Here is a 144179-nt window from a genome sequence, read left to right as displayed (position 1 = left end):
GACTGTCATTTCTTGAAACAGTGTTATCATATAAATGGAAATTCCACTCTTATGTATATGCCCAGGAGAAATGAAAATATATGTCCACAGAATATTTGCACATAAACTTTCAGTGTTATTCATAATAGCCTCAAAGTGGAAACAACACAAATGTCCATCAGCTGATAAATGGGTAAATCCAATCTGGTATAGCGATACAATGGAATATTTTTCAGTTATAAAAAGCAATGAAGTACTACATTTAATGCAATGAAATACTGCAAATGGAAGAACCTCAAAAAATTTTTTTCCAAGTGAAAGAAAGCAGTCACCAAAGACCACATATTTTATGATTTCATTTATAAGAAGTGTCAAAAAGAGGCATGTCCATGAAGACAGAAAGTAGACTAGTAGGGATGGGAATAAAGAGTTGGTGGGAGATGGGAAATGACTGCTAAAAGGTACATTTTAAGGTGTACCATTTTAGGGTGATAAAATGTTCTAAAATTGATTGTGGGTGATGGTTGCACAACTCTGTGAATATACCACTGGACTGCACACTTAAAGGTGAATTGTAGTCTATATGAATTATATTACAACAAAGCTTTTTTTAAAAAATGTGTAACTTACTTATTTTAGATGCATGAATAAAATATTCATGCCAAAGGGCACAAAACTTCAATTGCATGTTGGAAAGAATGTTTTAAATCCAGGGTAGCCCTTAAGGTTTCATATCACTTAAGTTTTGTATTAGGTTTTATGACATAACATATACTTTATAATATAAAAATAAATAAAAATAATAGGTTCTTGAAAAAAGTTATTCACAGTAGCTTTTTTTTTTCAGGAGAAACTGAACCTTCTAGATCTTAGTGTCTATCTAGTCCAAATCTATTAGCATAAGTCATTAATCAGTCTTTGTTTTTGTTAATAAAACAAAGGGACCATTTTCTAAGTCCCAGACAGGTCTCTTCACTTAGAATATTATGGGGGGGGGGCGGTGCTTCCCCTGAATCATCACTGGCTTGGTGTTTTCCTTTTTGTCTGTGTTAGTTGTCTTACTTACTCTCTTTATTACAGTCCTCCATGTAAATGTAAAATATCCATTAAAACCATCTTCTGTAGCCTGTGGAATGGAGGCAGCCTACAGAATGGGAGAAGTTATTTGCAAATGACATATTGGACATCCATTTGCATATTGGATAAAGAACTAATCAAACTCAATCCCCACAACACAAACAATTCAGTGAAGAAATGGGCAGAAGACATGAACAGACACTTTTCCAAAGAAGATATCCAGATGGCTAATAGACACATGAAAAGAAGCTCAACATTACTCTTCATCAGGGAAATACAAATCAAAACCACAATGAGATACCACCTCATACCTGTCAGAATGGCTAAAATTAACAACTCAGGAAACATATGTTGCTGAGGACGTGGAGAAAAGATAAATATTTTGCACTGTTGGTGGGAATGCAAGTTGGCGCAGCCACTCTGGAAAACAGTAGGGAGTTTCCTTAAAATATTAAAAATAGAAATACCCTATGACTCAGCAATTGCACTACAAGGTATTTATCCAAAGGATACAAAAATGCTGATTCGAAGGGGAACATGCACCCCAATGTTTATAGCAGTGCTATTGACAATAGCCAAATTATGGAAAGACCCCAAATGCCCATCAACTGATGAAAGGATAAACATGTGATATATATATATATATATATATATATATATATATGTATATATATATATATATACAACTGAATATTACTCAGCCGTCAGAAAGAATGGAATCTTGCCTATTGCAACAACATGGATGGAACTAGAGTATATTATGCTAAGTGAAATAAGACAGTCAGAGAAAGGCAAATACTATATGATTTCACTCATACGTGGAATTTAAGAAACAAAACAGATGAATGTAGGGGAAGGAAAAATAAGATAAAAACAGAGAGGGAGGCAAACCATAACAGACTCTCAAATACAGAGAACAAACTGAGGGCTGCTGGAGGGGAGTTGGGTGGGGGGATGGGCTAAATGGTTGATGGGGCATAAAGGAGGGTACTTGCTGAGGTGAGCACTGGGTGTTAAATGTGTGATGAATCACTAAATTCTACTCCTGAAACCATTACGACACTATATGTCAACTAAATTGGATTTAGACTAAAAAATAGTATAAAAATAATAAAAAATGAAACAAAACAAAACAAAAAACAAACCATCTTCTGAGAGCTGTAGGAGCAGGAAGTTCTGGAGAAGGAATGTCTAAGACAGGAATATTAGCTACCAGAATGTCTTTGAATTTCTCTACTTGTGCTGCACACTTCTTCAAGGGAACTTGAAAAACCATTTTGAATTTGCAGTCTTGGTTGCCTGCTCTTCTTTATTATTATTTTTTTCAGGGTTTGCCTTGAGGAAATGGTGTTGTTGCTCATTCTTTTTATGAAGCAAATATAGTAGTAAATTTAAGTCCTAAATGAAATATAAGTTATTGTACCTTGCACCTATAAGAGCCATAGCATTTTGGCGGGCCACTTTGGATTGATTCTTGAGGCAACATATACATTTGAGTGTGTTGTCTGACCATTTACTGAGTAACATATAATCTTTCAGTTTTGAGACAAAGCCAGAGCAAGAGAAGATACTGTAGTTGATTCAACTTTATCATTAGCTACTCTGCCGCTTGAGACTTATGACCCAGCAGATTCAGTGGTTCCCAAAGTATTTCTGATATTTTGATGGATATGATGGAGATTCTGGAAAATCTCAATAAAGAATTTCAGCTTAGACTTCTAGGATTTTAGGCAAAGCAACGCCATCTTGTGAAGACAGATATTCTATTTTTGAGAAACAGCTCCTGGTTTACTTCTTAGCCTCAGTAGAGACAAAAAGGAAACTCAATTATCATCTGACCTCAGTTTCTTATCCTGATCTGAGTGTTACTGGATCCTTGAGGCCAAAAGGTGTACTGATAATTCAACATCAAGTGGAAATAGAATATATGAGATTGTGCCTGAACATGTCCTGAAGGCACAAGTGAGTTGAGTGAGCAAATGGCTTGGACTTGCATGGCAGCTACTCCTGCTCTACTGATACCTTTATTTCAACCCACATTATGGCCTTATGTGGAGTTTCCTATGACCAACTGACTGAGAAAGACTAGTTTCCTTCTCAGGATTGGTCTATGTATGGTTCTGCATGATTTGCTAGTAGTGATTTTAAAGTGTATTTGTTAATGCTAACCTTACAATTTAGACTTTACAGTATATCAAAGGTGGACTGTAATTGATTTAGAAAAGGAAGTGAACATCACCTAGAGAGAGATACAATGACTTCTAGGAGTCAAGGTCTCCTCTTCTTAGGGAGAGCACAAGAGCATCTCTAATGGTATGAGGTCTAGTAGTAGTATGTTTGGCAGATCCAGGATGATGGAATTATTATTATTTCTTGGCATTTTAAATATGAGTGGAAGAGTAAGCATGAATGCCAAATTTTTATTTTGAAAGTTTAGACTCACAGAAATTTGTGAAAATAATATAGAGATCACATATACATTTCGTTTAGCTTCCTTAATATTAACAACCTATATAATGATAGTATAATGATCAAAACCAGGAAATTAAAAATGGCTAGTTAGTAAACCATTGACTTTTCTTAAAATCCCAGCATCTAGGGGCGCCTGGGTGGCGCAGTCGGTTAAGCGTCCGACTTCAGCCAGGTCACGATCTCGCGGTCCGGGAGTTCGAGCCCCACGTCAGGCTCTGGGCTGATGGCTCAGAGCCTGGAGCCTGTTTCTGATTCTGTGTCTCCCTCTCTCTCTGCCCCTCCCCCGTTCGTGCTCTGTCTCTCTCTGTCCCAAAAATAAATAAACGTTGAAAAAAAAATTTAAAAAAATAAAATCCCGGCAGCTTTCCCCTAATGTCCTTTTGATATTTCACGATCCAATCCAGGATCCCACATTTGCATTTAGTGTTTGTATCCTTTCATCTCCTCCAATTTGTTTCCTTATTCTACTCCAATTAATTTCCGTGTCTTTCATAACCTTGACACTTTCCATGAGTATTGGTCAAGCATTTCGTAAAATATCTCTTGGTGTAGGTTTGTTTGATGTTTTCTCATGATTAGAGTGAGATTATGCATAGGTTGTTGTGTCCTTCTCCGTGCATTGTATCAGGAGGTAAATCATGATCACTTTATTAAGATGGTATCTTCTGGTTTTCTCCAATGTAAAATTACTAAATTTTCCCCTGTGTAATTGTTAAACTTCTTGGGGAAGATACTCTGAGATTGTGCTAATATCCTGTTTTGCCCACTGATTGTGATATTCCTTGGTGAAAATGCTTCCCACAATTATTGCTATGGTATTTGCCTATGGTTATGTAAAACTTTTCTTATTTCCCCTACATTTATAATTGGCATTCTTCCATGAGGAAGGGCTGTCCCTTCTCTCCCATTAATTAATTTATTCATTCATTTATATTAGTATGAAATCATGGATATTTATTTTATTTTGTGAATTATTACCCAATACTATCATTGTTTAGTTTATTTCCCATACTGCCTCAGCTTTGGCCCAAACTCTTTCTGTTTGGCTCTGTGTCCCATTGATATTCCTTCAAATTTATTAAAACACCTCTTTATTTTATCACATCACAAGACATTCCATATTCATCCTGTATTTTCCCTTGCATAAGATTTTGAAGGCAGAAGAGATCTATTTCAGGCAGATACAGGGACAATGATGAGTTCTAGACCACTTTGGAGTTGTAGACAGCTAAGAGAGTCAGTATCAGCCTCCTGGAGGTTCATTCCCTAAGCCTTACAATAAATGAGGGAGAGAGAGAGAGAGAGAGAGAGAGAGAGAGAGAGAGAGCAGGGAGGAGCAGAGAGAAAGGGAGACAGAGGATCTGTAGCAGGCTCTGCTTTGAGAACAGAGAGCCCGATGTAGGGCTTGAACTCACAAACTGTGAGATCATGACCTGAGTTGAAGTCAGACACTTAACCGACTGAGCCACCAGGCACCCCCGATCTTCTGTTACAGAGTCTCTCACAAGGCTGAAATAAAGGTGCTGCTCAGGGCTAGAGTTTCATCTGAAGGTTGATTTGAGAAGAGTCCACTTCCAGGCTCAAGTAGTTGTTGGCAGAATTCAGTTCCTTGGGGCCCATGGACTGAGAGCACTAATTCCCAGATGACTGTTGGCTGGAGGCCACTGCCGGTAATGTGCCATATGAACCTTTCCAACATGGCTGCTTATTTCATCAAATGTGCAGAGAAGGTAGTAGAGAGACTCTGCTAGCAAGGTGATGTTACAGTTTCATATAACCTACTCACCAAAATAAACTCCTTTGATGTCCTTAGGATACGACATGCCTCTGTTGCATTCTATTGGTTAGAAGCAAGTTGCTATGCCAGTCCACATTTATGGGAAGGAAACTACGTGTGGGTGTGAACACCAGAAGAGGGGGATCACTGGGGCCATTTTGGAGTGTTCTAGCACAGTTGTGTAAACTTCTAATTTTTTTCTTGAACCATCTAAGGTGGAATATTGGTTGACTCAGCCACCTTGTCAGGATCGTATTCTATCCCTTCTGTGAACTAGGAGACTGCTGTCTGGCCTAATCAAAGCTGTGGAAATCATAAAACCTGTAGCGTCCATCTTCATGCATTCAAATAATCTCCCCCAGCAGACCAGGCTGTTTGGACATGCCCTCCACCCCCTGAGATTCTTCAAGTCTAAGTGGTGTTAGAAGAATTTATTCAAGCCTTTCCTGAGGCCAATTGACACCTTGAGCAGAGTACAGATCAGAGGAACTCTTATTCTACAACTCTAGTATAAGGATTTGTGGGAGATTGATGTTTTCCAAGGGAGAATGGATTTTACCTTCCTCATCCCATCCACACACATTCCCTGACAATAAGGTATGACCTCTAATCTGGAAAGTAAAGAAGAAAGTATTAAACAAACTAAAAAGGGTTTTTTCAACAAATGATGCCAGGAAAACTGGATATCCATATTCAGAATAATGAAGTTGGACCCTTACCTAACACCACATACAAAAATTAATTCAACATGTATCAAAGATCTAAATATCATACCTAAGACAATGAAACGGTTAGAAGAAAGCATAGAACAAGAGCTTCACGACATTGTCCTGGACAGGACACCAAAGGCACAGTCAGTGACAACAAAAGCAGACAGATTGTACTTCACAAAAATTTAAAAGTTTTGTGCATCAAAAGACGATATCAACAGAACAAAAAGGCAACCCACAGAATGAGAGAAAGTATTTGCAAAACATATATCTGATAAGGGATTAATATCCATAAGGTCTAGAGAACTCCTAAAACTCAACAACAGCAAAACCAAACAACCTCATTAAGAAAATCAACAAAGGACTTGAATAGACATTTCTCCAAAGAAAGCCACACAGATGGCCAACAAGCACATGAAAAGATGATCAATATCACTAATTATCAGGGAAAAGCAAATAAAAACCACAATGAGAATTACCTTCTACTTATTTGGATGATTACTATCAAAAACAAAAGGCAAAACCCAATCAATCGCAAGGGTTGGAGGATGTGGAGAATTGGAACCCTCATGCAGTGTTGGTGGAAATGTAAAATGGTGTGGCCACTATGGAAAACAGTAGAACAGTTCCTCAAAAACTTAAAAATAAGTGATATGATCTAGCACTCCAACTTCTGGGTATACCTAAAAGGACTTAAAGCAGAATCTCAAGGAGATATTTGTACAGCCATGTTAATGAAAGCATTATTCAGGGTAGCTAAAACATAGAAGCAACCCAAGTGCTCATCAGTGGATAAATGGATGTATATAATGTGGTCTATACATGCAATAGAATATTATCCAGCCTTAAAAAGGAAGGAAATCCTGATATATGCAATAACATGGATGAAACTTGACTACTTTATGCTAAGTGAAATAAGCTAGTTACAAAAAAGACAAGTACTATTTGATTCCACTGACATGAAATTCTTAGAATCTTCAAAATCATAGAGACTGAAAGTAGAATGGTGGTTGCCAAGGGCTAGGTGGAAGGGGGGAATGGGAAGTTATGGTTTAGGTTTAGATATAGAGTTTCAGTTTTACAAAATGAAATGAGCTATGGGGATGGGTGGTAGGGGTGGTTGCACAACATTATGAATGTATTCAATACAACTGAGCTATACACTTAAACATGGTGAAAGTGGAAAATTTTATGTTATTTAGCTCTGTTTCATTAAGGTTTCTTTCTGAGGTTTTAACTTGTTCTTTTGTTTTGAGTATGTTCCTCTGTTTCTTTATTTTGATTGACTCTGTGTTGATTTCTGTGTATTAGATGAAACAGCCATGTCTCCCGATCTTGAAGGAGTGACGGTGTAGCAGATAAAACTTATCATTTAGTCCTGCCCTAGCTCTTGGTCGTTTCTGAAACTTTTATAATTTTTCCAAGCAGTCTGCTTTATTTTTAATAGCTCCCAGTTGTTGAGGGTGTGCTAAGACCAGTGAGTGTCCTAAAGGGGAGTATACCATCTAACATCTAGATTCAGGATGTTTGGAAGCCAGATCCTCAGGCACTAGCTTTTCTTCCTTCCTTCCTCTCTTTCTTCCTTTCCTTCTTTTTTTCTTTCCTTCTTTCTTTTGTAGGCTTCTTGCCCAGCGCAGAGCCCAACATGGGGCTTGAACTCATGACCCTGAGATCAAGATTTGAGCTGAGATCAAAAGTCAGATGCTTAAACTGATTGAGTCACCCAGGTGCCCCATTCAGGCAGTAGCCTTTTTTTTTTTTTTTTAACTTTTTTTTTTTTTTATTTATTTTTGAGACAGAGAGAGACAGAGCATGAACGGGGGAGGGTCAGAGAGAGGGAGACACAGAATCTGAAACAGGCTCCAGGCTCTGAGCTGTCAGCACAGAGCCCGACGCGGGGCTCGAACTCACGGACCGCGAGATCGTGACCTGAGCCGAAGTCGGCCGCTTCACCGACTGAGCCACCCAGGCGCCCCCAGGCAGTAGCCTTTAAAGTATGCAAATATATACAGGCCTGTGGGGCCACAAGCATAATTCCTACAGACCACCAACCCAGGTGATCTAGAGATATCTCCTTGGTGGCAGCTGCAAAAATTGGGGCTCTAGACAGGTGTGTAAGTTCCTTTTTGAGAGGTACCAGCAATCTGTAGTGAGGCAGAGGGAGAGCACAAAGATGGTGTCCACTGGCCTAGTTCCCCGAGGGCAGCTCTGTAGCTTCTAGATGCGTGCCAGACCTGAAGCCTGCCCCTCAGTCTGCTGTCTGTGCTGTCTGTCCCGATCATGGTAGTCTGCAAGAACTGTCTCTCTGATTGTTACAATCCTGTGGGAAACAAGAAAGCAAGGAAATTGAAGATGACACAAACAAATGGAAAGACATTCCATGCTCATAAATTGGTAAAATTAATAGTGTTAAAATATCCATAGTACCCAAAGCCATATACAGATTCAATGTAATCCCTATCAAAATACCAATAGCATTTTTCACAGAACTAGAACAAATAGTCCCAAAGTTTGTATGCAACCATAAAAGACATCAAATAGCCAAAACAATCTTCAGAAAGAAGAACAAACCTGGAGGTATCACAATCCCAGATTTCAAAATTTACTACAAAGCAGTAGTATTCAACAAACTATGGCACTGGCACAAAAATAGACACGTTAGAGTAATACAACAAAATAGAGAGCCTAGAAATAAGCCCATGCTTGTATAGGCAAGAATACATAATGGGGAAAAGATAGTCTCTTTAATAAGTGGTGTTGGGAAAATAGGACACCCACATACAAAAGAATGAAACTGGACCACTTTCTTACACCACATACAGAAATAAACTCAAAATGGATTAGAGGCCTAAATGTAAGACTTGAAGTCATAAAACTCCTAAAAGAAAACACAGGCAGTAAACTCTGGGCCATCAGCCTTAGCAATATTTACCTGAACCCGTCTCCTCAGGCAACAGAAACAAAAGCAAAATAAACGATTGGACTACATCAAATTGAAAAGGTTTTGCAGAGCAAAAGAAACCGTCAACGAAACGAAAAGGCAACCTACTGAATGGGAGAAGGTATTTGCAAATGATATATCTGATGAGGGGTTAACATTCAAAATAGATAAAAAATTCATATAAATCAACACCAAAAAAACCCAATGTAATTAAAAAATAGGCAGAGGACCTGGATAGACATTTTTCCAAAAAAGACATACAGATGGTGAACAGACACATGCTCAACATCACAGTAATCATTAGGGAAACACAAATCAAAACCAGCACCTCACACTAGTCAGAGTGGCTAATCCAAAACTGTATATAAGAATATACAGCTGTTGGTGAGGATGTGGGGTAAAGGGAACCCTCCTAGGAGCACTGTTGGTGGGAATGTAAGTTGGGTGAGCCACTATGAAGAACAGTATTGAGCTTCCTAAAAAAGTTAAACATAGAAATATCATATGATCCACTAATTCCACTTCTGGGAATTTTCTGCGGAAAACAGTAACACTAATTAGAAAAGATATATGCAACCCTATGTTTTTTGCACCATTGTTTGCAGTAGTCAAATTATGGAAGCAACCTAAGTGTCCATTGATAGATGAATGGATAAGGAAGATGTGGTGTATATATACAAAGGAATGGTACTCAGCCATAAAGAATAGAATCTCACCGTTTGCGACAACATGGATGGAATTCGAGGGTATTATGCTAAGTGAAGTAAGTCAGACAGAGAAAGACAAGTACTTTATGATTTCACTTATATGTGAAATCTAAAAAGCAAAGCAAACAAAACAAAACAAGAAACAGAAGCAGATTCATAAATACAGAGAACACACCAGTGGTTGACAGAAAGGAGAGGGTCAAGGGAATGGGTGAAATAGGTGAAGGGGATTAAGAGATACAAACTTCCAGTTGTAAGGTAAATAATTCACTGGGACGAAAAGTACAGCATAGAGAATATAGGAAATAGCATAATAACTTTGTGTGATGACAGATGGTAACCACACTTATGGTGAGCATTTTGTAACGTATATAATCATTGAATAACTAATATGAAACTAATATAATATTGTATGTGAACTATACTTCAATTGAAAAAATAAATAAAATCTACAATTTAAATGAATAAATGAATGAATAAAGAAACCCCAAACACCCCAAACAAAAATCCAAACTCATAGTTACAAAGAACAGATTGGTAATTACCAGAGACAAGAGGTTGGGGTGGGAGAAATGGGTGGGGAAGAAAAAGAACTCTTTCTCCTTTGGTTGTATTCCTGTGGAACCCAAAAGTGTGAACCCCACTGGCCATTAGAGCCGGGTGATGTAGAGGTGTCCTCCTGGCAGCAGCTGCAAAAATGAGGGTGCTAGGCAAGTGTAAAAGCTCCTTTCAGGAGATACTGGTGGGGCAGAGCAAGGCAGAGGAAGAGCCTAAAAACTGTGTCCACCAGCCCCTGTCCCCTGGGAGCAGCCCAGGCCCCTGGCTGTTTGCCAAACCAGGAGCTTACCCATCAGGCTGAAGCTTCTGGACAAGCAAATAAGCCTCTTTTAGATAAAGACAGGGAGTGTGTTTCAGTCTGCTGTTTGTGCAGTGCCTTTGAAGTGGTAGTCTGCCCCAAACTCTGATTGTTACAGTCCCATGGCTCCCAGGATTGGAAAAGCCCTATGGCCTCCAGAGCCAGGCAATCAAGGGGTGTCTCCTAAGCAGTAGCTCCAAAACCAGGGCACCATTCATGTAAAAGCTCTCCTTGGGGAGATCCTGGATCTCTGGAGCATGGCAGAGGGAGAGTGTGAAGCTGTCTGAATTGGCAGAGGGAGAGAACAAAGATAGTGCCTGCCTGAGAGCAGGCCCCTAGATGTGTGCTAAATTAGATGCCTGGCTCTCAGGTTGACACTTAAAAATTAGCAAGTGAGAGGTGCCCGGGTGGCTCAGTCTGTGGTGTCCGACTTCAGCCCAGGTTATGGTCTCATGGTTCGTGAGTTTGAGCCCCCACATCAGGCTTTGTGCTGACATCTCAGAGCCTGGAGCCTGCTTCAGTTTCTGTGTCTCCCTCTCTCTGCCTCTCCCCTGCTCACGCTATGTCTCTCTCTGTCTCTCTCTCTCTCTGAAAAGTAAATAATAATAAAATAAAATAAAATTAGCAAATGAGCCTCATCCACAGAAAGTCTGGATATCTCTTGACCAATTGCCTCGGTGCTGAGCCCTGGGTGAGTCTATGTGAGCCCTTTAAGAGCCATCTCTTAGCTTGGTCTAGCCTTGTGGTTCTTTTGGATATGAGCTTCATTGGTTTTCAAAACTAGATGCTTTGGGGGCTTGTCTCTCGGGTTTAGGTCATAATGATTGGGATACCCAATGTGGGGTCTGAATCCTTTATTCCTTGGGGAGAAGCTCCAGGTTTTGAGTTCCCTCCCTGGTCACTGTGCCAGGGATGGTGTTTATGGTGAGATTGTGCCCCAGTCTCTCCTATCGGTCTCGATATGGGCCTTCTCTTATTGGCCCTATGTGTAGGAGTCACTCAGTCAGTTTCAGGTCTTTTGTTTTGTTTTGTTTTGTTTTGTTTTGTTTTGTTTTGTTTTCAGAAGAAGATCCTCCATATGTAGCTGTAGATTTGATGTGTCCCTGGGAGCAGGTGAGTTCAGGATCCTCCCAAGTTGCCATCTTGAACCAGAACCTGGTAAATTTTATGTTATATGCATTTTGTCACAATAAAAAATTTTTTGGAGAAAAAGACAGTGACTGCAAAGGAAGGGGCAATGTTCTGTAAGTGTCCTTCATGGGATCTCGAAGTTGCAGAGCTGTGAGGAGCCAGTGCACAGCTAAGGCCGGTTAACAATTAACATAGCTGCCTGTGGATCCCCACAGGACCAGAAGCAGAGTGGCACGAATGCCAGGACAGCATGTTGAGGGCTTGGCAGTGCCTTTGTGGGGACACTTCGACAGTTTCAGCTCTTGCTCTGGAGTAACTGTAGTAGATATGTGGGATGCTCAGAGGCATCATGTGAGAACCTCTTATGACAGCCTATGAAGTAGTTGACAGTACCTAATGTTAATGTAACTTCGTAATATTAGAAATGCCCTGGAGCATGTCTACTGTTTTGTATAAGGCGATTCCAGGGAGCCTCTGGCTACGCCTGATATTCCTTTTTATTTCTTTTAATGTTGAAATAAAATTTTAATAAAGATTCTTATTACACTGGGGTACAATAAAATATACCATGACCTTAAGACATTCCAGGAGAGGGGTGCCTGGGTGACTCAGTCGGTTAAGCATCGGACCCTTGATTTTGGCTCAGGTCATGATCTCACAAATTGTGAGACAGAGCCTTGCATCAGGCTCCGTGCTGTGCAGAGCCTGCTTAGGATTCTCTCTCTTCCTCTTTCTCCGCCCTTCTCCAATTTGTGCGTGGGCACACACACAGGCTCTTTCTCTCTCAAAATAAATAAATAAACTTAAAAAGACAGACATTCCAGGAGAAAGAAAAATAAAAGGGAAATTCAGTTGAAGTATACACCTATCACCTTGAATGACAAAAGACAAAGTTCAATTGGCAAGTTAACCTAGTAAGAAGAAAAAGTGAAAACAAACCAACCCCCCACCCCAAGTCAGTGATTACATTTATCAAATTAGAGAGAAAGAAAAATGAGGACTCTCAACATAAATACTAGACAGATAAAAATAAGAACCAGATTATACCTTCAAATAAAGAAACTTTTCCAGTGAGGCATGTTTAAGATGGTTTACGCATTCAATAAAGATTCAGTCATATGCACTTTAAACCCAACAGTGTTCTAGGCATAGGAAATACAGTTACAAACAAAACAAATGAAACCCCTGCTCTCAGGGAGTTTAAATTCTTGGAGACAGTGGGTGGAGACAGATCATATATGCTGTCTAGAAGAAACCTACTTTAAAGATAAAAGCAAAGTAGGTAAGTTAAAAGTAAATAATCAAAAAATATTTATGATGCAAACACTAAAAACAAATGGTAAACAAAGCTCCCAGCTGTACTGGCTACATTAAATTAAAAAATAACTTTGGAACAAGGAATATTAGCAAAGATAAAGAAGGATATTATGTTATGATAAAGTGGTCCAAGTCACCAAGAAGGCATAACAGTGTTGATATCTGTACCTAGCAATGGAAATTTATTATTTTTTTTAAGTTTATTTATTTATTTTGAGAGAAGAGTGAGAGAGCAAGCAGGGGAGGGGCAGAGAGAGAGAGAATCCCAAGCAGGCTCTGCACCATCAGCATGGGACCTGATGTGGGGCTAGAAACCATGAACCATGAGACCATGACCGAGCCAAAACCAAGACTTGGACACTTATCCAACTGAGTCACCCAGGTGCCCCATAATGGAAATTTAAAATACATGTAAAATAACTAAATAGTGAAAGAACTAAAAGAAGAAACAGACAAATTCACTATTATAGTTGGAAACTTTACACAATCATATCTCAGTTATTGATAGGAAAAGTACAGAGAAAATCAGTAAGAATATAGAAGTCCTGGACACCCCATCAACCAAACTGACTTAACTGAGATTTATAGAATCCAGCAAGAACAGAATACACATTCTTTTCAACAGGACATCGAACATTCACCTCTCTAGATGATATTCTGGGCCATAACGCAAACTCTAAAAATTTAAAACAACTGAAATTATAAAAATTATGTTTTCAAAGCATATTGGAATTAAAGAGGAACAGAAAGACATTTAGACAATCCTTAAATATTTAGAAATTAAAGAGTGCATTTATAAATATCCCATAAGTCAAAAGGAAATAAGGGAAATTTAAAAGATATTTTGAACTGAATGAAACTAAAAATGCAAAATATTGAAGTCTGTGGAACACAGCTAAAGATGTAGCTAGAAGGAAATTTAGAGCATTAAGAAGAAAGGTCTCAAATCAATTATCTAGGCATCTTAAGAAATTAGAAGAGAAGCAAATTATTTAAGAATTTAAAAAAAGGAAATTATTTAAGTAATCTTGACACCTCATGTGGGGCTCGAACTCATGACCCTGAGATCAAGAGTCTCATACTCTTCTGACTGAGCCAGCCAGTCATCCCAAGAAAAGCAAATTAAATCCAAATTTTGCAGAAAGAAGGAAATGAAGACCAAGTTTGAGAGAAAATGAAAATAGAAAATCAATAGAGATAGCCAAAGAAAGGAAAAGCTGGTTCTGTGAGAAGAGCAATTAAAATGCATAAATCTCTAACTAGAGTGATGGGGGGGGGGGAGAGTAAAAAGAGAATACACAAATTACCAATACCAGAATGAGAAAGGTGACATCTTTAGTAATTAAACAGTTATTAAACAGAACAAAAAAAGGACTATTACAAACTTTATGCTTCAAAATTTGACAATTTAGGCTAGAGGTCAGCATGTTATGGTTTCTGGGCTAAATGACCCCATGAGCTAAGAATGGTTTTTACATTTTTAAAAAGGCTATTAGAAGAGGAAGGCAGAGGGGGAGGAGGAGGAGGAAAAGGTGGAGGAGGAGGAGGAAAGAATATGTGACAGAGAATATATATGACCTGCAAAGGCTTTATATTTACTATTTGGTCTTTTATAGAAAACATTTCCTGACACCTGACTTAGGTGAACTAGACAAATTCTTTTTGAAACACTCAAATTACCAGTGATTGCTCAACAAGAAATAGATAGCCTGAATAGTCCTACATGTATTAGGACAGGACTTGTGCTAGGTGAGGTGAGTGAGGCAAAGTGAGGGTACCAAAGTTAAAGAGGTACTTACTTTCAGGATCTCCCTGATTAAAGAAAGTGAATGCTTCTTAAATGTTGCACCACTCTGGAAAACAGTTTATCAATTTCTTATGGAGTTAAATATATATTTATAATATTATCTTGTAATAGTACCCCTATGTATTTACCTAAAAGAAATGAAAACAAATGTTGCTACTAAATGTGTATATGAATGTTTATAGTAGCTTAGTTCATAATCATCAAAACAACCCAAATGCTAAAAAACTGGTGAATGGACAAAGTGTGTTACATCTATTTGATAGAATACTACTGAGTGATAAAAAGGAATGAACTATGCAGGAATGTTTCATGCAATGTGTATGAATCTCACAAAGATTATTCTAAGTGAAAGAAGTCATATTTAAAAGGCTAAATACTGCATGATTTCATTTTTGTAATATTCTGATAATGGCAAAATTATAACGACAGATCAGCAGTTGCCAGGGGCCGAGGTGGTAGGAGAGGTTTGATTACAAAGAGGCAAAGGAGAATTTTGAGGGGCGATGAAATTGTCCAATACTGGGATTGTTGTGGTCATTACACAACTAAATATATTTGTCAAAACACACAGAATTATTTATTAAAATGAGTTAATTCTGCTATATATAAATTATAACAACTCAAAGAAAGGGAAAAATGAGTGAGGAACATATAGAGGATTTCCAGGATATGTTTTTTTTATTATTATTTTATTTTTGAGTATAGTCGGCACACAATGTTAAAACGTTTTTTATCTTTTTTTCTTTTTTAGTTAATTAATTTTTAAATTTACATCCAAGTTAGCATATGAACAATGATTTCAGGAGTAGCTTCCTTAATGCCCCTTACCCATTTAGCCCATCCCCCCTCCCACAACCTCTCCAGCAACCCTCTGTTTGTTCTCCGTATTTAAGAGGCTTTTAGGTTTTGTCCCCCTCCCTGTTTTTATATTATTTTTGCTTCCATTCCCATTTGTTCATCTGTTTTGTATCTTAAATTCCTCACATGAATGAAGTCATATGGTATTTGTCTTTCTCTGACTAATTTCACTAAGCATAAAACCCTCTAGTCCCATCCACGTAGCTGCAAATGGCAAGATTTCATTCTTTTTGATTGCCAAATAATACTCCAGTGTGTGTGTGTGTGTGTGTGTGTGTGTGTGTGTGTGTGTGTGTGTGTACTACATCTTCTCTATCCATTTATCTGCTGATGGACATTTGGGCTCTTTCCATACTTTGGCTATTGTTGATAGTGCTGCTATAAACATTGGGGTGCATGTGTCCCTTCGAAACAGCACACCTGTATCCCCTGGATAAATACCTAGTAGTGCAATTGCTGGTCATAGGGTAGTTCTATTTTTAATTTTTTGAGGAACCTCCATATTGTTTTCCAGAGTGGCTGCACCAGTTTGCATTCCCACCAACAGTGCAAAAGAGATCCACTTTCTCCACATCCTCGCCAACATCTGTTGTTGCCTGAGTTGTTAATGTTAGCCATTCTGACAGGTGTGAGGTGGCATCTCATTGTGGTTTTGATTTGTATTTCCCTGATGATGAGTGATATTGAACACTTTTTCATGTGTCTGTCAGCCATCAGGATGTCTTCTTGGAGAAGTGTCTATTCATGTCTTTTGCCCATTTCCTCACGGGATTATTTGTTTTTGGGGTGTTCAGTTTGATAACTTCTTTATAGATTTTGGACACTAACCCTTCATCTGAAATGTCATTTGTAAATATCTTCTCCCATTCCATCTGTTGCTTTTTACTTTTGCTGATTGTTTCCTTCGCTATGCAGAAGCTTTTCATTTTGACGAGGTCTCAATAGTTCATTTTTGCTTTTGTTTCCCTTGCCTCCGGAGATGTGTTGAGAAGTCACTGCGGCCTAGGTCAAAGAGGTTTTTGCCTGCTTTCTCCTCTAGGATTTTGATGGCTTCCTGTCTGACGTTTAGGTCTTTCATGAGTTTATTTTTGTGTATGGTGTAAGAAAGTGGTCCAGGTTCATTTTTCTGCATATTGTTGTCTGGTTTTCCCAGCATCATTTGCTGAAGAGACTGTCTTTATTCCATTGGATATTCTTTCCTGCTTTGTCAAAGATTAGTTGGCCATACGTTTGTGGGTCATTTTCTGGGTTCGCTATTCTGTTCCTTTAGATACAGTTTTTGTGTCAGTACCATACTGTCTTGATGATTGCAGCTTTATAATACATCTTGAAGCCTGGGATTGTGATGCCTCCAGCTTTGGTTTTCTTTTTCAAGGTTCCTTTGGCTATTCAGGGTCTTTTCTGGTTCCATACAAATTTCAGGATTGTTTGTTCTAGCTTTGTGAAGAATGCTGGTGTTATTTCCAGGATATGTTTTTATGTGAAAAAAAGAAAAAAAAGCACAAAGTGCAAAAGAATATCTATAATATGTCACCTTTTGGATAAAAGAAAGGAAAATAAAAAAATATGTAAGAATACAGAAAACTGGAATAACACTATTAACCAAATGACTCAATTGACATTCTAGAGTGTTCTGTCCAACATGAGCAGGATGTACACTCAAGTGCACCCAGAACATTCACCACAATAAGCTATTTTGTTGTCTGTGAAACAAGTCATAATAAATTCTAATAATTCTAATTGTAGAAAGTATGTTTTCTGACTACAACAGAACAAAATTAGAAATCAATAACATAAAGATATGTGGAAAATTTCCAAATATTTGGATATTAAGTAAGTCAAGGAATTTGGGTGAAGTAGTATGCATTTCCAAATCTATGCACTAGTGATTGGCTAAATTTTCCAGGCCTAGAAGGTGGTGCTTGCACGTGAAAGATTATTTGTTAAAACAAAATCTCCCAGAGTAAAAAATCTATGTGTAGAAAAGAGAGTAGGGGTACCAGGTGGTTCAGGCAGTTTAAGCATCTGGCTCTTGGTTTCAGCTTAGGTCATGATCTCACGGTTTGTGGGTTCAAGCCCCACATTGGGCTCTGCACTGACAGTATGGAGCCTGCTTGGGATTCTTTCTCTCTCCTTCTCTCTGCACCTCTCCTGCTCACTCCTTATCAGAATAAATAAATAAACATTAAAAGAAAGAACAAAGAGTAGAAGGAAATAAATGAAAATTTAGACATGTAGATTTGTTTGGATGATGGAGGTATAGGTTAATTCTGTATCTGAGTTTTCCGAACCTTTTTTTTTTTTTAATTTAGCCAATGTGTTGTATTTTTTAATATTGAAAAGCATTACCACACAAAAGAGAGAGGTAATCAAAGAACTTGTTAGCAGCACTCTGCTGGAGAGGTACCTCCTCCAAGAAGCCTTCCTTGATTCTCCTTGCTGGCTTCATGCCCTTTCTCTGCATACCACCATGGCCCAAGGTGGCCTCTGTCTCAGCCTTTCACCTGTTTTATAATCATCTGTGTCTGTGTCTCTCTCCTCACAGTCTGGTCTCCTTAAGGGCAAATATTGTTTCAGGCACAGATAAGTGTTTACCAGGTGAAAGAAAGAATGTTAAATACACCATTTAACATTAGATATAGCATCTCTATTCCGCATACCATAGATATACCATAGATTTGGTTGGATAAACCATCTCTCCTTCCATCAGGAAACAGGAAATGTGTGGAGAATTCTGTGAGACAGGGCTTTGGAATAGGAACCAAAGGTGTGGCTGCTGGATGTTGGTCACAGAGGCCAGACACTATGTCAAAACCAAGCTTAATCTATCTGATAACAACCAATCAGTGACTTGCTTGATCTGAAAACAAGGGATTTTGGAGGCTTGGGCCATGGATGGCAATTAATAAGTTATAGAGAGTTCCTACAAAGATAATACAAGATGGCCCATGGCCTAAAGGAAGAATCTTTGGGTACTACATAGACAACTGATTTTCCTGTTCAGGTCAGCAGGGCCCTAACTGTGCCTGAGCAGGTAAACAGAGGAAGTTAAGCCCAGTCTGATGCCCCTGAAGATGCAACGTGGGTCCATGCTAAGAAAGATTAGTGAGAGTTCTGGAGGGGAAGAATGAGGAATGGAAGAGCTGGCCTGGAATGGAAAAGAACTCAAGTGGTAGGAGGCCCTTCCATGGCCTTCTGGCCAAAATACCACATTATTTTAATTCTGTGTGGCCAAAGCTTTTCTCCATCACAGGACACCCACAAGCTGCACCTCAGCATCACTGCACAGAGCCCAGTGTCAGTTACCCTGGATGCCACTCTGCCCTGCAGATTTGCTCTGTGTCACCTTCAGCTTTTCCTATTCACATTGAACAAACTACAAGTAAAGACTTGTGGGGATCTGTCTGCTTTTCATCTTTAGTATTCTTCTGAGTTTACAACTAGACTGAGTCCTGTGCTATTGTGTGTACCCAGATTTATGTATAAATGTTAAAACACCATCTGGAAAAGCAAATGGCTCTTTGAAGTCTGTGGAGAAGGCACCAGATGGAAGCTTATAAGGCTCTTGCTCCCAAAAGCCCTGCTTCCAAAACATCCTCAAGTATGATTTTTAAAAATATCGTTCAGCAATCCTGGGCTTTGCTATCAATAAAACGTATATGTGGAAGCATGCATCTATGTGTCAGTGTGGAGGGCAGAATAGCAGTCCCCAAATTGTTCGTGCTGTGATCCCCAGAATCGGTAAACATTACCTTACATGGCAAAAGTGACTTTGCTGATGTGATTAAAGGTATAGACCTTGAGACAGGGAGATTATCCAAATGGGTACAATCTAATCACATGAGTCCTTAAACATTTGAACCTTTCAGGCACCTGGGTGGCTCAGTCGGTTAAGCTTCTGACTTCAGCTCAGGTCATGATCTCACAGTTGGTGAGTTCGAGCTGTGCGTCAGGCTCTGTGCTGACAGCTCGGAGCCTGGAGCCTGTGTCTTTGGATTCTGTGTCTCCCTTTCTCTCTCAGAAATAAATAAACACACACAAAAATTTTCTTTTAAAGTTTGAACCTTTCCAAGTTGTAGTGGGAGAGACACAGTGACAGAAGAGTCAGAGAACGGTAGCATGAGGAGGATTCGGCACCCTGTTACTGGGTGAGCTGCAGGGTGCTTTGTGCATGGACCAGAGAGAAGCCTCTAGCAACTAGGGGCAGCCAGGTGCCAGCCAGAAAGGAAATGGGGACCTCAGCCCAAAAGCCACAGGGAACTGAATTCTGCCAAAGCCCGAATGAGCAAGGAAGTGTGTGCTTCCCAGTAGCTTCCAGAGAGGCATGCCACTCTCCCAGCACCTTGGTTTTAGCTAGCAAGACCCATGTTGGATTTCTGACCCAAAGAACTATATGGTAATAAATTTGTGCTATTTTAAGTTTGCGGCAATTTGTTCTCTCAGCAATAGAAAACTAATACAGACTGGGCTCCTGGGTGGCTCATACTCGTGATTTTGGCTCAGGTCATGATCTCATGGTTCATTGGTTCGAGCCCTGCTTGGGATTCTCTCTTTCCCTCTCTGTCTGCCTCTCCCCCGCTTGCGTACGTGCTACCTCTCTCTCAAAATAAACAAATAAATGTTAAAAAAAAAAAGAAAACTAATACAGGCAAGAAATCATATACTGCATTTGTTTAAAAGGTTAAAGCTTCTGAACCAGTGTTTTTCTAATCTGTGGACCACAGCCCATTAATCTTTGGCCTTTACAAGTATTAAATTTTTTGAGGTGTCTTTGTTATACCTCAGTAAAAAAAGAAAAAGGAAAAAATATCACAGTGCATTTCACAGGTTCTTACCCCCAAACTGTACCCATTGTGACAAATATTGGTACCGATTGTGACAACTTAGTGAGGGAGACAGCACAAAGGATGTAGGTGGGCTGCAAATCATGTTTCCAGCTTCTGTTTACTGAGGCCACTTAATTCAGTAGTAAATAACAACTGGTTTTACCATTAACAAGATGGAGAGAAAGTTTAATTGTAACATTATTGTCATTTATAGCTGTGACACGCAGGAGAATTTTACCTGCAGTTAGCAATGAGGCTTCCCGCTGAGTTTATATGTGAACATCCACATAACTTTGAACCAGATATGTGAATAGTAGCTTTGTCCTTGAGGGTTCTGCGGTGGAATAAATTTGTGAGCAGGAATTAAAGTTATTCCTCATTTTTAGTTTTTGTATTGTTTGTTTTGTTTTTTCTTTGGGTTATATATACATATGAATAGAATAATATTTGACATGATTGAATATGCAAGGGTAAAGTGTTGCTTCATGAAATACTTTCCACTTTTGTAGATATGTTTAACAGTGTTAGGTCATGATGTGAAATGTGTTGCTGTATGTTGTAGTCTGAATACTGTTCTATGTTGGGCCATTGAAATGCAGTCGCTATGGGTAAAATTTATATCATGATCAAACAATCTGTAGTGTAGGGATTTTTTTTTTTTTTTTTTTTGCTACAAGACCGTTTACAAAGGCAAAAATATTAAGAGGAAAAGAATTCCCAGTGGGTAGAGGGTTTTTTTTCAAGGCATCATTGAGGTATAGGCCTCAGGCTACCATGCAGGGTAGAAATTCCTCAGAAACCACATAAAATGATCGTGGAACTTCTGGCCTCCAAATCTCTATTTCTGGTCAGAGTAAGGAGGATACAATTTCTTTCTTTCTTCTTCTTTTTTAATGTTTATTTATTTTTGAGAGAGAGAAAGAGAGAGTGAGAGCCAGGGAGGGGCAGAGAGAGAGAGAGGGAGACACAGAATCCGAAGCAGGCTTCATGCTCTGAGCTGTCAGCGCAGAGCTGGACGCGGGCCTTGAACCCACAGACCACAAGATCATGACCTGAGCCAAAGTCAGACGCTCAACCAACTGAGCCACCCAGGCACCCCACGTGGATACAATTTTAGTTGCTCTCTTTACTCCCAGCAAGGGGATCCCTTCAACTTCAGGTCTGCCTGGGCTGGTGTACCCAAGGCCACTCTGTGTGCACTGGCACAGGGCCACACTTCTTTGTGGCTTTGGGCTGGGTAAGAAATTACCACAAAACATGGTGGCATTAAAAAAAATAAGAAGTATTATCTTTCATAGTTTCATAGTTTCATAGTTTAACTGGGTGAATCTGGCTTGAGGTCTTTCCCCAGGTCGCAGTTAAGACATGGACAGGGATTGTAGTCATCTGACAACAGGGGGATTGAATTCCAAGAGGCTGCAAAAGCTGATGTTGGCTGTTGGCTGCAGGCCTCATTTCCTGCTCACATAGATGTCTCCTTGGGGTCTCCTTGAGTCTCAACACCAATGTGGCAGTTGGCTTCTCCCAGAGTGAGTAATGCAAGAGAAAGCAAGATGGAAAGTCTCTTATGACTTTACCTCAAAAGACATACTCCATAATTTCCACACTACCCTATTCTTTTTTTTTTTTTTTTTCAATGTTTATTTATTTTTTTGGGACAGAGAGAGACAGAGCATGAACGGGGTAGGGGCAGAGAGAGAGGGAGACACAGAATCGGAAACAGGCTCCAGGCTCTGAGCCATCAGCCCAGAGCCTGACGCGGGGCTCGAACTCCCGGACCGCGAGATCGTGACCTGGCTGAAGTCGGACCGCGAGATCGTGACCTGGCTGAAGTCGGACGCTTAACCGACTGCGCCACCCAGGCGCCCCCACACTACCCTATTCTTAATGCACTTCATCCATGTTCACTACAGGAGGGGACCACACAGGGTGTGAACACCAGGAGGCAAGAGTCCTTGGAGGCCATTTCCAAACCTTCTTACAGACTCCTGAAGCAATCTGATATACAGAGTGCACTAATTTACTTTAGCAGAATAAGGACCTAAATTATAGTTGCCAAGAAGTGATGGAGTTTCCATAAGATTGTAATTCAGATCAGGGGCACCTGGGTGGCTCAGTTGTTTAAGCATCCGACTTCAGCTCAGGTTATGTTCTCCCAGTTCATAGATTCAAGCCCTGCATCAGGCTCTATGCTGATGGTTCTGTGTCTCCCTCTCTCTCTGCCTCTCTCCTGTTCATATTCTGCCTCTCTCTTGCTCTCAAAAATAAATAAAACATTAAAAAAATTTTTTTAAAAAAGAATATAATTGAGATCAGCTTGGGAATGAGAAGATTAACCCATATTAAATTAAACCTATATTAAAAGAACAGTAGGCAATCACTATGACATGGACACCTTCTTGAAAAATCCTAGGGCATAGACATGCTTAGAGAAAATCAGGACTTGGAGACCACCCCTCCTACTACAAATGCCAAAGGTGTGAGTGATAATGGTCGGAAATTATACCTCACAGGTGCCATATGAAAATGCATTGAGCAATGACCTCCGGCTATCATACCTGCTGCACGTGTACATCTGGCTAAGAAGGATCAGGTGCAGGTAAGTCTCCCAAGGAGCTATTAGTGACGTCTCCCAAGAGGGGTGGGGAGGGAATGGCAGCGAAGAGAGTCACCTCTGTGCCTGGAGGGCTTGCTCCCTCAGGGGCTTGCGCACACAGGGCATGCCTCCTGCAGAGCTGGTGAGCACCAGGGCTGATCCCTGCATCCTGAGACATGGAACAGCCTTCTTCCCCGAGAACTGTGATTTTTCCCAAAGGTCAGGCTTTCTCTGTAGACCTGAGTGGGCCATGGCTGGTCAGTCTGTGGGAATAGGGCTTCTTATTGGGGGAGAAAGTAAAACTTGTCGGTACCTGTGGACCTCACTACCCACATGCCACTGACCTGTAAAGCAGTCAAGCCAGTGCTCCTGTCTCACAGGTGGGGACACGTTTCTAGGTGTTGCCTTTTGGAACTTCATCTGCATTTTCTTATGCCTCTTCTCTTTTCCTCTCCTTTATTTGGCCACATGTTTAAAGTACGTTTTTTTAAAAGTTTTTTTTTTTTTTAATGTTTATTTGTTTTTGAAAGAGCGAGACAGAGAGCAAAAGGAGAGGGGCAGAGAGAGAGAGAGGGAGACACAGAATCCAAAGCAGGTTCCAGGCTCTGAGCTGTCAGCACAGACCCTAATGTGGGGCTCGAACTCACAAGCTCTTACATCATGACCTAAGCCGAAGTCGGGTGCTTAACTGACTGAGCCACCCCGGTGCCCCTAAAATATGTTTTGAAAATAAGTTCATTTACTTTTTTTATACAATTAATAGTCATGTGTTTTAAAATTTAAAGGCCATAGAGTGACATAAAAGGATGTAGAGTGAAAGCTTCCTTCCTATCCAGTGGTGGTACATGTTTAACAACTTACTTTCCAAAAATGGTGCCTCATGTAACAATGTGTGTCAACTATACTTAAATAAAAGAAAATTAGAAAAAAGAGGGGTGACTGGGTGGCTCAGTCATGTAAGCATTTGACTCTTTATTTTGGCTTGGGTCATGATCTTATGGTTTGTGAGTTCAAGCCCCACATTGGGCTCTGCGCTGACAGTGTGGAGCCTGCTTTGGATTCTCTCTCTCCCTTCTCTCTTTCCTTCTCTGCCACTCACACTGTCTCTGTCTCTTTCAAAAGAAATAACTAAACCTTAAAAAAATTAAAAAAAAAATCTGTCTCTCCCTCTTCCTCTGCCCTTCCACCATGTGTGTGACCACTTTCCTTCACTCTCTCTCTCTGAAAAATAAACATTTGAAAAACAATTATAAAAAGGAAAGAAAAGTGGTTTCCTTCTCCATCAGGATATCTTGGGCTTTTCTGCGTGCAGGTTGGACCCTGAGAGTGAAAGGGAAAGCAGAAATTGCCAGGCCTCTTAAGGTTTGGGCTTGGAAGTCACAGACTGACATGTCCACAGCACTCTCCCGGTCAAAGCAAGTCAAAAGACCAGTCCAGATTTAAGGGGTGAGGTGATAGATTCCACCTCGTGGTGGAAGGAATGGCAAAATCACATTGCAATGGGGAGGTGTGATAGCGGGAGGGGTGGGGCATGCTGCATAAATCGGATGGCCCTGAGTGTTTCTGTTGCTACAGTGCAGGGGCACAGACCTATTAAAAGACTGAGGCCTCATCATAGGATTACAGAACAGATTACAGAATGCTTGCCCTCTCCTTAGTCTTACCACCACATCAACAGGGCTCCTGGGTAATAATGTGGTTTACAGCTAACAGAACTATAATGATCAGACTCTACTTAAGATGCCATTTCTAGGGAAACCCAAAAATAACAAGAGGAGAGAAAAACAAGGACACTGGAGGACATGGAGGTCTCTGACATGCACAGCTATGGCAAACAGTAAACACAGCTAACTGCTGGCCAGAAAAACACAAAAGTTCACACTGAGGCCTATTTACCTCATTTCTTTTTACCCAGTACATCATGTATGGGTTTTAAGCAAAAGTTACAGGCATACAGGCAGATATTGTGCAATTTTCACAATGGGATCTTTAAAGTAACAAGCCAAGGGCTCTAACGGAAAAAGTGGACAATATGCAAGAACTTCTGTGTCCTCATAAGATGTAAAGGCAAGTGGTGCCTGAGTGGCTCAGTTAGTTGAGTGTCAGACTTGGGCTCAGGTCATGATCTTGGAGTTTGAGTTTGAGCCCTGCATTGGTCTTTGTGCTGACAGCTGAGTCTGGAGTCTGCTTCAGATTCTGTGTCTCCCTCTCTCTGCCCCTTCCCTGCTTGTGCTCTCTCACTTTCTCTCAAAAAGAAGTAAGTTTAAAAAAAAAAAAAAAAAAGATGGAAGGGCAAGGGAGCTCTCTGGGGTCTCTTTCTGTAAGGGCACTAACCCCATTCAGGAGGGCCCCACTCTCATGACCTAATCACCTCCCCAAAGCCTCACCTCTAAATGCTATCACACTGACAGTCAGGTTTTACTGTATAAATTTGAGAAGGACACAAATATGCAGTCCATAGCAGATGGTGAAAAGATCAGTGATCTATTAGGGATTTGGGGGAAAATTGTAGAGGTGAAGTGAGGAAGTAGGTTCTTATTTTTCATTAATCTTTAAAATTTATGATTTCCCCCTTCTAGATAGATTTGATTTTTAAATATTTTATTTTATTAAAAAAATTTTTTTTAAAATGTTTATTCATTTTTGAGAGAGAGAGAGAGAGACAGACAGAGTGCTGGCAGGGAGGGGCAGAGAGAGAGGGAGGCACAGAATTCCAAGCAGGTTTCAGACCCCAAACTGTCAGCACAGAGCCGGAAGTGGGGCTGAAGCTCAGCACCCTGAGGTCAAGACCCGACCCCACGACCGAGGCTTAACCGACTGAGGTACCCAGGCGTCCCTACAGAAATTTTTGCACAGCGATTTATATTGGGCAAAAAAAATTTTTTTCCAAAAAAAAAAAAAAAAAAAAAAAGTAAGCAAATTGCCACTGCCAGTATAATCTAAGCTAAATCGTCTCATAAAACTTAAAAAGTTTTCCTTTTCCCACGCTCCCAGGAATGATAGTTATCAAAATTTAGGGGTTACGATAGTCTAAGATGCCCAGAAACATTAAGAAATTTTGTGCTTTAGTTGTGCAGCAGTGCTTTTAATATAAGGGTTTAAGGAAGTAGCTTCTGAAGCTCCCCAAAGTCCAGGTCGGAAAAAAGGCTGAAACCCCTATTCGGCTTCACCAGCTGGTACAGCTTTGGGTCTCAGCTGTCGGCTCCTAGTCCCACTCCCCAGACCGTAAAAGTGCTCTCTTCCCTGCCACACTGCACAGCCAGAGAAAGGAGGGAGGCGGAGACTCCTCGGATACAAGATGGCGACCATACGACGCTCTAGGCTGCCCCAGCCGCGACTCGGTAGCCGGAAGTCCTCCGGCTCTCGCCAGTAGGAAGCGGAAGTAAAAAGGCAGTAGGCAGCTGGGTTATTGCTTTGCGAGACCGGCTTGTGAGGGGAGCCGCGGGAAAGGCGCGTGTCGGCCGCTCACTGGCGCAGCCGCTGCCGCCGCCGTCACCGCCCCGCCCCGGCGTTGTCGCTGACATCGTCGCGGACGAAGCGTGGCCCCAGCATGGGCAGGAAGGGGGACGCGAGCGGCGCGTGTGCCGCGGCTGCGCGGCCGGTGACAGGTACCCCTGGCGTGGCGTGGGGAGGTCTCGTGGACGGGGACAGGGTCTGGGACGTGAGGCGACCTCGTGCCCTGGTCACCTTGAGCTTCCGCTTCTTCCCTGACTCAGTTTCTCCTTCTGTGTACCAGTTCTCCCCCTATTTGTGAGTCCTCCGATTTGCCCTCACTGGTCTTACGGGCAAAGTATAGTTTCTGCGAGAGTGGCCGCGGACTCTCTTGTAGCCCTTTTTGAGCCTTTACTGAAGAGCTTTGAGATCCGTGTGCCCAAGTGCAGAAGGAGGTGGGGGAAGTGCCCTAACTTGAGTTTGGACCACGTCTGACCCTAAGTAGGTTGAGAACCAGCAGTTTGCAGGACTCTGATTGGAGAACAACTTGATCTTTTTGTAGATTTCTGTTTTTTCCCTAAAATGAATCAGGGTGATGCATACTGGTTGCCATTTTCATTTAAGTACGAGGATCTGTTGGCTGGTAATTGGATAATTCGGTTTCACTTTTCGTGTGGGACCTGCCAGAAGATCTGCGTACATCGCCAATAAGTTATGGATGTGAACTGTTCTCCGTTGGGCAAAACCTCTAGATTGTTTTGCATTTCTTGCCAGATTTGAGAACTAGCATATTATGTTCATTTGAAGTCTGGGGGTCTTACTGTGCGATACTATATTGGAAATATTCATCAAGCACTTGCTAGCCAGTTTTAGTATGATGTTTGAAGACATTTAAAATAGTTATTTAAGGCCACAAAATAAGGGATGATGGTAGCCTTTCCACTTGACCTGCTTTAGACAAACTTAGTTGGCACTCATTTTTATTAAAGGAAATAAACATTGCGTTGTATAGTTGTGTGGCAGTTGTACAATGCACGCTTACCTTGAGGGGAAGAAATTGAACTATGTAGAAAATTCTTTTAGGTTTTTTTCTGCAGTTACCTGTGATCATTTTCATATCAGATGTATAGTAACTACTTTTATCAAAAATTAGCAAATGGTTTTGCTAATAGCTATAAATACATATTAACTTTAATTATTTGAGAAGTAAAATTATTTCTTGAGGGGTCGTTCCTAGTATTTTTCTCAGTGTTAATCTTGTATGTTGATGCTCAGATGGCTATCTATAAACTTGCAAGGTGCAAGTTGGTTTTTTAAGAGATTGTCAGCTATTATCTTCAGTTTAGAAATGGAAAAAGAAAAAGTTGGTGATTTATAATTTTATGCCTCTTTTTTCCAAAAAGTGAAAAGTGTTTGGGGCGCCTGGGTGGCTCAGTCGGTTAAGTGTCCAACTTCGGCTCAGGTCACGATCTCGCAGTGAGTTAGTTCGAGTCCTGGGTCGGGCTCTGTGCTGACAGCTCAGAGCCTGGAGCCTGCTTCGGATTCTGTGTCTCCTTCTCTCTCTGCCCCTCCCTGACTTGTGCTCTGTCTGTCTCTCTCAAAAATAAATAAATGTAAAAAAAAAGTGAAAAGTGTTTGCCAAACTGCAATTTTTATTAATATTTCCAAAATTTTACTGTAGGTCAGTGAGCAAGAGATAGTCATTGAACTAAGGAAGCTGGGCCACGGACTAGATCTTACAGATATAACATTTGCACCTAGGACTTATTAAAGAATGTTTTTAATTTACCCATTTTGCTACAAGCATTATGCCTGTGATCATGGAGTGCCACCTTGGGATTCTGACAACGATTATTTCTTAGACTGTTCATATTTATAAGCAACATTTAAGGACCACTAGGATCGGAGTGTAAGATTCTCATAAAATGAAGGCATTCTCAAACAAAAGGCCGCTTCTGTGAAGCTCTTACTTCTGCTTCTCTAAACAGTCTTTTCTTGTGGTTTTACCTGTTGCATCTAGGCTGCGGGGTCTGGGTAGGAAAGCTCTTCTTTAGTGGCCACTTTCCTCTGTCACCTCCAGCGGTGCTATACCTTGCCCCAAGAACTGTCTCTGTTTTTCGAACAATTCAAGGGGAACGCTGGGCGAGTCTTGGTGCGTAGAATTTTCATTTTAATCTTTAAGTCCTAAGCATCTTTCCTCTTGGTATCAAACTCCTTTCTTTCTATTTGCTTTCATTCATCCTTTAATGAAGACTTTGTTTATTTCATTCTGAGCACCTCCTGTGTTCCAGGCATTATGCTAGGCATTTGACCCTGACAAACAAAATTCCCTGCTTTTTTTTTTTTTAATTTATTTTGAGAGAGAGAGAGAGCACAAGCAGGGGAGGAACATAGGGAGGGAGGGCGGGAGGGAGGGAGAGAGGAGAGAGTGCGAGTGCACAAGCAGGGGAGGAGGAACATAGGGAGGAAGAGAGAGAGAGAAAGAGAGAGAGAGAGAGAGAGAGAGAGAATATCTCAAGCAGGCTCCTCACTGTGATCCCAGAGCCCGATGCAAGACTCAAACTCCTGAACCGCGAGATCATGACCTGAGTGGAAATCAAGAGTTGGTCACCCAACGGGCTGAACCACCCAGGTGCCCCCCAAATTCCCTGCTCTTGAGGAGCTCACATTCCATCCCCAAAGCCAGCCTGAATACAGATCTGTCAGGCTGGTTGGTCACTTCTCTTGGGTCCCAGCTTCAGGCTGGCATGCTTGGTTTTGGTTTGAAACTGTGCCTTTCTCAGCCACCTGTATCCCAAGGTCTCTGTCCCTAGAAAGTCCTTGGACTTGCCTTGGTTCTCACAAGAAAGCTTTTTGCTTAGTTTGGTTCTGCACAGTATGAATTCTTACCCTTCCAAAGCTAGGGAACCGGGGGAGATAACATGGTATTGTAGAACTTAAAAACAGGCAGATGTGGGTTCCAAGCATTGCTATTTATTAGTTGGGCAAGTTACTTGGCTTCTCCAAGCTTCCATTTTCTTATTTTTAAAGGTGAAATTATAGTGTTTCACCCATTATGCAGCATAGTTATGGAATATCTGCTGTTTGCCAGGTGATGTGCTATTTGCTGTGGTGAACAAAATAGACATGGCAACCACCCTCCAGGAGCTGCAGTCTCCTGGATAAGTTGTGTGGAAGGACTAGAAGTCATGGTGTATGCAAAGCACCTGACACAGTGCTTGGCCCAGAGCAATTGGTCGGTAATGGCTAATGTTTCCTCAGGGACCTTTTGTCACTTCCAGTTCCCTCACCACTCTATGCATGAAGCCTGCCTGGGTTACTGACAGTGTTTCAATTTCCTGTCCACGGTCACCTCTTTGGGACAGCACATGTAGGCCCCTTCAGGAAAAATTGTAAACATACCAGTACTGCTTGAACGTAGTTCATATATTGTCTCCAGTTTAGACATTTTGTGACTTTTGGGGATGATTTTTTCCCCCTAATCACAGAATATATATTTCCAATTTTTTGAGACCATGCAGTAACGATGATGTGATCTTATTCTATAGTTTAGAAGGTGGTTTCTTTTCCTTATAAGAACATGTTTTACTAGAACGGTTAATTCTGCTATAGTACTTGGCACTTCATGAAGTGACTTTCATGTCGCTTTTTCATTCTCACAGTGTCCAAGTGCGGTAGATACTGATATTCCTATTTCAGAGTCTGGGAGAAGGGCCAGAGATGTTACTAGGGGACTTGCTTATGGTTAAACTGCTAGTAAGTAGCAAAGTCAGTAATTGAAGTAAGTCCCTAACTCTAAACGGTTCTCTCTTTTTCCCAACCATGTTTTTCCGTCATGCAGAGCAGGATTCTGAGGCTGCAGTCTGTGGACCAGTAGGGGAGGGTGTCTAAGAGTTTTTGAGTGGTCTGAAATTGTATCTAAAAGTTTGCATCCTTGCTTGCTCCTCTGCAGGAAATGTCAGTAACTTTTGCTACATTCTGAAAGTCCCCTCCCCAAAATCACTGCTAGCAGGTTTCAGTGTTGGGGGTCTAGTTTGGTTAGCTCTAGTCTTTGCAAATTTTGTGGGTTTTTTTTTTTTAATGCTTATTTATAAATGGGATGTTAATATTTGTTTATATTAATTTGTCAGTCGATTAAATCAATTAAGGTGGCAGTGCCTGAACTAAAGACTCTTAAAAAGCAGCTTTTCTATTTGGTATCTTTTATTTTGCTTTTGCCCATTTGTTCTTTAGAGATACTGTGTGTTATATATGGAGCAGGATGTTGGCACAGATGTTAATGCTTTTTGTAAAAAGAAGGTAGTGACTGGTCACCCAGACGATAGCTTTTATAGCCAATATCTCGAGGAATTAGGGTGAGTGAGGTGAGCCTTACCAGACATTAACATGCGCAAGCACAGCTTTGGCATAGTGTTTCCCACAGATTCATGGCCCCTTTGGGTTCCCATTCAAATGGGTGGAACTTGGATGCTGACTTATATAGCCCACGGGAAACCTGCTTAGGGTTCTGTGAGCAGACTTCTGAGATGAAAAATCAGACCAAAGAAGCCCTGCAGCTCGAGGCCTTTTTCTGAAATGATCTAGACACATCAGCATGCTTAAGGACATTGCTGCTGGGAGGTTGGAAGGCCTGCATTGTATGGCCATGCCAATTTACCAGTGACCCCAGCTTCCTTATTTTGTAGATAGGGACCTGTTTAACTTTCCTTCATTCCGGGACTGTTTTATGCATTTACATTGAAGTGTTAGCTTCCTAGGATTGCTGTGACAGTGCATCAAATTGTGTGGCTTACGGCAACAGCAGTTCCTTGCCTTCCAGTTGTGGAGGCTAGACATTCTAAATCATGGTGTCACAGCTCATGTTCTGTCCGAAATCTGTAGGGGAGGGTCTTTCTTTCCCTCTTCCAGCATCTGCTGGCCCTAGGTGTTCTGTGGTTTGCAGCGTGGTTTGCATTGTAGTTCCGACAAGTGCCTCTGTCCTCACTGGCACTCTCCCAGTGTCCCTTCACATGGTCTTCCCGCTGTGTGCCTGTCTCTGTGTCCACATTTTCCTTTTTTTTTTTTTAACACCAGTCATATTGGGTTAAGGTTCACCCTAATGACCCAATTTTAACCAGGTTACCTCTGCTAAGATCCTATTTCCAAATAAGTTCACATTTCAAGGTGCTGGGATTAGGACTTCATAACTTTTGGGGGGTGGGCACCATTTAATACCCATCATTTACGTTTTCATCTAAGCTTTGTTTACTCTCATGCTTCATAAAGTAGAATTATGTGTAAACTGCTGTGCCACCAACTGACTTTTATACCTCTGTAGAGGCGACCCAGGAAATGCAGTGCAGTCTTTATAGGAAAGCATTCCATGAACTTCACGGCTTTAGTTCTACATCAGTCGCTCAGCAAATATCTGTTGAACTATGGAGATATTAGGTGCTGTTATATTTCAGAAACATTTCCATTTCTGTAATTCTCATGTTATTTTGTGTCTCTAAGTATTAAGATTCAGGTTTAAACATTTCCTGTGGCAAAACCTTTTTTTAAAATTTTCCTTTTTTTAGGAGTTTGCTATAAAATGGAACTTCTGATTGTATTCACTGGACTATGGCTGTTTTCTTCAGTAAAGGCAGATTCAAAAGCCATTACAACCTCTCTTACAACAAAATGGTTTTCCACTCCATTGTTGTTAGAAGTCAGGTAAGAAGACATCTTTTTTTTCTTTCATGTGTTTGAGTAAAAATGTAGGATCTGCTAGTGAATATTCAGGAGCCTTTTAGGCAGCGAGATTGTCATCATCACATGGATTTAGTCAGCACCTCTTTCAGTGTGCACTGTGCTGTGTACTAGTCAGAGGCTGTTATAACACAGAAGCTGTCAGTACCATAGGGTGATCATGATTCATAGAGATACTTAGGGACTTCTTTGGACAAATGTATTGAATTGGTTAAATTATCTTGCAAGAAAGGTTTACATGTGGTAATAAAGGAAGAGGGTGTCGTACTTAAAGGAATTTTTCTATTTATTTGAAGAAGGTTTTAAGAGGTGTTTAATGAAAGAGAAAGAAGACAGCTTGGTGAGATGGGAGAAGGAGGGAATGCTCCTTCTAAGAAGCCTGAAGAAGACCTTGGGATAACAAGAGTACAGAGGGGAAGCTGAGGACATAGCTGGATTTTATCTAAGATGTACATGTTCTACATTTTAACATCTCCAAAATTAGGATGCCTTTTGATGAAATCAAGATGTTACCTTACAAATTAAAATTGGTAGCATTTTCCTTTGTAGAGTTTCATTGAAAACAACGATGTGCCTTAACATCAACAGTGTCTTAAAATTGGTGAAATACAATATAGTCAATGATTTCTTGGGAGATTTTGTATTCCGAATGTACCTTCAAGCTAGTGTTTATAACATAAAAACCAGACACCTCTCTTAGTCAGATTTTTGTTTATAGAGGGAAGCTTCTTTTTATTGTATCTGAAATACTATATAGCTAGGACTTGTAGAGGTAGAGAATTGTTCTAAAGCATGAATTTAGGTGGATTGAAGGTCAAGCAGTTGGTAAATTTCACAATTTGATAGTGCAAGAAATTGGAACTGTTGCATTACTTCAGTTAACTTTGGCCTTTCTTTGTACCCTTCAATTTAGAATTAGGTTTTCTGACATTTCCCCCTTAATCTTAGAAAAATGTGAATGAGGAGATTTTGTTAAGATGATTGTGTTGGAATAGTTGCATCTCCTAAGGAAACGCTTCATTTGGTATTGATAAGAGGACCTGTGGGAAAGTGGGATGAGTATGAGCCGGTTTTGACTTGCAGAGGAGCCTCATGGATTGTCACTTCTCTGTGCCTCCCTTTTCTCAGCAATAAAATGCGCCCCCCCCCCCCCCCCGCCTTCCTGCTGCATTCATTTCTTAGCAGTGTTATAGTGACTAATTTGATAAGTGGATTGAGCTCCTCCAGTGTCAGAACTTTATTAGATAGAGGGCAGCTGTAAAAGTGAAGTGACTGAAGGTTGTTGAGATCTAAACTGCCTGAGCCAGGACTCTGACAACTGAAATATGCGCCCCCCCCACCCCTGCCAATCTTATTTTAGATGATTTGTCTGGTATAAATCTAAGTGTTTGAGATTTACTTTCATTTTCTAAATAATCTTGTGCAATTAACTGTAACCACTGATGTCTTATAATATTCTGCTTGACATTCTTTACTGAGTTACACTCAGTTACTCTCCACACTAATTTTTTGGTTTTTGTGCCTTGTCTCGGAAGATTCTTATGGTGTATACTTATGGGACTTTTGAAAAACTGTGTTAAAACTGTCAGCCTTAATTAATCAATTTTTTCCCGTTTCTTTGATCTCTGTGAAGTGAGTAATGTATAATGCTTCCTTCACCAACTTTCCTTTCACAGACATTGCCCCTTTTCATAATTTCCTGGCCATTTGCCATTTTGGTTGACTATTTAGTCCTCTTGTGTGGCTATTTGCAGACAGTTTACCAAGGTAATGGGACTTCTAGGCAACTCAGAAATAAGTTGCATGTATTTGAAATCCTTGATCGTTACCTCCAGAGCTAGCTGAGGCCACTAGTCTTCCCTCCCAGGTCCATGGCAGATATTGATGGCAATCACAGCCCTGTCCATCTGGGTGAGGGTGAAGGGACAGAATATTTCTCTACACATCGAGGCATGCAACTACCACAGATATTTTGCCTTCCTTGCATCTAGTGCTTAGGGACTAAAAATATTCCCGTGTATATTTTTAGACTGGCTTGATCCTAATGAAGCACATGTAGCTTTCTGGTTGTTCATGAATTGATATATATTTAATTGAAGTAAAACACTGAATATGTTTTGAACAGCCATAGTTACTAACAAATATTGTATAAATAAAGTACTATTATTAAAATCGAAACTTATAATCATTTATTGAGTACTAGATAGTGTAATGGCCCAAGAATGTACCACGGTAGAGATATAAATCAAATAGATTTGAGTTTACACTCCAGATTTTTCATTTGCTAATTCTGTGCCCTTAAGCAAATCAATAACCTGTCTGAATTTCAGTTTCTTTATTCTAAAGATGGTTATAAGTCAGGATGGCTGTGAGGATTTAAGGACATGGGTGAATGTGTCAAGCACAGTGCCTGTCACATAGTAAGCCCTCCTTTTTTTTTTTTTACATCCTTTTTAAAAAAAAAATTTTTTTTTGTATGCTTATTTCCAAAGGAGAGAGAGACAGAGTGTGAGTGGAGGAGGGACAGAGGGAGAGAGATCGAGACATATACACGCAGAATCTGAAGCAGGCTCCAGGCTCTGAGCTGTCAGCACAGAGGCCGACATGGGGCTCGAACTCACAAACTGCGAGATCATGACCTGAGCTGAAGTTGGACGCTCAACTGTCTGAGCCACCCAGGCGCCCCTTTTTACATCGTTTTAATGTGTATTTATTTTTGAGAGAGAGCAAGCACAAGCTGGGGAGGGGCGGGGGAGGGAAGACAGAGTATCTAAAGTGGGCTCTGCACTGATAGCAGAAAGCCTGATGTGGGGCTCAAAACCATGAACCGTGAGATCATGACCTGAACTGAAGTTGGACGTTTAACCGACTGAACTACCTGGGCGCCCCCATAGTAAGCCCTTCTTAAATATTTATTTCCCTTCCCTTTCCTTTTGTTTCTTTAAAAAAAAATTTTTTTTAATGTTTATTATTATTGAGAGACCGAGAGAGACAGAGCATGAGCATGGGAGGGACAGAGAGAGGGGGAGACACAGAATCTGAAGCAGGCTTCAGGCTCTGAGCTGTCAGCACAGAGCCTGACGTGGGACTTGAACTCACAAACTGCGAGATCATGACCTGAGCCAAAGTTGGATGCTTAACCAACTGAGCCACCCAGGCGCCCCTATTTCCCTTCCCTTTCTAGTTTTGTATGGAAGGAAGACCAATTCTGATCGCCAACAATAACTTTGGAAATCTAGAAAACAAGTTTACTACCAGATTTATGGGCATTCAGGTTGTATATAGTTTTGTTTTGTTTTGTTTTGCCATAGATTAAAAACTTTTTATTGTGATCTTTCAGAATATTTTTAAGTAGAATGGTACATTTAATGTGCTCTGCTTCTACCTGTCACCCGTTTTAGCAATTACCAGCTCAAGTCCAGTGACCATCACCACACTACCTTCCTCCCTTCCCCTGCTGGAATATTTTGCAACAAATCCTAGACATCATATAATTTCATCTGAAAAACTGTAGATGTTTTACTCAATGGAAAAGGTATAAGAAGCTAAAAACCAATTTAAAATGAAAAGCAAAAAACATAAATGGTAGTAGCATTCCTTTTAATAATAATCTTGTTATTGTCTTACCTTTCTTGCATTAGGTCAGTGTATCTAGTAATTAATTTTTTTAAGATTGTTTGAGAGGCGCCTGGGTGGCTTAGTTGGTTAAGCATCCAACTTTGACTTTGGTTCATGGGTTCAAGCTCTGCATTGGGCTCTGTGCTGACAGCTCAGAGCCTAGAGCCTACTTTGGATTCTGTGTCTCCCTCTCTGCCCCTTCCCTGCTCATGCTCTGTGTTTCTCTGTCTCTCAAAAAAATAAATAAATGTTAAAAAAATTAAAAAAGATTGTTTGAAGCTTAGATGTTGTAAGACTTATTTATGCAGTGGATGATGAAGAGTATACTTCAAGAAGTTTTCCTGTAATTATATGAAGAACATATATTTATTTGCAGATGGCCTTTGCAGGAAGGTCTTAGTTTCAGTGAATCCTTGTTCTCACTACTACAACCTTTGAGTGTATTATCCCTCCCCCACTACCTCAAGCATATCTTGTGAATGCAGCTTTAATTTATGAATTCAGGGTTTATTTGCATATCATAATCTGTCTTTGTATATGTTTTCTTAGGCCATAAGTTATTATAAGGTTGTTATGATGCCTATGTCAGTTACTAGAAAGCCTAGAAAAATGCCACATTCAAGGAGGTACTAAATAATTTAATACATTATGATACTGGGTATTTTCAGAAACCTAGTTTCAGAGAGGCTGTGTATTACCAGGAAATGTTTCTTATTTTTCCCATATTTCTAGCTGTGGAGTAGAGTGAGAGTTGTACACCCCAGTGTTGACAAGTAATGGGAAAGCCTTCCTTTGGCTAGGTAAGCTGAGATCAGATGTGTAGTTTGGTTTAAGACAGTGAGAGATCACCACTATGTTAGTATTATGTCTCGGAGGAGAGGATAACCAATTTACATGAATCATTCAGTCAGTACACACATTTTCTTTTAGGGATTTTAGACTCTTGAATGAAGGGAAATTTAGAATGGCCATTATTTTAGGTCTGTGGAGTAAAGTCAAGAAAAAATTAAGGTGGCATTAAGTTCTAAGACCCGGTTTTTTTTAGATCAGTGCTAACTTTAAACTGAAATTTGGTGATCTTGAAATTTGGATTTAGGGATGTTAAAAGATTACAACATGCTGCCTTTAGTCTCCTAGAAAATTTTCTAGGGTTCATGTTTTCCTTGGGAGAGGACCTTAGGCAAAACATTTTTTGTTCTTTGTAAGGTCTTTCAGAAAATAAGTGAGCAGAACTGGTACCACAGTTATCAGTTGTTAATTCTACTTCCACTGCGGACAGCTTTTTCACAAATGGGGTTTCATAGGCTTTATTTATATTGGGACTTCCCTGTTACAACATTGTGATTTTAGGTTTCTTAAGGGATACATATTAAGCTATTAATATGAATAAGTGAATAAGCTACTAAGCTAATTAGTTATTAATGGTTAAGCCAGTAAGAGTTATTGTTAGAATATATATTGCACATGCTTGTGTATAATATAAAGTAAAAGCCAAACTGTTGACATTTGGACACTTAAAAACCTATTTTTACTCTCTTAGAAATGTAACCTATATTAGAAGATTTTATTAAGTTGTTTCATTTCTGATATTTCCCCCCTTTTCTCCCAGTGAGTTTTTAGCGGAAGACAGTCAAGAGAAATTTTGGAATTTTGTAGAAGCCAGCCAAAATATTGGATCATCTGATCATCACGGTAAAATTGAAGCAGATGCTTCTTTGACTTTGGTATCTGTGAAAATATTAGGAAAAAAAATGGTCTCTTTCACAGTATGTATGGCTTTGCAATTAATGGAAAACATTTTTATCTTTAATGACTAGAGTTGTGATGGTAGCCAGCAGAGCTAACACAAAGTAATACTTTTGAAGCAAAGTTTATTATTTTTTATTTGAAAAATATTTTTTAATTTTTTTTTTTTTTTTTGAGAGAGAGAGACAGAGCATGAGCGGGGGAGGGGCAGAGAGAGAGGGAGACACAGAATCTGAAGTAGGCTTCAGGCTCTGAGCTGTCAGCACAGAGCCTAATGCGGGGCACGAACTCACAAACCATGAGATCATGACCTGAGCCGAAGTTGGACGCTTAACTGACTGAGCCACCCAGGTTCCCCTTGAAGCAAAGTTTATAACTTTGGCTGGAAGTACTACCTATGATTTCTTTTCCCCTTTTGTTTTTCTTTTGTGTTGTTTTATTAGAAGTGCTATAGAAGTATTGTGTAGAAGTCAAATTCACTCAAAAATCATTTAGTATTAATCACCATCAGATTTGGTTACTTTTTCTTTTGTTAATGAACTAATTATATAACTGATCTAATTATACAACTGATCTATTATCTATTAGGTTCGTTATCATTAACTAATACCATCCAAAATGTTGCCTGTTCTGCCTGCCAGCCACCTGAACCATATACCTACGAGTGTCAGGGTGTCAAATTAATGACAGTGTAAACTGTGTTGCTTATTTACAGTTTATAATGTGCATTCACATTTTGTAATTCAATAGAGTATAAACATTACTAGTCAAAGATGCCAATACACAGGTAGCTAAAACCTTGACAGGCCTTGCTGAAAAGGAAATGTGTGAAAACAATGTGACTGCTATTAGTATTTAACTGAATTGAGTCTCAACTGTTGGATTTTTTTGAAAAATAATACAAATTTTAAAAGTCAAGTCTGAATCTCTTTTGTGTGATATTAGCAGAGAAATACGGGACTAAAGAAGAGATGTACTTGGTCCAGTGAGGCATGGGGTAGGGTTTGGGAGTGACTTTGCAAAGTAGGTGATGTCCTAGCTGAATTCTTCCTGTGGAGGTAGGTAGGAGTTAGTTATCCAGGTAAGTGGGGCAGTTGCAATCCAGGTAGAGGGAATAGTGTGAACAAAGAGAAGAAGAGAGGGGTGCCTGGCTGGCTCAGTTGGTAGAGCATCTGACATTTGATCTCAGGGTCATGAGTTCAGGCCCGATGTTGGGTGTACAGATCACTTAAATGAATAAAACTTTAAAAAAAAAAGAGAGAGAGGAAGAGTCCATATTAATTTGTGTACTCCAGGGAATTCTAAGCATTTGACAACAGTTCAGGAAGGATAGTGGTAAGATTTTGCTATCATATACCTTTGTAACACATAGCTTTATACAGTATGAACTATCTTATTTGGATATGTCTACCTGTAGATAATTATTTTGGTTAATGTTCTTTCTTGACAGGTACTGATTATTCCTATTATCACGCAATATTGGAAACTGCATTTCAGTTTCTGTCACCTCTGCAGCAGAATTTGTTGAAATTTTGTCTATCCCTTCATTCCTACTCGGCTACAATTCAAGCCTTCCAGCAGGTAAGTTCAGTCAGTGCTTACACGATAATGGTATTTTTTAGGGGTTGTATAACATGATGATTGTTTGTATTGCAGTTATCCTGGCATTGTGTTACAGAGCTGTAACTTTTCTGCCTCAAATTTATGAGGATTTATGATGTTTATAAATAGAAAGCAAAACTGATACTAAATCTTCAGATCTCAGATTTTTTAATTATATAATTTGCGTTTACTTTCATTTAAGAAAAAAATATCCACACAAAAACAAAACTATGCGACTTCATTTATACAACACGGCATAGGGGTAATAGTCTTGCTAAACCATTTGACCGTGAATCTGATCACAGCCTGTAGAATGTAAAAGCTGTTCATAGGAAATACAGGGGATGAGAAATATGAAGCAATATCAGAGGGGTAACAGGAAAATCTGGAATGTAGAAAACTTCGTAGTAAAAATAATTTGATTTCTTCAACAAATATAAGGAAAGAGGTAAGGAAGAGCTTCAAGAGAGACTTAAAATATATGTCAGCTTAATGCAATGTGTGGATCTTGTTGGATTTTGAGTTGAACAGACTCCTTAAAAAAAAAAGTAAGAGAATCAAAGATGAGCATACACCCATCATATATTTGATGTGAAAGAAATGTTAATTTTAAGATCACTATTTTATTATAAAGTAAAACAGGCACAGAAAATCATTCACAAGAAATACATGGTGTGATGAACACTTGTAACTTTCGCCCAGGTCATGAAGTAGAACTTTGCCAGGGCCACTGGCAGCCTTTGTGCTCTGTTCTCATGACAGCTGCCTCTCGCCAGCCAAAAAGAACTACTTTCTTAACCTTTGTTGGAATGACTTGCTGTGTTTCTTTATCGTTTTACTGCCCAAGAGTGCATCTCCACACGATAGAATTCAGTCTTGCTGAGTTTTGAAAATTTTGATAATTTTTTGGGGGTGTGGCCCTAAATTTACAGGTTCTAGTTCTAGCGCTTTCTTTTCTTTGAATAACATACACTGTTTGCCCTATAAATTTTTTCACAGTCTGTATTGATCACATACTCATGATACAGTTCAACTTTTTCTCTGTCCTCTGTTCCCTGCAAATCGGCAGCTGGATCCAGAGGCAGGACTTGAACTCATGACCCAGAGATCAAGACCTGAGCTGAGCTCAAGAGTAGGAGCTTATAACCAACTGACCTACCTAGGCACCCACGGTTTTCTTAATTTTTAAAGGCTGGCATGGCTCCCTCTTCTTTTTTTTTTTTAATGTTTACTATTGAGAGAGAGAGAGACAGAGTGTGTGTGTGTGGGGTGTTGGGGGGGTGGGGAAGAGAGGAGACATAGAATCTGAAACAGGCTCCAGGCTCTGAGCTGTCAGCACAGAACCCAGCGCAGGGCTCCATCTCATGGACCGTGAGATCATGACCTGATGGCTCCCTCTTCTGTTGATTTTATGTAGTGTGAAAAAAATACGGTGGCTTTAAAAAAACATGCTTGTTTGGTTTTTGAGGTTTCCTTTGTTCCTCTCCTGCACTTTCATTGGATTTTCTCTTTAGTTGTCTCTATATCTCTGTGCTATTCAAATTTTATGGCACCCTGAGCAGTTTCTCCTTACAGTGGGGTCCTGTCTTAGCAGGACTCCAGGCTTATGAGTTTAGAGAGTTGAGAGCAGCTAAAGTGCTGTTCTTTCTTATTTTTTTGTGTTTGTACGTTTTTATAGTAATACCAAAAAATGAAGAATGTAATGAAAAGTTTTAATATCAATTTTTCATAGCAAGTTTACCATTTTTCCACCTCTGAATTATTTTTCTTACGTCTATAGAAAAGGACAATATTAACGTATTACATAAATTACATCAGTGCACACACCAGTGCTTGTCATTATATCCTTTCTTTTCCCATCTCTTTATACTTAGTCTTCTCAGCGTCTCTCATTAAAGCTGCAGATTGACTTGTCTCATTGTGCATTGGTGTTCATGCATTTCACTCTGAACATAAACTCCTGTCTCCTTCAGCCTTTCCCTGGAATATCTAGCTTACTGTGCTTCGTAGATAATTTTACCTTCCATCTATACTCTTTTTTTTTTGGTCCAGTTGTTTCTTTTTTTTTTTTTTTTTTTAGAGTCTATGTCATTCTATCTATTTCAGAGAGAGCCTTCAAGTTAATCTGCATATTGTACTTAATGTATGGATATGGACTTAATATACTTAATAGGGATTGTGTAGTTACACTTTGATGCTTAAAATTGATATTTGTAAGCTTGGTTTTCTTTAAGGTACATACCGTATTCCCTGGATATCTTTTGTTCTGTTCTGAGGTAGAATTTTAAAGTTCTGTTTTGGGGCTGGTATGAATACCAACCTCATGCGGTGATATTGGGAGGAGCTAGATGAAATAATATGTGAGAAACAGTGATATGAAAAACTCTTCCTGTCACATTGTAGGAGTTCAGTAGATGTTGATTTTCCCTTTTGTTGATGTTATTTTATTATCATCTTATTACCTGTTTAGAGTATTCATGTCCTTACTCGTCTGTGGTTAGAAATCATGACGAGAGTGTCTTGTGTCTTAAATGGCAGATAGCAGCTGATGAGCCTCCGCCAGAAGGATGTAATTCGTTTTTCTCTGTGCATGGAAAGAAGACTTGTGATTTTGACACCCTTGAGACTCTTCTCCTCACAGCGTCTGAAAGGTAAATTGTGTGTTTCTTCACACATACTGTATTTCATTGTGCTTTCTTCCATATCAAGCCCACCCTTCGAATTTCTTACAGGTTTTGTGGTCTGTAGATACAGTGGTTTAGAGTGTGGATTCTGGAATCAGACCGACTAGATTTGAATCCCAGCCCTATCACTTAAAATAGTTTTGTAAACTTAGGCAAATTACTTAACTTTTCTTTCCTACCTCACTTTGAAATAGAGATAATAAGAGTACTTTATGTTCCTGTTATTATTTAGTGATGACTCTGTGAGATTACATAGGCTTTGTCATTAGTGTAGTAAAGAATACCCTGTGTATTAAACCAGTGCCTGAAGTAATGATATTAATGATAATGATCTCTCAGAGTATTACTAGTTTCAGACAAAGGAGACTATTTAAAAGATAATAGCAAGCTTAATTTGAATATTAAGTTGGTAATTTAATGGGCTGGCTTTTTGCTTAAAGGTAGGTTTCCTTTGGTGGACAGATATAACAGGTGTCTCTTGCTGTCTGGCTATGGCGGTAACCCCATTGTACCTTCTCTGTAATGCCGTTTTAAATTGGATAACTGACCTCTCTGTGGTGTTGCTCTGCTCTACCAGAGGCCTAAGGGCATTTCAGGTAGGGTAGCTCTTTAGTGAGTACTCTTCCCAGCACTTGTTCTCTGCCCATTAAATGGCGGGAGAGCTTTTTACTTAGAATGACAACCAGAAAATGGGGTACGTGTTCCAGCTATGTCCAGGCCGAGGAATGGACATTGGAGAATGGCTTGCATGGTAAAGTGGTGCTCCCTTGGGGTAAACAAAATTAATTGATTTAAAAAACTCTAACTTGGGGGTGCTTGGGTGGCGCAGTCGGTTAAGCGTCCGACTTCAGCCAGGTCACGATCTCGCAGTCCGTGAGTTTGAGTCCCGCGTCGGGCTCTGGGCTGATGGCTCAGAGCCTGGAGCCTGTTTCCGATTCTGTGTCTCCCTCTCTCTCTGCCCCTCCCCCGTTCATGCTCTGTCTCTCTCTGTCCCAAAAATAAATAAACGTTGAAAAAAAATAAAAATAAAATAAAAAAATAAAAAACTCTAACTTGTTAAAACAATAATGCAGACATTTATAAAGAAAAGAATGATGGTGTCTCCTCTTCTGAGAGGTGGTAACTATTTTTAATGGTTTGTCATCATGTTTTAGGCTTTTTTCTGTGGTTATAGATTTATACAGGTAGGTAGGTTTATTTTTACAAGAGGCTTCTTCCCATTAGTACATGTATGTGTACCTCATTATTTTTAATGCATGAAAAATAGCTATGTAAGAATGTCTCATAGTTTTTTACTGATAGTTTTAAAAGTTGTTTCCTATTGTGATAAGGCTATAGTGAATATCCTTACTTCTATCTCTTTACCTTCTGTGGAACAGTTTATTAAGAAATAGTTTATTGTAAAAGGAATGGCAAGTCATAAAGTCTGTGCAATAAGATCTATTGATATCTTGATGCTGATATTAGGGAATTTATTTTGAGGGGCAAGTTTAAAAATTTATGAGGGAAACTTAAATATTAAATCATTTAGTAGGAAGATCATAGTAGTAAAAATGATAGAGGAGGGAGATGCTGTGGTTGGCCAGTTATATGCTTAAAATCATCCTGCCTTTTCACTTTATTTGTGCTTATGTTTTCAGATAGAAGGATAATCTATTTATATAGTAGAATAACGTAATAAAGCCTTAGTACTATGGGATGTGGATATGTATCCTTTTTCTGCCTTTCATCCTTCTCTAGGAATTGGTAACAATTACTAATCAAAGTCTGCATTTTATGGTTAGTATGATGTGCTTTTATTATTTTTAGTCGTGAATAAGACTCATATTTGACAGTGTTCTTACTGACTGAAAACTGTTTTGATACTCTGTTTTTACATTTTTTTTTTAATGTTTATTTATTTTTGAGAGAGAGAGAAACAGAGCGTGGGTGGGAGAGGGGCAGAGAGAGAGGGAGATACAGAATCAGGCTTCAGGCTCTGAGCTGTCAGCACAGAGCCTGATGCAGGGCTCAAACTCATGAACTGTGAGATCATGACCTGAGCCGAAGTTGGATGCTTAACTGACTGAGCCGCCCAGGCACCCCAATACTCTTTGTATTAAGATGCTTATAATCTTTATTTAAATTATTGCTGCTGTAGCTACATCTTGTACCATTTTTAATTTTTAAGAACTTTTTTTAAGTTTAAGAGGATGGGTGAAATAGGTGATGGGGATTGGGGGTGCACTTGTGATGGGCCCTGAGTGATTATGGAATTGTTGAATTACTATACTGTACACCTCAAACTAATGTAACTCTGTATGTTAGCTAACTGGAATTAAAATAAAAACCAGAAAAAAAATTAAGCTTCTAATATTTATTTTCAGGCCCAAACCTTTATTGTTCAAAGGAGATCACAGATACCCATCATCTAATCCTGAAAGCCCAGTGGTCATTTTCTACTCTGAGATTGGTTATGAGGAATTTTATAATTTCCACCGCCAACTTATATCAAAAAACAATGCAGGCAAAATCAATTACGTACTCAGACATTATATACTTGTAAGTATTGACTTATGTATGTATTGTGTGTGTGTGTGTGTGTATATATATATACGTATACATATATATATATATATATAAAACTTAAAAAAATTTTTTTTAACGTTTATTCATTTTTGAGAGAGAGACAGCACAAGTGGGGGCGGGGTAGAGAGAGGAGACACAGAATCCGAAACAGGCTCCACAGAGCTGGAACATAGGGCTCACACCCATGAGCTGTGAGATCATGACTGAAGTTGGACGCCTAACCAACTGAGCCACCCAGGTGCCCCTTATAAGCTGTTAAAAATCTTGATTTGCCCTGCATGACCTTAGCACATAAGCTAATAATATCCCCCCTTTATAAAATTATTTGATCTACTTTTCATCATATCTGTTATTTGCACATAGGAGGTCCTTTGCTTGCCAGTCTGAAGAAATAGGAAATAATTATGCTTAAAAAATGGCTTAATAAAGTGTACATTCTACTTAAAAATGAAACATGTAAATTATATTTTCTAGATTTAATATAATCATCATACTATGGAACTGATTCTTGAATTCCTTTCCAAAATTTTTTTTCCATTCGGAATCTTTTCATTTGATGTAAAAGGGAGGATTTCTAAAGGCATAAAAACAAGAAGAATTGACTTAAAATTAAGTTTTTAAAGTTTTTTGTAACATTTAGCAATTAACATATTTATATGTAAACATATTTGCTTTTAAAGTTTCTGTGTCATAATAAGCTCAATAAAATTGCGTGGTAAGTCCCTATAAGCAAAATATATATTAACAAAATATTTTTTTAAGTTTATTTGTTAGGAGAGACAGAGGGAGAGAGGGAGAGTGTGCACAAGCAGGGGAGGGGCAGAGAGAGAAGGGGAGAGAGAGAATCCCAAGCAGGCTCTGTGCTCTCAGCTTGGAGCCAAACATGGGGCTTGAACTCATGAACTGTGAGATTATGACCTGAGCTGAAACCGAGAGTCAGATGCTTAACCAACTGAGCCATCCAGGCACTCCCAAATAAATATTTAAATGAAAATTTGTATAAACAGAAACATTTTTAAAAAAAATTTTTTAACGTTTATTTATTTTTGAGAGAGCGAGACAGAGTGCAAACGGGAGGGACAGAGAGAGGGGGAGACATAGAATCTGAATAGACTCCAGGCTCTGAGCTGTCAGCACAGAGCCTGATGCGGGGCTCGAACCCACGAACTGTGAGATCATGACCTGAGCTGAAGTCAGACGCTTAACCAACTGAGCCACCCAGGCACCCCTTGAAACAGATTTTTTTAATACCTAGTTTTGACAACTGCTTTCCAGGCTATATTGCTGTTATTAAAGATTAAAATATCTAAAGCGCCATCCTCATTCAGGATGGTGGTAAGCCTGTGACAGTTGGTCAGCCCAAACCCAACCTGAAGACTTTTTTTTTTTTTTTGAAGACATTTAAATTCAATAAAAAATGAATACATCACACACACATGGTCCTATCAAAGTACTTCTGGGTTTGAAACCTCATCGGTATTCCAACCCTGCTTTGTAAGTTCTGGAATTTCCTTTTCTTTTTCTCTATTTCTTCACGTGGTTTGGTTACTTCTGCCCTGTCACTGTCCCTTCATCTGGTTTTGCCTCTGCTTTGGAATTCCCATTCCCATACTTGTGGCAGGATACAAAATCTAAAGGAGGCTGAGATTCCCGTGGAAGTTTTAGCTATATTTTGAATGCATAATCCTAGGTGGTGGCTGTGTGATGTTAACATGTTCACGTCATGTTCATTGTGACATTTAAGAAGCCACGTGTTAATGGTGGAATACTTACTCTGCTTGTAGAATCCGAGGAAGGAACCTGTTTACCTCTCTGGCTATGGTGTGGAGTTGGCAATTAAGAGCACTGAGTACAAGGCCAAGGATGATACTCAGGTGAAAGGTGAATTTGTGAATTAAGACCAATGTGTTTTCTTTTCCTTAAATGTGAGTTAAAGGGAATTTATTTCCTTAATGTAAAAGAATAGATTTAGGAGCATGATGAACCTGTGTTTGAATTCTGGCCCTGTTACCTGTGAGTTGGGTGATGTGAAGCAAATTTTGTAGGTCCTAAATTTTCTGTCTATAAAGTGCAGATAATGGCATGTGCCTCCTAAAGTATTTGTGAAGAGAAAATGAGATGTATAGGTAAAGAATGTAGCATAGTTCTTTGCACAAAAAGGTCAATAATTGTAGCTGTTGTTATTGATGATGTGTAATTCACAAATAGCCATTAATTTGTGACCCAGAGTGAAATGCTAAACTATCTTAATGAACAATTTTGTGTTTTTGATTATTTTCTGCACTTGGAATATTTCTTATTGTACTACTCTAGGGTTTTGAATTTATTATTTCAACCACACAAGTTTTATGTGCAGTCTTTCTATTTCTTCCTTGTGAGCTTATTTTTATTTTTATATTTTTTAATATATGAAATTTATTGTCAAATTGGTTTCCATACAACACCCAGTGTGTGAGTTTATTTTAAAGATAAAGATGGTTGGTTTGGGTAAATGGAGGATAGCCTCAACATTCTGTTACCAATAATTATATTTAGGATTAAGTTGCTTAATTGGAAGTTCTTTAGAATTTTGATACTGAAAAATCCACTGTTCATAATTTTAGAGGTATTAATTTTGAGCTTTTGAGATTTTTAACATGTAAAATTTTCCAAAGTTCAAGGGAAAAATACCTTCTTACTGTATCCAGGAACACAGGATACATTGAAAAACACATGTATTCTGTCTGTTTAAAAAAAAAACACTCTACAAAAGGGTCATTGAGGTATTCAGTGTTTTAAGTAGTATTGTAATTTCAGGTGTTTCTAATTTGTTTTACATTATTCAAATTTTATGAGGTTAATAACATTTTTATTTCCTGTCTGAATGATTAGACATGTATTTGCTTGTGCTTTTATAGGAACGGAGGTAAATGCTACAGTGATTGGTGAGAATGATCCTATTGATGAAGTTCAGGGATTCCTCTTTGGAAAATTAAGGTATGTATATTTTTGGGGGAAATGTCCTTATTCTTTTAAACTTCCAAGCTTCCTTGCATTGTAGGTATCATCTTTCTCATTACTGTCTGAGTTACAGATCTCTCAGTAGTGCTTTATATATGTAACCTGATAGGAAGCGATTACCACTTAATTTACTGTATAGTTCATGATTTCCAGACATCTGAAGCACATTTTTGTTTTTTTTAATTTAATTAATTTATTTAAATTTTATTTATTTTAAAAATTTATATCCAAGTTAGTTAGCATATAGTACAACAATGATTTCAGGAGTAGATTCCTTAGTGCCCCCTCCCTCCCACAACCTCTCCAGTAACACTCTGTTTGTTTTCCATATTTAAGAGTCTCTTATGTTTCATCCCCCTCCGTGTTTTTATATTATTTTTGCTTCCCTTCCCTTATATTCATCTGTTTTGTAACTTAAAGTCTTCATATGAGTGAAGTCATGATATTTGTCTTTCTCTGACTAATTTCGCTTAGCATAACACCCTCCAGTTCCATCCACGTAGTTGCAGATGGCAAGATTTTATTCTTTTTGATTGCGGAGTAATACTCCATTGTATATATGTACCACATCTTCTTTATCCATTCATCCATCGATGGACATTTGGGCTCTTTCCATACTTCGAAGCACATTATTGTTAAATGATATTATGGCTTCCTGCCTATGGCTTTAGTTGATTTTCTTTTCTGGGCCTTGCATTTGATGACATAAAGTTACACATAAAAGGAGACATCTAATTTTTTCACCCAATTTTTCCCAAGAAAATCGACAAAGTATTTTAAAAGGTCATAGCTATTTACTTAAGCTAAATATAGTCTGAAACAATGTAAAAGAGGTGTAGTAGATCTTATACACGTTTAGTTGAAATATATATTGGATTTCACTTTATTTTTTTAATCTTTATTTATTTTTGAGAGTGGGGGAGGGGCAGAGAGGGGAGGAGACACAGATAAATCTCTGCTGACAGCTCAGAGCCTGATGCGGGGCTCAAACTCACAAAACAGCAAGATCATGACCTGAGCCAAAGTTGGACGTTCAATCAACTGAGCCATCCAGGCTCCCTAGATTTCACTTTATATGAAAGAGGATAGAGATGTTTTTTTGAAGAAAATTTCATAGCCATTTTATGAAAGTTTCAGAGAAATTTATGACTGAAAATTCTTCTTGGTAGTTACTTTAAATGTTGTAGTTATTTCTATTATACCTTGATAATTGTTCAGAGCCCGGACTTCTGCTTTATCTGGAAATCTTAATTAGGACATCTACAGTGGTGTTTTCTCATTTTTCTTTGTTCGTTTATTTGTTTTTTGTAAAGGAAAGATCATGAAGAAGTATGTGTAGGCCAGTTTCACATACTTGAACTTTAACATTGGGCCCAGTGAAATGACTTAACCAGACTAACAAGTTAGCAAAGATGACTCCGTTCATGTTGAATTTCTGTGGACATGTTGAGTCCATCCCATGCATATGAACGTTTCATTGTGTTTAACATCATTTTGGCTTCATTAGGATGCAGTCAGGTTTCATTTTTATTGGACCCAGCTTTCCAGAATATTTTTTCATATTCATGTTTTTTATGTTTGATTTTTGGATAGCATTATGATCTTATGTATTTAGAGCACAAAGGTAGTATGTAGCATATTAAAGACGTTTTCCGTTTTGCACATTTGGAATAGTTATTTAGCTACCTAGAATAATGGGACCATTTTCGGATATGATCATCATGAAGAAGACGTTGTAGTAACTGATTGGAAATGGATTGGTTGGAAGGTGAAGGATCTGAGTAAATATTTTACTTTCTGTATGTGGCATTTAAGAAATTTTTAGTTGCTAGCATTTAAAAGAACAGAATTACTCAACAAGCCATCTGTTGTCTGATCTAAATGATACATATCTGCCTCTGATAACTTCTGTTTTACTAGCTTTAAATAGAATGCACCGTATTTCAAGATAAAACTAAGTGAAACCCAGTGCTCTTGGTTAACTTAAGTTGTATTGTTCATGTGATGGAAGGATTTATGGGCATGTAGCTGAAAGAAATCCATCTTGGGACTGGCAGCATTGTATTTCCAATTTTATTTTGAGAATTTAAAAAGATTGAGGAAAGTGTGGAAAATAATAGAACATACGCATGTGCTCATCACCTAGAATTCATGGTTGTAATTGTGCATGCTTTTCTGTTTCAAAGAACTATTTATGAAGTTTTTTTCCAACACATGCCTTCTTTTACTTGAAAGAAATGGTAAAACACTATAGGTAGACTTGGGGTCCCCTTTGTCCCCACTCGCAGTCCCATTCCCTCTCCCTGGCATAGAGAATCACTGTAGTGGTGATTCATTTTTTAATCTGTAAATTTTATGGCTTAAAAGATGATCATTTTCTGTATTAACTTATTTTTTAAGAAAAATAATTCTGCTCTAATATTTTCCCTTTATTGCAGGAATTTACTTATTGCTAAGGGGAAAATCATGAATATAAAGTTGGAGCCAACTTCTACGTGTGCTTTGAGAAAGAAAAGACATGTTAAAGGACTGATTTTATGTTTCTTTCAGAGACCTGCACCCTGACCTGAAGGGACAGTTGAAGGAACTCAGAAAACATCTTGTGGAGAGCACCAATGAAATGGCTCCTTTAAAAGTTTGGCAATTGCAAGGTAACAAATATGTAGAGGAATCACCGGCCTACTTTTGACTGAATTTTATGGTATTAAAAAACTAATAGAATTTGAATTTAATTTTATTTATTTGCCTGATTCTCAGGGTACCACAGATTTTCAGATAAAGTGATTATGATTAATCAGAAAGGAAAGGAAGTCCTTTTGTAGACAGATTAACAGTATGCAGAAGTATGTATATAAATGAATGCCAGATCTTTCTCTGTGTGAACAGATACTTAAGTTTATAATGTTCGTCTTAGTTTTTCTATTTCTTTATATATACATTTCTTGAATAGTGTATCTGTCAAATGTTAAAGACATATTAACATGAAGGATATGTGTGTTTTTCTGGCCCAAAGGTCGATTTTATCAAATTTTTTTTTTTAAGCATAATTTACTAAAGACTTTTACTATACTTTGTGGTATATTGTAAATTCATAAAAATGAAAAGGATTTGGGATGGATTTATCCTATGCTAAATGTAAATGTGTTAGTATATCTCTAGTGTTTTATGCAAGTATAGCAAGCAATGTAACAATAAACACTAGGAATTGAACAAAACCTAGAATTAAACCATGGGTGCTCTCTGAAATGGTTGCATTCTAAAACATTCTCAATTGCCAAGAAAATAATGAGAAATAAATGTTTTTTTTCCCCCTTATTTCTCATTGCATTAGATTAATACACTTTATACTTGACCTTGTTGCAGATCTCAGTTTCCAGACTGCTGCCCGAATCTTGGCTGCTCCTGTTGAATTAGCTTTGGTGGTAATGAAGGATCTTAGTCAAAATTTTCCTACCAAAGCCAGGTAATGAAGAGTAAGGCTCTAAGACATTCTTCTCTTTACTATATACCTAATTATCTTCATGTTTACATGCAAAATGAGACAAGTAAAATATGAAAATGCTTAGAAAATTAAAGTTTTAATACCAGCACCATGCCACTGATGACACTATCTTTCTGGGAAGTTGGCAGTACCGTACATTGTGGGGTTGGAGACCCATGTAGGTTGTGTCCTTGGCTCTGCCTTGCTAGCTGTGTGACATTTGCAAATAATTACCTCTCTTCTCATTACCTCACTTCCCCAGCATTAAAATGGAAATAATGATCCCTGCCTGTCAGGATTAGATGAGTTAACAAAATCTGATGTATGCGGATGTAACTAATACAGGGTCTAGCAGCGACTGTGTTTTTCTTCCTGAAGAGTTTTGTATACATCATCTAATTTAAACTCAATGAGGCAGATGAGTTCTATAGGCTGACTTGTTCATGGTGACAGTAAGATTTTGAGTGCAGCTTTTTAAATACTGCTTTCAGTTGTATAATATACTCCACATCTCATAAATCTTTTTAAAAGCCAAATTTTATTTATTTTTTTTTTTTCAACGTTTATTTATTTTTGGGACAGAGAGAGACAGAGCATGAACGGGGCAGGGGCAGAGAGAGAGGGAGACACAGAATCAGAAACAGGCTCCAGGCTCTGAGCCATCAGCCCAGAGCCTGACGCGGGGCTCGAACTCACGGACCGTGAGATCGTGACCTGGCTGAAGTCGGACGCTTAACCGACTGCGCCACCCAGGCGCCCCTTAAAAGCCAAATTTTTAATTTTTTTTTTTTTCTTCAACGTTTATTTATTTTCGGGACAGAGAGAGACAGAGCATGAACGGGGGAGGGTCAGAGAGAGAGGGAAGCACAGAATCGGAAACAGGCTCCAGGCTCTGAGCCATCAGCGCAGAGCCTGACGTGGGGCTCGAACTCACGGACCACGAGATCGTGACCTGGCTGAAGTCGGACGCTTAACCGACTGCGCCACCCAGGCTCCCCAAAAGCCAAATTTTTAGAGACTAACAACTTAAATGGTTGCCAGTGTTTTTCTTGAGTAACTGAATGAGCTGTTTTGACTTCTTATGTGAGATGCTTTATAAATAAGTTTGTTTATTTGGTTAGTCTTGGCAACCATTTCTTAGAAAGACTTATAAATCATATAGTACAATCTCATTTAATTCAGTATGCTATTGAAGATATACACGTGGGATGCCCCCTCCACCAAAAGTGCTTAAGTAGCATGAGCAGTTTGTCACCTTAGTTTAACATTATCCCTTAGTCTGTGAGCAGTAGAGATTGTGTATAGGAATAGAGTTACATATATTTAACCTAAGATCTTTGGAATAACTGCACTTGATTTAAAATGCTGCTATTACTGCTACTTTTCTGTGATGTTGTATGTTGAAGTAATGAAAAAATATGTACATCTGAGTGGAGAAATATATTTATTATTTGTAAAGGTGAAGATTTTTTTGTTTTTTTGTATTAAGGAATTTGTTGTTTTACATACAAATATAGGGAAATTAACTAAACATCGATAACATTTTTGTTTCTTTAGAGCAATAACAAAAACAGCGGTGAGTTCAGAACTTAGAACCGAAGTGGAAGAGAATCAGAAGGTATTACCCAGTGGTCTTTCTGTTTTGTATTGTATTTTTAAAGATGAGGAAATCTGAGTTACATCAATGACATTGAACAAACGTTTACCAAAGATAGTGGTGTTTTATTCATTTCTGTAATCTTTTTTTATGTTTTTAATATTTAAAGTTGAATATGAATATAATTGAAACATCAGATGGTGCCACCACTTTGTTTAGATAAGCAACATCCCCCTAACATGACTTACTCTCTGTTTTTAATCTCTGTCTGTCTATCTATCTATCTATCTGTGAGAGAGAAGGAGAGAGAATGTGAGCGAGCAGGGGAGAGGGGCAGAGGGAGAGAGAGAGAGAGAATCTTAAGCAAGGCTCCTTGCTCAGCATGGAGCCTGACGTGGGGCTCAATCCCACGATCCTAGGATCATGACCTGAGCCATAATCAAGAGTCAGGTGCTTAACCAACTGAGCCACCCAGGCTTCTGGACTTACTCCCTGTTTTGTCCTCCTTGCTAGAAGCATCTATTTTCAACCCTTAGCTGATTGTTTTGATGTTTATCCCCAGCTTTATAGTAAACTTAAATTAGTGCTTTGTTTTCCAGTTTCAAGTCTTCTGTGTCGGCCTCCCATTACAAGGATGACATTTAACTTTCTTTCACTGCCCCTCACCCCCATGTCTGCCACTACTCTGTACTGGCACTTCCCCACCCCTCCACTTTCTCTGTATTTTCATGTTGTGATTTTATTAATTTTTGTTCTGCTCCACTATGGTCTGGTTGTTCTTTATGTCTAGGGCATACCAGTTATCCTGGGACCTTGCTTTAATCTCTTTTGTTGGATCTCCTATTTCTTGGGTTCCTGGTATTCTTTGTTTTTGGTTTACTCCCTTTTTTGGTGCAGTACATCATTCTTCATGAGAAAAGTTGCATTTCAGATTCTGAGAAATCAATTTTCCATTTCTGTTTTTATTGATAGCTTGGCTGAGTATAGAAATCTAGATTGGAAGTCCTTTAGAAGTTTTGTTACTGGACCAAAGTGAGTTGCTTCTTGGTGAGTTACAGACAGAGACCACACCAGGAGGAATTGCCTCACAAGGTCATCTTTATTTGTAGAAATAGGGAGATCACAGGGAATAATTTCCAAAACCATGACTACTCTAACAGAGGTACGCCGGCTCCTTTATTAGGGCTTGGGATGAATAGTTCCAAGAAGAGGACTTTAACATTGTAATGAAGCTGAGGAAGCTGTGGAGCATTTTCTGATTCATCTGCACAGGTGTTATATTTCCTCAAATAGTTTCTTTTCCTTTTCTAGCAATTTGTTAGTTTCTAAGAGATGAACTTGACTGACAGAAACTTTTAGGAATTTCCTGAGTTCAGTGGGTCAGTTTTGAGTTCAGGGGTCAATGGTGACAGTTTGAAGGCATTGCTTCTTAGAATTTTGGTTTCTGTTGTGGTTATTGAGAAGTCTGAAGCCTTGGTATGAGATCTAGTTTTTCTTTCCAGAATCATTCAGGGTGTTGTTTTTGGCTCTAGTAATCTGAATTTTCACAGTGCTATGCCCTTTAAAGAAATTTCTGTACTGTTGAGTAGTTGATGGGCCCTTTGAATCTGGAAAATATTTCCTAGAGTTTTGGGAAGTTTTCTTGATTTATTTCCTTGCATTTTTTCCATCTAGTTTCTCTCTTTTGTTTTCCTGGAATTCTTTATTTTTAAGATGTTGCATTTCCTTGACTAGCTTGGCCTAATTTAAAAAATGTGTATTTTCTTTCCTATTTTCCAATTCTTTTGTGTTTTATTTTAAAACTTTTTAGGGGAGGATTTTCAACCCCTTTGTTGAGATTTTTTCCTTTAGTTGTCAAATCTTTAATTTCCAAGGGTTATTGTTCTTTGATCCTTTTTTTTATGGTGTTCACATGTCATTTTGAACGTGTCAGTAGTGTATATGTATGTTTTCTTCTCTTTTGTATCTGTTTCCTCTTAAGTTGACTTTCTTTTTGTCTTGGTTTCTTGTCTTTAATGTTAGAGGCTTTCCTCACATGTCTGGTGATTGCTGCTCATGTTGAAGAGAATGAGGCAGTAGCAGTAAGGAGCTGATGGCAAGCCTTGAGGCTTTTTGACTGTAGGCTATCCTGTTATGGCCATTTCCTAGCTTGTCCCAGTGTGTCAGTCTGAAACTTTTCCTCTTGAGCTGTTCAGTCTCCAGAAAAGGATCTTCTGATCCTTTCTTACCTAGAAGGTGAAGTCTGGCTGCTGGAGTGGTAGAAGCCAAGTAGGAAAGAACATTCAGGAGCTTCCACTCAGTCCCCTGTTTTCCATATGGGATTCCCGCTCTCAGTTGTGTTTCATTTCCCTGAGTTCCCAGATTCTTTCACTCTTTCACAGGGAATGAAAGCGTTCCGTTTTTCTGGAGTGGAGGGACCTTGCTCCGTGAAATCAACCGGGGAGTCTGGGGGCTCTTATCTTTAAAAAGCTATACATCAGAACTCATTTTTTAGCCTAGTGATTACCCCCTCTTACCTGTGTTCTTTGTGCTGCCAATTCTTGAGCCTTTTGAGGAGTTCCACAGGGTAGCTTGTGGTTTCTGTTGGCTTTCCCCACTGTCAGCCTAGCCTTTAGCTTTCTCAGTGTTGTTAAAACTCTTGCTACTCACATATCTCCTTTCTAGCTTCCAAAATTAGTTGCCCTTTTTCTCTTTTGTTCTCTTTGTTGTTGTGGATTTATAACTCTATAAAATCCCTTTTTAAAAAACTGACATTTCAATAGAGTTTTAGGAGGGAAAGAAATGCTTGTGTTCAGTCTGTCTTTACCCCAGATTTTTAAAACCTTTACATAGAAGATATTAGTTAAATAGATTTGAGGGGTAAGTAAACCAAATTTATCTCCAATATTTACTAATTTGAAGAAACCTTATTGACATTTTTTATTTACCTTGTTTTTGATTTTCAGAATAGCAATATTAAATATTATCTTACTTTCAGGGCTCCCCCCACCAAGAGGACAAAACATTAAATTACATAGGCTATAGTACTTCCTAGATACTTCGGGGTTTCTTGATTAAATATTAAAGTATAAAATACAAAAGTATAAAATATGCAAAAATGTGTACAAACATTAAATCTTCAGTGTGATGAATTTTCAACGTTTTTTTTTTTTTTTTTTTTTTTTTTTTTTTTTTTTTGGGGGGGACAGAGAGAGACAGAGCATGAATGGGGGAGGGGCAGAGAGAGAGGGAGACACAGAATCGGAAACAGGCTCCAGGCTCTGAGCCATCAGCCCAGAGCCCGACGCGGGGCTCGAACTCACGGACCGCGAGATCGTGACCTGGCTGAAGTCGGACGCTTAACCGACTGCGCCACCCAGGCGCCCCAAGTGTGATGAATTTTCAAAAGTGAGGTTTGCTGTATTACCAGATCTTGAAACGGATATGAGTTATGCTTAGCAGCTCAGAATCTGTGTTTCTTACAGTCAGAGGGTGCTGTACTTATGGCCTGGGTGTGAGTGGACATGGAGTTTTTCCTTCCCACGTAAGAAATTCCAATTCTGAATTGATGCAGCTTTCCATTTTCCCCTTATTTTACTTGCCATTTAATCCTTCAGGGCAAAGAAGCAAATGTTGTGGCTTCGTCATTGTTTTGTGCTTTACTCATGTAATACTAGACCTTGAAGTTTACTGAGTCCGCAGACTACTGGGACATGAAGGAAGCTCACTGGTCCCTGCCCTTATTCCCCCAGCCCCATGAGAACTAAAGGTTTAATTTCCGTCCCTAGTATCTGAGTAGTTTCTTCCCTTTGCTGTGTGGAGCGGCTCCCAAGGAAAGAGGAATTAAATGGAAAGGGTAGAAGTCAACAGAAGCTGACACATCCAAGCAGTGTGTCGGATGGGTCGGGTAGGTCTGAAGGGCTGCACAGTCACCTGTGTGCCGTGGCAGCCACCACCTCAGGGAGCAGCAGTTGAGGCGCCCCATGGAGACCAGCGCTTGGAGAGTTAGCTTGCACATAGGTGCTTCCTCGGGGCAGCAACTCAGTTTCTTGATGTGTGTTAGTTTGAAGGTCTCAGGGAGGTGTGGGATTTTGAACCCTTTCAGATTATGTCTTTGGAGTTCATCAGGAGGCCCATCTGTTAGTGGCTGCTGTTACCACCTTGTTTGGCATCACAAACAGGCAAGAGTAACAGAAGTCTCTTATGAAAAATGATCCTCAGCACTTGGCTTATTTAACCAGTCTCCTTCCTTCTCCTCCTTCTCTGACATTAAACAGTTGTATTAATCAAAGTTGGAAGGAGGGAGGGAAGAGAGGTGTATTTTATCACAACCAGCAGTTTCATTACAACAAAATAGATGCTATGAAGGATCTGTGGGAGTACATAAAAGGAAATCTTAACCCATCCTTAGGGTTTCCTATAGTAAATAGGAGGATGCCAACATTTGTACATGTAATAAAGTTAGAAACATGGAAATTTTTGTTAAACATCTTCTTCTTGCTTCTTAACAATTTTTTTTTTTTTTTTTTTTTTTTTTTTTTTTTAATATTTCAGTATTTCAAGGGAACTTTAGGATTACAACCTGGAGACTCAGCACTGTTCATCAATGGACTTCACATTGATTTAGATACACAGGATATATTCAGGTATGGATAATGTTTTTCATTTTCTGAAAAGATTTTATAATGTTAGCTTCTTATGGGGTGCCTGGGTGGCTTAGTTGGTTGTTAGACTTTGGCTCAGGTCATGATCTCATGGCTTGTGAGTTTGAGCCCCATGTCAGGCTCTGTGCTGACAGCTCGGAGCCTGTAGTTTGCTTCAGATTCTGTGTCTCCATCTCTCTTGCTCTCTGCTCCTCCCCCACTTTCGCTGTGTCTCTCTTTCAAAAATAAATGAGCACTAAAAGAAAAAAAAAATTTATTGTGTTAGCTCCTTGTAACATGTTCAGATTGTGATGGCTTATTACCAGGTGAATGCATTTAGGTAGGCTCACGACTGGGATGGGCAGGATGACACTGTCATTTTTGTCTTAAGTTTATGTATTTATTTTGAGAGAGAGAGAGAGAGGGAGGAAGGGAGGGGCAGAGAGAGAGAGGGAGAGAGGGAGATAATCCCAGGTAGGCTTCACATTGACTGATATAGAGCTCAAACTCACAAACCATGAGATCATGACCTGAGCTGAAATCAAGAGTCACACTGAGCTACCCTGGTGACCCTGTCATTTGATGTATGTTCAAGGGCTTGGACATTTAAGGCCCAAGTCTTTTGAGGGTGCCCTTTTAGAGCTATAGTTTTCCTCTCAACCATAAAAAAAAGAGAGAGCTCAAGCAGGTTCTTTTACTTCTGGAAACAGTGTGAAGTAGATGTATTCAAAATGCCTATGCATCTGGTGTCTCAGAAGGTGTTCTGTCTTACATATGTTATTTGAGTATCTACCCTTTTTGTGTTGTTAAAATGTGGCTCAGTATTAACTTGCTCTGAATTGGTCTCATGAATTTTTTTCCGGGGGGGGTGGGGGAGGAGAGTGGATAGATAGAATTCAGATTTTGTCCTTGGGATTAAGGTTGATACAGTTGACACTGGGTTTCATAATAGTAAAAATAAAAGTTTATTGCTAATGCTTCAGAAGAGCCAGTTCCCACAGTAAGATATTTTTCACATTAATTATTTTCATTGAACTGTTAATGTTCTCATACTGCTTTTTAGAGCTAGTAAAAAGTAAAATGGATGTGGACACTTTAAATGAAGATTGCCCATATATGTTGTTTTTTTTTAAATAAAAAATATACACATATCTCTTTAATTTTTCAGGATTTACAAACTGAGTTCTTGCTCATTTAAACAGTTTTAAATAATACCCAGATAAAAGAACTAAGAAAAGTAACGTCTTCATCTTTGCTTCTTGTTTCTTCCTCCTCCCCATCTTTTCTACCTTCCCTCAAAAACCTCTACATTGGGTATAAATTCCTCTAGACCTTATACTGTGGTCATATGTGTGTGCACCTTGTAAATTGACACTGATGTTGAAGTTTATGTTAAATCTATATAATGTATTTTTTTAAATAGATTTTTAATTATGAGATAACTGTAGATTTATATGCAGTTGTAAGAAATACAGAGAGGTTACTGTAGTGTTTTTAAAAAATATGCAGTGTAAAATACAGATGAGGATTATTTCATCCTCAAATTGTGTGTTTATATTTAGAGATAATTTTATACCTGGTATATACGTGGATAAGTGTAAATAAACATGCACCAAGAAGCAAGTCCTACGTACTTTGTTTGATGTATTTTGACAAGATGAAGCAAGGGGAAGAGCTCCCATTTTTGGTTTCTTGACTGGTTTGAACAGGGCATTGAGTTTGAATGGATAGTTTTTTCATGGTGAGGTGTTTTTTTTTTTTTTTTTTTTAAAGCTTTTTCTACTAAATACCTACTTTCCCCCACTCTCCAGTCTGTTTGATGTGTTGAGGAATGAAGCTCGGGTAATGGAAGGTCTGCATAGATTGGGAATAGAAGGTCTTTCTCTGCATAATGTTTTGAAACTGAACATCCAGCCCTCTGAAGCTGACTATGCTGTAGACATCAGGAGTCCTGCTATTTCAGTAGGTATTCCGTTTGAGTGTCCAAGGGCATTCTGGGCAGACATTTTATTATGTCTTTCTCATTTGTCTTTTGTTAGAGGTAAGTTATTTCTATCATCTCCTTTATTGGCATCAAACAGTGATTTACAGCAACTGCTTATATGGGACCATGTGTATATAATAGTCTCTTTTTTTTTTTAAACATTTATTTATTGTTGAGAGACAGAGACAGAGCATGAGCAGGGGAGGGGCAGAGAGAGATGGAGACACAGAATCCGAAGCAGGCTCCAGGCTCCGAGCTGCCAGCACAGAGCCTGATGCCTGGGTCGAACCCACGAACTGTGAGATCATGACCTGAGCTGAAGTCAGACACCTAACTGACTGAGCCACCCAGGCGCCCCAAAGTAGTCTCTTAAATGCTCTAAAAGTTGAATTATTATATTTAATGTGGTTAAGACAGTGATTTTTCCAGTTTGTATCCCTCTAGAATTCAGCTGAACATCTCTTGGGGAAAAAAGAATGCTGAATTTGTATTTTCTCAGTTGCATCCAAGTCTTGTGTAATTTTGTGTAGAATATCATTCTTTGGCTATTATCTTTTTTTTTTAACATTTTTTTTAACGTTTATTTATCCTGAGAGAGAGAGAGAGCACGTGCACAAGCAATGAAAGGATAAAGAAGTAGAGAGAGAATCCCAAGCAGGCTCTGAACTGACAGTGCAAAGCCCGATGTGGGGCTCGAGCTCACAAACCTATGAGACCATGACCTGAACTGAAACCAAGAGTCAGATGCTTAATTGACTGAGCCACCCAGGTACCCTACCTAATATCCTTTAAAAGAACTTTGATTATTGGAGAGCCTGGGTGGCTCAGGCAGGTTAAGCGTTAGGCTCTTGATTTAGGCTCAGGTCATTGTCTCACGGTTTGTGGGTTCGATCCCCGCATTGGGCTCTGCTCTGACAATGCAGAGCCTGCTTCGATTTCTCTCTCTTCCTGTCTCTGCCCCTCCCCCGTGTGCATGTGCACACACTCTTTCTCCCTTTCTCTCTAAATAAATAAATAAATAAATAAATAAACTTAAAAAAAAAAGAACTTTATTTTGTATGTGAAGGATTTATATAGATTTATATCTGCTGTATTGATGTCTCCTTGTGTATAAAAGAGAATGCAGGGAATAGAGCTGTCCTGGGCATTTGTGGTCAAAGCACAATTAATATTAGCAATGTGCCTGGCCCATCCTGCCTGACCCATCCTTGGCCCTCCTATCCTTTTTTCTTGGTTTCTTTTTTTTTTTTTTTTTTTTTTTTAATTTTTTTTTTTTTTTCCAACGTTTATTTATTTTTGGGACAGAGAGAGACAGAGCATGAACGGGGGAGGGGCAGAGAGAGAGGGAGACACAGAATCGGAAACAGGCTCCAGGCTCTGAGCCGTCAGCCCAGAGCCTGATGCGGGGCTCGAACTCACGGACCGTGAGATCGTGACCTGGCCGAAGTCGGACGCTCAACCGACTGCGCCACCCAGGCGCCCCTTTTTCTTGGTTTCTATACAGCATTTATCATAGGGAAAATTTTTCCAAAGAAAATTATGTCGAATAAAGATGATCATGATTTGAGTTCTCTCTGGGTAATGTAGGTGTTATTTTGATAAATATTGTTATGTCATTTGTTTTCCTGTTAAAAACATTTGTAATTACAAAGAGTAAAGAGATGAATGTAAGCAACAGCAATATGGCCCATCCTATACTTTCTCTGCCTTAACATTTAATCATTTTGTGTCAAATCTTGTTTTCTTGGAAGAAAACAATGTTTCCATCCAAGTCCTCTTTAGCTCTCTTCCCAGTTCACCGTTTTCTCCCTGCAAGTAATTCCTCTTCAGAAGTACGTATGCATTTCCTACTGTATGTCTTAAAATTTTGAAGAATGCCATGGCAGTATTCTTTGTCCTTTTGTTACTCGGTAGTTTTGTCAGACTTATGTAGGTTGATCCCAAAAGGTTGTTTATCTTCTCATGTTTTATATTTTGCTTATTAAAAAAAATCTTTCATACAGTCACAGTTTAAAATTCAGACATACAAAAGGGTATGTATTGAAAAGTCTCATCACCCAGCTGTTCAGTTTTTGTCCCTAGAAGTAACAGGCATTATCAATTACTTGTGTATCTTTCCTTAAATACTCTATTTACACGAACAAAGTAACATACCCGTAGTTTCCCTCCTTGCCCTTTTTGTAGAAATGGTACATACTGTTTACTGACTGCTCCCTTTATGGAATTAGGTTGTGCCTAATTTTGTTGCTGTGATAAGCAGTACAATATCTTCTTGTATTTCTCTCTTTGTGCATATATGTGAAAATTTATTTGGAGTAGATGCCTAGAACTGGAGTACTTAGTGGTAGGGTAGTAATAAAGTCTTACTTTATTACTTTGTTTTCCCTAAAGTGACTGTTCCAAGCACCAGTGTTGGGTCAGAGCTTCCATTACTCTATACCCTTGCCTATTCTTGGATATTGACAAACTTTAAACTTTTTCTCAGTTTAATGAGTGTGAAATTTGACTGTGGTTTTAGTTTCTGTTTCTCAGATTATTGGTGAAGATGTACTCCTTTCCTTGTATTAATTGCTCTTTTGAATTTCCTCTGTAAATTTCTTTATCTCCATGGCTGATTTTCATTTCTCATATGTTGGGGGCCTTTTTTTATTGTTATGTTAGATTTCTATACATTGTCTTGACCCTAGTCCTTTTATTGGTTTTGTAGGTTGCAAATATCTTTTATTCTGTGGCTTGTGCTTTAGTCACTCATTTTTATACTTGATCTTTGTAATTTTGAAAATGGTGTTTTCCATGTGATTCTTCTTAAAATCATTTCAAGTCTTACGGACAATTCTAGCACTTTTCACTAATGGCGACTAAAGTGTATGCACCGTGTTTTGTTTTGTTTTTTTCCTCCCTAGTGGATCAACAACCTGGAGGTTGACAGCAGATATAATTCATGGCCTTCTAGTCTACAAGAATTGCTTCGACCCACCTTTCCTGGGGTTATCCGGCAGATCAGGAAAAACTTGCATAACATGGTGAGTAAAACTCATTGTCTAGCCATAAGCTCTGTTTCTCCCTTGACTTCTCCCCTACCTTTCAACCATATAGACTGTTCACTTCTGTCCTATACTAGCTGCTTCTATCACCACTATGACCACTAAATATGTTCTTCTAACTCCATATTCAATCTGAAAGGGTTTTTAAATGTATTTATCACATATAGGGCTGTGAGATGTCACAGTAGCATTACTGCCTCATCAGGGTGTAAGGAAATGTTACCTTAACCTGAAAGTTTAGGTTGTGTTATTTTACTTTTATGATAGTTTTACCCAGAAGATGAATATGTTGCTACTCTTTTCCTTTAATGTCTTAATCTCTAAAATTTGATAGTTCAGTTTATTTTCTTAAATAAATCTGTGAACTCCTACTTGTTTTTCTTTATTTCACTGCTTTCAAGAGAGAGAAGAGGTTTCTTAGTTTGCCCTCTTTTTTCCTCTTATTTCTTCCTTTGCCATCATCTGCTCTTAAAGAGATTAGGGGTCTCCTTCACCAGAACCTGTAAGCGAAACTATCCTCTGTACTTGCCTGACTCTTGAAGCCACTTTTCTCCTTCTCAGTCAAAATTTCATTCTGTTTCTCTTACCCATATATCTGAACTTTATTAAATGAGATTATACATGGATTTGAAGCACATCATGAGACCTTAATACATAATAGCTAGTATTGGGATTTAAAAGTTAAGTTCTAAATGAATTCTTAATTCAGAGATGCTTACAATTGAATACACAAAAAGAGGTGATCTCCATTTTCTAAGGTAGGAGAGTTGCTAAAACTTGGGTTTTGTTAGGTGTAGTAGAAGTATGGGTGTTAGGAATCTGGAACACAGTTCCCATGCTATTAGCAGAACACCGTGAGAATTTAGTACTGAATTCTTTGAACATAAAGGAGGGAAACTGCTATTGTGTACCTCCTCTTTTATGTGGTTCAAGAGTAACTGAAAAAGATTACCTTCAAGTGCAAAGAGTAATGGCATTTTCATTGGCCCTGTTACATTTGAATAAATTTCATTTCATACGTTCCTTTCCCCCTTTCCCCTTCACAGGTTTTCATAGTTGATCCTGCTCATGAGACCACAGCAGAGTTGATTAACACAGCTGAGATGTTCCTCAGTAATCATATACCACTAAGGTAACACTGGTATTGATTGAATGATATATATCTAATTAGCTGAGGTTTCGTTTGTCATTTTTAAATTTTTTTTTTTTTCAACGTTTATTATTTTTTTGGGACAGAGAGAGACAGAGCATGAACGGGGGAGGGGCAGAGAGAGAGGGAGACACAGAATCGGAAACAGGCTCCAGGCTCTGAGCCATCAGCCCAGAGCCCGACGCGGGGCTCGAACCCACGGACCGCGAGATCGTGACCTGGCTGAAGTCGGATGCTTAACCGACTGCGCCACCCAGGCGCCCCTCGTTTGTCATTTTTAAATGCAAGTCTGGTGCCATGGATAATTAATAGTCAGATCATTAATGACCTCTATATCTTTGCTTAGTATGAAGCAGTATCTTTTGAGGCGGAAAATTTCATTCTCAGTGAATAAAGGTTTATACCATTGAATTCTTAATAGCTCATGTAAAAATAATTTGTGGTCTCATCTTGCTTCCCAGTGGAAGGGAGTTTTCCTAGGTAAGTGTCCACATGACAGGGCCTATTTCCCCTTTCGGTGGAGATAAAGAGTTTTGCCAATAACTTTTCTTAGACTGACAAGAACTAAATGTGCATACAGCCTTTTGTAGATGCAGACACATTTATTTCACTTGTGTTGCCAAATCTACCAACAGGGTACTTGAATGGGTGGGTTTTTCACTGTGCTTTTTAAGACCAGTTTTTTAAGGCTTTTACATATACATGCTAAGATATTTTCACTTACATTCCAAATAATGTCTGGGAATTTTATGTGCTGACAAAAATTTGAATTCTTAGAAAACATGAAAATAGAGAAGAAAAGTCTAGCTAACAAATGTTGTGTGTTCTGTACGCAGCACTGAGCTAAATGCTGTGGATAGTATCTAAGCTGTATTCCTACCTTCTTGAAAAAAATACTGTGCGTACTTCCAGACTCTTTAAGAAGATATTTGATCAGGTGCTAGGTTGTGTCCTGGTCATAAGTGCTTTAGGATTTCAGGGAAACAAATGATTATGAACTAAGACATTTGGGAGGGACAAAGGTTTCATGGAACAGTCGGATTTCAGTTAGGCTTTGAAGAAAATAGAGGGTTTTTTTTGATGGAAAAGCAGAGATTTTTGTTTATTGAGATTTTTCATGTAAAACATGAATACCCCCTGGTTTGATGGAGGACTAAACTACTAGATTACAGACAGAGGTGTATTTTGGTTAAAAGGGAAATAAAAGAACACAGAAGTTGGCCCATGTACACAGTGGGCATTAAGTAAATATTTATTGAATTGCATTGAGGGACAAGAAGAGGGAATGAGGTCTTCACATTGCAAAGGTAGGTGAGAAGTCACTTAACTCATAGGCAGTAGGGAAGCATGCTTGTTCGGTTGGTGGAGAGACCCAAGGCAGAGTGGCTGTTGTTTTAGTCTTTGTCTGTGTTGATGTGGTATACCAGGGCATTGACAGGGGCTGAGGAGAGGAGCAGACAAATCTGGGAGACTCCCTAGTGGTACTTGATGAGAAACTGGGCCTGAGAGAAACAGAAGTCTGCATTTTAGGGCCTAGCTAACAGAAAAACTCTGATGCCCTTTCTAGAAATTGGAAACTTGGAAAGTGGAATTCCTTGTGAGGAGATACTTAGCCCTTATTTTTGTTTTCATAAGAATTAACAGGTCAATCCTCATGTGATTTCTGTTACAAGTGAGATTTTAAAAAACAAAAACAATTTTCATCTATAAAACTCTCTTGCCACTACCATCTACATATACACACACTGTCCACATACCTCAGGAGAGCAGAATGTTTGATATGTGTATTTTCTTCTTCCGTTTTTAGGCTTTACCTTTTTCTCTTTTTAATAGACTTTGTATTTTTTAGGGCAGTGTTAGCTAATTAACTGGTATTAATACATTATTATCAACTAAAGTTCATAGCTTACATTAGGGTTCATTGTTTGCATTGTATATTCCATGGGTTTGACAAGCGTGTGATGACATGTTTCCACCATCACGTAATCATACAGAATAGTTTCATTGCCCTCCAAGTCTCCTGTGCCCTACCTGTTTGTTCTTCCCTCTCAGGCACTGGCAACCACTGGTTTTTTTTTTACCGTCTCCATTATTTTGCCTTTCCCAGACTCATGATGTAGGTAACTTTATTAGATTGGCTTTTTTTTTTCATTTAGCAGTATGATTATAAGGTTTGTTCATGTCTTTTTGTAGCTTGATTCTTTCTTTCTTTTTAAAATGTTTATTTATTTTGAGAGAGAGAAAAAGCAGAAGTGGGGGAGGGATGAAGAGAGGGGGAAAGAATCTTAAGCAGGCTCCATGCCCAGCTTGATCTTATGGTCGTGAGGTCATGACTAAAGCTGAAATCGAGTCAGCCACTCAACCAACCGAGCCACCCAGGCACCCCTGGATCATTTATTTTTATTGCCAAATAATATTCCATTATGTAGATATACTATAGTTTTGTTTGTTTATTTAATCCATTCACCTATTGACAGACATCCTGATTGCTTCCAAGTTTGGGCATTAATGAAGAAAACTGCTATAGACATCTGTGTGCAGGTTTTTGTGTGGATATAAGCTTTCAGCTCATTTGGGTAAATACCAAGGGGCGTGATTGCTTTATCTTAGGGTAAAAAGTATATTTCATTTTATAAGAAATTGCCACGCTGTCTTCCAAAGTGGTTGTGCTACTTTGCGTTCTTACCAGCAATGAATAAGAGTTCCTATAATTAGCTCTATATTCTCTCCAGAATTGGGCGTTGTCAAAGTTTTGGGTGTTAGCTTTTCTAATAGGTGTGTAGTGGTATCTCATTGTGATTTTATTCTGAAATTCCCGAATGACATGATGTCAAGCGTCTTTTTTTATGCTTATTTGCCAACTCTGTGCCTTGTTTGCTGAGGCGCCAATTCCGATCTTTTGCCTGGTTTTCAACTTTTTATTGTGGAGTGTGAAGAGTTCTTTGTATATTTTGGATATCTGTCCTTTGTCAGATATGTGTTTCTCACAGGTTTTCTGTCTGTCTGTGGCTTGTCTTCATTCTCTTCTTTCACAGTTTCTTTCACAGGGCAGAAGTTCTTCATTTCAATGAAGTTTAGCTCCCCCATTTTTTTTTTTTTTTGTCATGGATCCTGTCTTTGCTGTTAGTTCTAGTAAGTCATTGCCCACTTAAGATCACCTAAGTTTTCTGTGTTCTTTTCTAGGTATTTTGTAGTTCTGTGTTTTACATTCATGTTTATGGTCCATTTTGAGTTAATTTTTTGTGAGAGGTATAAGGTCTCTGTATAGATTTGTGTTTTTGCGCTGTGAATGTGTCCAGTTTTTCCAGCACCCTTTGTTAATAGACTGTCTGTTCTCACTTCTGTTGGTTTTGCTCCAGTATGTAGGCTATGACTTCTGTATGGGCCAGTGAAAAGCTTTTGGGTTTATTTTTAATCTTATTTTATTTTTGGCCACTTTGTAGATGTGTAATGTATCTTTTTGTGGTTCTTTCCCTTAATCTAAAATTTAAATTGTGATAAGCATGAACCTTGGTTGTAGCTTTTTGCCAATGGATAATAGTAAACATTTTCACGTTTTTCATATTGTCTATGTTAAATCTCAAAATCCACTCCCCCCTTTTTATAGATTTTCACATTCTGAAAACATTCATTTCCTCTAATTTTTCTTTAAAAATCATAAAGTCTCCATCTAAAACTAGCAAAACCCTTCACATCAGTGAAGGCCTCATTTCACCGTGGGAGAACAGTGTGCTTTAACAGTTGAACAGTCTAAGCCACCTTTGGGAACCTGCTTTTATTCTGCAAGTGATGAGTGCCTTTACCCGCCATATTAGAGTAGGATGTGAACCGTGCTTTTCAGTAGAGGAGGTTTTCATTGGAGGAAGCTGCAGTATGTGAATGAGAATCAGAGATGCCATTCCTTTTAACCAGTTGCATTTTTGAGATAAGTTTCTTTTTCTTCTTTTTGCCCTTCCCCCTCTTCCCCAGAATTGGTTTAATCTTTGTGGTTAATGACTCTGAAGATGTTGATGGGATGCAAGATGCTGGAGTGGCTATTCTGAGAGCGTATAATTATGTTGCCCAAGAAGTGGACGATTATCATGCCTTCCAAACTCTGATACATGTATGTTTTCAATCAAAATGGCGAATAATTTTCTTAATCTAACTTCGTCTAAGAAATAGTATGAGTTAAGAGGATTTTATATTTCTGTGAAGAGAAGAAGTATGATAAATTATTCTTGCAAACTTCATATTTTATATTTAAGGAGTTGCCTTTACTGATTCACCAGTGTTCATAATAGACTGCTGTGGTTTCAACTAAGATAGATTCCTTAGGAGCCCTACTAAGGTATCTTAGTCTTCTGACTTTTGGTAATTTGAAGTCACTAATTTTTTTTGGTAAATGTGATGTTCTTTGCTTGTTTAAAAAAATGTTTGCTTTTCCCCTCTAAGTTCTTTATGATAATTTAATATTCAAATAATAAATTCTAACTGTCTATTTTCTCTATTTTTTTTTTTACCTTGGAAACTCTGAAATGCCCTGATTTTTATATATACTTAAGATAATTGCTCAAGTTCAAACAAGGAACTCTCTCATTTTTTTTCCTGGTTTTGAATATATAAAAAACTTACAAGTAACAAGTGTTTTGCTTATAGGTTAGTGGTAATTATTAGAAAACCATCTTTAAAGCATTTCACCTTTTTTTAACCTATAAACATGTCAGCATGCTATTTTTTATGTTTGGTGTTTAGAGATTCAGTCCAGAGCATTTTTTATTAAAATGTTCATATATTTATCTGACTATCATCTATTGAAGACTCACCATTTCCCAGGCCTGGTACTAGCTGCAAGGGATACAGAGAAGTGTAAGACTTCACCCCTGTCCGTAAAGCCCTTATGGTGTGGTGGGGGACACGACCACGCAGATGGTTTAAGCATAGCTCACCCTAGCAACACCAGGACTCCCTCCACTAGGGATGTTCTGGTTGTGGAGTGGAAAGTGGTCCTAGCTCAGTGCAGGAGGAAAAACAGGAGTGAGTTGAATGATGGCTGCAAATCGGAGGTAGTAATTCCCTGTTGTCAATTCCCTGGGGCTTGAGCAGAGCTGAAAGGGGAACCTAGCCATTGAGGCTCCCAGGCCAGGCCGTGAGTGTCCAGATTGCAGAGGATTAAACTCCAGATAAAAACATTCTGGTGCATGTATGTATCATGGGTCTGACCAAGGGTAGAGAAAGTGGCAGGGATACTGGTTGGTGGGCTGTTGTTGGGATCTCTGAGAAGTGATAGCGAGGGGTGCTTAGCAGTGGGGCTACAGAGAAAGAAAGAAAGAAAGAAAAAGAAAGAAAGAAAGAAGTTCAGAAGTTGTTGAGGATGTGTTTTAACGTCTGTTTTTTAAAATTGTGCCTCCCACCTCCCGCCAATATCTGTGTCTATGAAGGAAAGGATAATATGAGTTTTTATTTCTTTTTGTTTATTTTTAATTGCAACAACAAAAATTTTATGTTCATTGTAAAAAATTTTTGAAAGTATTATTAAAGTGAATCGATTTAAAATTTCTCTCTCTCCCCTCTCTAATCCTGTTCCTTAAAGGCAAAACCACTATTAAAAGGTTGTCTTATATCCTTCTAGGTGTTTAACTATATGTATAAAGACATAGTTGTGTTGTTATTTGTTTTATATCTGCTTTTTAAAAACAAGGATTTTTGCTGCATGTATTTTATAACTTATCCCCCTAAACATGATGGCCATAAGTTCTTATTTCAAGGATTATGTAAAGGTATTCAGATTAAAAAAAAATTAACACATTAAAATCTTTTTTAATGTGTATTTAATTTTGAGAGAGAGAGACACAGAGCATGAGTGGGGGAGGGGCAGAGAAGGAGAGGAAGATACAGAATCTAAAGCAAGCTCCAGGCTCTGAGCTGTCAGCACAGAGTCCAATGTGAGGCTCGAACTCACAAAGTATGAGATCATGACCTGAGCCAAAGTCGGTTGCTTAACCAGCTGAGCCACTCTACATTTGGGCCTTTATGTATGAACTGATTGGATCATTTTAAGAATATATAGTTTCTAATATGAGAAGGCATCTTAAAGAGGTATATGAAAAAGGGATTGCTAATATGTTCCATATGACCTTTTAAGAAAAGTAGCCATGTTTCTCTATATTCAGAAATCTTTTGTAATAAACATTCTGAAATTTGGATTTAAAAGTGTGGGGGTTACCTGGTTTTTCTTTCTTCAGATCTATAACAAAGTAAGGACTGGAGAAAAAGTAAAAGTTGAACATGTGGTCAGTGTCCTGGAAAAGAAGTATCCGTATGTCGAAGTGAATAGCATTTTGGGGATTGACTCTGCTTATGATCAGAATCGGAAGGTAAGAACTGCTTTGGCACTTCTCATTGGACCACAATGCTATATTTTCCTTATCTCTTTTTTGAGGGGAATTGTAATTAAAAAGGTAGTAAAAGTATTTAGGTACTTCTCATTTAACAGTTTAAAAACCAGGTCACTTGTCTGTGTTTGCAAATGAAGTTTATATTTCAATTTTGTAAAGATATCATTGCTTTTTAGCTGGCATGTTAACTATTAAATTGAAAAACAAATTTCCTTTTCGCAGTGCAGTGGTAGTACTTTGTGATATATGTTCCACATAAAAGCTATTAGAAATATATGATGCATGCTTAGCAGGTTATGATGTATCCTATTGATGTGTATTATTTATTTAGTTGCTTAGGCTAAAGATAAAAATATATTTAGGAATACAATAAACAGAATGGCAAAGTGTGGTAATAAAGATTTATTTTTTTTTAATATTTATTTAAAAATAATACTATTTCTTGTGAGACATGAAATACAGTAAAAGGACCTTTATCGCAAGCAGAAACAAGGTAGTCGGTTTATTGAAAATAAATGTTCAGGCAAGAAATCAAAATACATTTCTAAGATGTTTTATTTAAAAAAATTTTTTTTTAATGTTTATTTATTTTTGACAGAGAGAGAGAAACAAAGAGCGAGCAGGGGAGGGGCAGAAAGAGAGGGAGACAGAATCTGAAGCAGACTCTAGGCTCTGAGCTGTCAGCACAGAGCCCAATGCAGGGCTCGAACCCACGAACTGTGAGATCATGACCTGAGCCAAAGTTGGACACTTAACTGACTGAGCCACCCAGGCGCCCCTGAGATGTTTTGATTTAAAACAATAAAAGTGTATTTATTTACCAACTTTTTTTTTTTTTTTACTTTTGACAAGGCCTTTGGTTCTTTTGTTTGGAGATCTGAGTTGTGATCCTTTTAGAAACTGTACTCATAATGAATTGTTTATATTTTCTTTTTCATCTGGGTACAGAATTCTTCTAGATTTTTATAATCTCCCTCCCAAGTCTTTTATAGTAGTCTTACCCACATCTAGTTTAGCATCACTTATTTTTAGCCTGTCATCTTTTTGAATTTCTAGTCATTTGATTTGTTTTCTTGAGGAGACCAGCTTTTTCTTTTTGTAATCATATTTTATTGGTTGCATAATATTAAATGATGTTATCTAACTGAGAAAAATATTTGGCTTGGGAACAGATATATCTGATCTTTGGTAAACATTTAACCCAAATGAGGGGAGAAAAGTGTGTGCATTCTAGAGAGTAGCTCACTAGAGTTAGAGGTCAGCGTGCTTTATTAGCTAGTATTTGTTGCTATTAACTTGGTTAGTTGAGTTTGGTTAAGAGATCTATTCTAAGTTGTTGCAGGTTTTAGAGGGATTGAACAAAACACTATTTAGCAAGAACTATGAGGCTTACGTAAAACATCTTATAGATATAGTGTCTGTTTTATGCAGGTAACAACTTTGATTGCATACAAAGACTCTACCCTTTTTTACTCCTTCCCCATTTGATTTTTTTTTAAGTTTATTTTTTTTTCGAGAGGCGGGGGAGGGGCAGAGACAGAGGGAGAGAGAATCCCAAGTAGGCACCATGCTTAGTGAGGAACCCATGTGGGACTCGATCTCGTGAACTGTGAAATCATTTTCTGAGCCAAAATCAGGAGTTGGTTGCTCAGCTGACAGCCACCCAGGCACCCCTCCTGGTTTCTGTTTTTGATGCCACAGTTTATCTCTTTTTATGTTGTGTATTCCTTAACCAAGTATTATAGCTATCGTTATTCTTAATACTTTTGCCCTTTAACTTTTATATTAGAGTTATTAAGTGGTTAACCCAGCGGTTATTAGAATTTTCTTTTAGGTTTGTTTTTTTTTTTGTTTGTTTGTTTTTTTTTAAATTTTTTTTCAACATTTATTTATTTTTTTGGGACAGAGAGAGACAGAGCATGAACGGGGGAGGGGCAGAGAGAGAGGGAGACACAGAATCGGAAGCAGGCTCCAGGCTCTGAGCCATCAGCCCAGAGCCCGACGCGGGGCTCGAACTCACGGACCGCGAGATCGTGACCTGGCTGAAGTCGGACGCTTAACCGACTGCGCCACCCAGGCGCCCCTAGGTTTGTTTGTTTTTGAGAGAGAGAACGTGAGCGTGAGCAGGGGAGAGAGGCAGAGAGAGAGTGAGGCAGGGGATCTGAAGCAGGCTTCTTGCTGACAGCAGAGAGCCCAATGTGGAGCTTGAACTCACTAACTGTGGGATCATGACCTGGGCCAAAGTCAGACGCTTAACCAACTGAGCCACCCAGGCGCCCATAGAATATTCTTAATTTGACTATATACCTACCTTTAGCAGTGTGTTGTATATTTTTGTGTGTTTTTATGTCACTAGTTAATCATCTTTCATTTCAGCTTAAACAACTCCTTTCACCATGTCTTGTAAGACGGGTTTAGTGGTGCTGAAGTATCTCCACTTCTGTTTGTTTGGGAAAAGTCTTTACCTTTCTTTCATTTCTAAAGGATAACTCTGCCAGGTAGTGTGTTCTTGGTTAGCAGTATTTATCTTTCAGCACTTTGATATCATCCCACTCTTTTGTGGTTGGGAAGGTTTCTTTTGAGAAATCTGCTCTGAACCTTCCCTGGTAAGGGAAGCGTGTTTTCTTTTGCTGCTTTCAAGATTCTATCTTTGTCTTTGATTTTTGACAGTTTTATTATTATGATGTATCTTGCAGAGGATTGCTTTAAGTTGATTTTATTTGGTGACCTATAAGTGTCATGAACTTGATCAAATCTTTCCCTAGATTTGGGGAGTTCTCAGCCATTATTTCTTTAAATAAGCTTTTTTTTTTTTTTAAAGCTTTTTTCTTAATGTTTGTTTATTTTTGAGAGAGGGATAGAGCCTGAGCAGGGGAGAGGCAGAGAGGGAGACAGAGAATCCGAAGCAGGCTTTTTGCTCTGAGCTGTTAGCACAGAGCTCAATGTGGGGCTTGAACTCACGAGCCATGAGATCATGACCTGAGCTGAAATCAGGCGTTGGACGCTTAATTGACTGAACCACCCAGGTACCCCTGATCTAGTCTGATACTGTTTTTGTTTTTTTTTTTGCTTAAATTTTATTTTTATTATGAATAGAATTTATTGTCAAATTGGCTTACATATAACACCCGGTGCTCATCCCGACAACTGCCGTCCTTGATGCCCATCACCCATTTTCCCCTCTCCCCCACCCTCCCCACTCCCCCATCTACCCTCAGTTTGTTCTCTGTATTTAAGAGTCTCTTATGGTTTGCCTCCCTCTCTGTAACTATTTTTTCCTTTCCCTTCCCCCATGGTCTTCTGTTAAGTTTCTCAAGTTCCACATATGAGTGAAAACATGGTATCTGTCCTCTGACTGACTTATTTTACTCAGCATAATACTTTCCAGTTCCATCCATGTTGCTGCAAATGACATGATTTCATTCTTTCTCATTGCCAGGTAGTATTCTGTTATGTATATAAACCATATCTTCTTTATCCATTCACCAGTTGATGGACACTTAGGCTCTTTCCATAATTTGGCTATTGTTGAAAGTGCTGCTATAAACATTGGGGTACATGTGTCTCTGCATCAGCGTTCCTGTATCCCTTGGGTAAATTCCTAGCAGTGCTATTGCTGGGTCATAGGGTAGATCTGTTTTTAATTTTTTGAGGAACCTCCACACTGTTTTCCAGAGCGGCTGCACCAGTTTGCATTTCCACCAATAGTGCAAAGGGTTCCTGTTTCTCCACATCCTCGCCAGCATCTATAGTCTCCTGATTTGTTCATTTAAACTACTCTGGTGTGAGGTGCTATCTCAGAAAAATCTGGAATGCGTCACAAATTTGAGTGTCATCCTTGTGTAGGGGCCATGCTAATCTCTGCATCGTTCCAATTTTAGTATATGTGCTGCCGAAGCGAGCACTGATCTATTCTGATATTAATGGTATTTCATTTTTCCTTTCATTTGTTGTATTCTTTGGCTCCAGAGTATCTGTTTGGTTCTTTTTTTTATGATTTCTCTCTCTTCTTTTTTTTAAATTTTTTTTAATGTTTATTTATTTTTGAGACAGAGACAGAGCATGAATGGGGGAGGGTCAGAGAGAGAGGGAGACACAGAATCCAAAGCAGGCTCCAGGCTCTGAGCTGTCAGCACAGAGCCCGACGTGGGGCTCGAACTCATGGACCGTGAGATCATGACCTGAGCTGAAGTTGGATGCTTAACCGACTGAGCCACCCAGGTGCCCCTGATTTCTCTCTCTTCTTGCTAAACTTGTGATTTTGTTTGTGGTTTTTTGTTGTTGTTGAATTATCTTCCTGTGTTTTCTTGTAGGTAATTGAATTTCCCTTTAAACAATTTTTTTGAATTCTTTATTGGGTAAATCACAAATATCTATTTCTTTGAAATTGGTTACTGAAAGATTATTGCAATCCTTTGATGCTATTACGCTTTCTTGATGTTCCTTGTAGTTTTGTGTTGCTTTCTTTGCATTTAAGATAGCAGTCACCTCCTGCAGTCTTTACTAACTGCCTTTGGGAGAGAAGTACTTTCTGTCAGACCTGCTAGGAATTCTGAGGCTTTCTTAGGCCATCTGTGGATACATATGCTCCATACTTGTTCTTTCTTGTACAGAATTCTTAAGCTTGTGTAACTTCTCAATTCTACAGTGCCCAAGGCTGGGTGCTGACTGCCTTTCTTTTATTTTCCCCAAGGTGGCCCTAAAGCTCATGTATTTTGTCTGTCTCTGGCCCACGTGTTTGGGCTGGCTTTCTGTGCTTGCTCACTAGCCATCTGGCAAAATTCACTCTTGCCAACACTGTCAGGAGCATACACATGGAGCTGGCTACAGGGGGAGGGTGAGTGTGGGTGAGGTGAGCTGAGTGCTGTGAGTGTCTGCCTGTAGCCATTTGGTGGGATCTGTGGATGAAGTGTCCACAGTAGCTCATGGGTGGCTTCTTGATGGGAGTCCGTGATAGAGTAAAAATTATTTTTTTATTTTTGAATGTTTATTTATTTCTGAGAGAGAGAGAGACAGAGTGCGAGTGGGGGAGGAGCAGAGAGAGAGGGAGACACAAAATCTGAAGCAGGCTCCAAGCTCCAAGCTGTCAGCACAGAGCCTGATGCAGGGCTCAAACCCACGAAGCATGAGATCTGAGCCAAAGTTGGACGCCTAACCGACTGAGTCATCCAGTTGCCCTAGGATCCATCCCCTTTAAATGCTTTCTGAGAGTACTGTCTGCAGCCCTCCCCCAGCGTCTTTCTACTCTCAGTCACGCAGCTCACAATTGAGTACTCTCGATGGGGTGAGAGAGAAATGAGCCTCTTTGGCAATGTCCCATATAGCTGGGGAAGTTGAGTGTTTGCTCACTTGTTCTCAGTTACCCCTACAGGAGAAATCATGGGCCCAGAAGATCTCTCTTGCTGCTTTGGCGGAGGGTGGATCTTCTTCTCCAGTGCATCCAATCTCATATTTTTTTTTGCTCGAGTGGTGTATTGGAACTTCTGTGCTGGAAACCTGGACTTACACAAAGACTGTCTTGTCTGAAGGTGATTGCTTAAGACAGTTTTTTCTAGGGCTCCTCAAACTATGGCTGGGAGAAGGTGGAGCCAGTTAATGAGCCAACGTAGGGTCCACAGCTAGGGTTGAAGTCTGTATGCCTGTTACCTGATGCTCAGGTGGGTGAGCCTTCTTCTGATTTCCTTGGCATATGGTGCTGGATTCCAAGGCTTCCACAAAGGCACTTTCGTTGTGGATAGATACCAAATTGTTGTTGGGGGCCACCAATGAGGGATGTCCTGTTCAGCCACAATACTGATGTCACTTCTGCTTTAGTGTTCAGTCCCCTTGTTTTAAGGTGTATCAGGCCAGGTTTTGGGTTGCAGCTGGTCATGAGATCTACTGAGGGCTGAAGAGCATCCCATTGTTGTATTGCATTCTTCCGTTCGCTCCGTTGCCTTATATGGTTTTTAAAATCAAATAAAACTGATGTGGTACCCAGTGATTTTCCAGATAGACACAAACAGCAAGAGTAGCACTCTGTAAAAAAAGAATAGGTGAAATAAAAGAAGGACCACTTTGGTAATACCAAGAATTGAGGGAATTCATGAATTTTTCTCATATTTTACATTTGGAAAATGTCTAGCTTTATTATTTTTTTTCCCTTAGAGAAATGCTGGATTTTCTCCCAATGTGCTTGCTTGCTTTTTACCACGTTAACATTAGATCTTATGTTGTTTTTTAAAAAAATTTGTCTTTAATGTTTTATTTATTTTTGAGAGAGCACAAGTGGGGAGGGTCAGAGAGGGGAATAGAGGATCCAAAGCAGGCTCTGTGCTGACAGCAGAGAGCCTGATGTGGGCCTTGAACTCATGAACCACGAGATCATAACCTGAGCCGAAGTTGGATGCTCAACCGACTGAGCCACTCAGGTGCCTCCAAATTTTTTAATTCATGTGTAATTAACATACAGTATTATATTAGCTTCAGGTGTACAATATAATGGTTCAACAATTCTATACATTACTTGGCGCTCATCATAAGTGATTCTGTTCACCCATCCCCCCACCTGGAAAACGTTTCACTTTAATTTTCTCTCATCCTACGAGGAAGCAGTATATAATTTTTTTTTTTTTCAATGTTTATTTATTTTTCGGACAGAGAGAGACAGAGCATGAACGGGGGAGGGGCAGAGAGAGAGGGAGACACAGAATCGGAAACAGGCTGCAGGCTCTGAGCCATCAGCCCAGAGCCTGACGCGGGGCTCGAACTCACGGACCGCGAGATCGTGACCTGGCTGAAGTCGGACGCTCAACCGACTGCGCCACCCAGGCGCCCCTATAATTGTCTTTTTATTGTGGATGATTGTATTTTCTTGAAAAATATTAGACATATTGGGAAAAAGGATATTTTTCACATGTGTTGAAATCTTGATTTTACTGAGGAGTCAAATAAATGTGTAACAGACCTAGCTCCTCAGTAATTTCCTTAGACTTGGTTCTTTTCCAAGAAAAGAACTGATTAGAGGCCCTTCCCATGTAAGCAGATCATCTTCTTTGTATTTATGCCACTTAATTTCCCAGCTGCTTGGGTAAACATATACTTTCATGACAGGGATGTTGTGAGATTCCCAGAAGTCCTAAGAATCTAATGATTAATAAGATTTTCAAAAGTGTAGGAGTTGTACCTCTGCATATGAAAAAACCCAAGAGAAGATTCTTTTGAAAGTTTTTTAAAGGAGGAATGATTTCATTTAGCAGTTGTTACTACACTTATAAATTTCTGTATCTTTTGTTATAAATCTGAAGCTATGATATCCTCTGTGTATTTGAAAGTTGTAATTATTTTTAAAACTAGGCAGTATAATTAAAGTAGAATTTATAAACTGAAGATAAGATAGTCTATAGGTGTATATTTGTATCTTTCAAGCTAGTAGGATAATGATATTTAATTTCTACCTTATACATAAAGACGTTTTGCATTTGGCATGTTAACTCTGGGTCCTTATTAATCTGTTACCATTTGAATAGCTCATTCACAAGACCTTAGCTGTAATTATTAAGGTTTTAAAATTATTTATAATTAATATTTTTAGTTATCGATAGAACTTCTCATATGTAATTTTTAAGTTTGGCATTTTGGTAATTAGGCTACATTCTGTTATTTGGTCTGGTAAGTTATTTATGCTTTGCAGGAAAGAAGGTATATAGTCAAAACATGTCCCTCTCCTGATTTTCACTTAGTTGCCATTTCCCGAGAAAACCAGTGTCACTTATTGTCGCTTAGAGTTATAATGTGGGTATTGTTTTGTTTTGTTTTGTTTTGTTGGGGGGATTATTTTCAAAACTCAGAGTATATTAGAATTGAGTTTTTGATGAATATCTTCGAAATAGTTGAGACATCAAAGAACAGAATTAACATGGTAAGAATTTTGTAAGTGTAAATTTTAAAAGTTTATACTATGGTAGATAGAAATGGCAGAAATCAACCTAGAAGGCCTTTCTCCTTGTGCCATATTAGAGTCCATCTGGTAAGTCTGTCCCATCAGATACTACTGTGGCCAGATCTGATTAGAAACTAACCAGTCTGTTGCTGCTGCTGATTACCAGTTATCCAGCTGAAGTACTTTTCTATTTGTGATATCTACAATAGAGGCTATATATAATTCTACTATTTTCAGAAAGTATCAGTTAAAAGATGTCTAACCAGAATGTTTTAAGGAATGCTTTTTACATCTTGCGTAGTAGTGTGGGTTTTACTCTGGCAAGCTAGTCTTGGGTCTGTGGTTGATATCTGGGGGGAATGAACCTATATTGACAATCAGAGAAGACTCTTCATTGTAGGCTTGTTTGCCTTTTTGTTGGCCTGGCATTTCCCTGGAAAGGAACCTCTTTGTCTTAGAAGAAGATGAGGTTTAGTATATTATGGAGCAATTTTTAAGCACTGTCTTCCCATCAGCCTTGTTTTGTTTTTTAAAAGTGTAATTTCTTTGTTAATGACACGGATCCTCTTTAATTTAGATTGGAGTGTAAATATTTCATCTCAGGCTGTCTGCACAGGGGCACTCATAATTTACAGCAGTCTGTCATTGTGCTGCGCATTATGTAGCCTCTAGCCACATGTGGCTTTTTTTTTCCTCACATGTGGCTTTTAAAATGGAAATTAATTAATTTTAGGTGCTCAGTAGTTACATGTGGTTAGTGGCTACTGCTTTGGATAGCCAAGATACAGTGTCTCCATCGTTGTTAAAGGGTGTGTTTTTACAATGTTAGCTATAGTATATGTAATTAAGGTTTGGTAGCCTGGACAGCTTCACAGTACCCTCACCCCCAAATCACTTTCTAATTGGCAAGGTTTTGTGGTTTTACAAAAACTCAATAATTCAATTCCAGATTACCCAGTAGGATATTAACTATGTCACTTCTGACATTTTTTAAATGTTTTTAGTTATTTCTTGGTAACTATATTTCTGTTGATTTTGCTTTTTTTGTTAGCACACGTATGTATGAAAAATATGCTTTGTTCTGTTTGTCTCACAAAGGACAAAACACGTTGTTTGTGGTCCCTTGTGTTTCAGGAAGCGAGAGGCTACTATGAGCAGACTGGGGTTGGTCCACTGCCTGTTGTTCTGTTCAACGGAATGCCCTTTGAAAAGGAACAGCTAGATCCTGATGAGTTGGAAACCATCACAATGCACAAAATCCTGGAGACCACAACCTTTTTCCAGAGAGCAGTATACTTGGTGAGTGGTATTTCAAGGCTGATTTTGAAAGAGAATGGTTTGCTTATGTTTTTGTAGTCTCTGTAGTAAGCAAGAACATTCTGTAAGTATTACTGTTTTTCATACACCACTTATAGTTGGTTTGTAGACTCCCAGCAAGTTCTGCTATATTGAGAATATCCATGAGACTTTGTGCATTGTATTTGAAACAGCTAAGTTTATTGTTTTCAAGATTAAATGTTTAAATGTTTAAAACATTTTAAAGTAGTTAGCATTTCTAAGAGGCATTTGTTTTACTTGTAAGGAATTTTGACTTAGGAAAGACTCAAATATTTATATACACATACACACATTTACTGCTGAGACGGGTAATTGACGTGCCATAAAACTCAGTCTTTTAAAGTGGAAAGTTCAGTGTTTTTAGTGTATACATAGAGTTTATGCAACTGTCACCTCTGTCTAATGTTAGAACATTATTACTACCCCTCGAAAATCCAACACACTGTAGCGTTCACTCTCCCAATTTCCCCTACAGTAGCCCCTGGTGACCACAAATCTATTTTCTTTATGGATTTGCCTATTTGAGACATTAAATATAAATGGAATCATTGAATATGTGGTCTTATATGTCTGATTTCTTTCACTTAGCATAACATTTTTAAAGTTTATCCCTGATGGAGCATGTATCAGTACTTCATTTCTTTTTATGGCCAAATAATAGTTCCTAGAATGGATGTACCACATTTTAAAAATCCATTCATCAGTTGATGTATATTTAGGTTTCTATTTTTTGGCTACTGTGAATAATGCTGCCGTAGACAATCAAACACAAGTTTTTGTGTAGACGTGTTCTTATTTGTCTTGTGTGTCCATTCTACGTAGAAGTGGAATTGCCTATTTATGTAGTAATTCTGTTTTCAACAGTTTGAGGAACTGCTCGACTGTTTTCCAAAGGGGCAGCACCAAAGCATTATACTTTGCTACCAACAATGTGTGCAGGTTCTATCTACTTTTTCCACATTCTAGCCAACAATCGATACTGTGTGTTTCTTTGAGTATATCCTAATGGGTATGAAGTGGTATTGCATTGTGGTTTTGACTTGCATTACTCAAACATGAATAAGGTTGAGCTTTGTTTCCCATGCTTATTGAGCACTTATATCTTTTTTGGAGAAATGTCTATTAAAATTATTTGCCTGTGTTTAATTGGGCTACTTGTTTTGTTACTGTTATGAGTTCTGTATGTGTTCTGGGTACCAATCCCTTATATATAGGATTTGCCAATGTTTTCTGTAATTTCATGGTTTGTCTTTTCACTTTCTTGGTGGTGTCTTCTAAATCACAGATGTTTTAAATTTTGATTAGGTCCAATTTGTTTTTTTTTTTATTTTGTTCCTTGTGCTGTTTGTGCCGTATGTACAAAATTATTGCTTAATTCTAGGCCTCAAAGATTTATGCCTGTGTTTCTTCTGTTTTATAGTTTTCCCTCTTAAATTTAGTTCTTGGATGTATTTTCAGTTAGTTTTTTTATATGGTGTGAGGTAGGAGTCCACTTTTTTTTTTTTTTTTTTAATCCTATCCAATTTGGCATGCAACTGGCTGTCTTTTGGGATATTCAGTTGTCCCAATACTATTTATTGAAAAGAATACTCTTCTCCCATTAAATTGTCATGGCACCCTTGTCAAAAATAAATTGAACATTAATGTATAGATTTATTTATTTTATTATATTTTTTTAGAAAGAAAGTGCATGAACAGGGGAGAGGGGCAGAGGGAGAGAGAAGCTTAAGCAGGCTCCACACTGAGTGTGGAGCCCAGTGCAGGGCTTGATTACATGACCCTGGGATCATGACCTGAGCCGAAATCAAGAGTCAGGTGCTCAACCGAGTCAGCCAGGTGCTCCAATGTATAGATTTATTTTTGAACTGTCTTGTTTTCCATTCATCTATATATTTGTTCTTATGTAAATACTTCACGGTCTTTTTTTTTTCCCCCCTCACAGTCTTGACTACCATTGTAATCAAGTATGAATTTTCCAACTTTGGGTTTTTCTTTCTCTTTTTTACTTTTTTAAAAGGTTATTTGGCTTGTCTGTGTCCCCTTCATTTTTTTTATGAATTGTAGGAGTAGCTTGTCAGTATCTGCCAAAAGGGACCGTTTGGTTTTGATAAGAATTGCATTGAATCTGTAGATCAGTTTGAGGAGTATTGACATCTTGGCAATATTGAATTTTCTAACCCATGAACCCAGGATGTATTTCCATTTATTTAGGTCTTGTTATTCTTTCAGTGATGTTTTGTAGTTTCCAATGAAGGAGTCTACACTTTTTTCATTAAATTTATTTGTTAGTATTTTGTCCTTTTGATGCTATAAGTGGAATTATTTCCTTAATTTAATATTTTTAAAACTTTTAAAATGTTTATTTTGAGAGAGAGGGAGGTGGGAGGGAGACACTTTGTGAGTTGGGGAGAGGCAGAGAGAGAGGAGAGAGAATCCCAGGCAGGCTTCACACTCTCAGCATAGAGTCCAATGTGGGCTCAAAATCACAGAACCATGAGATCATGATACATGCTGAAATCAGGAGTTGGATGCTTAACCGACTGAGCCACCCAGGCGCCCCCTTAATTTAATTTTTGGATCATTCATTGATAGTGAATAGAAATACAATTGATTTTTGTATATTGATCTTACATGCTGCAATCTTGTTGAACTCATTTTATTCTAATAGCCTTTTTTTTTTTTTGAAACTTTCTATGTGGAAAATATTGTCATCTTACAGATGATGACAAAAGCATGTCATCTAACATAGTATTGATTCTTCCTTTTCAATCAGGATGTCTTTCTCTTCTTCTCCTTCTGCTCCTCCTCCTCCTGCTCTTCCTCCTCCTCCTCCTTCTCTTTCTCCTCCTCCTTCTCTTTCTCATCCTCCTTCTTCTCCTCTTCTTCCTCCTCCTCCATCTCCTCCTCCTCCTTCTCCTCCTCCTCCTCCTTCTCCTCTTCTCTTTCTCTTCCTCCTTCTCTTTCTCCTCCTCCTTCTCTTTCTCCTCTTCCTTCTTTTTCTCCTCCTCCTTCTCTTTCTCCTCCTCCTTCTCTTTCTCCTCCTCCTTCTCTTTCTCCTCCTCCTTCTCTTTCTCCTCCTCCTTCTCTTTCTCCTCCTCCTTCTCTTTCTCCTCCTCCTTCTCTTTCTCCTCCTCCTTCTCTTTCTCATCCTCCTTCTCTTTCTCCTCCTCCTTCTCTTTCTCCTCCTCCTTCTCTTTCTCCTCTTCCTTCTCCTCTTTCTCCTCTTCTTCTTCCTCCTCCTCCTCCTTCTTCTGCTTCTCCTCCTCCTGCTTCTTCTCCTCCTCCTGCTTCTTCTCTTCCTCCCTCTCCTCCCCCTCCTCCTCCTCCCTCTCCTCCCCCCCTCCTTCTCCTCTTCTTCCTCCTCCTCCTCTTTCTCCTCCTCCTCTTCCTCCTCCTCATCCTCTTCCTCCTCCTCCTTCTTCTCTTCCTCCTCCTCCCCCTCCTCCTCCCCTCCTTCTCCTCCTCCACCCTCCTCCTCCCCCCTCCTCCTCCTTCTCCTCTTCCTCCTCCCCCTCCTCCCTCTCCCTTCTCCTCCTCGTCCTCCCCCTCCTCCTCCTTCCTCTCCTCCTCCTCTCCCTCCTTCCTCCTCTCCTCCTCCTCCTCCTCTTCCTCCTCCTCCTCCTTCTTCTGCTTCTCCTCCTCCTGCTTCTTCTCTTCCTCCCTCTCCTTCTCCTCCTCCTTCTCCCCCCTCCTCATCCTCTTCCTCCTCCTTCTCCTCCCCCCTCCTCCTCCTTCTCCTCTTCTTCCTCCTCCTCTTCCTCCTCCCCCTCCTCCTTCTCCTCCTCCTCCTTCTTCTCTTCCTCCTCCTCCGCCTCCTACTTCTCCTTTCCCTCCTCCTCCTCCCCCCTTCTTCTCCTCCTCCTCCTTCTCCTCTTCCTTCTCCTCCTCCCCCTGTTTCTCTTTCTCCTTCTCCTCTTCCTCCTTCTCCTCCTCCTCCTCCTCCTCCTCCTCCTCCTCCTCCTTCTCCTCCTCCTTCTTCTCTTCTCTTCCTCCTCCTCCTCCTCCTCCTTCTCCTCTTCCTCCTTCTGTGTAATTGCCTGGCTAGAACTTCCTAGTATGATGCTGAATAAAAGTACTGTAAATGGACAACCTTGTTTTCTTCCTGATGTTAGGGGGGAAAGCTTTACTTTTTTACCTGTAAGTATATTAGCCATGGGTTTTTTGTGGATTCCCTTTGTCAGTTCATGGAAGTTTTCTTCTGTTCTTTGTTTATTGAATTTTTTTAATCATCAAAGTGTGTTAGATTTTGTCAAATTCTTTTTCTGTGGTGATCCTGTGGTTTTGTCCTTTATCTATTGATATGGTATATTATGATTTTTATGTAATGTTGTTACAGTTTTTTTTTTTTTTTAATGTTTAATTTTTGGGAGAGACAGAGACAGAGTGTGAGTGGGGTAGGGGCAGAGAGAGAGGGAGACTCAGAATCTGAAGCATGCTCCAGGCTCTGAGCTGGCAGCACAGAGCCTGTCGCAGAGCTTGAACTTGAAAACTGCAAGATTGTGACTTGAGCTGAAGTCTGTCACTCAATTGACTGAGCCACCCAGGCACCCCTTATAGTTGTTAAATTTTTTATACCAACTTAATTTCACTAGTGTACCAAATCCTTGCTCTTATATAGCTCTGTTTATTCCCCACATTATGTTGTTATTGTCTTACAAATTGTATCTTTATTATATGCCCATCAGTATCAGTTTATAAGCGGTGCTTTTTATTGTTGTCGCATAAGTGAAATAGAAAAAAGAGTTACAAACAAAAATACATTCAGACCCTTTTTATATTTACCTATATAGTTACGTTTACTTGTACACATTTTTTTTTTTTTTTTTTTTTTTTTTTTGGTAGGGATTCAGTTTATTATCTTGTGTGCCTTTTCATTTTCAGGGAATCTCCTTACTGTTTATTTTGGGTTACATATGCCAGTGAAAAATTCTTTGTTTTTGTTTTTCTGGGAATGTGTTTATTTATCCTTCACTTTTGAGTGATAGTTTGCCTGGATATGGAATTCTTGGTTGACTGTCTTTTCCTTTTAGCACTTTTAATATGTCATTCCATTGCCATTTGATCTCTGTGTTCTCTTGGAAACTAGCTGTTAATCGTATGAGGTTAGGAGTCTCTTTTCCTGTTTTCAGGATCCTTTCTTTGTGTTTCACTTTTGACATGTCATTAATTATGTCTAGGTATGGAACTATGAGTTTTCCTACTGGAGTACATTACATTTCTTAAATATCAAAATTAGGAGCTTACCAGTCATTATTTCTTCTAGTAGTATTTCTGCCTGTAATGACTTCTGACACCAAACTACTCAGAGTTAGGCCAAATTTGACAGTTTAAGGACACAATTTCCCACAAACATGCCCTCACTTCAGACAGACAGTGGGCACAAGTTTGGGGGTCCCCCAGTCACCCTTAATAAGTATGAACTGGATAAAAATGCAGGGGCACATAATATCCTCCTCAGTTTTGGTAATTTGCTAGAAGAGCTTACAGAGCTCAGGATAATGCTATGCTTACAATTTGTGTTACGATGATACAGTAATGCAAATGTGAACCAGCTAAAGGGTGAGGTGCATAGGACAAGGTTTGGGAAGGTTCCAAACAAAGATTGTGTTCTCTTCTCCCCATGAAGTCAGGATACATTATCCTTCCTGTTCATTGGTGTGTGGTAACGCCTGGGGTATGGCCAGCCAAGGAAGCTCAGCCCAGTTTTGGTGTCCAGAGTTTTTATTGGGGCTACCTATGTAGCCATGATTGTCATTGGCTATGTAATTGAATTCCATCTCTAGCCCCTCTTGCTGTTGCCGGAGTTGAGACTGATACTATAGCCCCAAACCTCTAATCGCATGGTTGGTCTTTCTGGCTTGGGCAGCCTTCATTGAATTGTTTCATTAGTGTGAACTGTTGAAAGGCCCACCATGAGTCACCTTATTAGTATAAACTGTATGGTCTGAGGGGCCTACCATGAGTAACAAAGATGCCACTCCTATTACTCAGGAAACTCCAGGATTAAGAGATTACTTTAACAAGGGAGCCAGACAAATTCTTTATTACACAACTGTCTCTTTCTTCCTTCTTCTCCTTCTGGACAGATATGTATATTGATACTCTGTAGCATCCCACAAGTTTCTTCCTTTCTATTCCTTAGACTGGGTAATCTCAGTTGACATATCTTCAAGTTTACTGAGGTGTTTTTTTCTCCCTGTCAGCTAAAATCTGCTATTGAGTCCTTCTAGTGGATATTTAATTTCAGTTATTGTATGTTTAAGTCTGGTTTTTCTATTTGGTCCATTTCCATAATTTCTTTCTCTTTATTGATATAGTCTATCTGGTGAGTCATAAGTCCCAAAGTTTCCTTTAGTTTGTGAGATAGGATTTCCTTTAGTTTTTTTGGATATATTTAAAATAGCTGATTTAAAGTCTTTGTGGAGTAAGTCCAATACTTGGGCTATTTTAGGAACTATATATACTAACTGTTCTTTTCCTTAGTGTGGGCCATATAGTCATTTTTTTTGTACGTCTTTTAAATTTTTGTTGATAACTGGGCATTTTCGTTAATATAATGTGACACTTCTAGAAATCAGGGTCTCTGCCTTGCCAGGGTCTGTTGTTGGAGTGGTTGTTTTGTGACTTTCCCGTGCTAATTCTTTAAAGTCTGTATTCTTTGTCCCATGTAGCGTTTAAGTCTCTGCTTGTTAACTTATTGGTCAGCTAATGAATAAACAGAGATTTTCTTAAATTCGAGAGTCTAAGAAAGTCTCCTGTTTTTCCCCAGGAGTGTTTGTATACATGTTGGGGTGCTCCTTGAGCCTTCCCCAGGCAGTTTACAACTCTGCCGTAGCCTTCAGTTCTTGCTTGAACAGTGTCAGGTTAGTCAGAAGTGAGAGCGTTAGGGCCTTCTAAGATTTTTCTTGAGCTTAAACATATCCCTGGACACTGTGCATGTGGCCTTTTAGATTCCAAGGAGTATGTGAAAGCGTTTCAAAACCTGTTATGGACATCTCATTCCCAAACTTTTTCTTTTATGTTTTTGCCACTTCATGTGAGCCCAACGTTTGTCACCACTTCAAGCAACTGAGATATTAAACAATTGCTCCTGATTCTTTTGACAAAGATACCTAGGAAAAAGCTGTTGGTACAATATGATCTAATTCAGCTCAACTGGAGAGAGCACCTGGGAATATTCCTAGTCTGCTGGTATTTACATTTATTTCAGAGTTACTGGTTTTCAAGACTCCTGTGTAGCTGGGAGAGGTAGATAGCAATAGGGCAAGTTAAAGTGTCTTGAAGGTTATTTTTGCTACCAGGATTTAGCCATATTTTGAATAAAAGTATTTGGAATTTTGCAAGCCTTTGGTTAATTTCCAGAGTTTTGAAAAAAATTGATGATTTTTTTCTAGTGTCCTTGATGATTTTTTTGTTTTTTGTTTTTTGAGGAGGGGCTTTCAGAGATCATCACTCTATCATTCTGCTCAATGTCACTCTCACATACAGTATTTTTATCGTAGTAAAATATATAAAGCATAAAAGTTTATCATTTTAACCACTTTAAATTATGAATAGAGATATAATAAGTACATTCAGTATTATGCAGCATTTACCACTATCCATCACCAGAATATTTGATCATCTCAAACAGCAACCGTTTACCCATTAAATAATAATTCCTCATTGCTGGCTTCTGTCAGCTACTGATAACTACTCTCCTGCTTTTTGTGTTTATGAGTTTGCCTCTTCTAGAGGGCATCATAGAATATTTGTCATTTTTGTGTCTTGCTTATTTTAAGGTTCATATGTGTTGTAGCATGTCAGAATTGATTTCCTTCCTATAAAATGGAATGATATGTATATACTACATTTTATTTATCCATTCATGTTTTGGACATTTGGGTTTCCACCTTTTGGCTAGTTCACAATGCTGCTGTGAACATTGGTGTATAAATATCTGTTCAAGTCTTTGCTTTTAATTCTTTTGGGTATATACCTAGGAAAATTGCTGGATTTTATGGATATTCTATCTTTTAACATTTTGAGGAACTACTGGACTGGTTTTTATAGAAGCCATAACATTTCACATTTTTACCAACAAATACACAAAAATTTCATTATTTCCACATCCTTACTGACAGTTGTTAATTTCTGTTATTAAAAAATAATTTATTATTTTTTTAATTTGGAGAGAGAGAGGGGTGCCCAGGTGGCTCAGTTGGTTAAGCAGCTGACTTCGGCTCAGGTCATGATTTCACGGTTCATGGGTTCAGGCCCCAGGTTGGACTCTGTGCTGACAGCTGAAAGCCTAGAGCCTGCTTCGGATTTTGACTCCCTCTCTCTCTGCCCTTCCTCTGCTCCCGCTCTGTCTCTCTCTCAAAAAAATAAACATTGAAAAAAATTTTAATTTAGAGAGAGGGAGCTGGGGAAAGAGAAGAGGGGGAGGGGCAGGGATAAGGGATCTTAAGCAGGTTCCAAGCTTAGCACAGATCCTGAGTAGAGCTCCATCCCACAACCCTGGGATCATGACCTGAGCCAAAATCAAGAGCCTGATACTCAAGGGACTGAGCTACCTAGGTATCCCTACTTTCTATTATTTTGATAATGGCCATTCTAGTTTGTGTGAAGTGGTATCCTATTGTGGTTTTTATTTGCATTTCCTTAAGGACTAAAGAGACTGAGCATCTTTTCATTTGCTTATTGGCCATATGTGTATCTTCTTTGAAGAAATGTCCATTCAAGTCCTTTATTCATTTTCAAATTAGGCTTTTTTTTTTTTTTTTTGTAGTTGAAGTGTAGAGTTTCTTACATATTTTGGATATTTATCCCTTATCAGATGTGATTTGCAAGTATTTTCTTCCATTCTGTTGTCTTCTTCATTTTTTTGATAGTGTCCTTTGATGCACAAAAGTTTTGAGTTTTGTTGAAGTCCAGTTTACCTGTTTTTTCTTTTGTTGACTGTGATTTTGGTGTGCCGAGAAGTCATTGTCAAATCCAATGTCTTGAAGATTTTCTCCGAAGTTTTCTTCCAAGAATTTTATAGTTGCAGCCTTGATCTATTTTGAGTTAAGTTTTGTGAATGGTGTAAGGGTCTCACTTTATTCTTTTGCATGTAGGTATCCAGTTTTTCCAGCACCATATGTTGAAAAGTCCAGAAATATATTTTTAAAAGAAGCTATTTATTGTGCTGATTGTTAGGGCATTTATTAAAACAAGCCCAAAAAACGTAAAAAGTGTTGGCTAAATTCTATTACATGTCTCCTTATGAATGAGGACCTATCCTGGTAGTTTACTAGGGAATTTATTATTCATGGAGCTACTGAAATAAAATACGAAAACATAGTTTTTATTTGAATGAATTTAGCTTAATTTTCCAAAGTTAAGAATAGTCTAGAAGAATTGATAATTACTTTCTTTGTTCAAGTGATATTAATAAAAAGATGAAAGATAATTCAAACATTTTTGTTTTCCAGCATCCACTTAAACCATTTCTTTTACAACATTGTTGGATGTAAAAATTCAGAAGAGTTTTTCTGTTTTTAGACACCAACATACCTATTGTTTAAAAGAATGGTCATTTTCAAATACTCCTTTTTGAATGCTAGTTTTCCTCTGTTTTTCCTTATATTGCCAGTGAGAAGTTTGGTTTGGTCTAGCTAAAGAAAGTTTTGTTTCAAATATTATGACATAAGTCATATGTGCTCCTGTACATATTTAGAAGATACTAAATTGGGGAGAATATTCAAGTGTGTAAAGTAAAAATGAAAGTTCTTCCCTTCATCTCAGTCCTTAGAGAAATAACTCTTTGTGACTTCATGTATGTTGAAATGTATGTTTATATTTGTATTTTTTAGCTTACCTTTCTAATTGAATACATTTTAGCTTTGTGTTTCTGAACATACAGCTCTGTCAGTACTTTTAGATTGCTGCATAGTTTTTTAAGAACGAGCAATAATTGGGGCGCCTGGGTGGCTTAGTCATGTAAGTGTCTGACTTGATCTCAGCTCAGGTCATGATCTCACAGTTCATGGGTTTGAATCCTGTGTTGGGCTCTCCACTGATGACACAGAGTCCGCTTGGGATTCTCTCTCTCTCTTCCTCTCTCTCTGCCCCCCCTCACTTGCATGCTGGCTCATGTGCTCTCTCTCTCTCTGTCTGTCTCTCTCTCTCAAAACAAATAAATAAACTTAAAAAAAAAAAAAGAATGAACAATCATTTATTTCATCCCCTGATATTGGACATTGCTTGTAAAATTGTACTGTTATAAATAGTGCTGCAGCGAATAGTCTCATATGTATATCTTTGTACCTTATTTATTTTTTTGAGAAATATCAATTTTTGGAATTGTTTTGTCAAAGGGTATGATACATTTAAAATTTTGAATTAGAGTCACTGTAAAAAGGTACAATATGCAGATGGTATGAAATTCAAAATGTGTATAGAGTTATAAATGAAGAGAAACTTACCCATTCACTCCTATTTGCCTGCCATTCATCTTCTCTTAGAAATAATCATTGTGTGTGTGTGTGTGTGTGTGTGTGTGTGTGTGTGTGTGTGTAGACAGGCTGCATCAAAAGTTATGTACGTTTAAAATTTTGATAGATGTTGCCAAATTGCTTTCCCTCAGCTGGCTAGGCTTCTAACTGGAATCAATTCAGATTTATAATAGAGACCAAAGTTGTATACATGGGGGTGTACATCTCTACTAAGTCATCTAGTACCTCTGTAAGTCTGTTGGGTTGTATGGATGGTTCATAGACTCATTATTAGTTTATAGTTTGAGAATTTGCATATGATTTCTCTTTCTTGGGATAATCAGTAGCCACAGAAGATGACTGATTGGAGTTTTTTAGACTTGACTGTGTATATTTGATTCACATCTATCTCTTCCTTGAAAATCGCTTTAAAATTTTTTGTTTTGTATGAAATATTTTGAGTGTGAGAACTTGCAAGTTTCCATAGCCATTTACGCTTCGATTTGAGATCACTTCATGGAGTACAAGTATTTCTGTATATCTGAGAGGCATGAAAAGGAAGAGAAAACGATAAGTGATTTTTCCTCCCTGCTGTGTAATTGTGACTCTGGAAATGTAGCATTACTTGGATGCCTGAGGTTGCAAAAAGCTTGTAGTGATTTTTATAAAATACGTTAAGTGCTTAAGAGAAGGCATTTGCCTTTTTCCTTTGGAGAGAGGCTAACTATGAGCAGATCTTAGGATGGATTTTTTTTTTTTTATGTTAACTTTTATCTAGTTTGTAGAGTTTGCTTATTTCTGGGGGAAGAACAGTGATGTGTGGAGAGACCACAGAAACATGGGTTTGCATTTCATATTTGGATCCCCTTAGATCTTTGAGTAAGGTGTGTCATCTTTCTATACCTCAGCTTCCATCTTTAAAATGGATGTCACTAACATTGGCTTCGTGTTGATGCAGAGTTAAAGGTAATGTACATAAATAACATGCCAAGCTGTGCTTGGCAGTGATAGGGACCTATAACATGAGAACTTCAGTTTTTGGCTCTTACCAGTATAAAGTTAATGCTTTTTAGTGCCTAATAAATGATTATTGCTGTAATTGGTTTAATGCTCGTTCCACTCCCACCAGTTCTTTTTTTCCTTTTAGGGTGAATTGTCCCATGATCAGGATGTGGTAGAGTATATCATGAATCAGCCAAATGTTGTTCCACGAATCAATTCGAGGATTTTGACATCTGAGCGAGAATACCTGGATTTAACAGCAACCAGTAAGGATCATTTCAGGAAGAACTTTGGACCTTTTTTGATTTATGTTTCAGAACCTTTGCATCTGTTGGATTGTAATGTTCAGAAGATAACCTAAGATTGTGACACAATCTTATGTTTTAATTCATAATATTAGCCTCTAAATTCACAGGAATTTTCTCCAAGCTTATATAGATAAATCCTTGTAAGCTTTGAAAAAATCCATTGTCTTTTAAATGCCAGTTAAACAGGCCTTGGGTGATGAGACTACATCTGTATTTTTTTTTTATTTTTTATTTTTTTACAGTTGTAGAGCTGTTAAGCAGCTGTCTTTTCTTCATCTTTGTTCTAGAATCAGCCAGCAGTGATGTGGACGAACACCTCAGGTGGTTTTACTCTGAGAAGCTAGGAATACCTGTCTAAAAATAAACCTTCATTGAGACATAGTGTACATGCCACAAAACTCAGCCTTTTGAAAACTTACACATTTTAAAGCACACTGTTTTAACGTATTCTCAGTTGTCTAATCATCACTGTCTAATTTTAGAATATATATCGTTGCCCCAAGAAGAAATCATGTAACCATTAGTAGCTACTCTCCATTTCCCCTCACAACTGCTGACCTAGTGTCTGTTTCTAAGGGAGTTTTCTACTGGATATGCCATATAATTCAAGTTTTCTGTGACTGGCTTCTTTCACTCAGCATAAAGTTATTAAGGTTTACCCATGTTGCAGCATGTCTCAGTACTTCATGCCTTTTTATGGCTGATGTTTTCTTATATGGACAGTCCACATTTGGCTTACCTAATCCTCAGTTGATGGATATTTGAGTTGTTTCCACAAGAATACCTTTCCAGAGGTAGTTGTGTGAACAGTGTCTTCCTTCTGCCTTTCCTTGTGACTCTGAAGTCCACTTCAGCAAATAGCTGGAAATGAGGTGGAGCTGTTGTCACTCGCCCTGGGGATGTCACTGGGTGAGAAAGATAAGCATAACAGAGAAGTCCAAGCCAAGGGCCTTTGCTGCTGTGGTGGGTGCGATGCACACAGCTCCAGGTGTGGTTGTTCCTTTATGGCAGCTGTCTTTAATCAACTTGAAACCAAATTCCTTTTAGAGGAAGAGGGACATCTCTCTGCTTCTGTTTGAAAAATGAAGTGGTTAGAGAGTGAGATAAACTGTTTCTTCATAGTTAGGTTTTAGCTTTTTACCACAAGTTTGAATAGAGCAAATCAAGCAGTATTATGAGTCTTTGTTCTAAGTTTTTGTTGTTTCCATCATTTAAAATTAAACTGTAAAGAGCTCTTTTTGGAGTACTCCTGAATAAGGAGCACAACAGTAGTTCAGTGTTTTGGGGTACCTTTCTCCACTAAATGTTGTAGTGCTCAGCTGTGAAGTGATGCTGGTTCACAGGGCCGAAAATGCAGTTTGCCTCATGAACATGTTGGAGCTGTCCTTGGAGGAGCAGCCGGCATCCTTCTGACCCAGTGGTCCTAGCTCTGTTATTACCTACCCTGCCCTTGGCCTTTGTTGTCCTGGGACCTTCTTAGAAGGATACTAAGTTTCAAGGCTTTAAGTCTTTTGGAGCCTTTTCCCCTCCCCTGCATGATGTCATGAGCTCTTACTTCTCATTGCTTTCCTTTTACTCGAATCCTGACTGGAAGGATAGTAGGCCCCAGGCATAGCTGGTTGAGTGAAAGGACAGATGGTGCATGGGTGGACACACATAGGTGGTGGGGTGGATAAGCCAGCTGTGCTTGGAGGATGGTGAGAGAAGAGTGGCATTTGTGTTGGAACACAGTAATGCAGAAGATTGGGGACATTCTTGGACATAGAGGGTTTATTATACAGAACAGAGACCATTTTGTAGGTAGGAAGAAATTACTGGGTAGTTCAGATCAAATGAATGAGTCGATGAAACTGGGATTTTAGCTAGAGTAACCCAAGGAAAAATGGTTGATAACAGCATGGCCAGAGGCCATTAGTTGGAGAAGAGACTTGTCTAAAAAGAATGAAAATGACCTTTTGTTTGTATTAAAGCTAAAATTGTATTATTTTGTTAGACATGTAAAAAATGAAAGTCAGAGTCTTAGATCTTCTCTCCCATCATTCTCCCTCTTGCCCTCCATCGCCCAATGGTATGGGGAAGGGCTTACTCAGGTGCGTCGACTATGGAAGGGAGACAAGGAGTTTCGGGATCTTATTAAGAGATTGGTTTCTAGTTGTAGAGTCATAGGGGTGGAATAGAATAAATATAAACCGTTAAAGTGGTGCATGTATGTATATACATACATGAAAGTTATATGGGATGTATCCATTTTTTATTAACTTTGTGTCTTAAAATGTGATTAATCGGTAGGTGTCTTGTGAACTTGTTCAGTAAACATGAAACAACAGATTTCACTTATGTGTTTTTTATAAATCTTGTATTATGGTCAAATCAGTTTATTATTTGAATATTAACATTGGATTGAATTAGGCATGTTAATTATAAATCTGTTTCAATTTTTTTTTCAGGTAACTTTTTTGTGGATGACTATGCCAGATTTACTGTCTTGGATTCCCAAGGCAAAACTGCTGCTATAGCCAATAGTATGAACTATCTGACAAAGAAAGGTAATCCATTTCTGGCTTATCTTGGATTCAGCATTTTTTTTTTTTTAGTATTTGTAGAAGTAATTGAATCTTTAAGTGTCTATTGGAGATTCCATAATTTCGTTCATTATTTCTTACAATGATTTGAATTTAGGAAATACCTATTTAAAATTCTTTTGTATGTTTTTGAAAATTCAAATGTTTTTATAAATTTATATTAGATATTAAGGTCAAATGAAACTTATTTTCGTGATCTTAAAATGAAAACATGATGTAAACATGGGTTAATGGATTGCAAATTAGTTTGACTTACCTCTTCAGGGACAACACTGATTTAATTTTTTTAGGGTTTATAGGATAAACTTGGTTCTAGGAATCCTTGTGCATATTTTAAAACTGATTTTAATACGGAATCAGCTAGTTAGGCTAAAGTTATGTGAAATGATATTTTAATGGCAGACAGATGTTTTCCCCCTCTAGCCACTTATTACTCCTTCAGAGCACTGACTGTCATTTAAGGCAGCTCTTTTTTTTTAAATGCTTATTTATGTATTTTGAGAGAGAGAGAGAGAGAGAGAGAGTATGCCCATGCCTATGCAAGCGGGGGAGGACCGGCGGGGGGCGGGGGGGGGTGGGGAGAGAGAGAGAGAAGCCCAAGCAGGCTCTGTGCTAAAATTCATAAACTGTGAGATCATTGCCCCTAGGCAGCTATTTTTATCTATGCTTTAGTCTTCTCCTAGAGAGAATTTCTGGCTTCCTAGATCTATGTGAATAAAAACAATTGCTCCATTTGGTTCTGAGGGGCCCTGGAACAGTGCTGTACCATTAGGGGGACTACGGAGCAGAGAGAAGATTGATCATGTTAGACATTATTTAAAATTTTGACTTTACGGTAGGCATCAGTTATAGCAATGACATTTTCTTCTACTCTTTTTCCTTTACCTCTGTCTAGGAATGTCCTCCAAGGAAATCTATGGTAACTTTAAACTTTAGAATGTTTTGTTTCTTTTCTTAATTATCTTATGTGGTTTCAGGCAGCATTGTGATTTAGAATTTATTGATACTTTATTGTGACCTTTCTAGAACCTGTGGATAACAGTAGATAATTTTTCAAATGCAGACAAAATTTGTGTAAATGTTTGCAAAGAATTCTATTTCAGAAAGTTACAAATCCATATGATTAAAGACTATGATCTGTTACCCACATGTTTCATTGTACATGCTAACAGATGCCTAAACCATAGTAGAATTAATAAGTGCATGTTCCTAGCTTGTAATTAAGCCAATTGGAGGGTTACCCTGCTTTCGTTCTAGTAGAGAAATTTCACTACTTCTGCTTTGTATTTTTATTAAACATCATTTTCTTATTTTTTGCATGGTTTTCAGAAATTATGTGGCTTAAGAACAATACTGAAACGTGGAATGTGCTTTTTTCCCTCCGACTCAGTATGTTGTTTTCTTTTTATACAGATGATTCCTTCATTAGGCCTGTAACTTTTTGGATTGTTGGAGATTTTGATAGCCCTTCTGGAAGACAGTTACTGTATGATGCTATTAAACATCAGGCAAGTGTCTACACCTCCACTCTGTGTACTGATGTTACTGTTCTGTGTGGAAGGCAGCTGTCCTGCTGTCTTAGTGCTTGAGGGAAAGGAGCGTTGTTTCTTCAAAGGTCTGTCTTCTGGTGAGAAAAGAGAGGAGACTGCAGTGTTCAGACTTTATTTAAGGGAATAGATTCTTTTTTTTTTTTCTTTTAATGTTTATTTTTCAGAGAGAGTGAGAGTGGGAGGGGCAGAGAGAGACAGAGACAGAGGATCTGAAGTGGGCTCTGCATTTTCAGCACAGAGCCCACTGTGGGGCTCGAAATCATGGACTGTGAGATCATGACCTGAGCTGAAGTCAGATGCTTAACCGACTGAGCCACCCAGGCGCCCTGAGAATTGAAATTAAAAAAAAAAAAATACTTTAACTGAAGTAAAATATAGGATCAAAAGAAGTGCACAAATCATAAGATACATAGTGTCTCAAAGGGAACACCCAGGTGGCCACCATCTCAGTCAAGAAATAGAGAATTATTGAATTCCTGAAAGCCTTCTCCTGCTTGTCTCCATCACCCTGCTCCCCGTTCCCTCTTCTTGATTATTTTTTACTTTATTTAAATGGAATCTTATATATGTTTGTTTGTTTTCTTTACTCAGCATTTTGAGATTTATCCATGATATACCAATAGTGGTAGTTAGTTCTTTTTCGCTGTGCTGTATTGTATTGTATGTCTGTACCACAAAGTTTTGTTTGTTTGTTTAATCCGTTTCATGGACAATGTCATCTTTTTCTAGTTTGGGGCTATTCTGAAGAAGCTGCTATGACTATTTTTGTATTTGTCTTTAGATAACACATTAGTATGAATTTTTGTTGCTTATGGTCATGACACAAGGTTTTATGGGTCCCAGATCTCTTCTCCCACACGGATTATTGTCTTTTTAATCAGGGAGAGATCAATTTTTACTAGGAATCTGGAAAGGCCATGTGAACAAAGAGGTGTTTGAACAGAAGCCTGAAGATTGGTTGGGGCTGAGGGAAGGAAAGATGGGATAGACTTGGAATTTGCATGCCAACATAAAGCATGGAGTATGTTAGAATAATACAAAGTGTTTTGGGGAATACAGGACTCTGATGGTCTGTAATGGAGCTGTATTTTCAGGGATGGTAAGAAATGAAAGGTAGGCTGGGGACCAGTTCATGTTGGGGTTTGAAAGCCTGGCTATAGCATTTTAATTTTATTCTGTGTGCAGGAGAGAACTGCTGAACACTTTTAAGAGAGATTGTATTTGCTACTTACTGGACTATGACTGATGTTAATGCCACTTTTTAATTTTAAAACATCTACCATATAACTCTTATTTCCCCTTTTGTAAATAGAAATCCAGTAACAATGTTAGAATAAGCATGATCAATAATCCTAGTGAAGATATAAGTTATAAGAACACTCAGATCTCCAGAGCCATCTGGGCAGCTCTCCAAACACAGACGTCCAACTCTGCTAAGAACTTCATCACAAAAATGGCCAAGGAGGAGACTGCAGAGGCCTTGGCTGCAGGAGCTGACATCGGGGGGTTCTCTGTTGGGGTAAGTCTTTGTGTGTTGCATAGGGCTGCCTTGTTCTGTTACTTTCCACAGAAGTTCACTCCCATGGGCTGATGCATCTTGTTCATGATCGGGATTTTTTATTTTAGTACTGAGTTTCAGAGGATTTCTTTTAGTTTGGAAGAATCTTTCCAAGAAATAACAATTCTGCCACATTCTGTTCACTACTTTTAATATTTTTAAATAAAATTTCATATCTTATATGATTCATATAAATTTATATTTTATATAGTTTTTAAAAGATGAGCAATATTTTGATTTGTCTATATAGCAAAATGATTGAAGTTTCTTAAAAGTTAGGGGTTTATGTGTTCTTGATGTGTTCTGATATAGGCCCACATGTATTCATCATGGAAGTTACTTACCTTTTGGACTGTTTTGTAGTTTTCAAAAGAAAAAAATTTTTTTTAATGTTTATTTTTGAGAGAGAGACAGACAAAGTGTGAGCCGGGGAGTGTCAGAGAGAGAGGGAGACACAGAATCTGAAGCAGGCTTCAGGCTCTGAGCTATCAGCACAGAGCCCGACGTGGGGCTCGAACTCACGAACTATGAGATCATGACCGGAGCTGAAGTCGGACGCCCAACTGACTAAGCCACCCAGGCGCCCCTGGACTGTTTTGTAGTTTTAAAATTCTTATAAGATGATGGTGTACTTGATGTTTCAGTCAGAAAAAAGGCCCTTGAAATTAGCAAGATTTTAAAATGCAGAATAAAGGTGTGATGAATAATTTGCCAGTTGAGCAATCACATAAAAGAATAGGAACAGAAAATAGGCATTACTTGATAAATGGGAGGGTGGGGGAAAATGGGAAGAGTGAAGAATTGAAACATCATAATGTTAATTATTAAAATTTTGTCATAATGTTAATTATTAAAATTTTGTTCTGACTTTCCATTAAAAGAGTATTTTGTGATTTATTCATTATGATTATTCATTTTTATGGCTTGCTTAATAACAATTACTTTTCCTTAATAACAATTACTTTCCTAGGGCATGGATTTCAGTCTTTTTAAAGAGGTCTTTGAGTCTTCCAAAATGGATTTCATTTTGTCTCATGCCATGTACTGCAGGGATGTTCTGAAGCTGAAGAAGGGACAGAGGGCAGTGATCAGCAATGGAAGGGTGAGGATTTTGTTCTGAGACAAGCTTGACCTCAAATTAGATCAGTGAACAGTGTTGGCGGTGTTCCCTGAAGCTAGTAAACTAACTTTTCAAACAGAGTCACTCTTTTCCTGAGGGGAATGGGGCTTATGCAGTGCTGATGATAATTTCTGCACCCTGATTTCAGAGGAGGCTTGCTTTTGTTACAAGTGTTCTTGTGTAAAACCTTCCCACTGTTTATTATGTCCTGTCCTGTGTATAGTGATGAGAGTGTGGTGTCTCTCAGAGAATAAGCTGATAAAGTTTTGATCTGTGAAGTATTCATCCCCTGTGGGGACCGTGTTCATAGTTGTGCAGTCTCTGTGAACTTCATTGGCGCAGGCTTAGACTCTTTCATGCATATCTGCAGCCATAGACATGAGACTCGGGGGGCCAGGGGGGACATACCAAACTTTAAACTCTTAGCACAGAGGATGAAATCTCTGCTGTCTGTCACTCACCACACTGCATCTCTTAAAAACATCTTAAAAACTTCACTGCACTGCATTTAGTTTTATTATTTATATCCAGTGAGAATTAATGAAAACTTTATTGCTATTTTGTTTTACTTCAGAGTTGCTGACTAAAAATATTGTGACATATACAAGTGTACACTCTGTGTGGTTGAGGAATTGATAAATAACTGGATGAATTGATTTGGGTTTAATTTTTGCCTTTTTCATTGATTTTATTGGATGTATACATGTCTTGGGTCTTTACCCTGATAGGCTTCTAAGAGCCAGATGACCACAGAGGGCTTCTTTACAGCTTGCTGATTCTAGCACTGACCACACTGCTCCTCTTCACAGATCATTGGGCCGCTGGACGACGGTGAACTCTTTAATCAAGACGATTTCCACCTTCTAGAAAATATCATCTTAAAAACTTCAGGACAGAAAATCAAATCCCATATTCAACAGCTTCGGGTAGAAGAAGATGTGTACGTTTTGCCATGGAAGAAATTAATTAGTGCATACCATAGGGGCTGGGTTAATTGAACATTCCTTGTGCTTCCTATTTCATGGTGTTTTATTTTCAGCTTGAACATATAATAATGCTTTTCAGTTCAGGTGTTTACTTTTGCTTCTGTTGAAACAAGTTAATTTATTTAAAGAACTGAAGTAGGTCTCTTCATTTTGTTTTTTCTTGGTTGTGGAAAATTTCAAACATGCAAAAGTAGAGGGGTGAGGTGAGGGTTTTTTTTAGTTTTTTGTTTTTTGTTTTTAACCTTGGAATACTTTTGTAAAGAGGTACTTTCCCTCATTTGTTTTATTTTGTTCAGGAAAGGAAAGTAGGCTAAATTCTTCTTTTCCTTTATTTATTAGCATACAATAATGAGTTGTTTCTCTTGTATCCTGCGTAGGTGATGAATTGGTTATTGTGGTTTTTAATATTTATTTTAATTCTTTCAGTGTTCTTGTTAGCTAATGTATTTTAATGAGTTATTTCTCAATGGGAAGAAAATGAATTATTTAACTGGTCCACGTCCCTGGTGTGGACCCATAGGTCCGTTATGGACCCATAACGAGGGCCCATAGGTCATATACACATGGTTCTTGTATTAAATATTAAATGAATGTAGTAGGAGGGATATATTTTATGTTTAATTTTTTGAGGAACCATCATGTTTTCCCACAGAGGACGTACCATTTTACTTTCCCATCAGTAATGTGTAAGGGTTCCAATTTCTCCACATCCTCATCAATACTTGTTATTTTTGGGGTTTTTTTGGTAATACTCTAATGGATCTGAAGTGGTATCTCTTTGTGGTTTGATTTGCACTTCCCTAACAATTAGTGATGACATCTGAATATCTTTGGAAAAATATCCATTCAGTGCTTTGTACCTTGTTTTTTTTAAGTAATCTCTCCACCCAGTGTGGGGCTCCAGCTCACAACCCAGAGATCAAGACTTTCATGCCCACTGAGCCAGCCAAGTGCCCCTACTTTGCACATTTTTAATTGTGTGTTTTTTTATTATTGACTTATAGGAGTTCTGTGGAAATATGTAAATATTTGGGCTATTGATCTTTTATAGATAGATGAGATGCAAATATTTTGTCCCATTCTGTGAGTTGTATTTTCACTCATTTGTAGTGTTCTTTGATGAGTAGTTGGAGGATACGCAATTTAAAAGTTCTGTTTTTTTTCTTCATCTCTTTCACATACCCTCATGCCACAGGGTTTAAGATACATGTCTTAGTGAAGAACTGACCTCGATAGCTGCCAGAGTAGTCCCTTTGCCAAGCCTTGTGTGATAGGGGAAGGAATCTTTTTTCATCTCAGTCAGTAGTGGGGCTACAGATAAGGAGGTTTCCTTCTACCTCAGTGGCTCTTCAGTGATACCCCTTGTTCTGGCCTATGAAACACTTCTCTGATGCAGGCTAGGAGGTGTTCCCGTGTCTTGAAGCCATCATGTCACGGGCATAGGCTTGGTGTGGTGTGTCCTTGGACCACTCCCTCTCTCTGTGAAGTCTTTGTGGACTACATGATTGCCAGACTGTGCACCAGAGACTTGCCTTTTACTAAAGAGAAGTGGCTCTGGGTCTCTCCTAGGTGGATTGAGGGAAATAAGGTAGTCCCAGGGCTACCTAAAGATAAACTAAAACTATTCGGGCTCTCAGAATTACCTTGCTTGCCTAGGGCTTTCAGTAGTGCCATAGCTGCGCCACCTTGGAGTGGCCCACTTTGACAGCCACAGCTTTCACTCATGGCCCAGACCTGCAGCCACAAGGCCATCCTTAGCTTTCTGAAGCTCAGCTCTGGGCTGTTTGATCAGGGTGCTTTGTGAACTTTTAGGGAGTTTGTTGTTTGCCTGCTCAGCCAAGTCCATACAACCCAGCATCCCTTGGCGTGTTTTGTGACAGTGTTGACACATCACAGGAAACAAGTGGCCTGGATTATATGTATTCAGAGTCAGTAGTGAGAAGTACCAGAGAGGTAGTTTGATATAGCTGTTTGGTTCAGTGAGAAAATGTATAGGCTTGATTCCAGTTCACATAGTTACAGGTGTTTTTTAGAATTCTTAGAATTCAGTGCTTGGTTCAGCAGATTTGACCTTTTTTATAAGTCTCCTGATTTAGTTCAAGATCTTCCTTAGTTAGAAATCAACTTTAGAAGGGTCAGGGAAAGCAGAAATACTTTTCTACATTGTTTATTGCAGCACTGATTGTAATAGTGAAATAGGAAGCAACCTGGATGTTCGGTAGCCAGTTGGTGATTATGACCTATCCATAAACATATTCGTGAAAATATTGATGCACCCTGTGTTTATTAACTAACAAAAATATGTTTGTAGTATATGTTTGCAATATATTGTTAAATGAAGAAGCAGGTTACTAAATAATATAATCCCACTTAGGATTATATATGTATTTATATATGTTTAAAAATATAGAAGAATTATGAACCAAAATGTCATCAGTGCTTAACTCTTGATAAGGGCATTATATGTATATCTGTTTTCTCATTTTTTTCTGAATTCTTTCCAGTGAATTATTACTCTAATAATCATAAAAACTATTAGAGGTATTTAGCAGCGGGTGAGGGAGAAGGTAAATACCACAAACTGACAGTCTGTTACGGGATGGGCCCTGAGCTTGGTGCTTTCTGTTGAGCTGGTGCAATGTTTACAAGAGCCATACCAAGTAGGTACTACTATCCCCATTTCACATATGGGCAAATCGGTGTCTTCTTTCAAGGTTATGAAACTACTCAGTTACAAAATCGTACTTTTTCTCATGCATGCCTGTTGGTAAAAAGTTCGTACATTCTTCAAACCGTCTTGTTGGTATTCACTACTTAGGCTGATTGTATCATGTTCAGCAATAATTGGAAAAACCTTCGGTGAAAGAGATGCTAAATCTTCACCAACCATGTCTTTCAGGGCAAGTGACTTGGTCATGAAGGTGGATGCCCTCCTGTCGGCTCAACCAAAAGGAGATGCAAGAATCGAGTACCAGTTTTTTGAAGACAGACATAGGTACAGAGTTAATGTTGAATTCATGCATATTCTTGAATAAACTCTTAAGGTTGCCTGTATCTCATGTCCTTTATTTTTCCATGTGAAGTGTGTACATAGTTCTTACTGGAATGGCAAATTTGTCCACTGTGTATTTTTCATATATACGCATTTTCATATGCAGAATTCATAAAGGGATCTTGGTTGCATAAACACTGACGTTTATTTCTAAATCTGAAATTTATTTAGACAGTACCCTTTTAGAAAACAGAAAGCATTTAATGACAGATCAGTTGTAATTTTCTGATAAGAATAAACGCAGGTTGTTAGAACACTTGTATCATTCATCTTTTACTGAAAATGGTTTTGTTTTCAATAAAATAAAAATAAGTTTAGTATTATGAAGTTCTTGCCTTTTGTTTTTTTTAGTTTTTTATTTGAAAAGTTTCAAAGCTGCTGAATAGTTGAAATATTATTACAGTGAACACCCAAATATCTTCAACCTGGGTTCACTGGTTGTTAACATTGTGCCACATTTATCTGTCATCTACCTGTGGGTCGTGTATGTATGTATAGTATATACAATGTGTATGTTTGTGAACAAGCATACATGCACTCACATTTTTCCTGAACCATTTGAAGGTCTGTTTCAGACATCATTACACATCATGTCTGAATTCCTCAGCGTGTGTCTCCTGAACACTTGAGGTATCTCTACCATTAGCATATTTCAGAGATTTAGCCTTGATACGGTGATAGTAAGTAGCACACAGTCCTATTCACATTTCTCTAAGGCCCCTGTAATGACCTTTGAAAACGGTTTTGTTCTTTGATTTGGTCCAGATCACACATTGCAGTCCTTTGCTGTGTGTCTCTGTAGTCTCCTTAAATCCAGACTGTTCCCTGCTTTTTGTTTTTATTTTATTTTATTTTTTGTTGTTTTTTTTTGTTTTTTTTGTCTCTTATGACCCTTTTTTCTAACAGTCCAGGCCAATTATTTTGTGGAATGTCCCATAGTCTGGGTTGTTTTCTCATGATTAGACTTAAGATTAACTTGTCTTTAGAAAGAACCTCTATAGTTGATATATGTAGCCAGGCAGGTTATATATCTTGATATATCTAGATATACCACTAAAACCTTAGAGTTTTAGATACAGATGCCTGCTTCTTGCTCCTTTATGATTCTAATTTAATTAGTCTGGGGTAGATTGGATTTTGGTTTAGTTGACCCATGCTTTCTGATATCCAGTCCTTGTGGGGATCGAATCTGACTGGACTGTTTGATCCAGGCTAGAATGGAGAATCTGTTAGAAACCAGATGATTTCTGAAGCTGGTGCTGCTGGTCTGGAGCCACATTTTGAGAACAGCTGTAGTAGAGTTAAAAAAAAAAACAAAACGGTTATTTTAGAATAATTATTGGCGGCTGAAATTGTTAATTTTGTCAAAAATTGAAATCATCTGCTTTGATACAGGCACAAAGCTGTTCCGATGGTTATTTCCAAAGCTGTTAGGATTTGAAATAACCTTCATCACCATTTAAACTATACTTACACGGTTTTTTTAGTTAACATTTTATTTTGTACTTTTGTTTTCCTCCCACTGGGTAAATATTCTTGCACAGAATAGTAGTGGTTAGCGCCGGAACTACATTAAAACATTGTTCAGCACAAAGATAGGCACTAATTTGACCAGTTAAGATTTTGGTAAATTGGATGTGTTTTGGAATTCTTTCACCTTTATTCCTTTTCAAAATGTATCAGAAGTTCTTGCTCCTCTTAAGTCATCTAAGTCAATGTGACTTCATAGGGAGGCTGTGTAGCTGGAAACCACAGATGGGAAGATGCAGGTTCTCCCCCAGAAATCTTGGGGGTACAAATTGCAATCTAACCAGCTGCTGTTTTTTACTTATTAGGACAAAATATGTATAACTTAATATCCTTGTAAATTGGCTTAATTCTTCTGAACTTGTGATTAACAGTACATATTATCCAGAAAAATAATTTTTTATTATTTTCTTTAACGTTTATTCATTTTTGAGAGACAGAGAACACGAGTGGGGGAGGGGCAGAGAGAGAGAGGAAGACACAGAATCCAAAGCAGGCTCCAGGCTCTGAGCTGTCAGCAAAGAGCCCGACTTGGGGCTCGAACTCACGGACCGTGAGATCATGACCTGAGCTGAAGTCGGACGCTTAACCGACTGAGCCACCCAGGTGCCCTGAATTTTGCTAATTTTTAAATGAGAAAACTGGCAATATTCTTTTTTTTTTTTTTTTTTAAATGTTTGTTTATTTTTGAGAGAGATACAGAGTCGAGTGAGGCAGGGGCAGAGAGAGGGAGACACAGAATCTGAAGCAGGCTCCAGGCTCTGAGCTGTCAGTACAGAGCCTGATACGGGGCTTGAACCCACTAACCGTGAGATCATGACCTGAGCTAAAGTCGGATGCTCAACTGACTGAGCCACCCAGGCACCCCATCCAGAAAAATATTTGTGTCCTGTGACTCAGTAATCTCATGTCTAGGACTTTGTTCACTCCAACGAAATTTCCAGTGTGAAAAAAAGTATATGTACGAAGTTACAGGCTGCAAGCCATCTAAATGTCCAGCAATAAGAAATAGCTTGGGTAAACATGGCAGATTCACAGAGTAAATAGAAGATTTTTTCCTATTCAGGATATTTGATGTGTAACAGTATGGAAAAATCATGATAAGATGGTGGGGGAAGGAAGGAAATTGTTATAAAATTGCTAGTATCTTTATACAGGCATTTGAGAAGGTCTACAGAGAAAAATGCCACAGAATGGTTGGATTGGGGTGGCAAGATTTTATGCTTCTTTCTTTTTTCTCTCACAAGTTTTCTGTAATGTTCTTTGTATTTAAAAAATCTGTTATTTCTTCTCTCCTCATACCCTTCTTGTCAAGAAAAAAATATTGGCATGTTTGTAATTGTCAAAAACAAACAGCTTTTAGCAGTTTTCGGTTAAATACAATTTCAAGCTGGTTTTCCTCTATTAACACATATCTTTTGGTTCATTTTGAGTGAATTTGAATCTTCAGGTTTTGCAAACTTTGAGGTAGATGTAATAACAGAGTTAACCACCATGTAGCCTTATTGTTTTAGATCTAAAGTGTTTTTGGAAATGCTGAGAGGGCTGATAGCTTATGTTGGCCTTAAAAAAACAAAGTTAACTTTGTTTCCTGTTTTCCATGAGATTCACGTTTTGTCTTTTTGATCTCTAGTGCAATTAAAATGAGGCCGAGAGAAGGGGAGACGTACTTTGACGTCGTGGCTGTCATTGACCCTGTCACCAGAGAAGCACAGAGACTTGCCCCATTGCTCTTGGTAGGCATGGCTTCCGAGGCTGTTCTCATCTCTATCTGAAGTGGTCATAGGTCCTGTGACTCTCTGAGAGTCTTATTGTTCCCGTAGTTATCTTCACAGGGCATTGGAAAATGCCACAGGGCATCATGGCAGAGCAAGTGTCTTCATACAAATTGGTAGTGGCTCTGGAAACATCCTTCTAACCTTAGGATGTTGGTACAAGTTTGGTTGGTTTCCTCATGTACTAAAAAAAAAAAAAAAAATCCTATTTACAGCAAGATGTCCTTTTTTTTTTCTTTAATGTTTATTTATTTTTGAGACAGAGAGAGAGCACAAGTAGGGAATGGGCAGAGATAGAGAGGGAGACAGAGAATTCACAGCAGGCTCCAGGCTCTGAGCTGTCAGCACAGAGCCCGACATGGGGCTTGAACTCACGAACTGTGAGATTATGACCTGAGCCAAAGTTGGACACTTAACCAGCTGAGCCACACAGGCGTCCCAGAGCAAGATGTCTTTTAATTAACTTTATTTATGCCATGTTTTGATTTATAAGGAATAAGAGGTAAAAAGATAAATGAATGTTGCTTTATCATTTTCCTTTTTTAAAACTAGCAATTTAAAAATTGTAGCATGTCTTGTACATTTGTATAAGATACTACAGTTTTAAGAAAATTTAGGAGCTCTGCCAAAAATACAGTTGCTTCAACATTTTTTTTTTGAGTTGTATTTCTTTTGTAAGGTAAAGTTTTATTGATGTGTAATCAGCTAACCTTTTTGTGGGTGTGTGTATATATATGCATTTTTCTCACTGTAGTATGTAAACTGCACTGATGAACCTTTAAAATTTTCCTTGTGTAGGGGTGCCTGGGTGGCTCAGTTGGTTAAGCACCTGACTTCAGTTCAGGTCATGATCTCACAGTTCATGGGTTCGAGCCCTGCGTCGGGCTCTGTACTGACAGCTCAGAGCCTGAAGCCTGCTTCAGATTCTGTGTCTCCCTCTCTCTGTGTCCCTTCCCTGTTCATGCTCTGTCTCTCTCTCTCAAAAATAAATACACATTAGAAATATTTTAAAATTTTCCTTCTGTAGACAGCTCTCCATTATCCATCATTTGCCTCAACACATGGGGAACAGTAATTTGCAGTAGCCCACTTGCTATGTTTTTGCCAAATGAAATGTATGTGTGATTTAGATTGTGCCCCAGAGTTGTGATTTCCAGAAATTTGTCCATTGCAGACTATTATTCTCTTTCTGTCTTTCTTGAGATATTAAGAGGTGTTCTCTCAACTCAGTGTCAGAGTGATAAATTTCTGAAGAGAAAATGTAAATATTTTGTCTCAAATATCATTTAGTTTCACTATAGGAAAATGTGTTTTGTCTCTTGTTTGCACTTTTAGGTTTTAACCCAGCTGATCAACATGAATCTAAGAGTGTTTATGAACTGCCAGTCAAAACTTTCTGACATGCCTTTAAAAAGGTAAAACAAAGCTCTTTAAGAAATCAGTTGAAAACGTGGTACTAAATCTGAAAGCTGGTATTGCGTGTTAAGGATCAAATGGGCTTATAGCTGGACTTCATGTTTGAAAAGATCATTTACTGAATGTTTAGTTTTGCTAAATTTCTGCTTTAATCAGAAGTTCTGAGAACTTAGCGTGGGCATGGAAGCATTTAGGTGGCGTTAACCCAAGCTACCGTGTGTGCCTGCCTGCCTTTCCTTCTTTCCTTCCTGCCTTTCCTTCCTTCCTTCTTTCCTTCCTTCCTTCCTTCCTTCTTCTTTCCTTCCTTCCTCCTTCCTTCCTGCCTTTCCTTCTTTTCTTCCTGCCTGCCTGCCTTGCCTTGCCTTACCTGCCTGCCTGCCTTCCTCCCTTCCTTCCTTCCTTCCTTCCTTCCTTCCTTCCTTCCTTCTTCCTTCCTTTTCTTCCTTCCTTCCTTCCTTCCTTCCTTCCTTCCTTCCTTCCTTCCTTCCTTCCTTCTTCCCTGCCTCCATCCCTCTCTCAGAATTATGTCATTGTTTAATTTTAAACATTTGGATCAATGTAGCTATTAAATTTACCTAGTTAAAAAAATGTACTGTGGTGCAAGAAGAAACTTGCCTGTCTTTTTTTATCTTAAAAGTGGAGCAGAATTATTTCAAGTTGTAGTATATTTGTCAGAGGAAACTTGGTGAGGTCCATTTGCATGTGTCTTGAGAAGGAGGGCAGGCTTAGCTGTGTGTTGTCTAAACCTTGGAATGGTCATTTATGAAAAAAATTATATAAAAAGCAGTTAATAGTAATAGGGTAGCACCTTCTGTGTCTGTGGGAAATTCCTTATATGCAAATGTGCTGTGTTTTATAAATTAGATTCTAAGTGAATTCAGATATTGTTTCAAAGTCACTCAATGGCTCTCAGCTTCCACTGTTGTCCTTGAACAGGAGAAATGTTTAAACTATTGTGCATAGTGTTTCCAGGGCCCACCTGAGAACCCAGTCACCATTTAGGACTTTGTGTTTAAGAGAAAAATCAGTGTTTTTCTCATTGAAGGGAAACATGTGCTTAGGAAATCTTGTGCCTCTAACAGCAGCCACCCTTAGCAGTCCCAGAAAGAATGACCTTTCCTCTCATTTCTGTCCCTCATGGCCTTATCTTGCATCTGCAACAGCCACAGGAGGCGTAATTAGGTCAAGAGATGGTTTTGGAAACACTTTTCCCAGTGTGGGGGGCTACCTTTCCAAATATAGTTTGTTTTGATTTGTGTGGATGCCTGGGAACCTAAGGACTGTGGGTATATTAAAAAGGCTCAATTTTTTTTTTCTTTCCAATTTCAGCTTTTACCGTTACGTCTTAGAACCAGAGATTTCTTTCACTCCAGACAATAGCTTTGCTAAGGGTCCAATAGCAAAATTTTTGGATATGCCACAGTCTCCTCTGTTCACCCTGAATTTGAACACACCTGAGAGTTGGATGGTGGAGTCTGTCAGAACACCATATGATCTTGATAATATTTATTTAGAAGAGGTAAGAATATCATTGCTTCTATGTATATAATCATGTGTACAACCTTTTTTTAAGAAGTGGTGGTAGTTTCTGACTGAACAGACTGGATCTCAGTCAGGCAGGACTCTGAGATGTTTGTGTTCATGTGTGATTGTATTTTTAACAGCTTCATTGAGATTTTTTCACATATCATATAATTTACCCTTTTAAAGTATATATAGTTCAGTAGTTTTAGAATATTCACAAATTTTGCAGTCATCACCACTAGATAGAAACTCCATACCCATTAGCAGTCACTTCCCATGCCCCCTGACCCCTGGCCACCACTAATCTGCATTCTATCTCTATGGATTTGCCTGTTCTGATTTTTCATCTAAAAAGAATCGTACATTTTTGTGACTGGCTTCTTTCACTTTAAATTATTATTTTCAGGATTCATCAATGTTGTGGCATGTATTAGTATTTAATTCTTTTTTATTGCCAGGTAATACTGTATGGACATACCATGTTCTATTTATCCATTCATTGATAGACATTTGGGTTGTTTCCACTTTTTGGCTATTATAAATAGTGCCGCTGAGAACATTCATGTCCCAAGTTTTTGTAGATGTGCTTTTATTTCTCTTAGAATTGGTGGATCATATGGTAATTCTACGTGTAATTGTTTGAGGGATTGCCAGACTGTTTTCCAAGGGTGACTGCACCATTTTCCATTCCTGCTCATGATGTTGAACATTTTCTCATGTGTATATTGGCTATTTGTATATCATCTTTGGGGAGAAATGTCTGTTTAAATCCTTTGCCTATTTTAAAAAATTTGATTACCATTTTGTGGAGGGAGTCATAAGAGTTCTTTGTATATTCTGGAAACAAGTCCCTTATCAAATATATGGTTGGTAAATAATCTCTTTCATTTTCTTAGCTATCTCACTTTCTGGAAAATGTCCTCTGAAGCACAAATATTTCTAATCTCAATGAAATCTAAATGACCTTTTCTTTTGTTGCTTGTGCTTTTGGTAGTATACCTAAGAAACCAACATTTAACCCCAGGTCACAGAGATTTACTCCTGTGTTTTCTTTTTTTTTTTTTAATTTTTTTTTTTTTCCAACGTTTATTTATTTTTGGGACAGAGAGAGACAGAGCACGAACGGGGGAGGGGCAGAGAGAGGGAGACACAGAATCGGAAACAGGCTCCAGGCTCTGAGCCATCAGCCCAGAGCCTGACGCGGGGCTCGAACTCACGGACCGCGAGATCGTGACCTGGCTGAAGTCGGACGCCTAACCGACTGCGCCACCCAGGCGCCCCTACTCCTGTGTTTTCTTATAAGACTTTCAAAGTTTTAAACTCTTACATTGAGGTCTTTTATTCATTTTGAGTTAATTTTTGTAACTCAATGATGTGAAGTACGGTTATAGCTTTATTCTTTGCCTGTGAATATCCATTTGTCACAGCACCGTTTGTTGAAAAGACCGTTCTGTCTCCACTGAATAGTCTTGGTACCTTAGCCAGATATCTGTTAGCCCTAAATATGAATTCAATTCTGGACTCTCAGATCTATTTCCTTGATTTGTGTGTCTGTTCTTAGGCCACACTTGTCTTATTGTAGCTTTGTTGTGAGTTTTGAAATTGGTAAGTGAGTTTTCCAATTTTATTCCTCATTTTCAAAATAGTTTTGACTGTTTTGGGTTCTTTGCATTTTGGAATCAGCTTGTTAATATCTGTAGAAAAGGCTGTTGGGATTTTGATAGAGAGTGCATTAAATTCCTAGATCAATTTGAAGAATATTACCATCTTAACATTAAGTTTTCTGATCCATGAACATGGGATGTCTTTCCATTTATTTAGGTCTTTAATTTCTTTTAACAGTGTTTTGTAGTTCTTAGTATACAAGCCTATAAAAGATCATGTCATCTGCAAATAGAGGTAGTTTTATTTTTTTCTTTCCAAACAAGATGTCTTTTAAATTTTCTTGCCTAATTGGGAAATATTTAAGTTACCAGTTCAGTCTCTTTTTGTGGATTTGTTTAGATTTTCTATCTTGTCTTTAGTCAGTTTTGTGTCTCAGGAATTTATCCCTTTTATCTAGGTTACAGCTTGTTGGCTTACAGTTGGTTATAGCATTTTCTTACAGTGAGTTGGCTCTTCCTCTCTTTTTTTGTGGTCAGTCTCACTAAAAGTTTGTCGGTTTGTTGATATTTTTGAAGAACCAGCTTTTGGCTTTGGTGATTTTTCTGTTTTTCTGTTCTTTTTTTCACTCATTTTCATATAACTTAAGGTAAGTGGTCCTTTTCCCCCAGTCCATTTTCAAAGACCGAGAGCTCACAAGAGTTGTTTGCTGATGTCTCTTCATAGCCCTTACTCTCTGTACCTAGTTCAGAGTGTATTAACGAAGGAATCAAAACATATGGTCTTTACTTACAAGGAGCTTACAGCATCTCAGGGCCTCCTTCCTTTCTAAGACATCTGTCTCTGTGTCTACCCTAAATATATTCTACAATTGAAGCCTGTTTGCTCATTCTGTCTTCTTCAGAATTGGGAGAACAGGAACTTGAAGGTAGTTATTAGAGAAATTCTCAGCCCTCTTATCATTAGAGTGAAGAAGAATCCCTCAGGTGCTAAGTTAGGGGTGAGTGTTGTGTACACACTTGCCTTTTTCCCTGCCTCAAACTTGTCTACCATATTTGTAACAAACAGGAAGTGGAGTTGTTGCCCTTGAAGAATGAACTTTTGCTGAGGAGATTATAAAATGGCCACAAAAAGCAGTAAAGAGCAGTGCAAGTAGGCACAGAACAGATGCAGAGTAGCTCTCTTCCATGTCCTTAGAATTTTTGCTGTTCTTTCCTAGACTTTCTCTGGTTTCTCTGTATCCACTAAAGACACAGAGCCTAGGACTTGGTGCTTTCGTGGAAGTGTACTCCTTAGCTTTCCTTATTAAACTTTTAGAATTTAGTGTAGCAGTAACATTAAGCTCCAAATAGTGTGTTATTAGCATTAGATAGGATGACAGAGCCAAGTCTGAACCAGCTTGGGATAAAAAAAATCCTTTCATCAGCCAAAGCCAGGCTGTCCCAAGACCTTGCAATTATATTATATATTCTGCAAGGAATCAGTAATAATTTAGGCAGTTGGTGTGGAACATGAATTTTATGCCATTATGGAGCCCTCAAATACATTTGGATATTTGGATTTAGAACAGCAATATTTTGGGGCACCAGAGTGGCTCAGTTGGTTAAGTGTCCGACTTCGGCTCAGGTCATGATCTTGCAGTTTGTGAGTTCGAGCCTGGCATTGGGCTCTGTGCTGACAGCTCAGAGCCTGGAGCCTGCTTTGGATTCTGTGTCTCCCTCTCTTGCTGCCCCTCCCCTGCTTGTGCTTGCTCTCTCTCTCTCCCTCTCAAAAAAATATTTTTTAAAAAATTAAAAAAAAAAATAGCAGTCTTTTCAGCTATATCCTAAAGGCCAAGATAAATTTACATTTTTTCTCTGCGGTTTCTCACTGTTTCTCGTTATTTTTTCATTTTCTCATGGAAGTTAGTCCTGGTAGTATTCTTTTCTGTTTTCTTTATTATTTAGCTTTTGGATCTGTTCATTCTTTTGGCAGGTTTTTTTTTTTTTTTTAAACATGCTTTTTCCAATACTACCTTCCTAGATGGCAGTCTTATCCTCTCATCTGTACAAAAACCTCCTTATTGTGTTTTTTTTTCCTCTTTCCAGCCCATCTGAGTTTTGAACATTGTAAACAGTTGTTGACCACCAGCACAGTCAAGATACAGAGCATTTCCATCGCCCCAGAAAGTTCTCTTGTGCTCCTTTGCAGGCAGTCCCCTCCCTTTCCTGCCACTATAGTTTTGCCTGTCCATGAATTTCTTAGAAATATGACCATAGAGTATGCAGCCCTTTATGTCTAGCTTTGTTCACTTTGCACAGTGCATTTGAAATCCATGTTGTTGCATGTGTCAATAGTTTGTTTCTTTTTATTGCCAAGTAGTTTTCAAGTGATTTAATTCTGCTATTGCAGGTGGATAGTATAGTGGCCGCTGAGTATGAACTGGAGTACCTCTTACTAGAAGGTCACTGCTATGACATTACCACAGGCCAGCCCCCACGAGGACTGCAGTTTACATTAGGAACTTCGGCCAACCCAGTCATTGTGGATACCATTGTTATGGCCAATCTGGTAAATAATCATCAGTACATCACATGGTGGTATTGAGTCATGCTAATTTGGGCAGTATGATTTATGATGGAGCAGTTTGCATTCTGAACATAAGTGGGATTAAAATTCATAATTGACAGTTTGGTCAATATAAAAATCGTAAGTTTACTTAAATTTATACATTGGAATTATATGTCAGCCTAAAAAAAATGCTAGCATATTCTGAATGTTATGCTCTAATCAAATTGGCCCCTGCAAATGCATAGCTTATGAACTGACAGCATTTTTCTTGGCTTTGGAGCTTTGTAGCTTCTTCATACATGACACATAAAATATAAGTGACTGATACTTCAGAAAAGGAAGTAACTGTTCCTCAGAAATAGCATTTTGATGAGAACTAAAATTTGTCTTTCTTCTTACCCTAGGGCTACTTTCAGTTAAAGGCCAACCCAGGAGCTTGGATTCTCAGATTAAGGAAGGGTCGTTCTGAAGATATTTATAGAATATACAGGTAAGATTAAGTGATGGAGGTGCTTTTTTTTTTTTCCAGAACATTTTGCAGAGAATCAGCTTCAATTGAGTTCTACACTGGCAGTTAGCCAGGGAATAAGAACTTAATTTATGTGTGATGAAACAATGTTTTTCTGGGAAATTGAGTATAGGAGAATTGGCAGGGTATGATTAGTTAATAAGCGGTATAAACAGTATTAAGTATAGTTAAGTTTCACTCTTTAGTCTTTCCCTTGTGCTAGCGGTATCTCCGAATCAGATCATTCTGTCACTGCGATGAAAACCATATGTAGATGAGAAATTGAGTCCTTTTGAAAAAAGAGAAAAGAAATGACGAACAGGTAAACTTTTTTACCTAGACAGTGTATTTCTCCACGCTGGGTGAGTCGCAGATGCACAGCATGTGTAAGGTGTGACTGTGAAATCTGGGTGCCAGCGCTGGCTTTCCTGGTCTGTGGTAGTAAGGAAGTACTTCCAGAGCATTTCCTCCGTAGCCAGGGTTCTGCCTTTAGGTTTGCTATAAATGGCTATTAGTTTAAAAAAAATTATATAGCCTTTTAAAAAGTGTAATCTGAATTTTGCTAAATACAATTTAAATTAGTTTTAAGCTCTGTGAAGAGACTTTGTGTCAATTTTTTAGGGAGGGATTTCCATTAGACTGTACTGAAAACACCCTCTTGTTGTGTCATCTTAGTTCTAGAAGATCTTACCCGACATTTGTGAAAGCAGTGTGGATTCTTGAAGCTATTATAATAACGTATTCGTTGTAAATACCATTCCTCTAAGTAATGTTTTCTCCACATATGGTTTTGCAGAATTTAATCCTGTCATAAGTTTACTTGTTCTTCTGAACCTTGTCCCTTCTGCCTTCTGTGTGCCCTTTCCCTAGCCATTCTTTCCCCTTCTCTTGGAGTGTGGAGACCTCCTCTCTTCCTCCTGTCTAGACCTCCCTTCCTCTTGGATATTCCTAGTCTCTGGAGCGTTTCATGCTCCCCCATGAGAATCTTACCTTTCCTGAGAACTCTGCTCTCTGTGGGATGACAGTGAATGCAGTGAATTTATATTTTATCGTGGCTTTCTGCACTTAACATCTTGAAAATTGGTACCTGGAAATTCTAGGCATTACAATTGACTGGGGATATTTTATTTTTAATTTAAAGTTTTTCTTCTTCTGCCCCAGATCTGCCTGAAAATAGCGTTTTATAGTTCTTCCTCTAGAGTATGGGCCCCAGATGGAATTACAGGGCCTAGACTTGGCTGATTGTGTATCTCCAGGCAGAAGGATAGAGTAGACAACTTTACAGAACTCTGAAGTAGAGCCATGCTTTGTCACCTGTCCACGAAAGAGTAGAAGTGATGTGTTTCCAGTGATGGTTCAGTGGCTCATGTCCCTGGGCACTCCTTTATTGCTGGTGGTGAGCATGGCTCAGACTTAGTAAATACAGGTGTTAAGTGCGCCAGCACTGGGAGCCTCTCACTCTCTGAAAGGTAATTTAAAGGGGAGACCCAAGAAGAAAGTCTGGGCTATGACGGATTGGAATGTTCAATGTTTGAAGGATAGAGATTCTGACAAGTGCTTCTGTGTAGTTTGAAGAGACTTGCTACAGTTTGCGGGAAAATAATTTGTTCTGGAAAACTCCTTTATGATAAAGATGATGGACAAATATGGCATTTTGATATCAGACTCCTTACTGCATTTCAAGAATTGTGACTTATAACATCTGCCTTACTCTTTCCCTTTGTTTTCTCTCGAAGCCATGATGGCACAGATTCTCCTCCCGATGCTGATGAAGTTGTTGTCGTCCTCAACAACTTCAAGAGCAAAATTATTAAAGTGAAGGTGAGCTTGGAAATACTAAGGCAGCGACTTTTATAGTGGGTAAAAGTAGCAGTATTCTGGCATTCAGTAGCTCTCATTTAGAAGTAGATGGATTTAACTGATAATAATGCTATCACTGTGATCATTGTCTTACAGCTTCTATGCGTATCAAATCATCACATTGTATGCCTGAAGTTTACACAATATTATGTGTCAGTTGTCTCTCAGTAAAGCTGGTGGGGAAGAAAAGAAACTGGTCTAAGGCTTTAATTCACCTTTGGGATTTTACTGTAGGGTTTATAAGAATGCTTCTTTACGTGTGAAACGTCTTTCGTAAATATACATTTGTGGCTTTCTTCAACTGAGAGATTGCACCTTTTGAGTAATCTCAGTGAGCGATACAAGCCTCAGATATTCTGGTGTTTACATAGCCACAATTCACATTATTGCTGACTGTTCTCAGAAAACTGGGAAGAATGACAGTGAAAATTTCAACAACGGTAATTGGTAGCCCTATTTCATTTCTTTTCATGTCTCAGAATTTTAAAGTTCTTAGTGCCTTAAATTCAAGTAAAAGGTATTACAGAATAAACAATCATTACGCACAGTAAAATCTAAAGCAGACCACACACAGAAGAGTAGAAAACTGCTCCCTGTGCTGGTGAGAAGATTCAACCCATCTTTATCCTGGTGAATCCTGAAAACAGGCTGTGGCGCGAAGTGACTCTGTCCTGACGGGTAGCTCTCCTTGTGGGCTGCACTCTCCCTGGAACAGCTGTCAGCTGGGTGGATGATGCTGCTAGTTTTGCTCAGACTCTGTTTCCTATACAGTTGAATTTGAGGTTCTTTGACCATTTTTCAGACTACAGTTATTACTGAATTAGAAGAGGTTTCTGGCTCATCACCTGAGGTGTTAATGTGGTATGTGAAAGATCATTCTGTTGAACTGGTCTAGACTGTAGGTGGGCCGTGCCTGCCTGTGGCACAGCTTTCTTTCGCCAGAATATGGGCACCACATTGAGTTATGGGGCCTAGACTTGGCTGTAGGAAGTAGGGGCTTCATCCCCTACTGTTCATGGTACCCCTCACATACGGTTGCAGGTTCAGAAGAAGGCAGACATGGTGAACGAAGACCTGCTGAGTGACGGAACTAATGAAAATGAATCTGGATTTTGGGACTCCTTCAAATGGTAAATTGGCATGATTAAAAAAAAAAAGTAATATTTTAAAGGAAAAGTATAAGCTCCATCCCTCCCTTCTTTTGAGTGTAAGAATCCCATGTGGACCTTTCAGAGTCTGTACTCTGCAGCAAATCTTGCACTTCCACTTAGAGTAGATGGGTGTTTCCCACAATGAATGAAGGAGGTTAATGTCCCCCACGGGGTAGTTACTTCTTGACTCTTACTGCATGGTGCCTGTCCTTCAGAGAGCTTAGTTTACTTTCCATTGAGTGGATTGCATTCTGTGGAGTAGCCTGTGTTCAGTTTGTTTCTGAAGCTACGTGGGGCCTTGCAGGCAGCATCCTTTTCGTTATCCTGTGGTGGCTTGGCTCCCTTGTGCCCTCCCAGGGCGCCATTGATGCTTCGCCACCTCCCCTTGCATCACCCTCTAGGGAAGGAATAGGATGGGAAACATGGTCTCTGTAGCTCTCCCCTTAAAGAGCTGTGTGTCTATACTAGCAGTTCAAGTGTTCTTGTTTTTACCTTTATTGTTACAGGGGCTTTACAGGAGGACAGAAGACTGAGGAAGTGAAACAGGATAAAGATGACATAATTAATATTTTCTCCGTGGCATCCGGCCATCTCTATGAAAGATTTCTTCGGTTAGTCATGTTGATTATTTCAGTACATTATGAATGAGTTTGTCACAGTGTTCTTATTTAGAGAGTAAGAGAGTAAATGTTTCATGGCATTCTATCTATTATGCTTCTGTATATGTGAAGCACTCTGAGGACTGTGAATACAGAATTGTATTTGTTTTGATCTGCCAATCTCATAAAGTCCAGCTGTATCTTAAATGTATATGTGTGGATATTACAAGGCTATAAACCTTTAATACCACTGCGCACACATTATAAATAATGGTGTTTAATTGGCCACCAAGCATTGCTTAACCCAGAAACTAGGAAGTTAGCACAGAGAGTTGAAGTGGAACAGGGCTGTGGACCTGTTGCCTACAGATTCATAGGGGTGTAGAGCCAGGAGTGATCTTAGTTCTCAAAGAACACCTCTGTTATACAGACAGATTCAGAGGGTGAAGGGACTTGCCTGAGGTCACACAGCCAGAGCCAAGGAGAGGCCACAGCCATGTGCTGGTTGACACAGCGGCTGCTGGGGGAAGGCTTGGCTGGGAATATGCTCCTTTGCTTGAGAGTGACTTTCCTAATGCCAGGTTCGTTTTGCTTTTAATTTTCCATGACAAATCTAGTATGGCAAATAATTAAACTGTAATTTTACTCAGGTTCAACCTTCTATTTCCAAGAAATAATAACTGACCTAAAATAGTAATGTCAAATGTTAGTAATAACTCAATTTAATTAAATTCCTTGATTCAGTGTGTTTTTGTCGTAGGGAAATCCTGACGCTGTAGCCACTTGCCATCCCCTGACCTCTTCCTGCTCTCCTCCCTAGCAGTGTCTCCAGGATAGGCCGTGGGGGGCAGTGCAGCCACACACAGCTGCTGCGGCTTTCCAGTTTTCTTTTCATAGTCATGTAGTCTGTTAGCTACAACCTCCGTTATTCGTTTGTAGCATAATTAATACGGCAGTTCATGAAGCAGAGTATTTAAAGATGTAACATGATTAAAACATCTGCCTTTGTCAGTTAGGTATATTTTTGTAGGTGAGAAATACCCTTTCTTTTCCATTCACTGATAATTTTATAATGAGTGCAGTTTTTCATTTTCCATTACTAAGGGTCTCTTTTTTAAAGCCATCAGCTCTGCTGTGAAAAACATTCAGCGGTCTTATGATCAGCTCTGCTCAATTTTGTTGAGATTAAAAAGCATTGGAAAATTAATATTGATTATTATTTGCTTTTGTTTGACAGTATAATGATGCTGTCAGTACTGAAGAATACCAGGACTCCTGTGAAATTCTGGTTCTTGAAGAATTATCTGTCCCCCACATTTAAGGTTTGTTCTCAGGGGAGAGGAAAGGAGACATTAAGGAGATATGATGGTATAATATACTTCTTACTGCTTCTCTGTTATTTGTGTAACTTAAAAATCTTTCCTTTCTTGGGTTTCTGTAGCTCAGCTGCATACTTCGTGTTGATTAGTCTTCTAGCCTGGACTATTTAGGGGGAACAGTCATCATAAAACCAAACATAAAATTATTGTGACCTAAGGAGAATCTGTATCTTTGTATTTTTTTTTTTTTTTTTATTTTTAAAAAAATTTTTAGAGAGTGAGAGAGTGCAAGCAGGAGAGAGGGGCTGTGGGAGGAAGGGAGAGGGAGAGAATCTTAAGCAGGCTCTACGGTCAGTGTGGAGCCCAACGTGATGCTCAGTCCTGCAACCCTGGGATCCGTGAGCTGACACACAACCAGCTGAGCCACCCAGGTGCCCCTTGAATCTTTTGTTTTGATGAAATAATGTTGTCTTCCTCTGAGCATGTATATTCTAATTTAATTAGAAAGCATAGTGCTGGTTTCCAGTGGGGAGGATTATTCATTGTCTCATGGACAACAGTGATCTCTGGAAGTGTTGTTTCATCTGTGCACCATGGAAAACAGACTTGGGAAGTTTTCTGCTTTATTTATTAGTTAGTATTTGTCATCTAAATTTGACTTGTTTGTGTCTTTTGTTGTTGTGGTTCTATAGATGTTACTAAACAACTTTTATTTTATTCAGTAATTCACTTCTGGTCCCCTGAAGGTACTTGTATTTAGGATCTAAAAACTTAAAAACAAATTTGTTCAGAATATTTGGATCTGCCGTGTCATTCCCTGGGTTAGGCCCAGGTCTGAGAAAGCCTTTGAGTCAAGCTCAAAAAATGTTTTACTGTAAATTAAGTTCATTTCCATAAAACACACACACACACACACACACACACACACAAACCTAAAAGCCTTCATTGAAAGATTTGTCATTTCATGTGATAATTAGAAGTCCTAAAGAAATGGGGGGTTTGACAAGTTTATATGTATTCTTTTAGTCACAGGTGAGTCACGGTCAGATTTCTGTATTCAACTGCCATTATGGTAAATATGTTTTACTTGTGCTGTCATCATGGTGACTGACTTCCATTAGAGAGCCGATTTTCTTCATCTGAGTAAATGGTTGTCTGTTGTTCCCTATGTGCCAAAATAGGAGTTCATACCTTATATGGCAAATGAGTACAACTTCCAGTATGAGCTTGTTCAATACAAATGGCCCCGGTGGCTTCATCAGCAGACTGAGAAACAGCGCATCATTTGGGGTTACAAGATCCTCTTCTTGGACGTGCTGTTCCCACTGATTGTTGACAAATTCCTGTTTGTGGATGCTGATCAGGTAAGCTCTTAGAAGCCAGGTTTAAACAGTTTGTATTAAAGCCGTTAGACTTCCTTCTCCTTTTTAAATGATTTTACTTTTCTGGATACAGAAAAATACATGCCTCTGTGACATTATTTAAAATATTTGAAAAGGTACACCCAGGTGTGATCACTTTTACAGTTTGCATTTGAGGTATCTCCTTTTAATCTTTTTTTCTATGCCTCTATACATCATACATGCAGTCTTGTGTCTTAATTCATTTAACACACAGACTAAAAACTGGAAGATTGAGGTTTAACAGTGCTTGCTATCGTCTCCAATTATTTACCCAAAAGCTAGGAGTTATCAGCATGGGTAAGACAGAGGAAGTTCTACCAGATAAATGCCTAGCTTTGATAGTTTGCAGCTCTTCAGATACTCTTCCTCCTGTCAAGATTTGACTTAAAACAAACACACTGTGATTTTAGAGCATACACACTCAAAAAGTGTTACTATAGTTCTCCTTTACAATCTTCCCCTTTTCCCTGAGCCGGCTGAAACCTGAGGTGATCATTTGAATGGAAATGATAGAATGTGTGCAAAGGTCATGCGGCCAGAAACTTCATCCACCTTTTTGGGATTCCCTGCCTCCTTCAGCTCACTGTGTCACAACCAGCTTGACCTGAAGCATGTTTTCTGGGTTCTCATATAAGCACACTTACCTTTGTTGAGCACTTGCTCTGTGTCAGTTATCATTCCGCATGTGTTCATATGTTAATTCATGTAATCCTGTGAGGTCTCCATTTTACAGATGGGGAAACTCCATCACAGAAGCTAAGCAGTGTAAATTTGTTTTACTGCCACCTTTTCAAATACTTAGAATACTGTGTGCCAACCACTATGCAAAGTGTCTTACATGTTAGTGAAGGCAGCCCACTAATCAGTGAAGGAATCTGGGCTTAGCCTGGGTCTGCTGCTGGAGCCTGTGCCGGTAACCTCATAGCTGCCCTGTGTAATGTCTCAGTGAGACAATCTGTGTTTTAAGGAAACTGCTGTCTGCATGGCTGTTTAACAAATGACTTGTGATTTTTTTTCTCCAGATTGTCCGAACAGATCTGAAAGAGTTAAGAGATTTCAATTTGGATGGCGCTCCTTATGGCTATACTCCCTTTTGTGATAGCCGAAAAGAAATGGATGGATACAGATTCTGGAAATCAGGGTACTGGGCCAGTCATTTGGCTGGGCGAAAGTATCATATCAGGTACTGAAAAAGGAGTACTCTCCAAAGCTGTTTGATTTTCTTTTCTCAAAAAATTAATTTTACATATTTGAAATTATGAATAGGTAATATGTTATTAATGTGGCTCAAAAATAAAAATTATAAAAAATATACTGTAAAAAGTCCTCCCGATCCTGTCTGTTTTCTACCCAGTTCCTACTCCTATAACAGATAACATCATCTATTAATTTACTGCAGTATGTCCTTCCAGAGTTTCTTGATTCTTTTTTTTTTTTTAATTTTTTTTTTAATATTTGTTTATCTTGAGAGAAAGAGTGCATAAGTAGGGGAGATGCAGAGATAGAGGGAGAGAGAGAATCCCAGGCAGGCTCGAACTCATGAACCATGAGGTCATGACCTGAGCTGAAATCAAGAATCAGATGTTCAACCAACTGAGCCACTCAGATGCCCTTAGAGTTTCTTGATTCTTACATCTTTTTTTTTTTTTTTTTTTTACACAAAATATACCATCATATTTTCAGTTTTGTGCCTTTTTTTTTTTTTTTTACTATAGTAGATCTTCTATCAATGTGTTGAGAGACCTTTCTTAACATCTGCATTTTATTGCAGTATATGTAGGTTATTTGTGGTCTTTTGCTGTGACATACAGTGTTGCAGTGAATAAATACATCATTTGGTATATTTCAAATATATCTGTAGGAAAAATTCCTAGAAGTAGAACTCCTAGGTCAGACTGTGTACCATTGCATTATCTGTTCTTGGCAGAATGTGGTTTGGAAGATCTGGAAGGTCTGGGATGTGTAGGAAGCAGCATTTACAGAGAATAAAAGTTGGGGTTTGGGGATTTCTTTATCATTAGTTATGTCCTTGTTCCAGAAGATCCATAACAATGTGGATGTTTTTTTTTCCCAGCAACATCTAAAACATTATCAGGCTATTTTTGGCTGATGGTCAGCTTTTATTATCTAATCTGCTGACGTTTGGTAGAAGTTTTCTATTGTCAGAGACTTAAGGCAGCTAAATAAGGAAGGCAATTAAGAAAGAGTGAGAAAGTGCGCTTATGGCAGAGTATGTGTTTTGCAATAATTTCCTGCCATCTTTGAAGAAGCACATGGTGACCCTGAGCTCCACTGGAGGCCACAGCTTACCTTTTCACAGAGAGGGCAGAATGTTTACCTGGTGACCATTACTCAGTGGGGTTATTCTTTGTCATAATCCATGGTTATAACAAGTAGTTCTTCTCTATCCAGTGCACTATATGTCGTGGATCTAAAGAAGTTTAGGAAAATAGCTGCTGGTGACAGACTCAGGGGACAGTACCAAGGTCTGAGTCAGGATCCTAACAGCCTTTCAAATCTTGATCAAGTAAGTGGCTATTTTTTTGGTGAACACTTGCAGTGATGGGTATGCAATATTATGTCAGAAATTGAATTTATTATTTTCCTCTCAGTTTTCTCCTCTGTTGGAACAATGTTTTGTTTCTTCATGGACAGGAGTGTGTGTGTGTGTGTGTGTGTGTGTGTGTGTGTGTGTGTGTGTGTGACATTTTTGTCCTCAACAGAATGCATAGTAGTGAAAAAATGTCGTAGGCCTAATGATGTTGGTTTGGAAGGGAGATGGAAAGGAGGATGCTGCCTCCTCAAACCATTACCATGTTGTTTAATTTTGCACCTAAGATAACCAGATAAATGTGTTTTCCTGCTTGCTAGGGGAAATTTGTTTCTCTTTAGAGACTAACTAGCAAGGATTCACAGTGTATTGTTTCACAATTTCCCTCTTTTCTGTTGGAAACCATGGTGTTTTTTTAAGAAGTTTATCTGAATCGATTTTTTAATGCTCAACATTTTTCAGAAGTAAGCTTTTAGTTTGTTGTGGATACCTACTTTCACATATTTTGTTTTGCTAAAGTCTGCATTAAACATTTTAAAACTTTCATTGTGATATTTAGCACCCATAAAAGAAAACATACAAAACAAAACTATACCAATATATACATATTCACATGCACCAGTGAATTACCACAGATCTAATGCCCATATATGACCATCCAGTTCAACAAGTAGAACATTACTAAAATCCTGCAGCTACCATTCTTAATAAAAGTATCCAGCATCCTGACCTTTGTGGTAATCACCCCATGCTTTTCTATATAGATTTACTACTTTAACGTGTATCCTTAATACTGTGGTTTAGTGTTGCCTGTTTTGTTTTTTTTTCTCCCTACCTCAGTTGTATCTTAAAAGATAAACTCTTTTAAGTCTGATTTCTTTTGCTCAACATTATGTTTGTGTGATCCATCCCTGTTGGTGTGTGTAGAGGTACTGTGTTTTTTTTATTCTACATTTGGGTTGTTTTCCATTTTTGTCTTCCGTGGATAATGCTGCTGTGATCATTCATGCACCTGTGTTGCTGCACATGTACACATATTTCAGTTGTGTGTTCAGCTACATGTGTATTTGCTGGGTTACCAGATTTGTATATTTATCTTTACTAGATGATCCCAGACAATTTTCCAAAGTAGTTCTAACTAATATACCCATCAGCTGTGTAAGGATTCCTGGTGCTCCATGTTTTGACCAGTACTTATTGTCAGTCTGTTAATTTGGTACATGTGAACTGCCATCCCTTGTGGCTTTCATTTGGAGAGTTTATCACATTTATATCTAATATAAAATTATTAGTTAAGTAGGATTAACATCTGCCATTTTAATTCCCTTGTTTCTCCTATATATTGTTGACTTACTTTCTCAGTGGTTGTCCTGATGATTATCATTAACACTTATTTATGACAGTTTAGTTTGGGTTAATAATAACTTAATAGTATACAAAAACCTTGTTCCTATGGAGCTGTGGTTCCCCTCCTCCCCTGCCTACTTTCATTATCATACAGTTGGCATGTTTATACATTTTATGCCTGTCAACACAGATTTATAATCATTACTGTTTGTAATTATTTTTAAACCGGGGCAGGGGGAAGGAGCTTTAAACCAGAAATACATTGATATTATCTTTTATATTTACCTACTTACCTTTACTGCTTTTTATTTCTTCATGTGGATTTGAGTTACTGTCTAGTGCCCTTTCATTTCAGCCAGAGGACTCACTTTAGTATTTCTGATAGAATGGCTCTGGAGCTACAAACTTCTTAGGTAATATGTAAATTTCTCCTTCATTTTTTTCATGAATAGTTTTGCTTGGATATAAAATTCTTGCTTGACAGTTTTTTTTCTTCTCATATTTTTCTTTGAATATATTGTCTCACAGCCTTTTAGCTTCCATGTTTTGTGATGAGAAATTAGCTGTTAATCTTGAGAATCCCTTATCTGACAAGTCGCCATCTCTAGTCTTTTGGGAGTTTGATTATGATGTTGGGTCTCTTGAGTTTATCCTACTTAGAGTCCATTGAGCTTCTTGAATGTATAGACTAATGTTTTTCACCAAATTTCAGAAGTTCTATTTCTTTAAGTATTATTTCTGCCTCTTTCTCTATCCTCTTGGGACCCCCATTGTGTGCGTTAGTATATTTGATGGTTTCCCACAGTTCTCTGAGGCTGTTTATTTTTCTTCATTGTTCTTTCTGCTCCTGGATAATCTCAAGACTGGATAATCTCAACTGATTTATCTTCACTTGGCCTGGTTATTTTTTCTGCTGCTAAAACCTGTGGTTGAACCTATCTAGTGAATTTTCATTTATTTAAGCTATTGTGTTTTCAACAGATTTTTCTGTTTGGTTCTTTTGTATAATTTGGTTAATTTGTATAATTTGTATAATTAATAATTTTATTAATCGTCTCTAATTTTTTGGAACATCATTCACATACTTGCCTTTAGTTCTGTTAGACATGATTTCCTTTGTTCCTATTCGAACACATTTAAGATACCTGATATAAATTCCTTGTGTCTAGGCCTCCACAAGTATAGTTTCTATTGATTGCTTTTTCATCCTATATATGGGTTTTGTATATTTGGTATTTTGCATGTCCCATTTTCATTGAAAACTGAACATTTCAAGTAATGTAGTGTGGCAACTCTGGAAATCCGTTTTCCCCCTTTCCCAGGGTTCGTTGCTGGTGCTTATTGTAGTAGTTGTTTGTTTTTGGACTTCTAAACCAGTTCTGTGAAGTCTGCATATTTGTTACGCCTGCTTAGCTTAGTCGTCAGCTAAAATTGGACAGAGATTTCTTAAGTGTTCAAAACCACAAAGATTTCCAGTCTTTGCCAGAGGCCTCCGGGTGCCTGTTGGGACACATCCTCAACAGTCAGCCAGGCAGTTTACAACTGTACCTTAGTCTGCACTTCTCTGTTGCATAGGGCTTCAAGATCAACAAGAAGTGAGAGTTTATGGCTTCATTAGGGCTTTCTTACTTATGTACGCAACACAGAGCATGCTCAGAGCCTTACACGTACTGTTCTCATGGCCTTTTGTCTTCCCAGGAATCTGTCTTTTCTTTTCACAGCCTTCTATGGTTATCTCATTCTTCAGTATTTCTTGTTAAGATTTTTGTTTAATGTATTCTTTGCTCCATCTCAGACAGCCTCAGAAAGCTTAACACATTTTTCAAGGGCTGCCAAGGAGAAGCTTTTAGCATGGGGTAAGTTCAAGTGAGATTGAGTAGAGACAGGCCTATACAGTACGGTCTTCAAATGATGGCTCTGCTTTTGGAATGAAGTTTGAAAGACCTCCAGCCTTGTTCTCCTTACTCCAGTATGGCAGTGCAGGCTGTTATTTTTTGAGACTAATGGGGAACAGGAGAATGGGAATAGAAGTCCAAATGCCTCAAAGTTCACTGTTCTTATCAACATTCAACCATTTTTTGTTGACTTTTAGGTGCTCCTTGGGTTGCTGCAAGCCTTTGGTTAATTTTCAGAGTTCTGAAAAAAGTTGATTCAATTTTTATCACTTTTTTGGTTGCTTTTATCAAAAGGCAGAGTTTCAGAGCTCCTTACTCTGCCATTTTTGTTGGCATTGCTCCTCATTGTGGTCTTATTTTGCATTTCCATAATTTAATGAAGTTGAGTACCATTTTGTGTATTTATGGTCATTTAGATATTCTCTTGTGATATGCTTATTTAAATACAGTAAAACCTTGGTTTTCAAGCATAATTCATTCCAGAAACATGCTTGTAATGCAAAACACTGGTATATCAAAGCAAATTTCAAGAGCCATTGACTTAGTTGTAATCATGTGACATTCAGCATTGCATATTACTCGTATTGCAAGACATTGCTTGTTTATCAGGCTAAAATTCAGAACACTCACAGAACAAGTTACTCACAATCCAAGGTTTTACTGTGTTTAGATTATTTGAAATTTTTCTTCTTGATTTATGGGCATTCTTTATGTGTACTAATAGTGTAACCTTTGTTGTATATATTGCAAAATTTTCTACTTGAACTCTCTTAATGGTATCTTTTGTTTTCAGGCTGGTCAGTATTTTCTTCTATGGTTAATGCTTTTTGACCCCTATTAAGGTCACAAAGACATTTTTAAAATATGAGCTTTATTTTTTTCGCATTCAAATCTATATTCCAGTAGAAATTTGTTTTATATATGGTGTGAGATAGAGTTCAACTTTCACTTTTTTGTGCATATACAGTTACATCAGTTTGTTGTTCTTGTTTAATGAAATGCACTGCTCTGCAATGCCATCTTTGCCAGATATGAGGTACTCATGTATGCGTGGATCTGTTTCTGGGTCTTCTAGTTTTTGACTCACCTGTTTGTCTATCTTAACATCCTACACAAATCTCAAATACTCTAGTTCTATATATAATAAGTCATGATATCCAGTAAGTCAAATCCTCCCACCTCATTCTTCAAGAGTGTCTTAGAGTACTTTTTTGTCCTTTATTTTCTCATATACATTTTAGAATGAGCTTGTCAAGTTTAGGAGGAAAAAAACATTTACTAGGATTTTATTTTTTATTTATTTATGTCTTAAAAAATTTTTGTTTATTGTGATATTTTGACATTTTTTTAAATGTTTATTTTTGAGAGAGAGAGAGACAGAGTGTGAGTGGGGGAGGGGCAGAAAGAGAGGGAGACACAGAATCTGAAGCAGGCTCCAGGCTCTGAGCTATCAGTGTCAGCACAGAGCCCGACACAGGGCTCGAACTCATGAACTGTGTGAGATCATGACCTGAGCTAAAGTCAGACGCTCAACTGACTGAGCCACCCAAGTGCCCTTAGGATTTTATATTTGGGTTGTGTTTAATTTCTCATTGTTTTCCTCATAGAGATCTTAGATCTTATACATCTCTGTTAAGAGTTATTTTTAAAAATTTTTGTTTACATTTGTTGCTGGTATCTAGAATTGCAGTTGATTTTTGTTCATTGTTGTATTCGGCTACCCTACTAATCTGTATATACTTTTGTATTTTCTGTATATGTAAGCATATCATTTACAAATAATGGCAATTTTACTTTTTCTTTTCTAATTTCACATAATTTTTTTTTATTTTTTATTTTTTTTGCTTTTGCTGTTTACTGGGACTTCCATAATGGTGAACAGAAATGTTGATAGTGGACATTCTTGACTCAAAAGCAAAGTTTTCAGCATTTCACCACTAAGTATGATGTTTATTGTAGATATTTTTTAGATATTGTAGATATTTCCTCTTATTCAGATTAAGGAAGTTCCTTTTATTCCTAGTTTCCTACTTTATTTTTTATTTTACTTTTTATTTGGGGCCTGGACTGGCCCTCCCTGCATGTCCTACTTTGCCCTGCCAACCACTTGGTGGCTCCACAGCCCTGAGACCCCGCCTCTCCTTACGTGCCCCATGCTTCAGGCCCCAGGCCACACCACCAGAAGTCTAGTTTGCTACTTAAAAAAAATCACTTGTGTTAAATTTTTTATGTTTTTGATATCTGCTGAGATGATAGTATTTTCTCTTTTATTCTGTAAGTGTAGTTTAATTATATACCTAAATATAATTTCTGAATTATATAATCCAGCTTGGTCATGATTTATTATTCTTTTTTATATATTTCTGGATTTTTTGTGCTTAGTATTTAAGAATTTTGTATTTATGTTTTTGTGTGACATAATAGCTTGTAATATCTCTGTCAGATTTTGGTGTTGAGGCTATATTGGTTTACTAAAATGAGTTGGGTTTTGTTTGTTTCTTTTTTCATTTACCAGTAATGGTTTTTGTAAGACTGACCTTATTTCTTTCTTAAATGTTTGGTAGAATTCACTAGTGAAGCCTAATAGAAATTTCTTTGTGTTTAAATTATGAGTTCAGTTTCTTTAAGAGTTATGGGACTGTAGGGGTGCCTGGGTGGCTCAGTTGGTTGAGTGTCTGACTTAGGCTCAGGTCATGATCTCCTAGCTCGTGAATTCGAGCCCCATGTCAGGCTCTGTGCTGACAGCTTAGAACCTGGAGCCTGCTTCAGATTCTGTGTCTCCTTCTCTCTCTGCCCCAACCCACTCTCATTCTGTCTCTGTCTCTCTCAAAAATAAATAAACATTAAAAAAAAAATTAAAAAAAAAGAGTTATGGGACTGTTGACATTTTCTATTACTACTTTAATCAATGTTTTTGTTAAGGTGTCGCTAAATTTACTAACATATCATCATGAACTTGTTTATACTACCCTCTCATTTTTTAAAAAAATTTTTAATGTTTATTTTTGAGAGAGAGATAGACACAGAGCATGAGTGGGAGTGGGGGGGGGAGGCGGTAGCAGAGAGGGAGACACAGAGTCTGAAGCAGGCTCCAGGCTCTGAGCTGTCGGCACAGAGCCTGACATGGGACTTGAACTCACCGGCTGCGAGATCATGACCTGAACCACCCAGGTGCCCCGTACTACCCTCTCATTTTTTAAAATTGAGATGTAGGGGCTCCTGAGTGGCTCAGTCAGTTGAGCATCCAAATCAGGGCATGATTTCACAGTTTGTGAGCTCAAGCCCCACATTGGACTCCCCATATTGGACTGACAGCTCAGAGCCTGGAGCTTGCTTTAGATTCTGTGTCTGCCTCTCCCCCACTCATGCTCTGTTCTCTCTCAAAAATAAATTAACATTAAAAAATACTTAAAAAGTAAAATTGAGATATAATTTATATAGCGCAACATGTTCAGATTGTAAGTGCACTGTATAATCAGTTTTGGAAAATGCTTTCATCACTTCAGTTAAAGTCTGCTGGATCTATATTGATGTCTTCTCTCTCTTTCTCTATCTTTTATAATTTTCTGACATTGTTTACTGTGCTTTCTCTTTTTTGCCTTTATCACCTCATTGGGAATTAAAGAAACATCTTTTAGGGGCACCTGGGTGGCTCAGTCAGTTGAGTGTCCAGCTCTTGATTTCAGCTCAGATCATGATCTCACAGTTCTTGAGATCAAGCCCCACATCGGGCTCCATGCTGACTGTACAGAGCCTGCTTAGGATTCTCTCTCTGTCTCTTTCTCTGTGTCTCTCTTTCTCTCTCTGTCCCTCTTCTGCTTGCATGCACGTACTCACTCTTGCTCAAAATGAATATACATTAAAAAAAAAAAGAAACATCTTTTAATGTTTTTCATCCTGTTTCTTTTCTGTTTTATTAATTTGTTCTTTATTGTGCTTACCTTTTACTTTATTTAATTTGTTGATTTTTTTTTCCTAATTTCCTGAGATGTTTAGTTCATAATTTTTAGTCTTTCTAATATATGCATTTGAAATGATCAGATTCTATCTCAGCAAGACTTTGGCTGCATTGCACATGTTTTATATGTAGCATTTTCCTTGTCATTTGGTACAATGTATTTCTAGTTTCCAGTGTGATGTCTTTGACTCGTAAGTAATGTAGAAGTGATTCCAAATACTATACAGGGATTATCTAGTTACATTTTTGCTATTAATTTGTAGCTCAGTGGCTTTATGGTTTGAGGATTTCTTCTGTATGATTTCAGACATTTGAAATTTGTGGAGATTTAGTTTTAGACCCAAATGTCATCAGTTTTGGTAAACATTTCATTTGGTGTTTTGTATTCTATAGATATTAGGTATAGTCCATTTGGTCATATTATGTGTTTTTGTCTGTTTTTCTATTAGTTACTGAGGGAATTGTGTTAAAATATTTTTCTGTATTGTGATATCTTCCTCATCTCTGGTTTTGTCAAATTTTGCTTTATGTGTTTTGAGACTATACCATTAGGTACCTAAAACTTAGAAGCATATATATCCTACAACTGAATTTTTAATGATTTTTGTTGGGGGAACCTTCACCCAATATTAGTACATCTATGCCAGCTTTCCTTTTGGTTATTGTTAAATGGCATATTGTTTTTATCCTTCTATATTCAATTTTTTCTATCCTTATATTTTAGTTCTATTAAAAAATTTTTTTTTAACATTTATTCATTTTTGAGAGACAGAGACAGTGGGGGAGGGGCAGAGAGAGAGGGAGACACAGAATCCAAAGTAGGCTCCAGGCTCTGAACTGTCAGCACAGAGCCCAATGCAGGGCTCGAACCCACGAACCGTGAGATCATGACCTGAGCCGAAGTTACACGCTTAACCAACTAAGCCACCCACGCACCCCAGTTCTATTTCTTATAAATAGGCTTATATCTGTTGGTTTTTACATTTTGTATAAGTCATTTAACTTGAACATTTAGTCCATTTATAGTTAACGTAATCACCAGTAAGACTGGCTTTTCTAGTGTTTCTGCTTATTTTATGTGTTCTGTTTCTTTTTTCTCCTTAGTTTCCTTCAGATGGAGAGTTTTTTATAATTCCATCTTCCCTCTACTAGCTTGAACTATACACTTTTTTTTAAAGATTTTTAAATTTTTAAGTAATCTCTACACCCAGTGTGGGGCTCAAACTCACAACCCAAAGAACAGGAGTCACATGCTCCACTGACTCAGCCAACCAGGAGCCCCTTGAACTATATACTTTTTTGCAGTTCTTTTAATGATTATCCTAGAGGTTACAGTATGCACTCCTGACTTTGCAAAGGCTAATACTAGTTGGTATATTTGCACCTACCACACAGTGCAAAAACATTAGAACAGTGCTTTTCAAACTTCAGCATACATAAAAGATTCACCTGGAGAACTTATTGAAGCGTTAATTCCTAGGTCCCATTCGCATGGGCCAGTTCAGTAGGTGTATGTATGGTTGGGCCTAAGAGCCCACATTCCTAGCAGACTCCTTGCTGCATCTGCATAACCTCAGGTTGAGTAATACTGGCCTTAGAATTCACTGACTCCATTTATCCTTATCCCAGCCTGAATGGCTGTTGCTATGGATTTTAGATATCTCTGTATTTTAAACCCCAGAAGTTCTTCTCCTACAATGGGATTGTTATCTATTTAGATTTGCTCATGTGGTTACCCTGCAATCTTCTCTGCATTTCTGAGCTTCCATATAGGATTATTTCCCTTCTGCCTAAAGAATATCCTTTAATTTTCCTTAGTGTAAGTTGACTAGTAACAACTTTTTTCAGTTTTTGTCATTTACAAGTGTCTTTATCTGTAATATTAGGTATAATTCAGGTAACACAAAATTTATCACTTTAACCATTTTTGAGTGGACAGTTCAGTGGTGTTAAGTGAATTCACAGTGTTGTGCAGCTGTCCATCTCCAGAAGTTTTTCATCATCCCAGACCAAAACTCTGTACCCATTAAATGGCAACTCCACCTTCCTTCCTCCCTCCAGTCCCTGACAACCTCTATTCTATTTTCTGTCTGTATGAACTTACCTATTCTAGGTACTTTTAGAATCATATAATATTTTTCCTTTTTGTGCCTGGCTTATTTTACTTCGTATAATGTTTTCAAGTTTCATCCATGTCATAGCAGCTTTCAGAATTTCCTTCCTGTTAAGCTGAAAGAATTTTCCTGTGTATGTGTGTGTGTGTGTGTGTGTGTGTGTGTGTATACACACACACACACACACACCATATTTTGTATATCCATTCATCTGTTGATGGACATTTGGCTTATTTCCGTCTTTTGACTATTGTGAATAATGCCTCTGTGAACATTGGTGTACAAGTATCTGTTTGAGTACCTGCTTTCTTTTGTGCATATATCCAGAAGTGGAATTTCTGGATCATATTGGTTGTGTCTTAAGATAGTGCAACATTTTATTGTGTCAAACTCAAAAGTTTTCCTGAGAAAAAAGCTTCAAAGCATACAATTGGCTTGAAAACATGTAAGCTTCATCCACTTGGTATCAAGCCTCAGTTGACAAGGTTGATTTGGAGCATCCTTTATGCAAAGTTGTGAAGTATCAAAACCACACTCTATGCTTAGTTAACTTTCAAGAAGCACTAGTATTTTTTCTTAGAATTGCCCTCATGGAGAGAAGTCTAGGTGTAGGTTATTTGTGAGTTTTAAGCTAAAGTTTTTCAGGTGCTTATCATAGGTAGATGTTTTAGAAGTCCTCTAAACTGTAGTTTTACAAAAAATCACAAATAAGTATTTTAGCTTCTCACAGGTTTTTAGTAGACCCTTTCAGTTCTAAAAAATTGTGATTGGTATGTGATATGTAATGAGCAGCCATTACCGCTAATTTGCTCTGAGTTTATTTCAGTTTCCCTCAGAACTTGAGAGTATTGTGTCTTATTTTCTTTTTACCAAACAGGATTTGCCCAATAACATGATCCATCAGGTGCCAATTAAATCACTCCCTCAAGAATGGCTTTGGTGTGAAACGTGGTGTGATGATGCCTCTAAGAAAAGGGCTAAAACAATAGATTTGGTAAGCTGTCTGTGGTTCTTTTCTACATCTTATTCCAGTGTGATTTATGACTAGATCATTATTAACACACAGATTCTTGTTTAGTCTTCTCTGTAGTTGTGCAGTTGGGGGACTGTAGTACATCCTGTAGTAACATCCACAGATCTCTGCTGCGTGCAGCAGGCAGCCAGGTTCTCTGGTGTCTGATGGGGCTGTTTCACTACTTACAATCAGTGAAGTTACTACTTGTCCGTGGATTATCTCTGTGCCTTGTAATTTTATCAAAGGAACTTTCAGTTCCTGCTTTCTACTCATTCTCCACTATTTTGTAGAAGCTTTATGTGACCCACTACCACATTGCTTCTGCTGGTCTCTCATTTGGTTCTTCAGTGTTGTTCTTTTTGTTCAGTTGGGACTGAGAATCCAAGAACAGACACATCTTTGGATTCTGTATAATGTGCCCTGTCTTCAGCTTGGTTGAAGCATGTGATTTGGGTTTTACAGTGTAATAATCCAATGACCAAAGAGCCCAAGCTGGAAGCAGCTGTTCGAATTGTCCCAGAGTGGCAGGACTACGACCAAGAGATCAAGCAGCTACAGACCCGGTTCCAGAGGGAGAAAGAGACAGGAATGCTGGACAAGAAGACAACACAGGAGCCACGCTGGGAAGGTAGGTCCAGCGGTCAGCCTTAGGGAAGTACTTATTTGCATTTCTGATTTGTGTTTGTTGCAAAAACAACAGAATAATGAATAAAAGGAATCTCAGCCCTTCCATCCTGACATCAACCAGTGTATATTTTTACTTTCTTTTTTTAGTTGGCCTTTTAAACGTATGTATTAATACAGTTGCTGCCCCCTTTTCTTTTATCTTTTTGAGAAAAGGTGCATTGAGAATTCTGTTATTTAGGCTCATGAATTTTGTAATATATAAGCTAAGCCTGACATTATTTTGGGGATCTTTTGTCAGATTCCTTGGTTTTTTATTAAATCTGTCCAGGCATTATTAAATGAACATATTTAGGGTCAAGACAAAGTGTATATTGATTTTGGAAAAAAAAGTGTTCTTTCAAAGAAGAATATTGGAGTGGACTTATTTAACTTAGGCTAAGAATAGAAGGGACTAAATCTTCATGTAATATTTTCCCCACTCTTGTGTAAATCTCTAATGGTATACAGTTGACAAAAATCATTAGAATACAATAGTGACCGTTTGTAAACTATTAATAAGCTGAATTCTGGATTTTTAACATTATTCAGCTCAAAACTAATTCTAAGAAGTCAGTTACAGAACATGGATCTTGAATGATTCACCTAATCATCCCGAAGACTGTACTATGTTGTTAAGTATCATAAAATAATAATAATAAAATAAAAATAATAAAAATAATTCAAATTCGCTATTAACACCTGAAGGATTTCTATCGATACGTGGGTAAATAATGTACAATTCTGTTCAAATAAGAGGAAAACACAAATAAATGAAGTTGAGAAAACAGCAGTCACATTAAAGGAATCTGTCGTTAATAAATATTCCCTTGAGGGGCACCTGGGTGGCTCAGTTGGTTAAACGCCCAACTTTGGGCTCAGGTCATGATCTCATGGCTTGTGAGTTCGAGCTCCGCGTTGGGCTCTATGCTGACAGCCTGGAGCCTGCTTCAGATTCTGTGTCTCCCTCTCTCTCTGCCCCTCCCCTGCTCGTGTTCTCTCTCTCTCTCTCTCTCAAAAATAAACATTAAAAAAATATATATATATACACTCCATTGAAAAAATGTGCATATTGATACTGATAATGCTATTTGTTGGGAAGATGATGAGGAAAGTGCTCTGGGTCTACCTTGCCAAAGCTCTGTATATTAGAACAGTCCTTGTTAAAAAGCAGAAACCATTAGCATGTTTATACCCTCAGTAATTCCTTTCTTGAGAATTTACCTTAAAGAAATAAGTTCACATAAGAAAAAAGTAATAAAAATGGAGAAATTTATTATTTATAAACCAAAATTACTTTTTTTAATTATTATTTTTTTTAATGTTTATTTTTGAGAGAGAGAGAGAGTGCTAGTGGGGGAGGGACAGAGAGAGAGGAAGACACAGAATCCAAAGCAGGCTCCAGGCTCTGAGCTGTCAGCATAGGGCCTGATGCGGGCTCAAACCCATGAAACGTGAGATCATGACCTGAGCCGAGTCAGACACTTAACCGACTGAGCCACCCAGGTGCCCCTAAACCAAAATTATTTTTTTAAGTTTATTTTTTTATTTTGAGAGAGAGTGTATGCGTGAGCAAGTGGGGGAGCGGCAGAGAGGGAGAGAGAATCCCAAGCAGGCTCCGTGCCATCAGCACAGAGCCCTACGTGAGGCTCGATCCCATGAACCATGAGATCATGACCTGAGCCAAAGTCAAGAGTCAGATGCTTAACTGACTGAACCACCCAGGCTCCCCAGTAAACCAAAATTATTAAAAACAGTTTAAACATCAAGAATAGAGAGTGGTAAATGAGCTACACTTTTACTTAGGAAAATGTGTTTGTGTGTTATTAAATGAAAAAAGAAGAATCTTGACTAAAAATGTGTATATTTTTACCAGAAGTAAAGATTGTATTTGTGAAACAGTTCTGCTGGAATAGGGATATGCAGGTGGTTTCAGTGTTTTTAAAAACAAAAAGGTCTTTTTTGTTTTGTTTTTGCTTTCAAAATATAATACAAACACTCCACACCAAAGCTTCTAAAAATTTCAAAATAGAGATAAAATGGAGGTGGGGCCACAATTAATAGGTTACAGTACCAGAAGAAATATTCAGTCTGTATTTTTGTCACTTGAGGATAAAACCATTTTATTTTCAATTGTTCTCCTTTTCCATAGGACCTCAGAAACGAGAAGAATTATGATCTTCACAGGAGGACAGGAAATTGCACCATTTGAAAAACACTTTTTGTATTAAATGCTAGTTTTTTCTGATCTGTCTTTACAACTGCTGATAAACTGGCTGGGCAGGCGTGCCACACCTTTTGATTCTGAGCATTTGATTTTGACTTCTACATGCCAGTGGGCTCTGGATCTTTGGAATCAAGGCTCTATTGGATTTGTACCTCAGAGGAAGACAAGTGGCTGATCTTTTGGGACTCTGTAAAGAGCAGTCTTCTAACCAGAAGGGAAAATGGCAGAGGCAACTGGAAGAAAATGAGTCCTGTGGTGCCCACACCAAGAGCGCACACATGCTGCATCACCATGGGAAGCCGACCCGCCAGAGCCGCCATGTTCTTCCTTACCTCAGTTTACTGACAGCGGAGCTCAGTCTGCAGCCCGCGCTGTGGTGGCAGAAGCTTTGTCCGAGGTCCACACACCTTGAGGTTTATGCCAGTGCGTCCTGTGTCCTTGTGTTCTCTTCCCCAGCAGTGGGTTCATTGTTAAATGGAAACCCAACCAACAATCATGTGTCTTTGAGATTGGCTCCAGGCAATTAATTTGGGGACAGGATGGGGTGGGTTGGGATGAGGGTAGGAAACATATCAGGAGTAGGAGGACTTTAGGGTATTTTGGGGGAAGTGAAAAAGACAGAAATTGGCCATTCCCTTTTATAAACCGTCAGTACCACGTGACTAATTTAAAATGAAAACATTATTCTTATTCCCCGCCCAACCCCAGTAAACTTCTTAGGAAATTGTTTTGTAAATAATTTTTCTATTTGTGAAAGTCTTTGCTTTTTCTTCCCACTTTCTTAAAAAAAAAAAAAAGTCTGTTATTGATTTCCTCACTGGATACAGCCATAGTGAGTCCCTCTGGTGATCCATCTTGAGGGGCTCCAGTCTCCCTCGGGAAGGTCATCACATCATCCACCTTCTGCTCCTCTGGGTGGGGGGCAGGGGGTTCTTTCTCAGACCCAGGCAAAGTTGGCTTTGACTTTTCTCTACACAGGACTCCCAGAGCTGAGAAGAGGAGAGATGTTGACTGTAATCCGTGTTCCTCTGTACGTGGTCCTCTATTCCTTTTAGTTCAGTGCTGTGGGCTGCCTCTGATTTGCCGAAATTGCCGGCACACCACTCTTCTGACAGCACATAGTTGCATCTTGAAGCAGCATCAGCCCTGCTCTTAGTGTCTTTACTTCAGTGGCCCAGAATGGCCCTTCTGGAGCGGCCTCTCCTGGTGAGCGGGCAGTGTTGGGAGGCACCCAGAGGGAGTCTTCTGGTGTGTTTTCGGCCTACATGGGCGTGAGGCTCTAGGGCCTTCCCTCTGTCTGCCCAGGCTGCAGGGTACACAAGAGCACTCCTGTGGACTGTGCCTCCTTCCATTGCAAACCATTTTTGTCCCTAATATTTTGCCTGCTTTTTACAAATGTGAGGAGGGGCTGCAAATGATAGCTGAATCCTCACTCTTCTAAGCCAGGGAACATAGGTTTTCAGTCTTTTTTAGAAATCAAAGTCTTATGGCAAATATCAAGTAATTTATTTTTTTCTATAGTCACATAAGCAAAAGTTAGCTTAGGAGTCTCTCAGTCAGTCAGAAGGAGCTTTTATAATTCCATTAAAAGTTGGGAAGAAGGGAGCTCAAATTTTTAGATAAATGGATCCAAGACTGAAAAGGTCCCTCAGAGTCATTGCTGTTGACAAAGGCTGTAGCTTGAGTCCCCCCCTGCCCTGCCGCTCACTGGTCAGAGCAGCTGAAGGGATAGAATCAATGAGAACAAAAAACATTTGTTTAGCCTCATCTTGGATCGAAGAAAAGCTGTCAGAGACCCTTCTGCCACCACCACTTCAGTCTACACCCGTGAACAGAACTGTGTACTTTCTGAGTTGATTTTCTGGGAGATTGAGTGGGAAATACTAAAGTCACTGGGGTGTGCTTTTTAAATGCTGGTTCCCTTGGGACATGGAGCATGCCACCTTTCTCCATGTCTTTCCACCAGGTCTCTTATGCATATTCCATGTGAGGAACGTACAGTGTGAAATCTGTTCTCCGTGTAGTGTGTGTCCTCACTGCTCTTGTCCATCACCACCCTAAGCACAAGTCTTACCAGTAGTTGTTTCTAAGTGTGTAAGACCTCATTTGCTTTTGAAGTGGTGTAGGGCCTGCCTCCTTCTCTTTCACGTGACAACAGCATCTTTCAGGATGAACCTCTAATGTCCTAGGAAATGATAATACCACTAAAATTTGGTCTTGGTCAGCTTTGTCCATTGACTCTACTGTGCGAAAGCAAATTGTGACCCAAAAGATAGAGATTTTTTTTCCCAAGAAGCAAGAATTGATGGCACTGAAATGCTCAAGGTTCTGGAAACTGTTCACAGTGCATTGTTTTTAACCATCATTTTTATGAAACGGGATTTGTTGTCTCTCATCATGCCATAATGGGAAATTTTCTTTATGAATCAGGGCCAGTGTGATGTGAAATAATGTGACATGTCCGAATGACATGCAACATGTGAGTTTTTGTGTTCTATGAACAGTGGTATTTGAGACCAAACCCCATTCACACAGCCTGCTGTTGGAGCTGAGGAGGCATGCCTATGTGTGTTTTACAATTGAACTCAGTACTGACCACACCGAGAATGATGACACATTAGTTTCCCATAAGGATGATAAGGTGTAGAATCTCAAGATGTGGCGTTTCTAACGGAAACATGCAGATGTTTGCCTACCTACTATGTATATATGCCTCGCGATAGGCCCTTGTTTCGTGAACTCAGCTCGTGGGAGAACAAAGATTTTACATATGTTTCAGAAATCGTTTCCAGGAACGGAGCTTAATGAACTCTGCTCTCCTCTAGTCCTCATGCTGTGAACCATGTGGAGGCTGTGCTTGAAGGAACAACTTCTGTCTGGTTGCAGGATGTGGTCCCTGAACGAAGGTCCGGAAGCTGGCGGTGTGAGTGGGGTTTTCAGAAGGGACGGGCCCAGCTAAAAGGAAGGAAATTCCGTTGTCCTTTAGCTGGGAATCATACTTGACTGCCACTGTAATTTGGAACAAGTCAGACACCACCCTCCTAGGATTGAGTAAAATTCTTCTTACCCTACATCTCCCCTGTGAGTAAACTCGGGTACTTGAAAGTAGCCCTTTTCTAAAATTGCCATGAATGAGTCACAAGGGAATTTCTAGTGTGTTTTTCTGATTCCAATGTTAATGCTATGGTGTCAGATTTCATGGAGATGGAAATGTTCTGCTAAATCACCTGGTAAACTGGTAGATCATTTGGTAAATGGAAAGTTTTTCTTGGCAACAACAAATGGAAGGTGCATTGTGCACAAAATAATTTAAGTATATATTCAACTGTTGTATAATTTTAATAATTTTTTAAGTATTTGATTTTATGGGGACATTTTTGTGGGATGATTAGAGTTAAATATAGCTGTCATGTGTCTAGTTTGGTGGGATAACATTTTTTACTTAAATTCATGTTTTCCCTGTCTTGATGTAGTGGGGGAAGATCTTAATCACAACTTTGGTAATTGCCTGATTGAATTCAAGCAAATTTGACTTCATTAACTCAGGTTGTAATTAATATTTCAGACTATCTGGAGGATACCAATTTCTCTTTCATTTGCTATTTGATCTCTTGATCTAATTCAGAAATGACACTTGTGGATAGTAGTGAGTCAGTGCACTAAGTAGATGGTCTCTCCCCTTCAGGGTGCCATTGAGTGCTGACAGTTTATAAAATGAAACCACAAAATCAGCTTCAAGCAGCGTCATGCTCCCCAAAAGTAGCATGTTAAGCTTAAACTCCCTGATACTGATTTTGCAAGCAAGAGGCTGTCTCCTGAATCTTAAATTACCTAGCAACATAGAGGCCAAATGTGGAAGATTTAAGAAGAAACAAGTTGGGGTATGAGCTAAGGCCTTCATCCCACCTGTAATTTATGCATTGCCTTACTCGCCATTATTTAGATGTCCAGAGAAGTGGGCATAATTCCTCGTCAGAGTAAAAGTAGCAAAATTCAAGGCAAATGATTTGGGAAAAAGATTATCAAGCACCATGTTTTCCAACCAATTATCCTTGATGATAATGAGGTAAACATAGAAAAAATGAAAAATACTAGAATTTTTAAAGGAAAGTATGTATTTAGAAAACCTTCTTTATAACTATTCTGTTTTACTGTAATCCTGCTCGTTAAATGCAACATAGGTGCAGGTGCTGCCCCTTGCTTGGGAACAAGTACCAGGGCCCTAGGTGTCTGCAGAGCCCTCTGCACCCGAAGTGAGTGGAGAATGAATTTCCTGGTACTGTAATGAAAATAAGGTCTGCTCAACACAATAAACTTTTACTTGTCTTCTTTAAAACTGTCTGGTTGGTCATTCGGCTTTTATGTTTAGGAAAGACATATCATTAGAGCTCAAAATCCCACCCTTTCATCTGACAGAAGAAGCAAGCCTGCAGGAAGGAGAGCTTTACCTGCACATTTGGTCTGGTGATGGAGCTGGGTCCAGTTCCACCAATTCTCACAATAGCACCCATGCCTCTTGAAGGTTGCCAGCCTTGGAGAACTGCCACAGGCAGGATCTTGTAGGCAAGCTGCCCCGGGGGAGCTCACCATAATGGGCAGGGTGGCAGAGTTTGAACATTTTGCAGATTCTCTAAACTATTCTGGGGCCAGACTTGAAGATATGGTTCCTGACATTCAGATGCTCATTGGACACTGCCAGCCAGTGTATGGAGTGCTCCTGCTGAGGTGGAGGTCAGGGAGGGGGACTTGGTGCCTGTGAGAAGGCAGCAGAGGGCCCCTCAGGTGGAAGAGAGGAGGGATTTCTTTGGTAGTCAGGAAAAGCTTCTACAAGGAGATGATGCTTAAAATGACGTCTGAGGAATTATCCAGGTAGGGTGTGGGAGGTGGGGATAGAGGGAGGAGCAGGAGCTAGTTTGTCTCATTTAGGGAGCTGCAAGTGAACCTAGAGTCCATAGCCAGGAGAGAAATTCTGAGGCAGGGATCTGAGTTTGATCCCAGGGCCACAAGAAAGCCCGAGTGGTTTTTAACTGGGTATTGACAGGAAGTTGGCTTTTTCTTGTAATAAACTTTACTGGTAAATAGCACATCTAGGCCCAAGTACACAAACATACATGTTGGTAGGTTTTCAAGGTGAACAGACTTAACCATCATCAAGATAAGTAAAAAGAAAATTGGATTTTTTTTAAAGTTTATTTAGTTTTGAGAGAGGGAGCTAGAGCGTGTGTGAGCTGGGGAGAGGCAGAGAGAGAATCCAAGGCAGGCTCTGCACTGGGGCTTGAGCTCATGAACTGTGAGATCATGACCGGAGCTGAAACCAAATGCGATGCTCAACCGACTGAGCCACCCAGGGGCCCCAAGGAGGTTGAATTTTATTTTAAACAACATTTAAACATCTGGCTTCCTGTAATGGCCAGAGTGTCTTGTATCAGACTAACTCTTCTACCGATAATTATATACATTTTATATATAAAATTATATATAAAATTTTGAAATGCACTGTAAAGTGAGGAAAGTGACCAGAGACAAGCAAAACTGGAGGGGACTCATCCACTGAAAGAAGAGTAACACACTGGACAAGATCACATTTAAGTGACGGTTCCTCACATAGCCCCACAGGGAATACAACAAAAAGTGGCAATCTCACAAGGTTGAGGAGCCAACTCAGAATTCAGGGTTGTTGGAGCAGCTTGGAAATTGAAAGGGAAATCCCAGAAAGAGGAAAACACAGAGCCTTGAGTTCACCTGTCATACTCCCCTCCAATTCTTGGTTGACTCCTCCTAAATTATGCACGAGTTGGGTAGGATTCCAGAGAGCCCAACAGAAAGCAACTGGAAGTCTGGAGAAGGTCAGTAGAGATTTCAGCAGATGTCTGGTGCTGGGGAGGGAAAGTTTGGAATTTATGACCCACCAGGTTAAAGAGACATAGTAAATTTTGGGGGCTTTCATTGAAAACGTGGAAAGCCATGCTTTAGAATGAGAACCACATCTGAGAACACTGGTTGAGGCCCTAGGACTAAGGGCAAAACTAAAACAGACCCGCTCTATTAAAGCCTAAAATTGAGCCTTCAAAAAAATCAAGGCGATCTGCTAGTAACTTGACTGCCTACTAAACAAAACTCAACAATTCAAAGTCTCCACACTGTATCACCCAGAATGTCCAGTATACAATTACAAATCAGGAGCCATCAGAAGAAATGTATGACGCACAACCAAGAAAAAATCAAACAAATCCCCCAATAAGCAAGATGTTGAAATTACTGAATAAGAATTTTAAAATAATTATAAATACCTTAAAGGATCTATAGAAAAGGACAGACACAAAGATGAAGATGTGGAGAATTTTACAAGAGACATACAATTTTTAAAAGTCTCATGGATGGACTTACAATATTAAACACTGCAAAAGAAAGGATCAGTGAATGTGAAGACAGGCTAATAGATATTATCCAAGTTGAATAGCAAAGAGGGAAAAAAAAACATAGATAAATGAACAGAGACGTAACAACTTGTGAGGCAATAGTGAAAATATAAAATGTGCTAAGTGGAACCCTAGAGGAAAAAGAAACTATTTGGAGGAAAAGAAACAAGCAAAATGTTTCAGAGAAATATTAGCTAAAAATTTTCAAAATGTGATTAAAATATCAATATCCAAAAACCTCAGTGACCCTCTGTAATAGTTTTTAAAAAAATTCTAAAACCAGTTTTGAGGCCCCGGCTAGAGACAAGTGAATTAATCAAGTGGATCAATCAAGTGGATCTTGAGCATCCAATTAAGTTCATACCATCAACCACTTTACTGGTTGGATATGCACATTCTGGCCACTGTACACCCACCCTAATTGCCCAAAACCATATACCAGACAGCCAGCGGCAGCTCCCAAGCCCCAGAGCCCACTGGAATTGTTCAAATTAGCTAGTCCTAATCTTTTTTACCCTTCCTTGCCTATTCATTCCTGGGGAAACCATTATAAAAATTCTTTCCCACTGTTCCTATCTTGCCTTTTTCTTCAAGACCAACTCTAGTGTTTCCCCTGAGTGATCCTGCATGGTGTGAACTGTGAGCATCACAGAACTCTGACACTCTTCGGGTTTCTAACCATATGTCACCCCACCACCCAAAAGCAGGATAAGTATACAGGCCACACCTTAGGCACATCTTAGTCAAATGCTGAATACCAGAGATAAAATCCTTTCAAAGTAGCCAGGAAAAATAAAAAAGACACATGATACACAAGAACAGCAATAGGAATGACAGTTGACTTTTCAGCAGGAAAAAAACAGATGACAGCGGAATAACATTTTTAAAGTGCTGAAAGAAGGCAAAGCTGTTTTAGCATTCTATGTGTGGGGGGAATGTTCTCTGAGAATGAAAATGAAATAAAACATTTCAGAATAATTGAATGCAAATAAAATTCATTCCCAGTAGATCTGGACTATAAAAAATGGTAAAGATCCCTCAGGCTAAAAGGGAAATGATGCCAGATAGAAATTCAGATCAACAGGAAAGAATGGAGAGTACTGGAAAAAGTAAATATGCAGGTAAATATACTATTTTTTTTCTTTAAGATATTATTGATTGCTTAAACTAAAATTGATACCTATATGTCATAGGTATAATAGTTATATAGATAGAAGTAAAATATATGACAATTGCACAAAAGATGGGAGTTATAAGATTCTTATGTTATATGTGAATTGGTGTGATAGTAATGCAAGATAAACTGATAAGCTGAGGAAGCATATTGTTTTCCCTAGAGTAACCATTAAAAACCAAATATGAAGTTATAGCCCTCCCCAACCAAATGGGAGATAAAATTCAGTGCTTAAATTTTTTAAATAATAAAAAAAAAACCCTATAATAATCAACCCAATAGAGGCAAGAAAGGAGGAACAAAGGAACAAGTACAGAGGAGATAAATACTAAACTAACAGCTAAACAGCAGACTTTAAACTGAAAAAAAATCAAGATTTGCATCATATATTAATAGTTTTAAATATTCTAAGTAAAAGGCAGAGATTTTTAGATTGTGTTTTAAAAAATAATTTACAAGAATTAACAGTTAATAGAAATAGGTTGAAATTAAGAAATATACCACACAAACATAAGAAAACTGGTGTGGCTATGTTAATGTCAGGCAAAGTGAAATTCAAGACATTACCAGAGGATTACAAAAAGGACATTCTATAATGATAAAAGTCAATCAAGAAGACATTAACAATCCTAAATATGTATGTACCTAATGACATCAATTTACAATGCATATGGGGTCAATCACTGTTAAACTGGGAAAAGCTATTGCAATAAACTATTTTGGAACTCTGGAACATGTTTGGACACTTACAACAACCAGCATAGTGCTTCATGAAGAAGCTTCTGATCTTGTGTGAATGGCATGCATGAACTAACTACCAATTCCTATTTTTTTGGCACCACTTTGGCCATGGGGACAGCAGCCTGTGTTCTTGGAGTAGATGGATGGTGCTGGTGTGGACAGAGATGACCTTGTTCTCAAAATATTTGGATCCATACATTTGAGCTGGTCTAGTGATATGTGAGGAACTGGCACAGATACTTGCCTTGGTTTGGGCCCTCAGTAGCAGTGGCTTATACTGGTGTCATCCTTCAGAAGATTACAGAGACAGGACCCTCTTCTTTTCCTTGTTGGAGACATTTAAATAAATTGTTCTCAGGTCACTGCTTGACTACAGAGACAATGGGATAGAAACTTCAGGAACCACACAAAAGGAATACATACTTTGCAAAAATAGTTTGGGAAAGTCACAATCATATGGCTTTGCCCTCAATAAACAAATATCATCAACCCCTGAGGATTGGGAAAATCAGATTTCCAGATTTAGCATATTATAAAATCCCAGAATGTCCATTTCTTAAAAAAAAAAAAAAAAGTGAAAAACATAAACAGAAAAATATGGCTCACCCACAGGAAAAAAACGATTTGACAGAACTATCCTTGAAAAAGCCCAGACATTGGAATTATTAAAGACATTGAATCAACTGATTTAATATGCTCGATGAGCTAAAGGAATCCATGGACAGAAAACTAATGGAAATCAGGAAAATGACATAAGAACAAAATGAAAATATATTAAAAAAAATAGAAATGATAAACAAGTAACCAAATTGTGCAGCTGAGAAGTACACTAAGTGACATAAAATATTCACTGAGGGTATTCAAAGGCAGATGTGTATATGAGCAGGCAGAAAAAAAGACCAGAGAATTAAAGACTAAGACAGTTGAAATTATCCAGTTTGGTGGGGGGGGGGGGGGGGGTGCAGAAAGAAAAATGAAGAATCTGAGGGATTAATGGGACACTATCAAGTGTACCAACATATGCATTGTAGGAGTCCTAGGAAGAGAAGAAAGTGCAGAAAAAGTATCTAAGGAAGAGATTGCCACAATCTGTTGAAGGACATGAATCTACATATCCAAGAAGCTTAATGAACTCAAAGCAGGATACATTCAGAGATCCACACCAAGACATAAGTCAAATTGTTGAAACCAAAGACAGAATTTTGAAAGCAGCAAGAGAGAAGCAGCTCATCAAGTACAAGATCAGACTAATAACCAAATTCTCACCAGAAACCATGG

At 38.6% G+C, this 144179-nt stretch overlaps 1 protein-coding gene and 1 non-coding gene across 3 annotated transcripts; one reads left to right on the top strand and one right to left on the bottom strand.

The window, feature by feature from the left end:
• The first annotated feature begins 26440 nt into the window (after nt 1–26440).
• Nucleotides 26441–138903, top strand: UGGT1 (UDP-glucose glycoprotein glucosyltransferase 1). Of its 2 annotated transcripts, XM_045479344.1 has the most exons (41): nt 26441–26662; nt 32045–32180; nt 37444–37526; nt 39031–39161; nt 41721–41833; nt 44233–44407; nt 46219–46315; nt 47332–47410; nt 49985–50085; nt 50798–50897; nt 52473–52533; nt 57046–57137; nt 58946–59096; nt 62022–62141; nt 63209–63294; nt 67282–67417; nt 69537–69668; nt 78745–78909; nt 90553–90673; nt 93163–93261; nt 94193–94216; nt 94711–94805; nt 96160–96366; nt 97376–97507; nt 98335–98465; nt 101411–101506; nt 104724–104826; nt 106201–106280; nt 107611–107800; nt 111799–111957; nt 112362–112447; nt 114202–114286; nt 115367–115455; nt 115983–116087; nt 117313–117397; nt 118576–118758; nt 119820–119980; nt 121210–121324; nt 131540–131656; nt 132140–132305; nt 134493–138903. In XM_045479344.1, the coding sequence occupies exons 1-41, from the start codon at nt 26605–26607 to the stop codon at nt 134516–134518; spliced, it is 4671 nt and encodes a 1556-aa protein (XP_045335300.1). In that variant the 5' UTR covers nt 26441–26604; the 3' UTR covers nt 134519–138903. The 2 variants fall into 2 exon arrangements, with proteins under 2 accessions (XP_045335300.1, XP_045335301.1); XM_045479345.1 differs by lacking the exon at nt 94193–94216 and having other exon boundaries at nt 26443–26662.
• Nucleotides 73491–73594, bottom strand: LOC123600127. The gene has a single exon (XR_006713506.1). It is a non-coding gene; the product is annotated as a U6 spliceosomal RNA (small nuclear RNA).
• Nucleotides 138904–144179: the final 5276 nt, after the last annotated feature.

This window comes from Leopardus geoffroyi, chromosome C1 (assembly GCF_018350155.1).
Source record: "Leopardus geoffroyi isolate Oge1 chromosome C1, O.geoffroyi_Oge1_pat1.0, whole genome shotgun sequence".
In the NCBI taxonomy this organism is placed as follows: Eukaryota; Metazoa; Chordata; class Mammalia; order Carnivora; family Felidae; genus Leopardus; species Leopardus geoffroyi.
The sequence above is the reverse complement of the archived record's forward strand: the minus strand, read 5'-3'. Positions and strand labels throughout refer to the sequence as shown.

Bases quoted from the DNA above. Each gene is read 5' to 3' on its own strand.
- UGGT1 (XM_045479344.1), top strand. From the start codon at position 26,605: ATGGGCAGGAAGGGGGACGCGAGCGGCGCGTGTGCCGCGGCTGCGCGG. The intron at 52,534-57,045 runs GTATTACCCAGT...TTAATATTTCAG, and splicing joins AAGTGGAAGAGAATCAGAAG to TATTTCAAGGGAACTTTAGG. The intron at 94,217-94,710 runs GTAACTTTAAAC...CTTTTTATACAG, and splicing joins GTCCTCCAAGGAAATCTATG to ATGATTCCTTCATTAGGCCT.